Consider the following 144,179-nt stretch of genomic DNA (forward strand, 5'->3'; position numbering starts at 1 on the left):
CTGCAGACTATTGCTCCTCTTCCTCCTCTGCACTGACTCCTGCAGAGTATCACTACCTCGATCTCCTCTTGTACAAATCCTTTACTGCAAAACTGTTAGATTCCTGTCTCATCACCTCCAGTAAGACAAAAAGGGATCACTCTGAATAACCCCAGTTTGCTGGCTGTACTTTGTTACTGTAATAAAGTCTCTTGAATGGTGTTGCTTCAGCAAATCAATAAGCCAGAGGCATACAATACCTCTCCCCGGCGGCTCAGTGAATTTGGTAGCTACACAGTCTTTTGGATGGTATTACCAGAGTGCTTTACCAGGCCAGAGATACTCGGTACCTCTCCCCGACGGCCTAGCACACGGCAATAAGCGGACTACTGCTCCTAGCCAGTCCATAAACTGCAAACGCTGCGTTCCCTGGCCACAGCATTCTGCACTACTCTCAACGATTCTCCTTTTGCTTCTTCCTCACTGACCTTCTCTAAAGTGCAAGTCCTGTGTTCCCCGGTCACAGCAGCCTGACACCAACTCCATGGTGAAAATCTTTATCCAGGAATACATCCTAACAGCTCTTCCAGCCCTCCTCCCGTGGGGCACCCTGCGGCGGCTACCTACAGTAAGACTCCATTCTCCTTTTTCCTGCACCGCCAGAATCCCCCTAGCAGCATGTGACCCAAGCTTATATGGGAAGCCTGCCCTCTGGCAATACTGAATGGGGATTGGCCAGAGCTCCTCACATGAGCTGCCTGCCACTCAAACTTCAGGTCCAGCCTCAGTTCCAGAACAATCTTCCTGAAAGCAGGGGAGGCTCCTCTGAGTCAGAGTACAGGTGATCACACCCACCACTACACTAAACACTCCCAACCTCAAACCAAAACAAACAGGCCCAACCTAAAGCACAGGCCTGTCTAAATTTGCCTACACTGATATCTTAAACCCAGAAAAAATCCTATTCTAGCATCTACCTAGAGGTAGAGGGTGCTACATGTAAATCTTCAAATTTTATTAAAATAATGCCTGGTGATCTTTCCATGAATATCCTTGTTCTGGCTCTTCTTGGAATAGCGTGACAACGTCTTGTCTTCAAACTGCACTCTTGCGTTGTTACCATGTTATGTGAGCCTCTGATGGAGACTATAAGTAGTTGTTTGAACACATACTAGGGAGGTATGGTCCACCATCAGAAGACCTACACCGAGGACTACTATTCAGCTGTTGCTGGAGCGCCTGTATGTAGACAGGAAGTGGCTGCAAGACAACAGCAGCACTAAGATACAACAAAGTATGAAAAAGGTGAAACTTTTTTTACTGTACAAAAAAAGAATTGTTATAATCAGTGCTGTGGCAAGCTAACGGTAATTCAGTCAGAGTTGACATCTATTTTTAAAGAGACTCTGTTGGCCTCTTTAAAGCAGAGTTCCATCAAAAGTGGAACTTCCGCTTTAAGGACTCCTAACCCCCTGACATGCCACATTTGGCATGTAATTTTTTGAGGGGGGGGAGTGGGTACCTAGTTTTGATAGGGACCCAGCTCCCACTTCCACTCATGCCGCATATGCGACTCCTCCTCTCCCCTTCCCTCTGTGCAATCTTCTGGGACAATGTCACAGGTCCCAGAAGATTGCTCGGTCATTCAGGACATGCAGCACGACTCGCATATGCGCAGTGCACTGCACACCTGACTGTGAAGCCACAAGCTGTCACAGCTGGGTGTCCACACTAGTGATGCCGGCGCTGGGGAGAGGAGAGGGAGAGAACCGAGGCTTCGGGCAGCTACAATCGCTGGACCATGGGACAGGTGAGTGTGTGTTTATTAAAAGTCAGAAGCTATACTTTTTGCCTATCTTCCTCCTGGTTTCTGACTTATTCCTTCTTCTTAAAATGGTATAGGCTATAAATTGCACCACTTTATGGACTTCCATAGGCCTCGTGCATTCCCCGCTGTAGGAGACCTCCCCAGGATCTCTGGGCCCTCTGGGCATGATGAAAAGGCCTATCTCCTGTTGTTACATAAGTTTGCATTTTCACACTGCTGCATTTTTCTTATTTTTGTATGTTATCTTTTGTCACCACTGTCAACGCTAGCCCCTGCGTGGGCGGAACAATAACATGTTAGCTACTTGTTAAATGGAATAAAAATTATTGAAACAGAAAGTGAAAGTAAAAGAAAATCCCAAATTTTGGGTTGTTCCCAAAAAAGAAATAGGGAAAATCTTCCAATGAGAACACTAGTTCTGGTAATCTGGGAGTCCCCAAGGAATTCCCCTAATTTGCAGGGATTTCCGCTCACTTCCTGTTTGGCTATGGGACAGGAAATTAAGGAAAATCCCTGCAATGGGAGACAGATGGCAAAAAAAAAAATCTGACATGGGTTATAACCCTTCCTTACTCTATCCAAAATGAAAAAAATTGCCTATAGTTCTACTTTAAACCTGCTCCCACCCCATTCTAAGCTTATTCTAACTACCCTGTAAAGCAGGAGGGTCAAAATCTGCAGCCCAACATAAAATTGTAAACTTACTTAAAAATTTTATTTTTTTTTATTGGATTTTTGTGATCAGTTTTCGTCAGCACCTATATTTATGAGCAACTGTTTTCAAGGATGAAGCACACAAAGGGCAAAATTAAAACCAAAATATCTGATGAGCACCCTGAACATTCCTGATAATTGCTACTACATCCATTATTCATTAATCAGATATTCATGTTAGTTTATCAAAAACGGTGTCAAATATCGCACTAGTTCTATGTTGCCCTTTTACTTTTATAATAAAAAATATTACCAAAAAGTTTTAATCCTAAGATATATTATCTACAGTACATATCTTTGGTAAAAATAACCCAAATTAGTGTATATTATTTGGTCTTTGTGAAAGTTATAGAGTCTACAAACTATGGTGCCAATCACTGAAAATTGATCACATCTGATCAGGCCTTCAGTACATCAGGTGTATCTCATTTCCTGATACACTAACAAGTCAGGAAAGTACAAATACCCCCAAATGACCCCTTTTTAGAAAGTAGACATTCCAATGTATTAAGTAAGTAGCATGGTGAGTTTTTTAAGTTGTAATTTTTTCCCACAATTCTTTGCAAAATGAAGATTTTTTTTTTTTTTTTTTTTTTTTTACAAAATTGTCATATTATCGGTTTAGTTCTCACACACAGCATATGCATTCAACAAATTACACCCCAAAATACATTCTGCTACTCCTCCTGAGTATGGCGATACCACATGTATGAGACTTTTACACAGCCTGGCCACATACAGAGGACCAACATTGAAGTAGCACCTTCAGGCGTTCTACAAGCATAAATGACACATCTCATTTCTCAACCACCTATTACACTTTTGAAAGCCCTGGAGCACCAGGACAGTGGAATTGCCCACAAAATGACCCCATTTTGGAAAGCAAACACCCCAACGCATTTTTTTTTTTTTTTTTTTACACAAAGCTGTCAATTTATAAGATATTTCTAACACATGGCATGTATATAGCAAAAATTACACCCCAAAATACATTCTGCAACTGTTCCCGAGTATGGCAATACCACATGTGTGAGACTTTTACACAGCCTGGCCACATACAGAGGCCCAACATTGAAGTAGTACCTTCAGGTGTTCTAGGAGCATAAATTACACAGTGACAGGTACTCATATGGACTGTGACAGGTACTCAGGTACTTGGGTACTCATATGGACTGTGACAGGTACTCAGGTACTCTGGTACTCATATGGACTGTGACAGTTACTCAGATGGACTGTGACAGGTACTCAGGTACTCTGGTACTCATATGGACTGTGACAGTTACTCAGATGGACTGTGACAGGTACTCAGGTACTCAGATGAACTGTGACAGGTACTCGAGTACTCGGATGGACTGTGACAGGTACTCGGGTACTCAGATGAACTGTATCAGGTACTCGGGTACTCAGATGGACTGTGACAGGTACTTGGGTACACTGATGGACTATGACAGGTACTCGGGTACTCGGATGGACTATGACAGGTACTCGGGTACTCGGATGGACTGTGACAGGTACTCGGGTAGTCAGATGGACTGTGATAGGTACTCCTATGGACTGTAACAGGTACTCAGATGAACTGTGACAGGTACTTTGATGGGTGGTGACAAGTCCCCTTTATTGGGGGGGCAATCAGTGTGATTGGTGTACACTGTAAGTGGTAACGAGATGTTACCACAATCTCCTTCTCACACACGATCGGTGTGTGAGGAGGAGAACCCGGTAACATCTCGTTACCGCTCTATGTTTACATTTAGTGTTCGACTGTGAAAGGATCACAGCCGATCACCTGGTAAACAGCCGCCGGCCAATGGCTGTTTACCAGCGTTGGTGACATGCAGTGTTCCCGGGAACATGCCGCCACTGACGTACATGCGCCGTGCAAAGTGGGGCAGTACCATCTGTGATCAACCGTGACTTCATCACGGCCAGTCACGTGGTAAACAGCCATGCCCAATGGCTGTTCACCCCCCTCGGTGGCGAGGGGTGTCTCCGTGCCATGCCGCCACCGAAGGAACAGGACACGATTGCGCGCATTCCCTGTTTAAATGGACGGATGTCATTTGACGCCCGCCCAGAACGAGAGCCGCGCCGCCTGGCCGTCATATGACGGCTGGCGGGGGCAAGCGGTTAATAAAAGGATATTTACCCATCCAGGTACCCATTTACCCATCCAGTCCTCACCCGGGCTGGTTCTTCACCAGGTTTCAGATTCCCCCAGCATGTCTGCTGTGAGAAGCTGGATGTGACTTCTTGTTGCTTCACAGATGGCTGCCCACTGCACGTGCACAAGCCGGACTGCATTTTGTGAATGGTCCTGCAGCCTTCTGGGACTTGCCCCCCAAGAGACTGCAGGTGGGGAGAACTTCTGGGGAATCACCAAATTGAATCCAGCAGAAGTGGGAGAGGGTGCCCTCCAAAACTAGGTCCCTATTCCCCCCAAAAATATAACGTGACACCAAAAATGTTAGGGGGGGGGGGTAAACCAGAACATACCCTTTAGGTTGAAGTTCCACTTTAAGGAATCACTCCTGACATCATTTTCTATTCCTCTCTATACTCTGAGCACTACGGAGGGGTGGATGTGTACACAGGGCACATGGTAAATGATTATACTGTACAGGTGTCCTCCTGATCCACTACATGATGGAGTATTATACCCTGATCTACTACATGATGGAGTATTATTCCCTGATCTACTACATGATGGAGTATTATTCCCTGATCCCACTACATGATGGGGTATTATTCCCTAATCTACTACATGATGGAGTATTATTTCCTGATCCACTACATGATGGAGTATTATTCCCTGATCCACTACATGATGGAGTATTATTTCCTGATCCACTACATGATGGAGTATTATTTCCTGATCTACTACATGATGGAGTATTATTTCCTGATCTACTACATGATGGAGTATTATTCTCTGATCCACTACATGATGGAGTATTATTCCCCTGTTGTACTCCAGGTATATCCCACCATCACATTCTTTCTTCAGCCCCCTCTTTGTGACTCATGCTCCTTTCTGGTATTATGTAGAAGGAGCACAGTCACGGTGACGGATCAGAGTCACAGGCACAGAGGTGTCATTGGGCCCCGCCCTCTGTCTGTCGTAACTAAGCAGGGACACGGAGACTGAGCCGTGATTGGTTCGGCCGGTGACGTCACTACTGTGTTCCTGTAGGCTCCTGTGGAGGTCGTGTTATGTATTAGATGGGAGTGTGAAGTCGGTGTAGTGAGTCGGGGTTTCATGGCTCACCGGTGCCTGCAGCTGTCTGGGCTGTGCCGGCCTCTGAGCGGCGCTTTCCTCCCTCTAGTGCCTCTTAGCCGGCGCCCCGGGGTCTGCTGTGTGAGGAAGGTGAGTAACCGGAATGACCATGGCTGGCCTCCTACTGACACCTGAGCCTGGGTGTACACAGTGCAGTCACCTGTCATTGTCTTCTATGGCCATACAAGTAGGTGGGTGAACGCACCTTACCACTATAGTCTATGTTAGGGGTACATTGTGGCCTCATCTCTTCTGTCTTCTAGGTGTTCTGACTTGTGAGGCTACAAAAGTGGCAGAAATCACAGAGAAAATGTCCATGTGTCTGGCAGGCGTTAGGACAGGGATCCCCCAGACCTCTGCTGTGAGACGCTCTGTGCGGCAGTGTGAACCCAGCCTGACATCACACCTGGACATTGGACCGAATGCCTGCCAGACACATGGACAGGGTCCGCTTTTGTAGCTTCAGAACACAAATGTGATAGAACAAATGAAGGCACAATGTATACCTACTATATAGTATAGTATAGTATAATGGAGCGGTGCAAATACCCCCCAGTGCCCAACCTGTGACCCAGAGGCCACATATGAGCTTTTGCCCCTTTTTGTGGGGCCCATGCAGACCCTAATCTATGTTTATCTATTGCTCTGTTGTAGTAGTGGTTTCTCCTGTATTCCGCAGGCTCTGACCATCTCCTGTATTGCGCCCGTAGGCTCTGACCATCTCCTGTATTGCGCCCGCAGGCTCTGACCATCTCCTGCATTGCGCCCGTAGGCTCTGACCATCTCCTGTATTGCGCCCGCAGGCTCTGACCATCTCCTGCATTGCGCCCGCAGGCTCTGACCATCTCCTGTATTGCGCCCGTAGGCTCTGACCATCTCCTGTATTGCGCCCGCGGGCTCTGACCATCTCCTGCGTTGCGCCCGCTGGCTCTGACCATCTCCTGTGTTGCGCCCGCGGGCTCTGACCATCTCCTGCGTTGCGCCCGCTGGCTCTGACCATCTCCTGCGTTGCGCCCGCTGGCTCTGACCATCTCCTGCGTTGCGCCCGCTGGCTCTGACCATCTCCTGCGTTGCGCCCGCTGGCTCTGACCATCTCCTGCGTTGCGCCCGCTGGCTCTGACCATCTCCTGCGTTGCGCCCGCTGGCTCTGACCATCTCCTGCGTTGCGCCCGCTGGCTCTGACCATCTCCTGCGTTGCGCCCGCTGGCTCTGACCATCTCCTGCGTTGCGCCCGCTGGCTCTGACCATCTCCTGCGTTGCGCCCGCTGGCTCTGACCATCTCCTGCGTTGCGCCCGCTGGCTCTGACCATCTCCTGCGTTGCGCCCGCTGGCTCTGACCATCTTTTGCGTTGCGCCCGCTGGCTCTGACCATCTTTTGCGTTGCGCCCGCTGGCTCTGACCATCTTTTGCGTTGCGCCCGCTGGCTCTGACCATCTTTTGCGTTGCGCCCACTGGCTCTGACCATCTTTTGCGTTGCGCCCGCTGTCTCTGACCATCTTTTGCGTTGCGCCCGCTGGCTCTGACCATCTCCCGCGTTGCGCCCGCGGGCTCTGACCATCTTTTGCGTTGCGCCCGCTGGCTCTGACCATCTTTTGCGTTGCGCCCGCTGGCTCTGACCATCTTTTGCGTTGCGCCCGCTGGCTCTGACCATCTTTTGCGTTGCGCCCGCTGGCTCTGACCATCTTTTGCGTTGCGCCCGCTGGCTCTGACCATCTCCTGCGTTGCGCCCGCGGGCTCTGACCATCTCCTGCGTTGCGCCCGCGGGCTCTGACCATCTCCTGCGTTGCGCCCGCGGGCTCTGACCATCTCCTGCGTTGCGCCCGCGGGCTCTGACCATCTCCTGCGTTGCGCCCGCGGGCTCTGACCATCTTTTGCGTTGCGCCCGCTGGCTCTGACCATCTAGGGCGGCACAGTGGTGCAGTGGTTAGCACTCTCACCTAGCAGTAAAAAAGGGTCGCTGGTTCGAATCCCAACCACGACACTACCTGCCTGGAGTTTGCATGTTCTCCCTGTGCCTGTGTGGGTTTCCTCCGGGTACTCCGGTTTCCTCCCACACTCCAAAGACATGCTGGTAGGTTAATTGGCTTCTGTCCAAAAAAAAAAAATTGGCCCTAGTATATGAATGGGGACCTTGGATTGTGGGTAGGGATTGATGTGAGTGTGCGATGTTCAGGGTTAGGGACAAGGGTCAGGGTTGTAGACCCACACTCACTCAGGTTGAACTGGATGGACTGGTGTCTTTATTCAACCTTACTAACTATGTAACTATGTAACTATCTTTTGCGTTGCGCCCGCTGGCTCTGACCATCTTTTGCGTTGCGCCCGCTGGCTCTGACCATCTTTTGCGTTGCGCCCGCTGGCTCTGAACATCTTTTGCATTGCGCCCACAGGCTCTGACTAATTCCTGTTGTGTGTCCATTGTCTCTGATAATGAATATTCACTGAATTTTTTGTGCAGCCCTTTGGTGATGTCGGGAGCTACAAATAAGGCCTCCCATATTCAGAAAGTTAACCAATCACAATAGTGATTTCCAACTTATAGAGGGATCTTACTATGGAATATGCATAGTTACAAATAACCCTATGTGGAATTGTGCTTTAATCCCAGCCTTTGTCTTCTGGTCCCAATCACTTTTTTACATTCCTGTGTGTTACACTTAGGCTTAGTTTATTCATAGTGACACTGTACTATTCTTGGGGAGGTTTTTTTTTTTCTTTACACTGTGATTACTTTTACAGTCATGATGACTGTAAAAGCAATCGTTTCTCACTCTCTCCAGCTGCGTTCCTGCAGCCATTGAAAAATACTGTGAGAGCTGTGGTTGGCCATACCTATCATATTGTACAAGGCTGCTGTGAATGGCCCTATACTATGTGATCGATCACACAGTAGTAAACAATAATGCCAGGAAATGAAATATTGTTTACTACTATCCATGTGATTGCTGATCGTCTACAGAGATCACACACCTAGTACCAGGGCCACCCACAGCGACCCGGTGCAATGATCAGTGTTTTCTGCTGTGTCCCCAGAGCACGCTGCTGTGCATTCCCAGGGAGCAAGCACACGCAGGGGGATGTACGGGTACATCCAAGCACATTGGCGCTGCTCCTGCCTGGCTGTTTATTTACTATGGCCGGACCTCCTAAACTGCAAAGACGTCTGGATTGGGTTGTACAGATGCTGCACAGATGATTCCCCCCCCCCGTTGCATTCGGTGGGCAGTATTACCATCAAATTCAAGTATATGGGGCCAATCTACAACTGCAAAACCACAAAAGCTAGGATCATGATAGCAGCACGGTCTTTCCGTAAAAAAAAAAAAACGGGTTTCAGGAGGCGACAGTGTGGACTGCTGAATGCCTGTCAGCTGCACGTGTGAAAAGCAAATGTAGATGAGCTGTTAGGAAGCCCATTAATTTTCAATAAGCTACTAACACACAGAAACAGACCAAAAGATGCTGTCTTATATAATGATGCAGCACAACACATGCTACTGCTTCCCCTTGTGCTGTGCTGACCCTGACCTTTTAATTCCAAACTTGACAATGACCTAGATCCAAACCTGCCAATCACTGGCTATCACAGCAATCATGTGATTGAGATCTTCAAGCAGTCGTCAGTGAAGAATTGCTTCTTTAATTGCTATTCTGCCTGTGAATTCATGTTGTTACTGTTTGTCTGATCTGCAGGAACATAGGCTTCTAGGTGACTTGCATAATGCGTTGTGTAACTTGACTGCATGAGCTACAAGGCTTAATTGCTAAGATGATTTATAAGGTCACTCAGCTTAAAGCAGTGTAAAAAGTGTAAAGTATAGCTAAAGGCAAAACCTTTCTTTTAGTTTTGGATGGAGTGAAGATGGGTTTGAATATCTGTCAGACTTTTGTTGCTAACTCTGCTCCTGTGTGGTAAATTCACCCTCTGTTTGTCATGTTTATCATTGAAAGTAAAAGAACATCAAAAATGTTGGGTTGTCCCCAGAAAAGTAATAGATGGGAAATCTTCCAATGGGGGCACTAGTCCTAGTGACCTGGGGGGCTCCAGGAGACTCCATTCCTTTTGTAGGGATTTTCTCTCACTGGTGATAGGGAGGGTTAATCCCTGTCAGTTTTTTTTCTTTGCCATCTGTATTCCATTGGAGAGCTACCTTCACTTCTTGTCCCATAGGCAAAACGTGAGGGTAACATAACACTCCAGTTGGACACAGTGGGCCAAGAAAAAACTGACAGGGGTTATAACCCTCCCTAACTACCCAAAATGGGGAAAAAAAGGTTTTGCCTATAGTTCTACTTTATTATGTTGCAGCTTAGACATTCTTAGACGTGCAAGTTGTGTTAGGTTTCTTTTTTTGGCTGTTTTCCTTTATTTTCACTTGGTGATCTATTCTAGCCAGTAAGTCTGTTATTTTTGAACTTGCTTTAACAGACCATGCTGTCCAGACACAGTAGCAGTTAGAGTGTTGAAACAAACTATTTACCCCTGACAGAGGTGTGTACAATAGTCAGTGTTTATTTATGTAAAACCTTTAGCCCAAAAGGGGGAAAAAAACCATTGCTGTAACTACCTAAGGTGACACTAAACTCTTCTATCCTTTACAGCCAATGAAGCTGCCATCTTAGTCTCTGTTTCTTCCCACAGTGCTGTGCATATGATCATTTATGACGCCAACCATTTGATGGCTTGACAGTTTGTTTGAGAGCACAAGCAACTGTGACAATTGTCGTTCGCAGTATACATTGAATGTAGTTTGAGGGAATTGTTAAATTGATGGGTTTAGTTCCGCTTAAGTGGACATCTAGTGGCAGAGAAAAGTACTACAGCGGACAGCTCTTATTTTAATGGTGATTGATGCAGCAAAGCTGGGTTTATTTTAGGCTATTTTTGTTTTGTTTTAACTCATGGCAGCCATCTTTCATTGTTCTGCAGATGGTTTTGTGGTTCACATAAGAAAGTACATGTCATTGCTCTTGGTGTCTTGTTACTGATAGTCATTGTTTTAATGCTGGAGGGCTAGTATTAGTGTTGCCTGTTTGTATTATTTACAGGAAATTTAATAAAAAATATGTTCTCGTAAATTCTATGTATTTCAATTTTTGCATTCTCTTTTTTTTTTTTTTTTTTGGTATATCTGTGTTTTATTCAGTATATACACATACGGTATGTTTACGTATATGTGTGTGAGCTTTCAGAATATTTGTCATGCATAGTAAAATTGATTATGTATTTCAGATTCAAACTCAAGTGACAAGAATAAACAGGAACGCCTTACTGGCTAATGTGATAGCTGCGTACACAAGGTTTTGTGCCCAGCCTCCTAAAGGTAGGTAGTCAGAGGCAAAGAGGTTTTAGTTTAGCAGGCAGTTTTTTAACCACTTCAGCCCCGGAAAGATTTCCCCCTTAATGACCAGGCCATTTTTTGCGATACGGCACTGCGCCGCTTTAACTGACAATTGCGTCCTTTTTGCCCACAAATAGAGCTTTCTTTTGGTGGTATTTGATCACCTCCTGAGGTTTGTATTTTTTGCACTATAAACAAAAAAAGGCAACAATTCTGGGAATTTTTTTTTTTTTTTTTATCAGGACTACGACATTGTGGTGGACAGATCGGACACTTTTGACGCATTTTTGGGACCATTGACATTTATACAGCTATCAGTGCTAAACAATGCACTGATTAATGTGTAAATGTCACTGGTAGGGAAGGGGTTAACACTAGGGGGCGATCAAGGGTTTATACACACACACAAATCCCCGTTCTGGCTCTTGTGCGCGCTCATGGCCGGTGGCATCGGGTCCCCCGCGTGCCTGCTATAGCAGTTTAAAGGGCTGACGTATGGTGGTTTGCGGGAGAGAGCCGACCTGCCGCAGTTTGACGGGGGCTGGTCGGCTAGTGGTTAAAGTAGTGTGTAGTTACCAGCTTATATAGCACTTGTTCCCTGTAACTTTAATTTTTTTTTATTACAGGCATTTCAATAGCACTAACAATTTATGCAGCACTTTACATATTGTACATTCACATCCATCCCTGACCTCAAGGAGCTTACAATCTAGGGTCCTTATTTCACAAGCAGAAGTATATGCGTGCACACATACAAGGACCAATTTAGACAGCAACCTAATGTCATCCAGAATATTCAAGAAATCACAGGGAGGACATGCAGATTCCATGCCGATAATATCCTGGCCTGGACTTGAACCAAGAACCCCAGTGCTGTAAGCCACCATTCCACAATATTTTCTACTTCTTCTGCTTTTTCCAGACATATCAACATTACTAATTTTAAAGTACTAATTTTTAAAGTTCTAAGAGAACTTTGAGGTATAGCTATTAAACCAATAACTGATCCTTTTAACCCCCTTCATGCTGACCGTACGCAAATATGCGGCCCCGCTGGACTGGGCTTTTTTCCGTGGGGCTGTATATTTGCGTATCTCCCTTTTATGCTCGGAGCGCACTGCAAGGCACACTCCCAGCACAGAGACCAGGGTCTTCCCTGAGAGCCCCAGCCCTGTTCAAACGTTCAGAACCCACAACGGCCTTTTCCAGGTCACCTGATCGCTGTGGTAGCCTCTAATTGGCTATCACAGTGATCAGTCACTGTGATGCCCGCCCCTGTGTTTTCTGTCTCTGTGAATGGACGAGAGAGATGCATTATATCCTTCTTTGTCTTTAGAGGTAGGAAAAAAAAAGTGTGTAAAGTGAAAAAATTTAAAAAATAAAATAAAATTTACAAAAAATACCTAGATCAAGGTTTGATCTAGGTCAGTGCCAGGGTTTGTGTTTGGGTCAGGGTCAGTATTTTTTTGAACAGGATTTTTTTTTACCACTTCCAGACCACCTGCTGTCGTTATACGTCGGTACTTTAACATTGAATACCGTCAAAGATAGCTGCCATAACCCCGATATTTTCTGAAACTGCGGGTGGTCCACTTTAGGATGAAAGTAATCTCCGCGGCAAATTTGCAGCGAGATCACTTTTATCGGCAGCGGGAGAGGTGCCCATTCCAGTTGTCTCCGCCGCTTACCAGAGCCGTCAGTAGCGGCGGAGCCGATCCGATCCTTTCCCCTGAGAGGCACCGTGTTGAGTGAGGGAATGATGGGCCCCCACCCGACTCAATGACGGAAGTGACGTCAAGCGTCACTTCCACCCAGCGGCCTTAAAGGGACATTTTATTTTTTATACATATTGCTTTTAAGTGTAAATGTGAGATCTGAGGTCTTTTTGACGCCAGATCTCACATTAAAGAGATCCTGTCATTTTTATTTTTTTTCTATTACAAGGGATGTTTACATTTCTTGTAATGGGAATAAAAGTGATCTAAAATTTTTTTTTGAAAGGGACAGTGTAAAAATAAAAAATAAATAAAACTGTAAAGCTCCCCATCCCTCCGGGCTCGCGCAGAAGTGAATGCATACGTACACGGTGTTAAAACCACACGCAAGGTATCGCTGCGATTGTTCGAGCGAGAGCAATAATTCTAGCAAAAGACCTCCTCTGTAACTCCAAACTGGTAACCTGTAGAAATTTTTAAACGTCGCCTATGGAGATTTTTTTTGGGTCAAAGTTTGTTGCCATTCCACAAGCGGGCGTGATTTTGAAGCATGACATGTTGGGTATCAATTTACTTGCCGTAACATTATCTTTCACAATATAAAAAAAAATATGGGCTAACTTTACTGTTTTTTTATTATTATTATTTTTTTTTTTTTATTCAAAAAAATGTGTTTATAAGACCATTGCGCAAATACAGTGTGAGAAAGTATTGCAACTGCCGCCATTTTATTCTCTGAAAAAAAATATAAATATATAATGTTTGGGGGTTCTAAGTATTTTTCTAGCAAAAAAAACCCTCATTTTAACTTGTGAACAAGTTTGAAAAATAGGCCTGGTTTTTAAAGTGGCTGTTAACCCACTTCTTTAAAATCCACCAATCCCTTCTGTACCATAATAAGTGTCCCTGTGCCTGTGTATTGTAAAAAATCTGCCGGATTGTACCTATATAAGCTCGGCTCCTGGCGCTCAGCTGACTTGTCAGCTCTCTTCTCTCTCAGCTCACAGTTCCAGTGGGCGCAGCCGAGCCCTCCTGCTGACTTCAGCTGGGGAGGGGGGGGGGGGGGAAGAGAGCCGACAGTCAGCTGAGCGCCGGGAGCCGTGATTATATAGGTACAGATCGGCAGATTTTTTTACATTACACAGGGACACTTATCATTATAGTACAGAGAGGATGGGAGGATTTAGCTCCAGATGGGCGGGCACTGGTACAAGCAGACAGGGAGGGGAGGAGGGATGAGGACAGAGAAGACACAGGGAGAGCAGGGCAGTGCATGACGGAGGCACGTACACTGACAACGATGTCAGGGCTCAGCAGCCCTGCTCTATTGGAGTCAACGTACGGGGGGGGGTATAGCCACCCAGATATTTCAAGTGGTACAGGGGGCCAAATGACACAGCACAGGCTCTGTGCTGTATAAAATGCTTTAATGGAGCAGGATCCAATTTTTTTTTGGGGGGGTTAACGCTTACAAAAACTTCAGTGTCTTTCACAGTATATTTATATATGTGTGTGTGTATGTATGTGTGTGTGTGTGTGTGTGTGTGTGTGTGTGTATATATATATATATATATATATATATATATATATATATATATATATATATATATATATATATATACCGGCCGGTAATTGAGGCCCCGGCTTTGCGGCCTTCTTCGGTAGTTCTGGAGTCCTTCTGAAATCTGGCGCCATCTTGTGCTGGCCGTTGGTATTGCAACCAGCAATGCTAATGCGAAATACCTGCCTGTTTTCACTGCCCATCTCCTTCCCAAAGTGGAGAAGAGAAGGAAGTGAATGTGGGGATAGCCTTTTTTTTTTTTTTTTCATAATAGATTTTATTTTTATTCATTTATATTTATATAAAAACTGTTTATTTTTTTCCTAATTAAAATTAATTTATTTGTTATCTCCCTGCTTGGTCCCGTTCACACGGGCTGTCTGATCAGGTTCGCCTGTCTGTTTTTCAGGCGGACCTGATCGGACCCTTAGAGCCCTTTGACACCGAGCCGCAGGGGGTGTCGGCGGTAAAGCGGCGCTATTTTTAGCGCTGCTTTAATTTCCTAATTAAAATTAATTTATTTGTTATCTCCCTGCTTGGTCCCGTTCACACGGGCTGTCTGATCAGGTTCGCCTGTCTGTTTTTCAGGCGGACCTGATCGGACCCTTAGAGCCCTTTGACACCGAGCCGCAGGGGGTGTCGGCGGTAAAGCGGCGCTATTTTTAGCGCTGCTTTACCGTCGTTTTAGTGACGCTATTCGGGCCTCTAGCAGGGCGGTCTTTTTCTGTGTAAATTTAAGATTAGTTATTTTTTATATTGAAAATAAAGCTTTGTCGGTCGTTTAAAAAAAACCTGGCTCCTAACTTTTTTAGCTGGCTCCTAGATTCCAAGCAAATTTGTCAAGCCCTGTGTATGTATATGTGTGTGTATATATGTATATATATATATATATATATGGTTAGCAATGCCCTGTTTTTTTATCATCCCCTAGAAAAAAAAGTATTGAATCCTATATGGTTTGGGGGCATTTTAATTACTTTTATTCATATAAGACCATTAGTTAGCTTTTGCTTAAAACTGAAAAACCTCTTTAAAATTTTTTCTCAAAAATAATTGTTGCATTAGCTAGTTAATCTTTTCACTTTTGCAAGTTCAGCTTAAAAGCTCTTAGCTATTCTAGACTATAATGTGTACATTTATATTGACATTTTAATGACAAAATAGTTAAAATGTGCCCACTTTAAGCAAAACATCTTAATTTTTCAGGTTTTGAAAAATACTTTCCAAATAGGAAGAATAGCAAAAAAGAAAATGATTCCAAAGTGGAGCTGAAAGGTAAAATTAATCCCTAAAAATAATGCATGAACTAGGTTTATGAATCCGTTGGGCACTTCTTTGGCTGGATGTTAATACAAACATGTTAAGTATATATTTAAAAATCATCTTCCTCCAGGTTGACTTGCAACTGTGACTGGCGGAGACATTTGATAGCAATAATTGTTTGCACAGCATTCCTAAAGGAGTTGTAAAGTCAGAAGGTTTTTTATCTTCATGCATTCTATGCATAAGGATAAAAAGCTTTCTGTGTACAGCAGTCGCCCCAGCACCCCCCAATGCTTACCTGAGCCCCCTCTCTGTCCAGTGATGTCCACGAGTGTCTCGGACGGACGCTGTGGCTCGGCTTGGGGGCCCCTATAGCAAGCTGCTTGTTGTGGGGATATTCAACAGGAAGGAGCGTCCAGGAGCACAGAAGAGGGACCCCAGAAGAGGAGGATCCAGGCTACTCTGTGCAAATCCACTCAAACAGAACAGGTAAGTATAACATGTTTGTGAAGTCTAGTTTAAAAAAAAAAAAAAATAACAATCACTTTAAAGACGAACTCTAGGCAAACCGCTAAATATATGTGAACTATTTTTCTTGCCGAAAGTTTTTAATTTAGTTTGACCAGTCGTGTACAAAAAACAGATTGCAATGATTTGGAAATCTCATAAACCCATATTTTATTCACAATAGAAAACATGTCAAATGTTTAACCACTTCAGTACCAAGTACTTTTATCCCCTTCCTGCTTAGGCCAATTTTTAGCTTTCAGCTCTGTCGTACCTTATATGACAATTGCGCGGTCATGCAACACTGTACCTATATTACATTTTTATAATTTTTTTTCGCACAAATAGAGCTTTCTTTTGGTGGTATTTATTCACCACTAGGTTTTTATTTTTTTCTAAACAAACGAAAAAAGATCAAACGTTTTGAAAAGGAAAAAAAAAACCCTTTTTCTTTGTTTCTGTTATATAATTTTGCAAAAAAGTCATTTTTCTTCTGATGGGGCGGCACTGATGAGGCAACACTGATGGGCACCGATAACCCTCCCTGATATGCTGTACTGATAACCGGCATTTGTTTACATGTTATCGGCTGTGATTGGACACAGCTGATCACATGGTAAAAAGTCTGTGTCATCGACTCTTTACCGTGATCGGTGATGCACTGTGTCCGAGGGACACAGCTCACCACCAATTCCCACGCTGCACACCCCTGTGGGTGCTCACGTGCGGCACGATGGAAAGAAGTCCTATCGCATCTAGTCAGGATGGTAAAGCCACTGCTATAGGCCAGACGGTAAGGTGTTAAACTGAGAAAATGTACCTTTTTTTTTTTTTTTTTTTAAGAAAAAAAATACGTTAATTTTGAAATTGATGGTGGAAACACCTTTCAAAAGATAAGACAGGGCAAATAAAGCTCGCAAAGTAAGTGGTACTGACAAGAAAGAGAGCTGGAAGAACATTTTGAAACCAATTATGTTAACTGGCAACAGGTCAGTAACATCATTGGATATAAAAACAGCATCTTGGAGAGTCAGAGTGTCTCAGACATAAAGATGGGCAGTGGTTCACCAATCTGTGGAAAATCTGTGTCTAAAAATTGTCAAACAATTTCAGAATAATGTTCCTAAGTGTAAACTTGCAAAGACTTTAAATAACCTCTCATTATCTACAGTACATAATATCACAAGATTCTGAGAATCCTGAGAAATCTCTGTGTATAAGGGACAAGGCTGAAACGCAATATTGGATGCCCTTGATCTTTGGGCCCTTAGATGGCACTGTAAAAAAACAGGCATGATTTTGTGATGGACATCACTGCATGGGCTCAGAAATACTTCCAAAAATCACTGTCTGTGAACACAATTTACCATGCCATCAAAAAATGTGAGGAAAAGCTGTAAATAATCTTTTTGTATGGTAGGGTATTATTGATTTCAGCAATCCAGGAAGCCACTGTAGGAGCCGCGGCCTGGATATAATTAGGAGCTATAATTTTTCTAGCTACAAACAAGGTTTTATGCAGGAATCTAATGCCCTGTACACACGGTCGAACATTGATCGGACATTCCGACAACAAAATCCATCAGATTTTTTCCGATGGATTTTGGGCCAAACTTGTTATATAATATAACTTTTTTTTTTTCACATGTGGGAAATGTGTATTTTCATCAATTTACATTATAGGAATAAATTCACCGTGCTCATTTTATGAACCATTTTTATGTGTATATCCTCTTTATCTTTTAGGCACTATTTGAATGGAGATATAATGTTTTCTTGTTCAAATATGTTGAAGAAGTCATCAGTTTCTACGGGGTATACTTATTTACTTTTCTTTTAGTGATGCACCGAGATTTCGGCTGGCGAAACGTATCGGTTGAAAATGGGGTTATCAAAGTTTTGCCGATAATGGTGCTTTAAGGTGTGTTTTTCTTGGGTCTTGTGACTCAAAAACCGCTTTAAAAACAGAACATGGGTGCATTCCCACTATGTTTTCAATGCAATTTAACGGTGAGGTGCGTTTTTGGTGCATTTTTTTTTTTTTTTTCTGACCAAAAATGCAGCAAGAGAGATTTTTAACAAAAAAAAAAAAAACGAAAGCACGATAGTGTGAAGACATACATAGAATTTAAAGGGATGCATTTTTCTTGAGCTTTTCTTGTGCTAAAGGTGCCAATAATAGCTGACAATAAATTCATTAATTTAAATTAATGATATTAATTTAAAAAGTCGAATTTAAAAATATATATTATCTTTTTAAAACTATCATTTTCAGTTTTGGCCAAGTGCATCCTGAATTTTCGGTTTCTGCACCAAAATGTTTTCATTTCGGTGCACCACTACTGTCTTTACATGACCAGAGTCTTGAAGAGTATGTGAGTGAGCAATTGTTACTAGTATGGTATTTCTATATTTTGTTACATACAAGCTTTATTTTTTGTGTGTTTGTTTTTTTTTTCCCCTTTTTAATCCCTCTGTGAAGATAATGAAGGTAGTGAAAAGCATTCCTCTGGTGGAAGCGGGGACTCTGGAGGAGGTGGCAAAAAAGGTGGGAAGAAAGATAAAGATTGGTGGTCAAGGATGTCTAAGGTGACTTCCCCTTCTTTTACTTTTAATTTTGCCTTATTGTTGCTATTTTTAAAAAAGCAAATAAAACAGCATAGTATGGGTACAAAGTAGTATGATATCCAGCGTTTTTGATAATGGAAGTAAACAAAATCTTTAAATCTTCATTTGACCCAAGTGACCCATTACTGCTGGACTTTACTGAGCACAAATCTAATAAATAATAATGGCATGTCTGCATAGAAATGTTATTGTTTTATTGACAATTTGTCTAATTTTATAGAAGCTTAGCATGTTTTGGATCTTTTGATATCTCTTGATATTTTAATTTGCAGGGGGAAATTCCTTGGGATGATAATCAGTTCCGAGCCTTTTTTCTGAGCTCTTTAGGGTTATGGATGGTTGCCACTTACTTCATCTTCTATAGGAGGACTCAAGTAGAGATCACATGGAAAGACTTTATTAACAACTACCTGTCACAAGGCCTGGTACGTAGGAAAAGAATGCCGACTGTGTGACTGGAAGAATTGTACTGTTAGCAAATTGAAATTGTAATATATTGCAGCTTGACAATCATTCGATATGGTGGCTGCATTCGTTTTCTCCCCCCCCCCCCCCCCCTTTTTTTTTTTTTTTTATTTTAAACTGGTGATCTGACCAGTAACACATCTCCTGTATTAGAGTGCCCCACTCTGGATGAATGAACATGGGCGACAGCAGCGTTGTCAGTTTGAGGGGAGGGGAGTGTTAAATGTACTAGTAGATTTAACCACTTGCCGACCGCCTCACGCAGATATACTGCGGCAGAATGGCACGGGCAGGCAAAGTAACGTATGGGTACGTTACTTGCCTCCCGCGGGCGGGGGGTCCGATCGGACGACCCCCCCCCCCCCCCCCGGTGCCCGAGGCGGTCGGCTTCTGTCCCGGAGCGATCAGAGGTGAAGGGGAGGCCATCCATTCGTGGCCACCCCCTCACGATCGCTCCCAGCCAATGACGTTCTTCCTCTGCTGCTGTAATGTAAACAGCAGCAGAGGAAGTGATGTCATCTCTCCTCGAGCCGATCTTTTCGTTCTGGTGTCCCGAGGAGAGAAGGCATCAAGTAAGTGCACCAAACACTACACGTACAGTAGAACACTCTAGGCACACATTTCACCCCCCGATCACCCCCCTGTACCCCCTGTCACAGTGACACCAATAGCAGTTTGTTTTTTTTTTGTTTTTTTTTTTTTGCATTGGTGTCAGTTTGTGACAGTTATAAGTGATAGGGCAGTTAGTGGTAGCCCCCTTTAGGTCTAGGATACCCCCCTAACCCCCCCTAATAAAGGTTAACCCCTTGATCACCCTCCGTCGCCAGTGTCACTAAGCGATCGTTTTTCTGATCGCTGCATTAGTGACACAGGTGACGCTAGTTAGGGAGGTAAGTATATAGGTTCGCCATCAGTGTTTTATAGCGACAGGGAGCCCCATATACTACCTAATAAAGGTTTTAACCCCCTGATTGCCCCCTAGTTAACCCTTTCACCAGTGATCACCGTATAACTGTTACGAGTGACGCTGGTTAGTTAGTTTATTATAGTTTCAGGGCACCTGCCGTTTATTACCTTATGAAGGTTTAACCCCCTAATCGCCCGACGGTGATAAAAGTTAAGTTTTAGGGTCAGATAGGGTCTGCATCGCCCCAGGCAGCGTCAGGTTAGTGCCAGTACCGCTAACACTCACGCACGCACCAACCATACACCTCCCTTAGTGGTATAGTATCTGAACGGATCAATATCTGATCCGATCCGATCAGATCTATACTAGCATCCCCAGCAGTTTAGGGTTCCCAAAAACACAGTGTTAGCGGGATCAGCCCAGATACCTGCTAGCACCTGCGTTTTGCCCCTCGGCCCAGCTCTGCCCAGCCCACCCAAGTGCAGTATCGATCGCTCGATCACTGTCACTTACAAACACTAAACGCACATAACTGCAGCGCTCGCAGAGTCGGGCCTGATCCCTGCGATCGCTAACAGTTTTTGTTGGTAGCGTTTTAATACAGTCGCTAACAGTCAAGAGCTTTTTTGCCTGTGAGTCTCACTAGTGTACCACTAAATGTAGAGCCCAAAATGGCAAATCGAAGGTACACTAGTGAAGAGGCCTACAAGTTTCTGAGCATGACAGATAGTGAAGAGGAAGTCACTGATCTGTCAGATTCAGGCTCAGAATACGATCCTGTAGAGGACAGCGGCTCCATGACAGATAGCTCTGACGACGGAGTTGTGGTCCCTGCCAAGGTCAGGCGTACCAGACCCCGAACTTCTTCTGTCCTTGATGTGCAAGAACCGCAGGTCCCTCATATGGAGCAGAGCAGTACTAGTGCCGCTATTCCTTCTGGTGAACTGGCATGCACTAGTGGCCTAGTACACCCTGATCGTACATCCAGCACTGCAGTAACACTTGGTGACGTGGCGAGTCCCATAAGTGCAGTTCAAGCTGGCGAGGTGGCAAGCACAAGTAGTGTCCCACTGCCACCAAGAAGACGAACACAGGCCCGTCGTGCTCATAGTGCCCTTCCTGCTGCATTCGCCAATCCGAATTGGGAGCCCACTACTTCTGCAGCACCCGTACTTCCCCCATTCACTGGCCAACCCAGCATTCAGGTGGAAACAGTTGATTTTACGTCACCGGATTTTTATTCGCTGTTTTTCACCGAAGATCTCTATAGATCTATTGTTGACCAAAGCAATTTGTACGCTGGTCAACACATCGCCACTATTCCCCAGTCCACCCTTGCCAGAGATTGGAGACAAATTACGGTCTCCGAATTTAAGATCTTTCTGGGCCTTTCCCTCAACATGGGCATAACTAAAAAGAGTGAGTTGCGGTCATATTGGTCCACTGACCCAATTCACCATATGCCCTTGTTCTCTGCCTCCATGGCCAGGGCAACAACAATGAACTCTGTCGTCCTCGTGGAGACCCTGCATACGATCGGCTCTACAAAATTCGGCCCCTCGTAAACCACTTCAACCAACGTTTTGCAGACTTGTTTACTCCCCATCAAGTTGTCTGCGTTGATGAGTCCCTGATTAAGTTTTCTGGCTGCTTGTCATTCAAACAGTACCTTCCCAGCAAGCATGCTAGATACGGGGTCAAGATGTATAAGCTCTGACAGGGCCGTAGGCTATACATGTAGTTTTATGGTTTACGAGGGCAAAGATAGTCACGTAGAGCTGACAAACTGCCCTGACTACATAGGAAGTGTTGGCAAGACAGTGTGGGACTTGGTGTCACCCTTATTAGGAAAGGGGCACCACTTGTACGTGGACAATTATTACATGAGCGTGCCAATTTTTAGTCACCTTTTTGATCAACAGATTGGAGCATGTAGCACCGTGCGACCCAATCGCCTGGGCTTTCCCCAGTGGCTTGTAGATTCCCGTCTTAGGCTGGGGGAGAGAGCCTGCTTGCAGTGTAATAATTTGCTCGCTATGAAGTGGAGGGACAATAAGAATGCTTTCGTTCTTACCTCCCTTCATGCAGACATGACGGTCCAAATTACTACGGCGGCTGGTGTTGCAGAGAAACCCCTCTGTGTCCACGAATATAACCAAAATATGGGAGGGGTGGACCTCAACGACCAGTTGTTGGCGCCGTACCTAATTGCCCGTAAGGCCAAACGCTGGTATAAAAAAAGTGTCTGTATACTTATTTCAATTGGCTTTGCTGAACGCTCATGTGCTATACAGAGCTTCAGGACGGACTGGATCCTTCCTTAAATTCCAGGAAGAGATCGTCAGAGCCCTTCTGTTTCCAGACGGTGCTCCACCTCACCTTCCCCAACCAAATGCAGTAAGCCGGCTTCATGAGAGGCATTTTCCGTATGTCCTCCCGAGTACCCCTACCCAACGAGCCCCCCAAAGAAGATGTCGTGTCTGCAGCAAGCGCGGATATAGACGTGACACCCGGTATTATTGTCCCTCCTGTCCTGACAATCCTGGTCTTTGCATTGGTGAATGTTTTGAACGCTACCACACACTAGTTGAGTATTAGCGTAGGGTACAGCACTGCACAGACTAGGCACACTGACACAGGGTCTCCCAAGATGCCATCGCATTTTGAGAGACCCGAACCTGGTACCACTTACAAAAGTTATTAGTTACAAAAAAAGTGTAAAAAAAGTAAACAAAATAAAAACACAAAAAAAATATAAAATAACAAAAATAGTTGTCGTTTTATTGTTCTCTCTCTATTCTCTCTCTATTCTGCTCTTTTTTTACTGTATTCTATTCTGCAATGTTTTATTGTTATTATGTTTTACCATGTTTGCTTTTCAGATATGCAATTTTTTTATACTTTACTGTTTACTGTGTTTTATTAACAATTTTTTTGTTTTCAGGTACGCCATTCAGCTGCAGAGCGAATTTATTTATCTTGACAGCAACAGCGTTTGCTCCCACGATACATAAAGCCGTGACTCCAGCGCTGTCGGAGGTGATTTCACCACCACAGTTGCATACTTCAGCATATATGCCGAAGCGTGGGGGCAGCAGAGGGCGGAGGAGCGATTTGCTCCTAAATTTTGTGGGAGGATCCCCCCCCATGCTTCGGCATATATATATTTTAGGCACAGGTTGCGTTTATTTTTTTACTATGTTTTTTTTGTATTTGCTTTGCAGGTATGGTAAGTCTTACTGTTATACTGTAATGTTACTTTGTTTTATTGTTAACCATCATTTGCTTAGCAGGTACGCCATTCAGTTGCAGCGTGGATTTATTTATCTTGACAGCAATAGCGTTTGCTCCCACGATACATAAAGCCGTGACTCCAGTGCTGTTGGAGGTGATTTCACCACCACAGTTACATACTTCAGCATATATGCCGAAGCGTGGTGGCAGCAGAGGGCGGAGGAGAGATTTGCGGGAGGATGCCCCCATGCTTCGGCATATATATAGGGTGCATGTATGCCCATCATTAGAAGTGGGTGGATGAAGGGAGGTATTCTCATGGTGGGCATACCCACCGATCAATCTTTTTTTTCGTTCAGCCCACAGGCTGCATGAAAAAAAGTTTACAATATATGCCCAAGGACCAGCAACGTACTGGTATGTTGCTGGACTTTGAGTGGTTATACCAGAATGATGCCTGCAGGTTTAGGTATCATTCTTTTCAGCCAGCGGTCGGCTTTCATGTAAAAGCAATCCTAGCGGCTAATTAGCCTCTAGACTGCTTTTACAAGCAGTGGGAGGGAATGCCCCCCCACCACCACCCCCACCGTCTTCCATGTTTTTCTCTGGCTCTCCTGTCCCAACAGGGAACCTGAGAATGCAGCCGGTGATTCAGCCAGCTGACCATAGAGCTGATCAGAGACCAGAGTGGCTCCAAACATCTCTATGGCCTAAGAATCCGGAAGCTACGAGCATTTCATGACTTAGACTTCGCCGGATGTAAACAGCCCCATTGGGAAATTGGGGAAAGCATTTTATCACACCGATCTTGGTGTGGTCAGATGCTTTGAGGGCAGAGGAGAGATCTAGGGTCTAATAGACCCCAATTTTTTCAAAAAAGAATACCTGTCACTACCTATTGCTATCATAGGGGATATTTACATCCCCTGAGATAACAATAAAAATGATTAAAAAAAAAATGAAAGGAACAGTTTAAAAATAAGATAAAAAAGAAAAAAAATAATAAAGAAAAAAAAAAAAAAAAAAAAACACCAAAGGCGAAAGCAAGCGTCGGTCTGGCGTCAAATGTAAACCGCAATTGCACCATGCATGTGAGGTATCACCGCGAAGGTCAGAATGTGTCAGAAAGGGCTTTGTCTTCAAGTAGTTAGAAGAGTGGGTGATGTGTGACATAAGCTTCTAAACATTGTGCATAAAATGCCAGGACAGTTCAAAACCCCCTCAAATGACCCCATTTTGGAAAGTAGACACCCCAAGCTATTTGCTGAGAGGCATGTCGAGTCCGTGGAATATTTTATATTGTGACACAAGTTGCGGGAAAAAGACACTTTTTTTTTTTTTTTTTTTTTTTTTTTGCACAAAGTTGTCACTAACTGATATATTGCTCAAACATGCCATGGGAATATATGGAATTACACCCCAAAATACATTCTGTTGCTTCTCCTGAGTACGAGGATACCACATGTGTGAGACTTTTTTTGGGAGCCTAGCCGCGTACGGGACCCCGAAAACCAAGCACCGCCTTCAGGCTTTCTAAGGGCGTAAATTTTTGATTTCACTCTTCACTGCCTATCCGTTTCGGAGGCCATGGAATGCCTAGGTGGCACAACCCCCCCCCCCCCCCCCAATGACCCTATTTTGGAAAGTAGACACCCCAAGCTATTTGCTGAGAGGTATAGTGAGTATTTTGCAGACCTCACTTTTTGTCATAAAGTTTTGAAAATTGAAAAAAGAAAAAAACATTTTTTTTTTCTTGTCTTTCTTCATTTTTAAAAACAAATCAGAGCTGCAAAATACTCGCCATGCCTCTCAGCAAATAGCTTGGGGTGTCTACTTTCCCAAAATGGGGTCGTTGAGGGGGGGGGGGGGGGGTTGTGCCATCTTGGCATTTTATGGCCTTCGAAACTGTGATAGGTAGTGACGAGTGACATAAAAAATGTACGCCCTTAGAAATCCTGAAGGCAGTGATTGGTTTTCGGGGTCCCGTACGCGGCTGGGCTCCCAAAAAGTCCCACACATGTGGTATCCCCATACTCAGGAGAAGCCGCAGAATGTATTTTGGGGTGTAATTCCACATATGCCCATGGCCTGTGTGAGCAATATATCATTTAGTGACAACTTTGTGCAAAAAAAAAAAAAAAAAGTTTGTCATTTTCCTGCAACTTGTGGCAAAATATAAAATATTCCATGGACTCAACATGCCTCTCAGCAAATAGCTTGGGGTGTCTACTTTCCAAACTGAGGTCATTTTGGGGGGGGGGGGGGGGTTGTGCCATCTTGGCATTTTATGGCCTTTAAAACTGTGATGGGTAGTGAGGAGTGAAATCAAAAATTTACACCCTTAGAAATCCTGAAGGCGGTGATTGGATTTCGGGGCCCCGTACGCAGTTAAGCTCCCAAAAAGTCCCACACATGTGGTATCCCCATACTCAGGAGAAGCAGCTGAATGTATTTTGGGGTGCAATTCCACATATGCCCATGGCCTGTGTGAGCAATATATCATTTAGTGAAAACTTTTTGTAAATTTTTTTTTTTTTTTTTTTGTCATTTATTCAATCACTTGGGACAAAAAAAATTTAATATTCAATGGGCTCAACATGCCTCTCAGCAATTTACTTGGGGTGTCTACTTTCCAAAATGGGGTCATTTGGGGGGGGGGGGTTGTACTGCCCTGCCATTTTAGCACCTCAAGAAATGACATAGGCAGTTATAAACTAAAAGCTGTGTAAATTCCAGAAAATGTACCCTAGTTTGTAGACACTATAACTTTTGCACAAACCAATAAATATACGCTTATTGACATTTTTTTTTCCAAAGACATGTGGCCGAATACATTTTGGCCTAAATGTATGACTAAAATTGAGTTTATTGGATTTTTTTTATAACAAAAAGTAGAAAATATCATTTTTTTCCGTTTATAGCGCAAAAAATAAAAATCGCTGAGGTGATCAAATACCATCAAAAGAAAGCTCTATTTTGTGGGAAGAAAAGGACGCAAATTTCGTTTGGGTACAGCATTGCATGACCGCGCAATTAGCAGTTAAAGCGACGCAGTGCCAAATTGTAAAAAGTGCTTTGGTCAGGAAGGGGGTAAATCCTTCTGGGGCTGAAGTGGTTAAATACAGTAACTAATTGAAGCCAGACTCCAGTTCACACTTTATAATTCATTGCAGCAAACCATTTTTTCCTTTTGGAATAAAGGTTTTACATTAATAAATAAAAGCTGAACATTGTAAGCACCCCTGCCAGTGTTAACCACCTCCCGCCAGGCCTATTATAATACGGCTGGGTGGGAGCGTCATTATCCTGGGAGGAGTTCATATGACGTCCTCCCACTCACGCGTCAAGTACAATCTGAAGACAGATAGTTGTACTGGGCCGACACTGGTACCGTGTGATCGCTTGACCAGTCACAGTGATCACATGTCGGTTACACAATGGCTTTTATTCATAGCGCTACATTGTGTACTATTGTGATCTCTGTGATTGGTCACAATGATCACATGGTACAGAGGCCAATCACAACTGACCTAGTACACAATGGCACATAAATGCATGACACTCATTAAAATTATTTACCATAACTGTTGTTATAATTGTTAAAATTATATTTAATTTTGTTCAGTTTCTAAAAATTGTGACAAACGTCAAACTCACCATGCCTCTTACTAAATAACTTGGATTCTACTTTTTAAAAAGGGAGTGTTTTGGGGGGTATGTGTACTGTCCTGGCATTTTAGGGCCTCAAGAAATGAGTGTGTGTGTGTAATATCTCTCTCTCTCTCTCTCTCTCTCTATCTATCTATCTATCTATCTATCTATCTATCTATCTATCTATCTATCTATCTATCTATCTATCTATCTATATATATTATTTTATATAATCTATATCTCTCTTTATTGTTTTGTGTAGACTATAACTGTCACGCAGACTAAATAATACACCTGGGCAGGAAAGGGGTGAAAGTGTTAGGGTGAATTAGTTACATGGTGTCTCATTCCTGTAAACTGATACATCTGGAAGAGAGCTTGTTCTTTTGAAAAACAGACTCGCTCTCTGGGTCACCAGATGAAAATAAAAGAAAGCCTAAAAAAAAAAACGAATGCAGCCATTGCATTTAAGAATTAGTAAGCTGAAATATAATACATGCTTGCTTTTGGGTTTAATACCGCTTTAAATAAGCCTGTTTACTTTGATTAGGAACTTATAACTGCGTTAGAGGAATGACTCGCTTCTTTATTTTCTTGTCCTATCTGCCTGCCTGCTCATAGAGAGCTGTTCTTGGTTTAAATCTGAGTCAAACCAGGGAATTCGCTAAGCTTTCTGCGCCCTTATAAAGGCACAGACAACAGTCAGGAGTGGTGAGTGCCACATGAACTGTTTCAGGTCTAGCTACACCACCTGTGCCGGTTTCTAAGGTGCAATATATAGCAGGGGTTTTTTTTTTTTACATGCTGCAGCTACAATCCGTCGCTTTGCTCCCACAGCAAAGTTGCTGTGCACCCACCGAATGCTACACATTCAAATCAATGGGAAAGTCCCCCAAATGGCCCGCAACCGCGTGCAATACATGTGGTTGCGGCACGTTTGTCAGCAAAAATCGGTTAAAACAGGCAGTGAGGAAGTAGCAGATAGCTTCCTCACTGCCTGTCAGTAGCCACTGAATCGTGAACTTAATGCGGGTCGGGCTTCAGAGGCAAGGGAGACCTAAATGCATGTCCAAAATCTACCCATAGGCCCCTTCCATGCACCTGCTCAGATGGGAATCTGTCTGCTGATCCCAGCTGAGCAGGCAGATGGCTGGTCCGTGTCCACACCACATATGCAGAACAGACACAGTGCACTCTCCTCTATTCAAATTAAAAAAGGAGACTGGTAAACACACACACACCATCCTGACTTTCACTGATCCCATGGCAGCAGCTGCAGCCAGCGAGGTGGAGGGAGGGCCGGTCAGCAGTGCTGCATGGACGGGGTGTCGTAGATCTGTGAGGAGGGTGGGAGTTGCTTTTTAGAACTGTGGCTGGATTGAATGCAATTGTCGGTGGGAAAGGCAGCGGGGAGAAGCTGACAGTTGCATCCAGCTAGGGAGATTGCTGCTGGCCGGGGGTGGGGGCAGCTCCTGTTAGGGGTGAAAGGTGTGTTGGGAAGGGGGTATTTTGGCAGCCAGGGCAGCAGGTTGGTTGGAGGGACAGAGCGCAGTAGGAGACAGGCAGGCAGGAGGAGGGCCACATTTTAGGTTAATAACTCTAAACAGTGGATTCTAATCAGCTAATCAGAATTATAGGATTGTTCAGCAGAGTCTGACCAGAGTCTGCTGATTGTTCAGCAGAGTGACCATGAGCTTAAAGCAGGACAAATGAGGTCCATACGTTCCGTAAGGACCTGGCCTGCTGCAAGCAGTACTGTAGGTCCATACGCCGTACGGCCCTGGCAGTGAGAGGGTTAAACATGCAGCTTTTTCTTAAAGTTGAATTCCAGCCTAACATTAACTACTCCTAAATGTGTCTCCTCTCCTCTTCTGCTACCTATACTGCCCAACCTGTGGCTGAAATTTTACTTTAAGAACAGAAACAGGTAAGAGTCTGCGACAAAGTTTGTTAAAATCCTTGCCATGAACACCCCAATCACCCAGAGGGGATTGTTTTTTCTTAACGCAAATGGAGTTGCTCTTTACATGCTTACCTGGTGGCAGGCCAGAAAGATGTAATTATTTGGTGAGTTTAGGTCTACTCTAATAGCTTCATAACGGAAAAACAATGGCAATTTCTACCTTCACTATCTGCATCCTTCAAAAAACGTAATTTGTATATTAATCAGATGGGTTTCTCCAATCTGTAAACCATGTTTATGTGATTACACTTGTTCAATGTTCCTTATTGGGTGTTGTTCCATACTATGTTCCCATTTGTCACTGATTGTGCAGAAATGCAATTTTATGATGTGTGTGCTTTCTGTTGTACATAGGTGGATCGACTTCAAGTGGTGAATAAGCGCTACGTACGGGTTATCCTTGCATCTCACAAGACACCTTGGGAAGGGGTAATTTTACTTTTTCGATGTGAATGTGTAAATTAATTTTGGTAAAGCAGAGTATTTAAAAATGCTTTCATCCTGCTGGATTGCTGGGAAATATCAGTATTGTAATAAAGTTATTGAAGCAGCATATCCTCACTTATGTTTTCAGAACTTCAGCACAGGAGGCACAGACTTGCAGGAAAGTCACACAGCTCACTCCTCATAGTCCTATTTTCCTGCCATTAGTGAGATCTACATTCCAGTATACACACTTCACTTTACAACATCCATGCCACCAGTGAGACCTGCACTTAAAGCAGAGTTACACCCAAAAGTGGAACTTCTGCTCATCTGTCTCTTCCCCCTCCGGTGCCACAGATGGCACCTTTCGGGGGGATGGGGGACAGGATACCTGTATCTTTGACAGGTATCCTATTCCCACTTCTGTGAGTCCGTGCCACGGCCCATGACGTCACCGTGGGCCTCCCTCCCTCCACCTCCATCTCCCTGTCGCCGGGCCAGTAGGAGAAAGGAGCAGGGGCCTCGCACATGCGCAGTAGGGTTCCTGGCGTGAAGCTGTAAGGCTACACTGCCGGGTTCCCGTACCAGCAATGGTGGTGGCAGCAGCACCTGATAGCTGATGGAAACATCAGGTGCGGTGCCGACATCGCTGGACTCCAGGATCAGTAAGTGTCCTATTATTAAAAGCCAGTAGCTGCAGTATGTGTTGGCTTTTAAATTTTTTTTTTTTTTTTTTTTTTTTTTTTTTTGGGTCGGACCTCCGCTTTTAAGAACACATACCTCACTGTCCAGTATCTATGCCATCAGTGGGTCTGCACACAGGCATGCATACCTTCTTTCTCGGTGTACATGCCAACAGTGAGACATGCATTCCAGCATACATGCCTCCATTCTTCCTCCTTTTTCACATTTGCATCATCTGCTACAGGTACTGTGATGGTTTGCACCTGCTCTTCACAGCTTAGGTTTTAAGTTATTACTAAAACCAGTAATAATTTAATGCAGAAGCAATTATTTAATAAGATAAAGAGTAGATACATTTATATAGTCTTACAGATACAACCGGTCATTTGAGGGTAACCATAATGCTTATGCGGCCCACGATCAAATTGAGTTTGACACCCCTGGTCTACAGTATCTATGCCACCAGTGAGCCTGCCCTCCAGCACACTATACCTCCCTTCCGACACACTTCATTTATTTTAATTTTGTTATACTAGTAATGGCGGTGATCAGCGACTTATAGCGGGACTGCGTTATTGCAGCGGACACTTTTGACACTTTGTGGGAACCAGTGACACTAATACAGTGATCAGTGCTAAAAGTATAGACGGTCACTGTACTAATGACACTGGCTGGGAAGGGGTTAAACATCTAGGGCAATCAAAGTGGTAACTGTGCCTAACCAGTGTTTTTGTGTAAACTGTGTGGTGCTTTTACTAAGGGAACTGATGGATTTTATTCCCTGCTTTGCAGGGACACAAAATCCATCGCTTTCCCCTGTCAGAACGGAGCTCTGTCCCGTATCTCTGCCCAAGGATCGGTGGGTGTTGGCGGACATCCATTATCTGGGAACCTGCAGATCAGCTTTTGCTGTGAGTAATCGAAGCAGAAGCGATGCGCGCCCCCTAGACAGAAGTGCAGAATCATGTGTATAGATTCTGCACAGAACAGCCGCCCTGTAGCAGTATATCTGCTATGGAGCGGTGGGGATGTGAATAAAGACAAACTGCAGCTTTGACCAAAGTAGAATGATGCCCTTCCTTGTAGGTGTAGGATGATTATATACCTCCTGAAGCCTGGCCTAAAAACTGCCAGAGATTCTATCACCCCTGTGCTGCCTTGTTGCTAGGATGGTGCTGAGAAACCTCCAGCTGTTCCTATTCACCTCCACCATCGCAGTAGGCTTCAGTCAGGCTTTGTGAGGTACATAAATGACCTACACCTATAGCATGGGCATTATTTACAGTTTGTTTTTAACTACAGACACCCCTTATCTGCATATGCAGTTTTTAAGTAAAAGTAGACTGTGCCTTTAAGTCTAGCAAGGTCCATTCTGTTAGGATTAAAGGGGCAAGATCTGTTCAGTTGGTGATATGTTGTACTTTTGTTTTTGTTTCTATTTATAGAATACTGTCTGGTTTAATATTGGCAGTGTGGACACTTTTGAGAGGAATTTGGAAACAGTACAGCAAGAGCTTGGAATAGAACCAGAGAAGCGAGTACCTGTGGTGTACAAAATTGAGGGTGATGGGTAAGCTTAACGACTAGTTTTCATGCTGCTTTTATTTTTCTGGTTTCAAACAGATTACCCCCTGCCACTGCTACTGATTGATGGAGGCATTCCTACCCAGGATCTCCACTAACTGGGAAAATGCTTTCCTATTTGGTACACTGAGTCTATTGGTAGATTGCAAATTGTGATTCTTTTGCAGCTGGAGCCAAGCAATATATACATACATTTTTGCTCAGCACAATCCTGTGTGAAGTTCCACTAGGGTTTCGATGGTTTTGCCAAAGCATTTTTGTGACCTGACAGTTTTGTTTTTTTACTCCCCATCCACGCCATGACCAGGCTATTGTTTCTGCAACTTCTTTTACTGTTCTCATATCCTGCCAGTACTTCCCCTAAGAATTTCTTCAAAAGTGGCATCCTTCAGCTACAATCTACATTACTGATGTCTAATAACTGGTCCAAAGGTTAGTACTGTGATAAACGCCTTGCGTCCACAAGTGAGGTCTCAAATTTGACCCATTATTACTGTACCTTACACAGGACAGCAAAAAAGCTTTTTGAAAGCACTAAATGCTTCTCATATTAAAGATTTCCACTAGATGATCCAAACAGACCATTTCTTTGAACCTGCGTGATCCTGACCTGCATAATTTCTGGGTGGGGAAAACCCTCTCCGTAGATGAGCGTTCATGAATATCCTCACAGCCTCCTAAAGACTTTTGGCCCAGAGAGCAATCTCCCTCTGCCTTCATTCATTGCAATGTTTAATTAATTTAGTTGGAGTAATCATGCAGTTACTGATCGAATGTGTTTCTTGATAGCAGAGATTTTAGGTTTAATTTATTTATTTATTTTATTTCTAGAACCTTTCTTCTGAATATGCTTCCAACTGTCCTCATCCTTGGCATACTTTACTTCATCATGAGAAGGGGACCTGCTGGTACAAGAGGAGGTCGAGGTATGGGGGGGCTCTTCTCTGTCGGAGAGACAACTGCTAAAATACTCAAGGATGAAATTGACGTCAAGTTCAAGGATGTGGCAGGATGTGAGGAGGCAAAACTTGAGATTATGGAATTTGTAAATTTCCTTAAAAATCCAAAACAATATCAAGATCTAGGGGCAAAAATACCAAAGGTAATGTAGTGAATTAAGTTTTTTTTTCTCCTTATGGTTTTAATTTATAGAAATTTGCATAATTTCATATATGGTTCCTCAAAATTACCGTACTTATCGGCGTATAACACACACTTACCCCCCCCTCCTATTCCTGCTGTCTCTGAGGGAAGAAGAGTGCTGAGCGCCGCTGGATTATACACAACCGTGATTTTCTGTGTACCCGGCACTCAGTCACGCAAGTCCTGCCTCCTGGCCAGCATTGGACCACTGTTCTGTCCATCACAGTAGGCGGGACAGTGTGTGACTGATCACCGGGTACACAGGAGATCGCGGCGCTGTGTAATTCGGCACTGGTAAGGCTGCAGATAGGCAATGTGCAGGCTGCATTCATTTGCAATAGTGAGGCTGCAGATGGGCAATTTTTAGGTTGCAGATGGTCAGTGAAGAGGCTATTGATAAGCTGTATTATTGGGCAATGTGCAGACTGCATTCATTTGCACTGGTGAGGCTGCATGTGACCCTTATTTTGCTTTAAAGTTTTTTCTGTTTTTTTTGTTCCTGAAACTTACCTCTTAAAATGAAGGTGCTTGTTATATGCTGATAAATATGGTATATAATTTGTACGTTTTATTCTTATACCTTACACCCACTGTAAACGGCCAGGCACCATCCCAGGAAGTACACCACTAGGTAGAAATTTTTAAAAAATGTCATCGCTGCAAAAATCCAAACTTTAAAATAAAAATGTATGCAATGTGCTGTGTGGTTTGCTGCACCTACAGTTCCTTCACAGTGTGAAACCTGCTCATAAAATTAGTTACAGTGCCTTGAAAAGGTATTCATACCCCTTGAGATTTTCAACATTTTGTCATGTTACAACCAAAAACGTAAATGTATTTTATTGGGGTTTTATGTAATAGGCCAACTAGGGCTGCGAGATTTTCCTTAAAAAAAAAAAACTCGATTCACGATTTGAATCAAATTTTTTTTTTTTTTTTGTGAGAAAAGTAATATGTGAATAGGGGCAGGTGGCGCTACCTAAATTGGATACGTAAAATTGTGTGTTAGCTGAAAAGCTATATATACTGTGTACTCTCCTAAAAGTGGGCTAAACAGTGCATTAGTTCAGAAAAATATATTTAAAAAATGTGTATATGTGCCCAATGGGATTAGTATCCCGTACCTAAAGGTGCAGACAAATATATACAGGTATACAAAAAAAAAATATATATATATATATATATATATATATATATATATATATATATATATATATATATATATATATATATATATATATATATATATATATAAAACAAGTGTATACAGAAAACTCATCAGTGGTGGTGACACCAATTGTAAATACTAAGTGTAGCAGTAACACAGCCCCCCTAATGATGTATAAGGGGTTACCATAGACCAAATCCTCCTTCCGACTGTTATACTGGCTGGAGATGAGTATATAATCAGTCCACAGCCAGTGCCATATACTGGTTAAATATTCACACTATATCTCCACTGTGCACAATATGTTAAGCTGGTGAAGCAAACCCAGCCCCCTTCTTCACCATGAGAACAGGCAAGTGTAAATTGTGACAGCATATAAAAAAAAACAAAAATGTGCCAAAGATATATAAAACGTGGCAAAAATATAGAAAATGCAAAAGAATTAATTAAATAATAAAAGTCAGTATTGTGAAATTCCTAATTTACAATCAGTTTATTCAGGAGCTCCTGCGTAGAGTGACCCCTCCGGGGTCCCCACTCACCAGCTCCCCGCACCCCTGCAGGGGTAATAGGTATCTAATATCACCGATGTTGTCTTGGAATCCAATGGAGTTGTCCCTAGGGGGCTTCCGCTCCGGGTGTGGGTATCCTTCAGGATTAGGTTTTTTCCTCATATAAAAGAAAACAGGGCTCCCATAGTGTGATACCGTAGTAAGGTTATTAAAAGTATGCTAGGTACAACGACCAACAGTAAAAATAAAAAATAAAAGATGAAAATAAAAGTTTAAAAACCAATTACCACTCCTTAAGGAGTGTAGGTATCACACTGCGCAAGGGAGATCAAGCCCGGAGAGGAGCTTGTGGATGTGAACAGCTGAGCGGCGTGCGCCCCAACTGCGTTCCACACTCTCTCCGACTTCCGCGTATGACGTAGGTACGTAGCTCTGCCTTATGCGTTTCGTCGACGTTGTTTGACGTCGATGACGTTTTTTAACTTTTATTTTCATCTTTTATTTTTTATTTTTACTGTTGGTCGTTGTACCTAGCATACAATTCTTTTGCACTTTCTAGATTTTTGCCACGTTTGATATATCTTTGGCACATTTTTGGTTTTTTTATATGCTGTCACAATTTACACTTGCCTGTTCTCATGGTGAAGAAGGGGGCTGGGATATTGTGCACAGTGGAGATATAGTGTGAATATTTAACCAGTATATGGCACTGGCTGTGGACTGATTATATACTCATCTCCAGCCAGTATAACAGTCGGAAGGAGGATTTGGTCTATGGTAACCCCTTATACATCATTAGGGGGGTTGTGTTACTGCTACACTTAGTATTTACAATTGGTGTCACCACCACTGATGAGTTTTCTGTATACACTTGTTTTATATATATATATATATATATATATATATATATATATATATATATATATATATATATATATATATATATTTTTTTTTTGTATACCTGTATATATTTGTCTGCACCTTTAGGTACGGGATACTAATCCCATTGGGCACATATACACATTTTTTAAATATATTTTTCTGAACTAATGCACTGTGTAGCCCACTTTTAGGAGAGTACACAGTATATATAGCTTTTCAGCTAACACACAATTTTACGTATCCAATTTAGGTAGCGCCACCTGCCCCTATTCACACATTACTTTTCTTGCTTACCTCATCCCTGTGGGGGGTGAGTAAGGGGAGGCTGCAAGCCTTTGGTCTGTGAGCGCGGAAATCTTGTTTCCTTTCTATTTATTTTTTTTTTTGTGGACACCGCGCTGGTCCCGAGGAGCTGCGGGCAGGAGTTTTTAGGCGAGGCTGCGGCTTCGGCCTAGTCCGCGGCGTCCGGCCTCGCGGACTAGGCCGAAGCCGCAGCCTCGCCTAAAAACTCCTGCCCGCAGCTCCTCGGGACCAGCGCGGTGAAAAAAAAAAATCAATTTGCTTAAATTTTGAATCGATTTGACCTCTCAACTCGATTCAAGATTTAAATCGATTTTTTTCCCCAGCCCTAAGCTCAACACAAAGTGGCACATAATTGTGAAGTGAAAGAAAAGTGATAAATGGTTCAATTTTTTTTTTTTTTTACAAATATCTGAAAAGTGTGGTGTGCATTTGTATTCAACCCCGGTGAGTCAGTACTTTGTAGAACCAACTTTCGCTGCAATTACAGCTGCAAGTCTTTTTGGGGGTTGTCTCTACCAGCTTTGCACGTCTAGAGTGAAATTTTCACCCATTCTTCTTTGAAAAATATCTCAAGCTCTGTCAGATTGGATGGAGAGTGTCTTGCCTCAGATTCTCAAATGGATTTAGGTCTAGACTTTGACTGGGCCATTCTAACACATGCATTTGCTTTGGTCTCAACCATTCCATTGTAGCTCTGGCTGTATGTTTCGGGGCGTTGTCCTGCTGTAAGGTGAACCTCCGCCACCAGAGGTCCTAGAGAATGAATAAATTGGTGGGTTTGCATTTTTTTTACGTCACATGGTATTTGCGCAGTGGTTTTTCAAATGCAGTTTTTTATTTAAAAAATTTTAAAAATGCATTTTTATTTTTTTTTATGATATATTTATTGAGTTTAAAGAAATGGACAGACACACAAAACCCCCCCCACAAACATGGCACACTGTACAGAGAAAAACAATGTACAAAATCATACCACAAACATTACTTGTGTAACCGTCTCACACGTCTCCTGTAATCGTAAGAGTTATATGAAGTCCCATGGACAGCATAACATGAGCAAACTATACATCAGTCAGTCAGAGCGTAGTATACAACTGATGCAAATATAAAGGTCACAGCCGATCAAAATGATACAGGGGATAGATTCAAAGGACTAGCTATTCATTTGCCCCAGATTTAAAAATGTTTTACGATGCTCAAAGGTAGGTTTATACAGAGGCAGAGAATCATTGACCAGTTTCAGCCAGGGATTGTGTGAGTGATGGCAATCCCTTCCACTTTTTTGCATCAGAATAGAGGATGTGAAGCAGTTACTTGGCATGAAAAGGGATTGTCAGGTCACCAAAGAGGCCTAAAATTCAGTTTTTATGGTTTACAATATTTGGCAGGCCCAATGCAGAGGAAACAAAGGAGTTAATATCCACCCAGAAGTCCTGAACCACTGGGCAGGTCCAGAAAGCATGTAAAAAGTCAGCTGTTTGATCACAAGCTCCAAAGCATTCCGCGGAGGGAGATAAACCCATTTTATGTATTCTAGGAGTGAGATGTGAGTGATGGAAGATCTTGAGTTGGATAATAGTCTTTAGAGGAAATGACAGAAGTCTTATATGTGTCACTGAACTCAGACCGGTCTGCTTCTGTGACAGGTGTATATCTAGGGATGTCCAGCAAAAAAACATTAAGGGGATAAAGACCCCCTAAAAAATAAAGGTTCAAGAGGACCATGCAGCTTAAACAAGGTTTTTTTATTGCACATTTGAAAATACAAAAAAAACTTGGTAAAAAAATCCACCACCAACACCTAGGCTATATTAAAAAGTCTAGAATTGTTGCAGCTGCATCACGCATCACGCCATGCACAAATATCCCACACTAATACTAATAATTCCCGTTCACAATTGGTATATGGCAGGTCCTGACGATGTTAATTGCACATAGGTATAGGCGATGTCCAGCACCATATGGTGTGATCAGACAGACTTCGCTACCAAATAGACGATGGAAAGTCCCGTCACGGGATATATGAATGTGGTTTTTTTTTGGATAGTTGTACCACTAAGGGGACCTTGACAACATCTTCTCCAGGGTAACAAATAGAACAGAGCTTCATATTCACTGTGAGACATGCAAGTTCTCAAACAGTCACAGGGTTGCGCAGTGTCTCTATGTACCCACAGGGTATCAGTTCTCCAGAGCTAACTTGCTCAAGACAGATAGGTCTGCCAATTATGTACTTGAATGTGTCAAGACACACAGGTTATTATCAGACAGTTCTGAGTCTGGTGAAGTAATAAAGTGCACAGTTGCAGAGTTATAAATCAATCAAGGATCGATCGGTCCGCTCACCCGACCACTTGGCGAGGATGACCAGTCACAGGCTGTATCCTGGCTAAACCTGCTCTGAGGATATACGACTTGCATAGGTCAAACCAGAGCAGCTGCGTTCACTTGAATCCGAGTCAGGAAGGTTAGAGTGATAACACTCGTATAAGTCCGGTCGCTATGGAGCCGCCTCAACGTGCCTTCACCAAAATGGATCCCGCTGTCCTCATAGGGTACATTGAGCATGTGCGAGCTTGTTGAGCCGCATCATCTATGATGTCTATGTGTCACTGCTGTGGTGTCATGACCGACATGTTTCGCCCAATCAGCAGAAGAAGCTCTATAATACCCAGGTATCTAAATGAGGGCACAACTTGGAGTCCAGGTGAGTCCAAGGTATAGCAGCTTGGTCTAAGCGAAAGAGAGTAGACTTGTCCCAATTCACCCGGAAGCCATAATAGTCACCAAAGGTGTTCATTTCGGATAAGAGTGTTTAGGGAGTTATGAGGGTCAGCCAAGTAAACCAGAGTGTCATCTGCATAAAGAGAAATACGCTCCTCTTTAGTGCCAATAGGAAGACCTCTAATTAAAGGAGAGGTACAGATGTGTATGGCAAAGGGTTCCATAGCCAAGGTGAATAGGAGGGGTGACAAAGGGCACCTCTGCCTAGTGCCCCTATGAATCGGGAAGGCATTAGTAAAATGGGAATTAAGTCTAATGCAGGCCACCGGGGCAGTAGAGGGGTCAGTAGTGAGATTGAGCCCGCTCCACACTGGTCACGTGATGTGGCCCCCCTGTTGTTAGTCAGTGGTGGCAGCAGGGGAGAGGAGAGTGAGCCAACAATGGATGCAGCCAGCTGCTGGCTGACATAGGAGATCGTGTGACCGGACCAGAGCGGGAGAAAAGTAGGTAAGTATGTACATCTTTCTCACACAGGTTAGTTGGCATAATAGTTGGAGACAGGGAGAGCATTTTTAAGACCAGTTAGATTTAGCATGGAATTCTACTTTTGGTAAAGCTACATAAATTAGTGGTAATTTCATTGGTGTAAATACATTTGAACTGCTGCAGATTTGTTTGCATCATACCTTTTTTAGATTGGTTGGTTAATGTGTTTTCTGAATTTCCAGGGTGCAATTCTTACCGGTCCTCCTGGCACAGGAAAAACACTGTTGGCAAAAGCCACAGCTGGCGAAGCCAGTGTCCCATTCATTACAGTCAACGGCTCAGAATTTCTTGAGATGTTTGTTGGTGTAGGCCCAGCACGAGTAAGTCCCTTACATAACCGAACAGTAATGTGCACATTATATGCTGTCTCTGCCTCATCCTGCTCATTGGCTAGTGAATCCATATTATCACACTACTGATTCAATGTCCAGTCTGCATACTGGCTGCAGTATAGAATGGATGTATGAATCGCAGATCTAGCTGAATAGATTTACAAGTCCTTTGGCATGGAAAATGATCAGCAAACATGCATTTCTACTGTGTATTTAGCTACTTTCCCGGACTTTTGTTTTACCTTTTATACAGGCTCATGTATTTAAACACAGCAAATTATTTTTTGGGGGGGTAATAATGCATTCATATCCATTTTTCAAAAACTACCTCCTTTGTTTAGTACTTGTTTAGTACTTCCTTTCTTCCTTCTTCTTTTTTTTTTTTTTCCATTCTTGCAATGGTTACTGATGCCCTTGTGATTTAATTCAAAATTGGTGTATTTGGGATCCACTAAATTTTCAAATATGCAGTATTGAAGAACAAAAATCAGTAAATGATTTGAATATTTTAAAATGGTCCTATAATGAGGTTTTAAACCCATGTTCTCAACTTATAACTATAGCCATTTTTGTTTAATTAAAGGGTTGGACATACTTTGGGATCAAAACATGGAGAGAACTTAGACATCTCTGCTATACCCCTGCCCAGTATGAATTCTAATTACAGTGAGTGGACATGATCCTCTTGCTGGCGAAGATGCCAAGGTACTAGTACAGAGCATTACCTAAGGGTTAATAGGGGGCTAAAATGGTGTTCGTTATTTGTACATACACTGTATTACCAAAAGTATCGGGACGTCTGCCTTTACACACACATGAACTTTAATGGCGTCTTAGTCTGTAGGGTTCAATATTGAGTTGGCCCACCCTTTGCAGCTATAACAGCTTCAACTCTTCTGGGAAGGCTGTCCACAAGGTTCAGGAGTATGTCTATGTGAATGTTTGACCATTCTTCCAGAAGGACATTTGTGAGGTCAGGCAACTGAGGTGGATGATAAGGCCTGCCTCACAATCTCCACTCCAATTCATTGCAAAAGTGTTTTATCGGGTTGAGGTCAGGACTCTGTGCTGGCCAGTGAAATTCCTCCACCCCAAAGTCAGTTATTTTGGAACAGGAAGGGGCCATCCCCAAACTGTTCCCACACGATTGGAGCATAAAATTGTCCAAAATGTCTTGGTTTGCTGGCACCTTAAGAGTTCCCTTCACTGGAACTAAGGGGCCATGTCAAACCCTTGAAAAACAACCCAACACCATAACCCCCCCGCACCAAATGATTTGGACCAGTGCACAAAGCACGATCCGTAAAGACATGGATGATTTAAGTTTGGGGTGGAGAAACTTGACTGGGCCTGCACAGAGTCCTGACCTCAAACCCTTTGGATGAATTGGAGCTGAGACTGCGAGCCAGGCCTTCTCGTCCACATCAGTGCCTGACCTCACATACGCTTCTGGAAGAATAGTCAAATGTTCCCATAGACACACGCCTAAACCTTGTGGACAGTCTTCCCAGAAGAGTTGGAGCTGTTATAGCTGCAAAGGGTGGGCCAACTCAATATTCAACCCTATGGACTAAGACTGGAATGCCATTAAAGTTGATGTGCATGTAAAGGCAGGTGTCCCAATACTTTTGGTAATACAGTGTATAATAGTAATTTATAAATGAAAGCTACAGCTAAAGTTTTCATTCATAAGTTAATGCAGATCTGGATGGAGCTGTCAGACTAACAACTCAGTCTTGTAGATTACACAGGGAGAACAGCTTTCCCTATGTAATCATCAGAGCTCTGTCACAGCTGTTCTCCCTGGTATTTATTCTGATGCAGATGGACAGCTGACAAGGGAGCTCTGCTGATTACAAATGCTGATTACACTGGCTGGGCTTTCCTTGTGTAATCTGCAGGACTGGGCTGTCACTTTTACTACTTCCCACACTGTGGGAAGTGTCATTAAGGCCACTTTCATACTACCAAGACTTTGCCGTGATTTCAGGGAGACTTGAGGTCTATGGACCTCAGCTCGCATCAAAGTCGGACCAAAGTACTGCAGGAACTGCTGTTTGAAGTCGGCACGACTTAAAGTCGTACTAATATGAATGGTTGTCATTAGAAATCATAGGGAACGACTTGTTATGCAACTTTGCAGCCCCAAGTCGCGGGACAAGTCGTGCAAGTGTGAAAGGGGCCTAAACCTGGGTTTACACTAGTGCGATGCGGCACATCACATGTGATTTCCCCTGGAATTGCTCTGTATTCCTGTGCAAATTACATGCGATGTGTATGTGCGGTGCACTTTGAGACATTCATTTTGCATGGCTCAAATCACACTGCATCCGCACATCCAGCTGCACTGGAATTGGATTGCATGAGCGATCTGTTTCAGGCAAATGCACTGCGTTCTGTGACCTAAGTTTGGGGTGTCGTTAATTGTTATTGACACCTGCAGCAGATCGCATGAACAGAATACTATATGGTGCAATGCGGGGAAATGCAGTGAATCTTGTGTGTTTCCCGCATTGTACTAGTGTGAACCCAGGCTCAACTTGTGGCTCCTAATTAGTAGGTTTTGTCTGGATTTCGGGCTCCCCTGGGTACATGGAAATTGTAATGTAAAGATATATGCAGGCATTCCAATGTCTGCTTTCAAAGTACTCCTCACAGTTTGATACATTTAAGGAGGTTTCTGAAATGTTTTACATTTTCTTATTCCATGTCTTCATGGTTCCATTGGTTCATTAGATATTTCTTTGGCTCTCACTATTCCAGGTAAGGGACTTGTTTAGCATGGCCAGAAAACATGCTCCCTGCATTCTCTTCATAGATGAGATTGATGCTGTTGGCCGGAAGAGAGGGCGAGGGAACTTTGGAGGTCAAAATGAACAAGAAAACACATTGAATCAACTTTTGGTGGAAATGGATGGTAAGCCATTCAAAAATATTTAGCTTACCTGACAACATTTAGGAATCTCAAAGTGACATGCTTGAAAGTGGTATTAAACCCAAAACCAAAAAAATGTATATCGCAGCTTACCAATCATTAGATGTGGTGGCTGCATTCGTTTTCTGTTTTGGCTTTTTTCCCTTTGCCCCCCCCCCTTTCCCTTTATAACACACCTCTTGTATTCTACAGATCCCACTCTGTAAGATTGGGCACAGCAGACAGTAGCATTATTGGTCTGGGGGGGGATTTATTAGCAGATTTAAAAACAGTAACTAAAGCCAAACTCCAGCTCACACTTTGTAACCAGTTACAGCAAACTTTTTTTTTTTTTTTTTTTTTTTTTTTTTTTCGTTTTGGGATAAAGGTTTTACATGAATAAAAAAAAAAAAAAGTGATAATTTTAACCGCCCCTGCCAGTGTTAAATGGTTTGTCTCATCCCATAAGCAAATAAATTTGCTGGAGCTTTTATAAAACAGATCTGCTGGCAGGATCACCAAATGAAAGTAGAAGAAACAAAGCCTAAAATAGAAAATGAATGCAGATATCACATTTTAGAATTGGTAAGCTGCAATATAATGTCTGCTTATTGTGTTTAATACTGCTTTAAACCCAAAAACGTAATGTATTGCAGCTTACCAAGGATTAGATGTGGCTGCATCAGTTTTCTTTTTAGACTTTTCTTTCCCTCCTATATTCTCCTGGTGATCTAGCCACACTGTGTTGATGGGGAAATCGAGCGGTTTTCTTTCCTGCAACCCATGGCTGCAGGAAAGAAATTCCTATCATCTATGGCTTGCCTTACAAATTGAAGCTGAACTCCAGCTAACACTTTTTTTATGCAATTATAGAAAACTTTTTTTTTTTTTTTTTTTTCCTTTTTGGAATAGTTTTTACATGAATAAAAGCTGATCATTGTAAGCATCCCTGTCAGTGTTAAATGACTTGTCTCAACCCTCTAAATGTAACTTTGTCTGGACAGCCTGGTCTGTTAAAGAAAGTTGAAAAATCTGGCTGGATCACCATGTGCAAATAAAGGAAAGCAAGCCTAAAAAAGAAAATGAATGCAGCCATCACATAAATCAGTAAGCTGCTAGCTGAAGTGGTTATAAAGCCTAATTTTTATCCTAATGCATTTCTTGAAGTAAAAATGTTTAGGCATTCCATTTAAGGCTAAATTCCAGACCAAGATGAAATCCTGTTATTTATTGCACACTTATATATGTAAAAGACAACTGATTTCTGATATGTAGAACTGTAATGTACCTTGCATTTTGTAGATATTTGTGCTGTGTTCTCTCTTTAGGTTTTAATACAACAACAAATGTAGTTGTGTTAGCTGGCACAAACAGACCTGATATTTTGGATCCAGCTTTAATGCGACCTGGTCGGTTCGACAGGCAGATATATATTGGTGAGGCTTATGACAGTTTAGTGTATACATCTATTCTTTACATAGGAATCTTTACTAACTACTATATTCACTGTATTTCTTAAACATAGGGCCGCCAGATATAAAAGGTAGATCATCTATATTTAAGGTTCACCTGCGGCCTTTGAAGTTGGAGAATACTTTAGATAAAGAAGCCCTCTCAAGGAAAATGGCTGCTTTAACACCAGGGTTCTCAGGTAAGAAAGATTAAATCTTTTTTTTTTTATCCCCAAGCATGACGTATAGATTTTTAAGTAGAGGCCCTAGGAAATAAAATGGTGGGTGTTTTAAATTTTTTGTCACATGCTATGTGTGCAGCAGTTTTTCAAATACAAATTTTTTTTGAAAAACTACCCTTTAATTTTAGTGAACACAAACACAATTTAATACCCAATTTTTTGGTTAAATATAAAAGATGTTACACTAAGTAAATAGAGCCCAGACATGGCATGCCTAAAAATTGTGCATGTCTGTGGAATGGCGTCAAGCTACGGTACATTAAAATATTCATTGGTGATTCATTAAAAGTCTTTACAGGTTACCAGTTTAACATTGCACAGGAAGTCTGGCACTAGCATTATTGCTGTTGCTCCGACTTTACCTCACATGGGTGGTGCGATCACCGTTTACCTATGCGTGCAGGACCTACATACGGGTGAGCACCGGGGGCGATTTAAATGTTTTTATTATTTTATTTAAATTTATTTTTTATACACTGTACATTTTAATTTTTTTTATCAACTTTATTGCCATCACAAGGGGGCTCGCCCGCTGCACAGCAGGGGACCCGATGCGCGTGACCGGTGGGCACGATCGCAGCCGGCCACGCATGATCACATGCACGTGTGCCAGCGCGGGGATTTGTGTGTATGTTTACACACAAGTCCCTGTGCTGTCAGAGAAGAGGAGCCATATTGTTTTTTCCTACTAAGTAGGAAAAACGATATGTCTCCTTACCTAGTCAATCCTATCCCCCCACAGTTAGAACACACTGAGGGAACACACAATTAACCCCTTGATCGCCCCCAGTGTTAACCCCCTTCCCTGTCAGTGACATTTACACAGTAATCAGTGCATTTTTATAGCACTGATCGCTGTTTAAATGCCAATGGTCCCAAAAAAGTGTCAAAAGTTTCCGTTCTGTCCATCGCAATGTCGCAGTACCGCTAAAACTCGCAGATCACCGCCATTACTAGTAAAAAAATATATAATAGTAAAAATGCCATAAGTCTTTCCCATAGTTTGTAGACACTATAACTTTTGCGCAAACCAGTCAATATATGCTTATTGCAATTTTTTTTTTTTTATATATATACCAAAAATATGTAGAAGAATATATATTGGCCTACACTGATTTCGATTTTTTAAAAAAAATTGGGGATATTTATTATAGCAAAAAGTTAAAAATATTATTAGTATTTTTTTTTTTTTTTTTTCAAAATTGTCGCTCTTTTTTTGTTTATAGCGCAAAAAATAAAAACGCAGAGGTGATCAAATACCACTAAAAGAAAGCTCTATTTGTGGGGAAAAAAGGACACAAATTTTGTATTGGTACATCATCGAATGACCGCGCAATTGTCAATGTAACCATCTCAATACAGTGCATTTTAACCCCCTTCCTGCCCAAGCCATTTTTCAGCTTTCAGCGCTGTCACATTTTGAATGACAATTGCGCGGTCATACAATACTGTACTGTATTATGTTTTCCCCACAAATAGAGCTTTCTTTTGGTGGTATTTGATCACATCTGCGGTTTTTATTTTTTGCACTATAAACAAAAGAAGAGGGACAAGTTTGAAAATAACACAATATTTTTTACTTTTTGTTATAATAAATATCCATTTTTTTTTTTTTTTTAAACAAATTTTTTCCTCAGTTTAGGCCGATACTTATTCTTCTACATATTTATGGTAAAAAAAAATCACAATAAGCGTATATTGATTGGTTTGCGCAAAAGTTATAGCGTCTACAAAATAGGGGATAGATTTATAGCATTTTTATTTTTTTTTTACTAGTCATGGCGGCGATCTGCGATTTTTATTGTGACTGCGATGTTGTGGCAGACACATCGGACACTTTTTTGAAACATTTTTGGGACCATTCACATTTATACAGCGATCAGTGCTATAAAAATGCATTGATTGCTGTATAAATGTGACTGGCAGGGAAGGGGTTAACACTAGGGGGTGATTGAGGGGTTAACTGTGTTCCTAGGGAATGTTTCTAACTGAAGGGGGAGGGGACTCACAAGGGGAGGAGACCGATCTATGTTGCTCTGTACTGAGAACACAGATCGGTCTCCTCTCTGACAGGACGTGGATCTGTGTGTTTACATACACACAGATCCACGTCCTGCCATGTTACTGGACAATCGCGTGTGCCCGGCGGACATCGCGGCCACCGGGAACGCGCATCGGGTGCCCAGTGACACGGCGCCCGCGCGCGATTGCCGTCGGCGGCGCGCGCCTGCCCCCTGGCGGGTAGGGAAGGCGAGGGCGTCATATGACGCCCTCCCAGAACGAGAGCCTCGCCGTCGTATGACAGCCGGCGGGCGGCAAGCGGTTAAAGCAACGCAGTGCCAAATTGTAAAAAGTGCTTTGGTCAGGAAGGGGGTAAAATCTTCCGGGGCTGAAGTGGTTAAACACCTAAAATTACTAGTTGCGCTTTCAACCAAAACATCCAAATCATCCAAACACAGAAGCAAACACACATTTTGCCATGTTGAAAAACGAGGGACAAATGCGGCAAAACGCACAGTAAAAAACACAACCCACAAAATGCCAAAATGTCCCATTAACCACATGGAGTGCAGCCAATTGAAATCAACAGGCTGCCCTATGCGTGTCACAGGAAAAACGAGACACAAAACGTGTGCTCCCACTATGCTAGATGTGAATGGGGCCTGGAAGTGAAATTGGTGCATTTAACACAAGAACAATGAGGCTCCATTCACGTCTGTGCGTTTCCTTGTATTTCAGAAATGCGCTGCACCAAGCTCCACTCTAAAAAAAAAAAAAAAAAAAAAAAAGTTCTGAAGCTTCTTTGGGGCGATTGCTGTGTGTAGGGTAACCCATTCAGGTGTATGAGCTGCCCTATGTGTGATGAGTGAAAATGCTCCAAAACGCATAGTATAGTGTGTATTTTGTGAGAAGGGTGATCGCTGATTGATTGCATTTCATTAAAAAAAACGTACACCTGGGAATAGGTGGGAGGATGAGGCAGAGTGTGTGCTAATGAGGTCAGCTGGTCAACTCTTTCCTGTGTCATGACCTAAAGTCTGATCAGGAAGAAGACATTACTAATGGAAACATCTGGAAATGTGGATTAGGACAAGCAAAGTAAGTGACTGTAGATTTAATGGAAAGCTTTGATATTTTTCCAAAAAAATACATGAATGCTATATTGGTGCATAGGGGAGCTGGAATTTAGAAAAAACAAGAAAAGTGTACAAAGGTGAACTTACCCGTTTATATTGAACCCTACCAGAACTGCAATGTGTTCAATTGTTCCTTTTTTCAATACACAGGAGCAGATATAGCAAATGTGTGTAATGAAGCTGCTCTTATAGCTGCCAGACACCTTTCAGATGCTATAAACCAGAAACACTTTGAGCAAGCTATCGAGAGAGTGATAGGAGGTAAGCAACTTTACACTGAGACTTGTTATATCCTACTGATGAGTAAATTAATTCTCTTTTCTTTTGGAAATTGGTGCAAATGACAATTTTACTATCAGTCAGACTCAGCTGAGTGTCTTTGAGCAGTTTTTTTGTAACCATGGCTCGCATAACTGCCAGGCAATTGGCATTTCCATAAAGAGAGGCCAGCAATTGCAGCCTTTAGATTTCTCTGAGGATAAGTTACCATTTTATTTAATCAACATGTTTTCTCTCTCATTCATTGAGGGACCCAGGGAAACATTCTGGGTGTATACTGCCACCTGCAAGAGCATTGGACACTGCCAAACCAAAAAAATGTAGGCCAGCCCTGGGTAAAATCCCTATTACTACCAGCATGCCCTAGTTATGTGCTAGTGTCCTAGGAGGATGGACTGAATTTAAGAGAGTATGATGCACTTCAAACAGCTTCTTAGCTTTCCATGCAAGCGCTGCAATAATTCACAACAGATAAAGTTGCTGTTCTTATTCCAGAAATTAGTAATGCCGTGTACACACGGCCGGACTTCCCGACAGAAAAAGTCTGATGGGAGCTTTCGGTCGGACATTCCAGCCGTGTGTATGCCCCATCGGACTTTTTCTGTCGGCATTTCCGACGGACTCAGATATAGAACATGTTCTAAATCTTTCTGTCGGAAATGCTGACGGAGTTTAGCCCGTTGGTAAATCCGGCCGTGTGTACACGGCATAAGACATTATCTACTCAAACAAGCATTTTTTTTTTCAAATATAAATTTTATTGATTTTCAAGAGAAGACATAGGAGGTTACAAAAACAACCATAACAACAGGAAAGGAAAAAAAAAGGAAAGGAGGAAATGACAAATATTATAATCCAATGCCATCTTTAACAACTGATGGTCACAGGTAAGTTCATACAACAATATAAACCACAATGTCAGTTTTAGCCAAAATCGTGGTGGCATGTCTGTCTATTGTATTTTCCGTTTACGGAATAAGATGGTGCACTGAGCACGGATCTCACCACGTCTTTGTAAGTGTAAGTCTGGTTGTATTGCCCAATCTTTGAGTATCAATACCTCCTAAGACCAGTAGAGAGCTGAGAAGAGAGAAAGGAAGAATTTAAACATGGTGACTAGAAGGAAAAGAACCTAAAAGTTCAAGAGAAGGTGAAGAGAGGAGGAGAGAGAAAATCGGAGGGGAGGGGATTGAGAGGAGAGGGAGGTTCAGGGAATTTAGGGGGGGGGGGGGGGGTTTGGGTATATTTGTAGCGCCGCTTTGGCTCTATAATGTAGCAGGTCTACTGCTTGCTTTCTAAGTGACAGTAGTTCCACTTCTAGTGAGTCAACAGGAGTTTGTGTTTCGATTCAGCTACATGTATCTTATGGAGGAGTTGGAGGAGTTGCTGCTCTCTTTCTCTTTTGATGCGAGCGACGTGTTTAATTAACACGCCTCTCATCACAGCCTTATGGGCCTCCCATAAGACACCAGGGTCACATTCTCCAGTATCATTAGTGTGAAAGTAATGTTTCAACTCGTTCGTGACGTCTGTCAGGACTGCAGGGGTCTGGAGTAGACTTTCGTTTTAGTCTCCAGAATTTGGATCTAGTGCTCAAGGCGGATGACAGGCCATAACGCAAGGTCATAGGCGCGTGATCTAACCATGTAATATTGCTTATTTCCACACTGTGCACAGCTTCTAGTTGACTATGTGGGACAAAAAAATAGTCTATTCTCAAATACACTTTATGCGGAGACGAGTAAAAAGTGTAGTCCCTCTCTCCCGAATGGTGTAATCTCCAAATGTCTATCAGTTGGGCGTTGTGAAGATCCTGGGTTATACGTTTTGTGTGTGCTCGTGCGGACGGAGGAAGTACGTGACGACGTGTCTGCCGTCGGGACTAAAGGTATGTTGATGTCACCCCCTAATATCAGTTGACCCTCTCTGAATTCTGCAAGTAAATTCAAAATGCGATGCATAAAGGCGTCTTGTCTGTCATTGGGAGCATAGATAGTGGCCAATGTAACCTTCTTGTCCCCTATCTATCCCTTAATAAACACATAACGGCCTTCAGGGTCTACCAAGGTGCCACTACACGTCCAGGGTACCACTGCGCATAAGAGTATGGACACACCTTTTGATTTGGCCACAACATTAGTGGCGTGGTAGGAGTGTGGGAAGTATCAGTTTTTAAGGCATGGCGGATTACCCGTCTTGAAGTGCGTTTCCTGAAGGAACGCTATGTCAGCGTGTGCCCTTTCAAGGTCATGCAGCAGCATGCGCTTCTTTTCTGGTATGTTTAAACCTTTCGTATTTAGCGAAAAGATGTTGATGGTGTCCATTGTCACCCGGGCTTAGGAGTTTTTGGTGGAAAAGGTGGAGTGAGGGGAGTGGGATGGGGGGTGGTCAAGGGGGTTTAGAATAGACAGATGTCAGTAAAGGCGTGAAAATAAAGGAGATAGGAAAAGAGAAATAAGATGGAAAAGGTGAGTGTGTACGTGACCAACAAGGCGGATACTAAACAGTGAGATCTCACTGTCTTTTAACTAAATGCAAATAAATTTATTTGCCAAGAAGCATGTCCCGGCTCTCATCGGGGAGATGCTTCGTCCTAATGGAGACGAGGTAAGAGTTGACCGAGAGAGAGTCTCCCGATCCACTCCCGTCCTCCCAGCTTGACAACATATATTAACAATTAACTCTTTAACAACTGAATTGCGTAACTAAAAAGGAAAAAAGAAGACATTTTTGAAGAGGTGTAGAAAAACAACCACAGGGGATCCCCACCTCCCTGATGTAACGTGTACGGCAGCGTGATGCATGTCCCTAGTAATTTGGGGGCCATCCACCAAACTGCAAGGTTGGTGTCGCCCTCCATTCAACCCGTCCCCTTGTCCCCTTGATTCTCCTCCCAGGCCATCCAAGGATCGCTGGAGCAGGTGCTTTCTGTTAAATGTCCTAGCGGGGAATAGAAAGGTGGAAGGTGTGGCCCATCACGGGTTGTAATCGCCCTTGTTGTGTGGCTATGCTACTAAAAGTAAAGCAAACCCAATTGCTTACCCATCCCCCCTCCTATTATTATAGTTAGTCCGTCTATTAGTAGTATAAAGTGAAGTTGCAGCTTTCCTTCCCCCTAATCTAGGCGGACCAACCTAACCCCAGTCCTCCCCCATTTTAACAAACCCTCTGGAGTCACCTGGGGACATTAGTGGTGTTGTGGGTACAGCTTATTCCTTGAGATATTGCCCTATATTTAACCTATAAAATGTGGGTGCTCTCTGTATAAAATAACTATAGCAGCATGAGATAATCACATTACAGTCATATTTAGTTAGTTAGTTACCCCCCCCCCCCCCCCCCCCACATTTCAGATCATAGCATGTAGTAGTTATATAGATTAGCAAACCTCTATGCACGTTAACAGGTCTAAGCATAGTCTCCTTGTGTCCTCAGTATGTCAAGGATTGCTGAATCTTCAGGCGTCTCCAGTCCCCATATCCGAAGTCCTCTGGGTAGGCAGCATAGCGTCTCATTAGCCCTCCTGCTCGAAAAGAGTTTGTTCGAGTTCTTTGTTAAGGGGCGTCTACCAGAGGTAATGAGGGTGGGGGGAGGAGAGAGGAAAGCAAATACGAGAGATGAATGGGCTCTGCTGTAAAACTTACTATAAGTGCAGAGAAGCCACGAACGTGGGTCTACCCATGCACAGCGCCCGCAAAGCGCTCCCCTCTCTTGGCTTCCCCGCAAAACTGCCATCGTCTCTGGGAGGTTGGTGGCATCCAGTGTCACGGCCAGAGTGGCGTGAGGAAGCATGACCAGTCTCAGACCATAGAGGGAAGTCCCGGGAAGGGGAGGCAGACAGCTGCAAACCAGGAGGATGAAGAAAGATAACTAGGGGAAGAGGAGGACATACGGAGCGTACAAGAACACGGAGTAGGGAGAAGGTGCATCAGGGTGGAGAGAGGTTACTGATATCTCACCGCATAGCTGGCGACGATCAGTCTTCCCTCTACTCCTCTGCGGTCTAGGTAGGTGATCTGGCTCTTCCTATGCCTGACTCTCCGGAGCAGGGGGTGAATCGCTGTAGCATCTGCAGCCAATCGGATACCTCAATGGGATCTGTATCCATAAAAGAGAATAGAGCAGGGAGGTCTGCGGGGGTCCGGAGCGTAAAAGCTTGCTGAGCCTTCCTAAATGTCACTGAGATGGGGAAGCCCCACCGGTACGTGAGGCCACCGCGCCTGGCAGCTTCCAATACTGGTTTCAGGAGAGCCCTTCAATGTAAGGTCGCTCTGGATAAGTCCGGCATGATACGGATGACAGCGCCGTCAAAATCAAGGTCTCCCTTTTCCCATGCTGTGCGAAGTATTAACTCCTTGTGGGTATACTGGTGGATTCAAAAGATGACATCCCTTGGTCTGTCTGGATCAGCCGAGCGGGGACCGAGGGCTCTGTGGATCCGATCAAAGGATAGGTTGGGGGGGAATAAATCTTCCGTTAGGACTCTGAACATTGCGAGGGCAGATGCCGCTAGGTCCTCTGTTCCCGTGGCTTCTGGCAGGCCCCTCAGGCATAGATTATTGCGCCTGCTGCGGTCTTCAATTTCTTCCATGTGAAGCTGATGTGTGAGGAGAGTTTCAGCTTGGGATATTTGAGTTGCCTCGACCGCCGATATCCGCCGCTCCAATGCAGAGACTGAGGTTTCTCCATTCCCCATTCGTTCCGATAGCGTCCGTACCTCATGCCTCACCACTGCCATCTCTTTGCGGTGGGTTGCTTCCATTCTGCTGACTATAGCTTTTATGTCCGAGCGTGTTGGGAGAGCTTGTAGCAGTGCTCTCAGTTCGGCGTCAGCTTTCAGGATCAACGGCGTGGGAGATGGCTGTGACAGTTCTTGTGATTCCAGTCGGAACACCTCCGGGGTGGTAAGGTCCATTTCTGGGGTAGTTAGCAGTGGTAGGCAGGTAGAGGAAGTCTGCGGTTGCTGTTTTGTTAGAGGGCCAGACCTCGTGGTGTCCGCCATCTTGGTGACCGGAGAGGCCCCCTGATTGTTTCGGAGGTACTGCTGGATATTTGCACTCCTGTGTGACTTGGGGGATTCCCTCTTCTGCTTTCCTCTCCGCTTCCCAGCGGAGTACATTGCAAGTGTACCGAGAGAATATAAACTGGGTAAAATCTGTATAAGGACGGGTCGGACCAGGAGCTCCTAAAACATGCATCCTCACTCAGTCATGTCCAGACCACGCCCCCTCAAACAAGCATTTTATTAGTTGCGTAACAGCCAGGTCTCCCACCTTTGCAGCTATCCAGCAAAGTTATTCTCAGCCTTGTCTTTTTAGTCACACCATATCCAGTGACCTTCACTTTTCTGCACTGGATAAATGCAGGCCACTGCAAGGGCACAGAGAAAACAGGGGTTTTCTATGTGCCACTTTCACACTCGCAACACACATTAACACATACAATATCTCACAAAAGTGAGTACACCACTCACATTTTTGTAAATTATTTTATATCTTTTCATGTGACAACACTGAAGAAATTACCCTTTGCTACTGTAATGTTTGTGCAGAATCACTGTGACCCTTAACCCCTTTCTCCTGAAGCATGCTGGGGGAGGGGCTGTACCAGGAAGTCAGTAGAGTGTGTGTGTGGGACTGGGAAGCAGCAGCATGATACTTAGAGGAATACCTGTTGTATATGACTTCTCCATGTAAGAATGTACATTGTTTTCTGAGTGAGTAATAAACCCTTCCCTGGTTAAGAAGTGCATCCAGCCTTTGTGTCACTTGCTGAGCGGATACTGGCAGCATTGCTAGCAACACCCTGAGAGACCTTGTGTCAAAGGGACATAACAGCTACAATGTAAAGTAGTGAGTGTACAGCTTGTCTAACCGTGTAAATTTGCTGTCCCCTTAAAATAACTCAACACACAGCCATTAATGTATAAAATGCTGGCAACCAAAGGGAGTACACCTCTAAGTGAAAATGTCCAAATTGGGCCCAGTTAGCCATTTTCCCTCCCCGGCGTCACATGACTCGTGTTAAAAAGGTCTCAGGTGTGAATGGGGAACAGGTGTGTTAAATTTGGTGTTATTGCTCTCACTCTCTCATACTGGTCACTGGAAGTTCAACATGACACCGTATGGCAAAGAACTCTGAGGATCTGAAAAAAGAATTGTTGCTATACATAAAGATGGCCTAGGCTATAAGAAGATTGCCAAGACCCTGAAACTGAGCTGCAGCATGGTGGCCAAGACCATAGAGCAGTTTAACAGGACAGGTTCAATTCAGAACAGGCCTCGCCATGGTGGACCAAAGAAGTTAAGTGCACGTGCTCAGGGTCATATCCAGAGGTTGTCTTTGGGAAATAGCCGTATGAGTGCTGCCAGCATTGCTGCAGAGGTTGAAGGGGTAGGGGGTCAGCCTGTCAGTGCCCAGACCGTACGCCACACACTGCATCAAATTGGTCTGCATTGCTGTCATCTCAGAAGGAAGCCTCTTCTAAAGATTATGCACAAGAAAGCCCTGGGGCTGCATGAGTGCTGGAGCACTGGGGAGCTACAGCTCATTGAGGGAACATGGATGACAACATGTACTGTGACATACTGAAGCAGAGCTTGATCCCCTCCCTTTGGAGACTGGGCCGCAGGGCAGTATTCCAACATAACGACCCCAAACACACCTCCAAGACTACCCCTATTGAGCATCTGTGGGGCATCCTCAAATGGAAGGTGGAGGAGCGCAAGGTCTCTAACATTCACCAACTCTGTGATGTCATCATGGAGGAGTGGAAGAGGACTCCAGTGGCAACCTGTGAAGCTCTGGTGAACTCCATGCCCAAGAGGGTTAAGGCCGTGCTGGAAAATAATGTTGGCCACACAAAATATTGACACTTTGGGCCCAATTTATACATTTTTTACTTAGGGGTGTACTCACTTTTGTTGCCAGCGGTTTAGACATTAATGGCTGTGTGTTGAGTTATTTTAAGGGGACAGCAAATTTACAGTTATACAAGCTGTACACTCACTACTTTTCACATTGTAGCAAAGTGTCATTTCTTCAGTGTCACATGAAAAGATATAATAAAATATTTTTAAAAATGTGAGGGGTGTACTCACTTTTATGAGATACTGTATATGCAAGGCAATACGCGTTATTGCACGTAAATTATGGAGTGAAAGAACCCATAGACATTCCATGCAATCTGACCCTGCCTGATTGGACATTCTATGTGAAAGAACAGCTGGTGCGTTTTTGGAAAGGGTGGGGAACTTTTTTCTGTTTTGCGTGTAATAGACTTCAATGAAATCGCACCAGAAATGCAAGTGTTGTGATTTCTGATTTGTTTTGCGGTTTTTATTCCAACACTGTGCCGCCTCCCAAAGCACCTTGCTCCCATGTTGATGGGGACTAGGGCCTCTTCCTGACAACCCTTTCCAGTGGTTGGATGTGATGGAGGGGGGGCGGGGCTTAGCGCGGTGTTGGTGTTCTCCAACATCCAGCGCGGGAGTCACTTTAAAAGCTCCATTTTTGCTGGCTGCAGATGCTGGAGGGACACGAGCAAAAAGGGGCATGGAAGAGGTTTGATGACAGGCATTCCAATTGACACATTTACTATTAGCATCAGGCTGAGCATTAATAGCAGTGGCAGTGGCTGGACTATTGCTCAAGCAGTGGATGCGATTTCTTCTGGTAGTACCTCTGCAGTTATGCATCAGGCTATGGTCAGAAGGGTGGTAGAAACACTCCAAAAAAGGGCTAAAAGGGTCTCCCTCAAGCTCTGAAAGCCTAAGACTCATCTCTGCAATGGCATCCTCCCCTGAGAGGGGATGGCTGGTTAGAGTGAGCCATCAGGGGCCATGAAATGTTTGTAACTGTTTACAACACTGCAGCCCCTGTCTATATTACTAAAAAAAAAAAAAGGTTTTTATTTTTCCTCAGGTTAGCGGCTTTAATCGCATCCCAGAATGGGATAAAATGCGACAGGTTCCCTTCCATTACCCAGGACCCTCAAACTGAGGATCTGGGGGTGGGAGAAGATGTTTTCTCTCAAGGGACCGTGAAGAGGCTGATGACTCCTCTTCTGAGGGGTCAAATGTGGAAGGATCAGCTTCACAATCTGAGATTGTGGGTACAATTTCTTACTGAATTGGTCCGCTCCACATTTATGCTACCCTTAACTGTGTGTCCACTACTTGTTTGGATTTGCTAAAGCCTCCTCAAGCTGCCTTTCCCATCCATTCATTGCTGGAAAGACTTATGTATTCTGAGTGGGATCACCCAGATGAGCATTTTTTTTTTTTTTTTTCCCCCCTCCTAAAAAGTTTTTCACACTTTATCCTATGGAGGAAAAAATTTACCAAAGGTGGGAGATACCAGCAATTGATGCTGCTTTATCCTCTGAATAAAAGTTTGACTTGTCCGGCAGACAATGCTCAAATGCGTAAGTATCCAACGGATAAAAAGTTGGAATTCCTATTAAAAGAACATATTGTTTCTCTAGCAGGTTGAGTGTCCCAGCCTGTGCTGACAGTAATTGGTATATGTCAATCCTTGAGGGACCAGTTTTAACAGGTGCTCAAGGTTATCCCTGTTCAGCAGGCCCAGGATCTAGCAAGCTCCTAGTAGCTTTATGTTTGCAATAAACGCTATGAGAGATCTATCTTTAGGCCTCACGCCTTTCGCTGGCCCGGTACATATGTATAGAATACTATGGTTGAAAAATTGATCAGCCGAAGCATCATGCAAAAAACTCCTGGCTAAGTTTCCTTTCTGCGGTGAAACGGCTGTTTGGGATATCTTGAGATAATGCATCCAAAGAATTTCTAGGGGAAAGTACCCCTTTGCCATTTAGGAAAAGGAGTAAATATATTTCATTTAAAATCAGCCTCCAGGCAGTCACGACGGCTTCCGCTGTCAAGTTCAAGAGGTAATCCTCAGGGTCAACCCCAGAGACAAAAGATGTCTTGGGGGAGTAAACCTACAAAACAAAATACTAAATCCTCCTTATGAGGGGGCGCCCCCGCTCGCTCGAGTGGGGAGAAGACTTGTGCAGTTCTCAAGGGTCTGGCAGAAAGAGTGTTGCAGACGGATGGCTTCTTCAATAACTCTAGGGTACAAACTGGAGTTCCGAGAGTTCCCGTCTCCTCGTTTTCTCAGATCAGACGTTCCTAAAGATCCAGAGAAAAGAAATCTTTTTCTAGTATTGGACCATCTTTTGGCAAAAAGTGGTCATGATGGTCCCCATGAAAGAGCAGGGGTTGGGGTTTTATTCAAACCTTTTTTCAGGGCAAAACTGAATGGAGATGTCAAACCTTTCTGGATCTCAAGAATCTAAACCAGTTCCCGAATATCCGCTCTTTTTCGCATGGAGTCAATCCAATCAGTTGTCTCCATCCTACAAGGAGGGGAACTTTTGACGTCAATCGACATCAAGCGTGCATACCTCCATGGGCCTATTTCCCCGCTCACTAGAAATATTTACTTTTTAAGGTAGAAAATCTTCATTTTCAGTTTGTAGCTCTGCTTTTCAGTTTAGCTACTGCACCTTGAATGTTTACAAAGGTTCTGGCCCCTCCTCTAGCCAGATTAAGGGCCCAAGGTATAACCATTATAGCTTACCTAGACAATCTGCTCTTGGTAGACCAGTTGGTAGCCCGCTTAGACCAAAGTATGGTCACCACAGTCAACTACCTGGGATACCCAGTTTGGGTTCTCAACCTAGAGAAAGATCAGCGCCATAAAGGAACTGATTCAGGTGGTCAAGCAAAAAAGAATCCTTTTGATTCAGCTTTGCATGAAGTTGTTGGGAAAGATGGCGGCTTCAGTCGAGGCCGTTCCTTATGCTCAGTTTCATTCGTGGCTGCTGCAAAACAGTATCCTATTGGAACAAGAAGGTCCAAGCTTTAGATTACCCAATGTGTCTGACTCCAAAGGTGTGCCCGAGCCTCAGTTTGTGGTTGATAACCAAAATCTGCAAAAGATCCTTCCTACCAGTTACCTGGAAAGTGGTAACCGCACACGCCAACCTTTTTTAGGTTGGGGAGCAGTCCTCGAAGAGGCAACTGTCCAAAAAAAATGGTCCAGTTTAGAAATGACCTTGCCCATTAACATTCTAGAGATTCGGGCAGAGCGCTTGGCCCTGAGGGCCTGGACGTTTAGTTTACGGAGCTGTCCTGTCAGGATCCAATCCAACAATGCCACAGCAGTGGCCTATATCAATCGCCAAGGGGGCACAAGAAGTTGTGTGGCCCAGAGAGAGGTGAATCATATCCTATCTTGGGCAGAAAACAATGTACCTTGCCTATCGACAGTTTTTCGTTCTAGGAATAGAAAATTGGCAGGCGGTCTATTTGAGTCGCCAGCAGTTGTTCCCGGGAGAGTGGTTCCTTCACCCCGATATCTTTCTGAAAATAGGTCAAAGATGGGGGATCCCAGACGTAGATCTGTTTGCGTCCAGGTTCAACAAAGAGATAGACAATTGTGTGTAAGAACAAAGGATCTGCTAGCATGCGGAACAGGTGCCTTGGTGTTCCAGTGGAATCAGTTTTTACTGATTTATGCATTCCCTCCTTGCTGCCTGCATCCACGACTTCTTCGCAGGATCAGGCAGGAAGGGAAGTCAGTGATTCTTGTGGCCCTGGCGTGGTCCAAAAGATCTTGGTATGCAGAGATCATAAGGATGGCGGTAGGGGTCCCACAGACCCTACCACCACGTCCAGACCTTCTCTCATAAGGTCCGGTATTCCATCTTACCTTTCAAATGCTAAATTTAACGGTTTCGCTATTGAGACCCACTTTCTGAAGAAGCGTGGGCTGTCAGATTCAGTGGTATCTACCTTGTTTAATGCAAGGAAGCCGGCCTCCATAATCATATATTATGGAGTCTGGAAAGGATATGTCTCCTGGTATGAAACCAGGGGTTTGCACCCCAGGAAGTAGGTCATAAGTAGAATACTTGACCTTCTACAGATGGGGTTAGAAATAAAGCTGGCCTTGAGTACTTTCAAAGAACAGGTCTCGGCCTTATCGGTATTATTTCAATGACCACTTGCTTTACATTCTCTGGTTCGTAGCTTTATTCAGGGGGTAATGTGGCTTAATCCTCTGGTTAGGTCACCCCTGAACCCTTGGGACTTGAATTTAGTTCTATCGGCATTACAAAAACAGCCTTTTTTGAGCCGATACGACATATTCCCTTGGTCCTTTTTGACAAGGAAACTGATTTTTCTGGTAACCATATCTTCTGCAAGAAGGGTATCGGAGTTGGCTGCTCTTTCTTGTAAAGAGCCATATTATTATTATTCAAGGATAATGTAGTATTGCATCCTCATCCTAACCTTTTACCGAAGGTAGTATCAGGTTTTTTCTAAACCCGGATATTGTTCTACCTTCATTTTTTTCCAGAACCTTGTTCTGTGGAAGAAAAATCACTACATTCTCTTGATGTGGGGAGAGCAGTCAAGGTCTACTTAAAGGCAACTGCTCAGATTCAGAAAACTGATGTTTTGATTCGTGTTGCCTGAAGGTTCTAAAAGAGGACAGGCGGCATAGAAATCTACTATTTCTAAATGGATTCGACAAGTAATCGCTCAAGCTTATTGTTTAAAGAGGTAGTTTCCACCCTCTCGAATCAAAGTGCACTCCTCTAGGGCTGTTAGTGCTTCGTGGGCAGTGCATCACCAAGCCTCCATGGCTCAAATCTGCAAGGCCGCAACTTGGTCTTCAATCCATACATTTACCAGATTCTATCAGGTGGATCTAAAAAGACATGAGGATGTCGCCTTTGGGCACAGTGTACTGCAGGCAGCAGTATAAGTCCTCTGATCTCATGGTGCCCTACTTTTGTTGTGTCTCCCTCCCCTCAGTTGGCATTGCTATGGGACATCCCACATAGTAATTACTATGGCTCTGTGTCCCGTGATGTACGATTAACGAAAATAGGATTTTTATAATGGCTTACCTGTAAAATCCTTTTCTTTTGAAGTACATCACGGGACACAGAGGTCCCGCACCTCTTTCTAGTATACACATGTATTGCTTTGCTACAAAACTGAGGTACTCCCGATATGGGAGGGGTTATATAGGGAGGCAACTTCCTGTTTAGGGCGTGCCAGTGTCCAGCACCTGAAGGTGGCTATAACCCACATAGTAATTACTATGGCTCTGTGTCCCGTGATGTACTTCAAAAGAAAAGGAATTTACAGGTAAGCTGTTATAAAAATCCTATTTTTGCTAGGAGAAGCTGACCGGAAGCTCTTTCTATGGCCATGTTTTCTTAAGCAAGCTCTGCTTTAATGCCGATTCAGTCATTCTTTCTACCCTGTCAAGCCATGGCTAAATGGTCCACTTCTGATTTAAACGGGATCTGACCGATGCTGACATTGACCCACTAATCATTGATTGCATGGATCAGATATCTCTGGCACTATAAAGTTTTGCTTTAATAGGTTGTGAGAAACTGCCCATCTTCTGTCTAACATTAGTCTCTTGTACACTGTACTTTCGTGCAGGGATCTGTGGCTAAAGTGCTGGGCTGCAGAACTATCTTGCAAGAAGTGCTGGCTCAACATGGCCTTCGGGGGGGACAACATTTTATAGGATAAACTCTGGATATAATCAAGGATGCTACCAGGGCAAAAATAAACATATCTTCCTCAATGGAAAAAACCTAAGGAGCATATGTACATGTCATCTCCATCCGTTACTTCCTAGAAGTGTACCTTTCTCTTTACTATGCCCTCTGCTTGCCCCCAAGCTTGGCTCTACAAGCTATCCAACATAAAAGTGCAGCAATAAACCTTTAAGATAATATGCATTCAATGAATTTACAGAATGCTTTAATATCAACCGTTTATAGTGCTCTTGCATACTCTGAAGGCAGTGAAACAATGTATAAAGGGACAATCCAATTACTGAGGACTATTTTTAAAGCCTCTTCAAAGTGCTAGGGCAATGAACACTGAGTGCTGGTGACAGACAACATGTGTGCTGCTCCGCACCAAAATATTTACACAGGCTCCTTACCACATAACACTGACCTCCTGTCACTGAGTGGTCAAATGCGCTTTTGGTGTAGGGCAGCCAACATCCACAGAGACCAGGACAGGCAGATCACTCAATCTCACTATTGTCATCCAGGAATTGCTCAGTATAGTATATACCATATGTGAGCGTCAACATAAGGGAAGACACTTCCAATAGCGTAAAACCATATCAGAAGGCTTTTATTAATAAAAGTAGGGAAAACTCACATTGTGCAAGATGAAAAAATAAAAAAAAAGATCTGGCCATCTAAGACATTAGCAGACACATACGTCACGTCATCAGCTCATACCTACACATTTCTTTATCGTACATCATGGGACACAGAGCCTTAAGTAATTACTTAATGGGTTATAGGCCACCTTCAGGTGATAGACACTGGTATACCCAATGCAGGAAGTTCACTTCCTATATAACCCCTCCTCCTTCCAGGAGCACATCAGTTTTTTTGACAGAGTCTAAGGTCTTGGTCACGAGTAAAGATGTGCTCTGAGGAGCTCCAGGAGGGATCCATGCTGGATTTAAATAGCCCCCATAGACCAGATCCATCCAAAGTGCCACTGAGGCCTAAGTGGATGGTACCTGGAGCCTCGTATCTGAGGCACAAGGTTTTTGCCTGTGGGGCCTCTTTGTAGGGCTGGACCCTGGGAACCCAGGGCTTAGGTATTGCTACATTACCTAAAGCTTTCCTGGTGGGGTGCTTTACAGGTCCAAGGGAGTTGGAACCCCCGATATCTAGGGACCCAGTCCTTGAAGGTTTGCTAAACGCAGCCCGTCGTGATGGGTGAAGGTTGGATTGTCTGTTAATTCAGCAAATCCTGCGGCGGGGATAAGGTAAGGGAAGAATTTTAGGTACTAAAAACACCTATGTTATCTTCTATTAGGGAAAAAATTTTGCCTTTAGATCCCTTTCACACTGGGGCGTTTTTCAGGCGCTTTAGCGTTAAAAAAAGCGCCTGTAAAGCACCTGAAAGAAGCCTCATCTGCAATCCCAATGTGAAAGCCCGAGCCCTTTCACACTGCCAACGCCCGAAAAAAGCTGGTAAAACGCAGCTTAAGACCCTTTTCACACTGGGGTGTTTTTCGGGCTCGGGCCATCAGCGCACCCAGCCCGGTGGCAAAAACACGAAAGCGCTGCAAAGAAGCTGCTTGCAGGACTTTTTTTGATGCCCTGCCAGCGCAGCACCCCAGTGTGAAAGCACTCGGGCTTTCACATTGGGATTGCAGATGAGGCTTCTTTCAGGCGCTTTACAGGCACTTTTTTTAATGCTAAAGTGCCTGAAAAACGCCCCAGTGTGAAAGGGGTCTCAGTGTGAAAGCACTCGAGCTTTCACATTGGGATTGCAGATGAGGCTTCTTTCAGGCACTTTTATTAACGCTAAAACGCCAGAAATACACTCGAGTGTGAAAGGGGTCTTAGACCCCTTTCACACCAAGGCGTTTTTGCAGCGTTTTGGCGCTAAAAATAACGCTCATAAAACGCTCCCCATGCATCTCAATGGACCCTTTCACACTGAGGCGTTGCGCTGGCGGGGCGTTGAGAAAAGTCCTGCAAGCAGCATCTTTGGAGCAGCTTTTGGGCGTTGAAAAAAGCGCTTCAAGAACCCCCTCTCCATTGAAATGATTGAAAACGCTGTAAAAACTCCTGAATAACGCCTATAATCTGCCCTGAGCTGTAGAAAATTCACATTATCTCACAAAAAGGTAAACATGCAAGCAGAAAAGAGAGCATCTACAACAACAGGACTGAACTTGTGGGAAGGTCAGAATGATTAAACAGACCATCAAAGTGACAAAAAACAAAATTAAAGTGCCAAAAAAAAGAATTAATCCCAGAAAAATGAAGATTTGAAGTAAAACAAGACACTGCTTGTTACTTTACAAGACGCTGCTTGTTTTACATGATATCACAAAGGATAAACATGCAAGCAGAAAGATAGCATCAATAACACATGCTTCAATAACGCTTGAAAAACGTTGTTAAAACGCCTGCAGCGTTGCGTTAATTTTACCGCTAACGCTGTAAAAACGCGGTAATAACGCTAAGGCGTTTTAGGGTGTTTTTGAAGCGCCTTGGTGTGAAAGGGGTCTAATTCTCCACTAGAGGTAGGGAGTCTATGCGCATACCTTATTCTGTTGTCTTCACTGTAAAGCTCAGTCAGTCTGTGTGGCCTCAGCAGAGTGTGCAGGGGGATTCCTCTCAGGTAAAAAATCTGGCAAATGTTTTCTTTCTCCCCCCTGAAGGGACCAGAGGGTTAGGGGGGACATCAGCGGTGTAGCCCCCTTACATTACCCCTCGCCGCAGGGGTAGTGGAGGTCCCGCTGGTACTGCTAATATTGTTAACTATTGTTACTGTTGACTGCTGTTACGGTTGTTGTGTGCCTGCTGCTAAACAGGTCTCTGCCCGACCCCCCCCCCCCCCCCACCCCCTCAAGTTGGGTCTGTAGACCCCGAAAGCGGCGCATATGAGCGCGGGAGCATTTCTAAATGAAAAAAGGGCCGGAATTTTTTGGGAGGGGGTGGGGCCTAAGCGCAGTGCTGTGAACGTCCACTAGGATGCACGGCAGGCAAAAACAGATAAAACTACTGCGGTGACAGTCTCTCCTCGTCTGACGAGGAGGAAGCAAGCAGCCTGCACTCAGGGACACAGGAGCTGTGAGACACGTGAGGGTTGCAAGCTGGCATTTCTGATACAGGAAGGACACTTTTTTTTCCCAGCACTAGGCTGAACTTTATAGCGGCTTTATTTGTCATGACTATATTCAGAGATTAAGTGCAATTGTATAGTGCTTCTGTTTTTGTGCTTAGGACTATGCCTACCAAAAAAGACACCACAAAGACCAAAAAAGTACTAAAGTTTCACTCCCAGGCGCTAGGATCTCGAGTCACATTTCCACGCTGTCATCCTCGCCTGAATTACCAGTTATGGCAAGCTAGGGTGAGCCATTGGAACAAGTTGATGGTGCAACTGCTTCTCACATCTCAGCCCCTGTATACGTGACTGAAGATGTCCTTTCCTCCACCCTGCAGGGTCTGGAAGGAAGATTAGCGGCTTTAATCGCATCCTCCATTCAAATGGATAGGAAGCATGCTAGATCCCCCTCCCCCACTTAAGAACCTTTGCAAGGGGAACAGTGGGCCCAGGATGAGGTGTTACCCTCAGTCGATCAGGAGGAAAAACAAACCAATGATTCCTCTGTGGAGGAAACAACAGTGGATGAACCTTTTTCAGCCTTACAATCTGAGAAATTGCTGATACAAACTCTTATGGAGATAGTTCGTTCCACTTTCATGTTGTCCCTAACGGAGTCTCCTGAAAGCTCGGTTTCTTCCTTGGGTTCCTTAAAACCTTCTCAGCCTTTGCATGCGTTTTCTGTCCATGCATTACTAGAACAGCTTGTTTTTGCTGAATGGGATCATCCGGATAAGCATTTTCTCCCTCCTAAGAGATTTTCAGTTCTCTCAAGGCTCTGAATGCTTACATTCAATTCTAAAAAATTGAATAAAACAATGCTTCCCTTTTCACCGGGGTGACATTCTGCCCTCAATGGACATAAGATGCCTACTTACACATACTCATCTTTCCAACACACCAAAGCTTTCTGCGCTTTGTGGTAGGGCCTCTATGCTATTAGTTCATGGACCTCCCATTTGACCTGTTTTCTGCACCTCAAGTGTTCACCAAGGTGATGGCTTCAGTGTTGGCCCGCTTAAACACCCAAAGTGTCCCAGTGTGGAAAACTTGCATTACCTCTTTTAGTGGTCAGCAATGGCTCTGGAGTCCTAGGCACTTCCCTGTCAGTGCAGGGTACTTGGTCTTTGATGGAATCTAGTTTCCTAAACAAAAATATCAATTTCAACTTAGAGATTCAGTTTTGCTGTTTTGTCAGCATTGAACCAACCTGTTGACAGGCCATTGGATCCAGTCAGGCAACCCCACAGCAGCGGCATACATCAATCATCATAGAGGAATAAACATTTTTGCTTTGACAAAAAAAGATAGAGAGAATCCTGTCTTTGGCAAAAAGTCAGTTCTGTTCCTGTTCTGTCAGCCTTTTATATCTCCAGTGTGGAAAATTGACAGATTTTCTCAACCAGCAGCATCTAGGTTCTAGCATGTGTGTGGATGCACTAGTGGCTCTGTGGGATAAATCATGATGCATTTCCAGGTATGCCCACTTTTAAGACAAGTGAACTTTCTACTTTTTCTAATGCCAGCTTCAGGCATATGGTCTTTCAGGCAGGTCTTTTAGCTGCAGGCAGTCCTTTGTTCTTGTTTCTTGATGGGCCTGTTAGTGGTTTTGGCTATTTTATTTTAACCTTCCAGTTGGACAGTTTTTGGATACAACAAAGGTTTCAGAATTCTGTGTCCCTCAGTGAGAAAGAGGAACAATTTTAGGATTTTTATACTTATGGGAAAATCCTTTACTCCTAGTCCTTGGAGGGACACGAGATCCACCCTTCTGTGTTTTGTAACCATGCTTTTGGCATGACTATCCAGGGTGGCCTACATTTTTTTTTTTTTTGCCCATGGACCTTACTCTTGTAGGCTGCAGTATAACCCAAAGGTTCCAGGATTCTTATGTCCCTTAAGGTACTCCTGAAAGAGGAATTTTATTTGTTCTTATCCGTGAAAAGGCAGGCAAAAAACTGTAATGCAGATGTTACAGTATGTGTCTTCTGCATTAAAATTCCTATCTGATCAGAATTTTTTTTTTTTTTTGTCTGTCCCCTAAAGTTCCACTTTAAAATTACTTTTATCCAAAAACTGCTCTGAGCTTTTTCATATAGGTAGCACCTTAATAATAACAAAAGACAATACAGTAAAATACAAGGGTGGATTGAAAAGTTATTATCCTCCTCACCAGAGGGTGCAACGAATACACATAATTTTAAATCGGGAAAGTAACTAAAGCATCAATTCTGAAATATGGGAAAAAATCTTGCGAGCCACAATGATCCAGTGCCTCAGTAAAGAACCAACCGAATAAATACCCGGCTGCAGACGCAGATCACGTTTTCATGATCGTGCGATAAACTATAAATGAAGAATGCGTTGCGCCTGGGGATATATCTGAGTAACTAAAACCCTAAGTGTGAATCGAAAATAATAATATATAGAGTGCAAATCACAAAGAGTATAAAACTCAAATCACTTGCTGTATAGATCCTATAACCATGTACACCAAAGTGCCGTGTACATTAAATCACAAAGTGCAATGTGCATATAAAGCGTACCTAAATCTTGCGATATAACCATGACAATATAGATCTAAAACCATCTGTGATTAAATGTATAAAATACCAAAAATCCTTGAATAGGTGTGCATACTGAAAAAGTGTTATACATATAACACACAAAAAGTCCACTGTGATTATAAAAGTGAGGGTGAAAAAAATGATAAAAAATAAAAAAATATAAAACACATATAAAATAAATAAATCACACGTGTAGAAAAATAGAACTATAATCGTCCTTATTGTGGTATTGAAATCACAGTCGTGGAAAAAATCTTCCAATCCAAAAACGTGAAGTGACAAAGTTCCGGCAAAAATCAATATACTAGTGATGTTTTAAAGAAAAAGTTCCAGTACTGAATCAAACGTGCCCAAAAACATGCTGTGAAGTGCCTTGGTGACCCCCAATGTGATTGCGCTCACCTTGGAGCGTGTGACACAGTGTTTAATTGTGTCAATGCACGCTTTTGGAGCCACCCCTGGGCTCAGTGATTGGTACAGCTGATTCCCCAAACAGATTCGTTATGGCTCCATTCACATCATATCATAGAAAAGAGAAAGGCTGTATCACGCAGGACGCGAGGCATGGTAGGTCCGGACTGAGGCTGAGGCCTGCAAACACTTTTCTGCTCTGAGCAAATGGGAAAGACATCACAGGTATTTTTATTGCTAACTGAGATGCAGGGACTTTTGGTGGGTAGTTCACAACTACACTTAACACTTTGACAGGAAGCTTATGGTGAGAGATATTTGTAGTCTGTTGCTGCTGACCTTCTGAAAAATGCTAGTTACTTTATTTTAGATGCTTCAGTACTTTGAGCCAGTGAATCAGAAGTATGGAAATCGGACTTTACTTTAAAAGAGAAGTAAGGGTTTTTGTTTTTTTTTAGATTAATTCTTACCTAGGTGGATGCAGCATGGGTCCAGTCACAGCTCTTTGCTCTGCTCCCTCCTTGCTCATTGGAGCGCTGAGCTGTGGAGGGGTGGCTGGCTCAGTCTCTCTCAGCGGCTCGCTGAGAGGCTCAGCCGGGTGTCAGTCCAGGCACCTGGCGGATCCAGATTCCATTGTCGGGATGGCGCGGTGCCTGGACCGACACTGTGACGTCAGCAGAGAGCGGACTTTAGCCCACTCTCTGCTGAAAATGGGTCACAGAAGTCCCAAACGAATTGCACTCCTGTGATCCATAGGAGAAGTACAGCCAAACGAGCTTTGGCAATACTTCTCCCTTAAGTTTAGTGACAACATGCTTGTTGCAAGTCTGTGAGTCAAAGTAATTAAGCAAGAGAAATCCAGGCAACTAGCATATTCAGAAGAAGTTTAGCAATGAAGGCCTTCTATATTCTTAGTACAGGTTTCCTTTAACTATAATGTATATGTGCAGGTTTGGAAAAAAAGACTCAAGTTCTCCAGCCAGAAGAAAAGAAGACTGTGGCTTATCATGAAGCTGGGCATGCTGTTGCAGGGTGGTTTCTGGAACATGCAGATCCTCTGTTAAAGGTAAACCACACTGCCTGACTGAGCTGTATCCTCTGGTATACACGGGTTACCGCACTTGGGCTCTGTTCACACTGGGGCGCTTTTGCTGACCTCAAATGCACCTTTCAAGTGCAAGAAAAGCACATGAAAAATTGTTTAATTCCTCTCAAACTGCTCACATCGCTACGCTGCAGGTGTGCTGCGGATTAAAAAGTCTTTGGTGCCTTGTTTCAAAAGTGCACCAAAAACTCACCTTCCATTATAGTCAGTTGAAGCGCATCGCGGTATGTTTTTTAGTGCGTTTTTTGAGTCACGTCAATTTTTTTTCTCAGGTGACCAGGGATGAAAATGCTTGCAAAACACATCTGAAACGCATATGCATTATGTTAAATTTTAACACAATGCATTAAAAACACGATATACAATTTTGAAAAATGCATACCGTGTTTTTAAGCACACCAGTGTGAACGAGCTCTTAATGTTGTCTTAAACAGGTTGAGCTTTATCTTCTGAAGTACATATTGTACTGGACATGCTGATCTTTCATCTATCTCTAAAAAACACCTAGAATCCTTCTGTCTACACTTTTGAACAAGAAGTCCAAAAGGAGGAACAACTCTTATTTTAACATTAATGCTGCTTCTCCTAGAACTATTTGCACCCTTTAAGAAAAACAAAGCTAATTGCTTCTCTTGCTAAGAGTTTCATGCTGAAACATTGGTTTAAAGCAGTATTAAATGCTATATAAAAAAAAAAAAAAACTATTGGCAAACAGGCCCCCTGCAGGTTTATGCCATAATGTGCTAGTATGAATACTAGTACATTATGACACTTATCAGTTGGGATGCCTGGCTGTCAGTGCTTGGTTGTTTCTTCTCTCGGTCTTCCTTTCGGGTTAGCTCTGTTTGCCCACTTGAGTGGTGGGGACACGATGACACTTCATTATGGCCACTTAGGTACTGATTCTCTACGTGTTTCATGAGCACTTCCTCAGGAGTGGTACATATAACTGTCGGAAATTAGAGACAAGGTTGTTTAGAAAACAGAAAAAAAGGGTGGGGAGGAGAGTTTTCCAAATTACAATATAATAGCGTAATCCTAAAAACCTCCAAACAAGATCAATGATGATGTAGTTTTAGTGAATCTCCTGGGTCTCCCAGGTATGGATAAGAAAGACAGATAAAAACACCCATAGGTTCACATGGTTCTTAGGATTGTGTATATTGTAAAATATATCGTAAATGGCGCAGATGTATTTGTGAGGTATTTATTAATGAGACCTCTGCCTGTGTATGGCAAGGCTTAGTGGGAGAATAGAACAAATGAGGACACAACATTCTGGTAAGGCATGTCTTGTTGTGTTCACATAAAGAATCGTGTTTGATAAGTGAACAAGTAATGTAAACACGCACAGAATCATGCTTGTGTCCATAAGATTGTGGTTTTCATGATGACGGTAAGTTGGTTATGGAATTTGAATTGAAATTTTTGAATACTTTCTTGAGTGAGCTTGTGCCCAGAAATGCTGGTTTGTCTTCCAGGTTTCTATTATACCACGAGGAAAGGGATTAGGCTACGCACAGTATTTGCCTAGAGAGCAGTATCTGTATACAAAGGAGCAGCTGCTGGATAGAATGTGCATGACACTTGGTGGCAGAGTCTCTGAGGAGATATTTTTTGGAAGGATTACAACAGGAGCACAAGATGATCTGAAAAAAGTGACACAGAGTGCCTATGCACAGGTATGTCTTCTCTGTACTTCACATTTTAAATTTAGTGCCAGTATAATGTCTACTGGGCATGCCATAGACCTTTGATAATGTATGCCTAGGAAAGATAAAGCAACAGTGTTCAAACGGACCTCGATCGCTTCTGGAAAAGTTATCATTGTTGGACCAGCTTTTCCAGCCATGCTTTTTAACAATCAAACATTTTGCCTTATCCACCCACCATCTGTTTTTAACTTTGTTAAATGTTCAACCTTCAAGTATTCATCTGTTTATAAAGTCTTCTATCTTGACCTGCAAAAAGCTAACCCATCTCAAAAAAGGGAAATAATTGTGTTCATTATGTTTTTTTTTTGCAAAGGTTGTCCAATTCGGGATGAGTGACAAAGTTGGCCAAGTTTCTTTTGATCTCCCTCGGCAAGGGGAAATGGTGTTGGAGAAGCCTTACAGCGAGGCAACTGCGAGACTGATTGATGATGAAGTCCGTAAACTTATTAACTTCGCTTATGAGAGGTCTATGACGCTCCTGAAAGAGAAGAAATTGGATATTGAAAAGGTAGGCAGCTTACCAGAACTATGCCTAAACCTTTTCTTTTTATATGTTTATACCATCTGGCAGAGTGGGAATGGTGAAAATTAAGCACTATCTCATGATGTCTAAGGCCAGCCATAGACTGAGAAATTTCCAGTGGTTGCAGGAACAAAAATGGCTTGATTCCCCCCATCAGCACAGTCAGAGTTGATGAGGGAATCCCTCCCACAGAGTTATTGTGTTCTCCCAGCGGGGTGGTTGAAGCCATCAGCACTGGAAAAACACAGTGATTATGAAACAGCTGCTAGCAATGATCGCATGTAAAATCTAACAGGCTGGTTGTACCCAAGTAGATCGATCAACTTGGGTGCAATTCAGCCTTGCCCAGACATGGTTGGAATCTCAGCTGTTTTCTCGAGATTGGAACCGTCTATGGGCCGGCTTAATACACTCATGTTCATCTTCAAGTATGAAGTATGAAAAGCAGCATGGATATGACATGCTTAAATAACCTATGTTTACCCTTTTGAGGTAGTCTTGGGATATTCTGATCATTGGAGGAGAGCAGGCTGAGTTCCCAACATAGCTAGAAAACTCACCACGCTACGCTCTCCTGCTTAGTTTCATCAGTTTTGAATAGGAAAAGAGAGGGACTGGCAGGAACACAAGGGATTTCACATAAAGGAAGCAATACAAAGAGGAACGGGATACTTTCTCATATAAGTACATGGCATAGCAGGCACATATCGGAAATATAAAATGTTGCGGTAACAAACGTTTTAACTCATTTTTGTTTTACTTGTAATCAGGGATTTTTTATTTTTTCCCACATAGTCCTATACACGTGGTGATCATAGTGGTGACTTTTAAGTGACATATATTGATGTGTGTCCCCATTTTATTTTCCATTTTAATGACCATGATCTGGCCTAATTTTTTTAGATTGCTCTCCGACTCTTAGAAAAGGAGGTGCTGGATAAAAGTGATATGGTTGAACTTCTGGGTCAAAGACCCTTTGCAGAAAAATCTACATACGAGGAATTTGTTGAAGGTACTGGTAGCTTGGATGAGGACACAACACTTCCTGAGGGTCTGAAGGACTGGAACAGAGATAGAGAAAAGGATAAAGAAGAACTAAACGATGAACAGACTGCCCGACACATCAGTGGAGGAATGCAATTTTGAGTGTTTTTTTTATGACACATTGAAAAGAGCAAATGCTGTTTTTATTATAAAAACTTGTAACTGGACGTGTTTTCACCAAAAATAGGAGCATACACTTGTATGTTAAAAACAGGATTACCAGGATGTTTCCACACTCCCAATAAAGGTCCTAAAAAAAGATATGTGAGTATGTGATGACCTTGCCTTTCTACTATTGCAAGGTAATAATTGAAAATTAACATGGCCACTATGTTTATTGTTAAGCAAAATAAATATGAAAGGGCTGCATAAAAGTATTACAAATAGGTGTATTTAATGCTATTAAATAAAAATTACAGCCGTGCTCTATTCAGATTAGGTTTTACCCTTCCGCTTTCTGTTATTAGATCTTTTTATAGATCTGAAGCTGTTATGAATATTTTTACTAGAATGACAGGTATTTGATATTTATTTTATTCACAAAGAACACAGTAAAGTTAAATTCTAGCCATGTTAATAGATACTCAGTACGGCCAAAGGGGGAAAAAAAGCACTTAATGGGTTGGTGTGATTGAAACGATTGGAAAATTAGAAAGTGTGGGTGTGGATATTGCATCTTGTAAATAAATGTGACTTTCTGCTGCTGTACAAATATTTCTTGGAATAAAGATAAAAATTAATTTTGTTATGCTGAGCAAACCACACATGGAATTTTTTTGTGGAAGAAAACTTGATTTGGACCTTGGGCATACAAGGTGCACCCCACAAAAATTTCATCTAAAGACTATATCGCAAATAGAAAAGTGCTCATAGGATCATACAGGTTTTAGACCATACATAGTTAAAGTGAACCTCACATGCTAGTTGCCTGGCTGTTAAAGCATATCTGGGATCAAATTTTAAATTGTATATGCATTTTCACATTGCATTGAAGTTATTTCCAGCCTATACCTATTAATCCATACAGTTTTTTAAAGTTTTTGTAAAGATCCCCCTACATTTACTTCCTGGAATTCTGTGACATATCACTACAGAGGAACTGAAAGGAGGAGTTTAAGGAGGCAGGGTCAGTTCAGGAATCACTGTTTGCAGGCAGCATGGTACCATGGGATATATAGTCCTTAGAAATTGACTGTAAACCCAAGGAATGAGCAGAGGAGACACTTCAAAGCAAGCAGAAGATCCAGGAAGTTGTAGAAAGAAATGGGCAATAGACGGGAAACACTCACAACAAGGGGATTGTTTAAGTAAAAAAAGAAGATGAGGGTTGAGACCCCAACAAAGGATTTTTACATTCAGGACCAAGCGGCTTAAAGGAGTTGTAAAGGCAGAAGGTTTTTTTTCTCAATGCATTAAGATAAAAAAACCTTCTGTGTGTAGCAGCACCCCCTAATTACTTACCTGAGGTCCTTCTCTCTGCAGTGATGTCAACGATCCCTTCAGCCATCCAGTACACTCCTGCTGATTGGCTGAGACAGAGCAGCGGTGCTATTGGCTCCCGCGGCTGTCAAAGTCAGCCAATCAGGGGAGAGAGGGGGCGGGGCCAGGTCGGGGCTCTATGTCTGAATGGATACATGGAGCTCTGACTTGGCTTGGGTGACCACTGTAGCAAGCTGCTGGCTGAGGTGCACACGAGGGAGGGAACAGGAGCAGCAAAGAGGGACCTGAGAAGAGGAGGATCTGTGCAAAACCGCACAGAGGGGGTAAGTATAACATGTTTATTTTATTTTTTTTAAAAGATGAGCCTTTACAATCATTTTAAGTCATGGAAGCTTTATTGAAAGATATAAGTAACAAAAACCAGGCTTAAAAAAAAAAAATCCACCATCACCTCCACTGCAGTTGTGGTTAAAAAGACAATGTTGTCTAAAATATTGCAGCTGCACTCACATACCAGACATGCCCCTGTGTCAAAGAAAACCCCCCAATTCCAGCGAGTTAATACCAGCCCACATATACCATCTATCTTTCTATATACAGTGCACAGCATGTGTTCGTTCCCAATATACACAGGCAGCACCAAGTCTCAGTAAGTCCCAACTGAGCTTAGATAAGATATAATGTTTTTCCTGCCGGGCCGTGTTTGAGTGTAAAGACCTCAGTCAGTCACTGTTGCTCCTCTGCAGAAGATAATAAGCAGATATAGTTATGTCAGTGTGGATAATTAACCCCAGTGGGTATTGACACTGTATTGCTGCTTGGTGCCTTCATCAAGATGGAGCCGATGCCTTCAGACAATATATTGAGCATGTGCATCCTCGGTGACATCACGGGCATTGCCCCACGTAGTGTCATGACCGATTTTTTAAGTAAGCTGATATTGGATGACCAAATATAACTATTGTTTGCATTGCTAGTACAATGCTGATGTTAAAGGGACAGTAAGCCCTTCAATATATCCAGTGCTGTGACTAGCCTTAGGTGATGCACAGAGATGAAACAAATTTTCCTGCATAAGTTGTACCTGGTTATCTGCAGCGCGTTCTTCTCTATATCTGTTCAAAGTGCAGAATTTATACAGCTTGTCTCGGTTTCAGAAAGTGGGGGGGAGCGCTGAAGTTACACTCTGCAGAGCCCAGTGAGTGGAGCTCTAACACAGGAACAGGGCTGAGTCTAGCAGTCGCTTGCCGTGCGCTGGAGCTCCCTCCCTGTCACTTATTTTTTTTTTTTGAGTCAGAAAACTTGTCAGAAGTGATAGCAGAGGAACGAGGCATCAGAAAGAAATTACACTTAATGCTCTGTATTAAGACAAGTACGCACTATAGAGGGACCTGCTTTGTTCATATTTCATGTCTGAGGTTTAAGACTATTTTCACACTGAAACGCCCGACCGCTGGCGTTAAAGCGCCAAAAATATGTTGAATACATATTGGCCTAAACTGATGAAGAAATTTGTTTTATTTTTTTGGGATATTTATTATAGCAAAAAGTAAAAAATATTGGGGGTTTTTTTTCAAAATTGTCACATTTTTTTTGCTTATAGCGCAAAAAATAAAAACCACAGAGGTGATCAAATACCACCAAAAGAAAGCTCTATTTGTGGGGAAAAAAAGGACATACAGTTTGTTTGGGTACAACGTTGCACGACAGTGCAATTGTCGGTTAAAGCGACGCAGTGCCGTATCGCAAAAAATGGCCTGGTCATTAACGGTACTTAAGTGGTTAAAGTGGACCTTTTCCCCTTTTCCTTAAAAAAATTGTATCAGCATGTACAGTGGCTTGAAAAAATAATTCATACCCCTTAAAATTTTCCACATTTCCAACCAAAAAGGTAAATGTATTTTATTGGGAATTTAAGTGATAGACCAACACAAAGTGGCACATAATTGTGAAGTGGAAGGAAAATGATAAATGGTTTTCAAATTTTTTTACAAATAAATATCTGAAAAGTGTGGTGTGCATTTGTATTCAGCCCCCCTGAGTCAGTACTTTGTAGAACCACCTTTCACTGCAATTACAGCTGCGAGTCTTTTTGGGGATGTCTCTACCAGCTTTGAACATCTAGAGAGTAAACTTTTTGTCCATTCTTCTTTGCAAAATAGCTCAAGCTCTGTCAGATTGGATGGAGAGCATATGTGAACAACAATTTTCAAGTCATGCCACAGATTCTCAATTGGATTTAGGTCTGTGCTTTGACTGAGCCATTCTAACACATAAATATGCTTTGATCTAAACCATTCCATTGTAGCGCTGGCTGTATGTTTAGGGTTGTTGTCTTGCTGGAAGGTGAGCCTCCGTCCCAGTCTCAAGTCTTTTGCAGACTCTAACAGGTTTTCTTCTAAGATTGCCCTTTGTTTGGCTCCATCCATCTTCCCATCAACTCTGATCAGCTTCCCTGTCCCTGCTGAAGAAAAGCATTCCCACAACATGATGCTGCCACCACCATGTTTCTCGGTGGGGATGGTGAGCTCATTGTGATGTGCAGTGTTAGCTTTCCGCCACACATTAAATTTTGCTCTCATCTGAAGAAAGCACCTTCTTCCAGTGTTCTGTGTCCCCCACATGGCTTCTTGCAAACTGCAAATGGGCCTTCTTATGGCTTTCTTTCAACAATGGCTTTCTTCTTGCCACTCTTCCATAAAGGCCAGATTTGTGGAGTTACCATGGGCCTTTTGGCTGCTTCTCTGATGAATGCTCTCTTTACCCAGCTTGTCAGTTTAGGTGGACGGCCATGTCTTGCTAGGTTTGCAGTTGTGCCATACTCTTTCCATTTTCAGGTGATGGATTGAACAGTACTCCTTCATGAGATGTTCAAAGCTTGGGATATTTTTTTTTATAACCTAACCCTGCTTTAAACTTTTCCACAACTTTATCCCTGACCTGTCTGGTATGTTGGCCTTCATGATGCTGTTTGTTCACCAAGGTTCTCTAACAAACCTCTGAGGGCTTCACAGATCAGCTGTATTTTATACTGAGATTAAATTACACACCGGTGGACTCTATCTACAAATTAGGTGACTTCTGAAGGCAATTGGTTCCACTATATTTTAGTTAGGGGTATCGGAGTAAAGGGGGCTGAATACAAATGCACACCACACTTTTCAGATATTTATTTGTAAAAAAAAATTGAAAACCATTTATCATTTTCCTTCTACTTCACAATTATATGCCACTTTGTGTTGGTCTATCACAAAAATCCCAATAGAATACATTTACGTTTTTGGTTGTAACATAACAAAAGGTGGAAAATGTCAAGGGGTATGAATACTTTTTCAAGGCACTGTAGCTTTGCATGCTGACATTAAATCATCCTTCATTCATTAGTTAAAGATTTTTGGCTTTTACTTCAAATTATTGTTTTTCCGCTTCCTGATTTCTTGAGGTACTGGTGACATAGCCCTGGCCTCACAGATGCATCCTGGGAAGTGCCTTCCTGGGAAATCTCATCTGTAAACTGCAAATGAATCATCAGACTTATAGCCCCCATACACACTATTAGATTTTCTGCAGATTTTTGTCTTCAGATTTACCAAAACCAAGGGCCTGCCTGATTGCATACAAATTCAAACTCTTAAGGTTTGACCTCATATTATATTGTTTTGGTAAATCTGAAGACAAAAAGCTGCAGAAATTCTAATAGTGTGTATGGGGCCTTAGTTGATAATTATGGTGATATGCAAAATGCCTTGTTATAGGACCATGCAAATTGCTATTCGGAATATCATCAGTGGCCATATACAGTACCTTTTACCACCATCTGTGCTTGGTTTTGTCAACGCAAAGGTCCTGACAACCCTGGGGGGGGTTTGGTATTTTATGAAGTGAGAACTTGTCCATGCACAGTATGGTTTTTGTAAACCATGGAATTTCTCCTGTTTTGTACCCCCCCACCACACACCCGTTTATTTTTGTCTTGGGGAACTTTCACTTACTGGGATAGTGTGTTATTTTATGGCACCTGCGTTGCATTTATGAGGGGCAAATAGTCCCTTGAGCTTTGAGCTGCTTTAATTCTTGGAGTTATACCACAAGTAACCTTGTTATTGTAAAAGTCTGAGTTTTTTCTTTTATAGTTTTAAATTATTGCAGTATCCTTGGGTGCTTCCAAAACTGCTGTTTAATGTTCTACTTTCATTGTTGTATATGTTTGTTTTTAGATGTAAACCATTATCCACTTAAGGACCAGCCTCGTTTTGGAACTTAGGTGTTTGCATGTTTAAAACAGGTTTTTTTGCTAGAAAATTACTTAGAACCCCCAAACATTATATATTTTTTTTTCTAACACCCTAGAGAATAAAATGGCGGTCATTGCAATACTTTTTTTCACATTGCATTTGCGCAGCGGTCTTACAAGCACGCTTTTTAAAAAAAAAGATTAACTTTTTTGAATAAAAAAAATAAGACAACAGTAAAGCTAGCCAAATTTTTTTTTTATATTGTGAAAGATAATGTTACGCCGAGTAAATTGATACCCAACATGTCACGCTTCAAAATTGCACCCGATCGTGGAATGGCGTCAAACTTTTACCCTCAAAAATCTCCATAGGCGATTTTAAAAAAATTCTACAGGTTGCATCTTTTGCGTTACAGAGGAGGTCTAGGGCTAGAATTATTGTTCTCGCTCTAACGATTGCGGCAATACCTCACATGTGTGGTTTGACCACCGTTTTCATATGCGGGCGCTACTCACGTGTGCGTTCGCTTCTGCGCGCGAGCTCGTCGGGACGGGGTTTTTTTATTTTTTATTTTTATTATTTATTTTACATGATTTTATTTATTTTTACACTGTTTTTGAAAAAAAATTGTGTCACTTTTATTCCCATTACAAGGAATGTAAACATCCCTTGTAATAGAAAAAAGCATGGCAGGACCTCTTAAATATGAGATCTGGGGTCAAAAAGACCTCAGATCTCACATTTACACTAAAATGCAATGAAAAAAAAAAAAAAAAGTCCTTTAAAAAAATGACATTGACAAAAATGTGCCTTTAAGACGTATGGGCAGAAGTGACGTTTTGACGCCCAGCAGTGTCATGGAGACGAGTGGGCGCCATCTTAGCCTCAGTCGTCTCCAGGCACCGACGGCTCCGGTAAGCAGCGAATCCGCTGCAGAGACCACTTTTATCTGAAAGCTGACCGCCGCATGAAAACATGGGATATCGGGGTTATGGCAGCTAGCTGCTGCCAAAACAACAATATTCACCGCCAAACTTTGGATGTACATCGGCGTGCGGCGGTCGGCAAGTGGTTATACAGCTTCACTGTTATCCACAACTGTAATTCTTGATCTGGGTGAAGCAGAACCAGAACACATCACAGATACTGTATTGGACCCCTTTCACACTGAGGCGTTTTAGCGCTAAAAACAGCGTCTGATAAGCGCCTCTTATGCCTCCCCAGTGTGAAAGATCAAGTGCTTTCACACTCAGGTGGTGCGCTTGCATGACAGGAAAAAAGTCCTGCAAGCAGCATCTTTGGGGCGGTTTGGGAGAGGTGTATACAGCGCTGCAGAAGCGCCACAACACAGACACTTTTAACCCTTTCTTCAGTCGCTTGTGGGCGTGAAAAGCACTGCTAAAATTACAGTAAACAGCCGCTAAAACTAGCACCGCCTCAGTGTGAAAGAAGCCTTATAACATGAGTGTATATGAGATGTTGCAGTTCATATCATTTAATTTATCATATGTTGTGTAAAAATATATATATATAATGTATGTGTGTGTTTTTATGAGTTAGCTATGCTTGGCTTTTCATTACCCATCTTATTAGACTGCTATGGTGTGCTGTTAATTAAAAACCTCAAACCATTTGAGATTTTAGAAGTCTCTAAGAATTAAAGATGTTTTTTTATGGCCAAAGAAGAAAGTTTAATGGAAACATTAATGGTAGTGAAATTTCATTAAAGGAAAGTAAAAAAAAAGTTGCAAAAAGAAATAAAATTAATAAAGATTGAGTACAAAAAACTAGATTGCTATTGATGGTAAAGTGAAATTCTAGGCAAATCGTAACATACAATCTGAATACATATCACAATTTCTAAACTCATACTATGTCTCTTCTGTAATAAAATAAACTTACCTGCCTGTTGGCGGTCTTGAGTAATGAATAAGCACTGACGTGTAAAATGCTTTCACTGGCTGTCCTGGGAATGTGTGCATATCCTGTGATGTTTAACTGGATTTTGTAATAAAGATACAGTGGGGAAAATAATTATTTGAGCCCCTGCAAATTTTGTAAGTTTGCCCACTTACAAAGAAATTAAGGATCTATAATTTTTATCATAGGTATATTTTAAACGATAGAAACCGAATATCAACCAAAATTCAAGAAAAAAAAATATAAAAACAAATGCTATAAATTAAGTTGCAGTTCACTGAGTAAAATAAGTATTTGATCCCCAAGCAAAACACGACTTAGTACTTGGTGGAGAAACCCTTGTTGACAAGCACAGAGGTAAGACGTTTCTTGAAGTTGGTGATCAGGTTTGCACACATCCCAGGACCCCAATCATTGGCCCCTAAATCTGACAAAGTTGGCCTGTACCTTTAGCAGAGAAACAACCCCAGAGCATCATGTTTCCACCTCCATGCTTGACTGTAGGGATGGTGTTCTTAGGGTCATAGTCAGCATTTTTCTTCCTCCAAACACGCCGAGTTGAGTTAATGCCAAAGAGCTCAATTTTAGTCTCATCTGACCACAGCACTTTCTCCCAATTCTTCTGTGAATCATTTAGATGTTCATTGGCATACATGTGCCTTCTTGAGGAGGGAGATTCACTGTATTTGAAGAAAAATGCTGACTATGACCCTAAGAACACCATTCCTACAGTCTAGCATGGATGTGAAAGCATTATGCTTTGGGGCGGTTTCTCTGCTAAAGTACAGACCGACTTTGTCGCATTGAGGGGATGGATGGGGCCATGTATTGTTCTCATCCAAGATTTTACTTTCTTCCCTCAGAACACTGGAAATGGGTCATGGATGAATCTTTCAGCATGACAATGATCCAAAACATATCACCAAGGCAACAAAGGACTAGCTCAAGAAGAAGCACATTAGGGTCATGGAGTGGCCTAGCCAGTTTCCAGACCTTAATCCTATAGAAAATTTATGGATGGAGCTGAAACTTTGTGTTGCCAAGAAACCTTAAGGATTTAGAGAAGATCTGTAAAAAAAGAGTGGACCAAAATCCCTCCTCAAATATGTGCAAACCTGGTCACTAACTACAAGAAACATCTTACCTCTATGCTTGCCAACAAGTACTAAGTCATGTTTTGCTTGGGGATCAAATACTTATTTTACTCACTGAACTGCAACTCAATTTATAATATTTGTAGCATGTGTTTTTTTCTGGATTTTTGGTCGGTATTCCGTCTCCTTCCTAGATCCTTCATTTCTTTGAAAGTGGGCAAACTTACAAAATCTGCAGGGGATCAAATAATTATTTTCCCCACTGTATATATTTTACTTCATCCATTTTGGAGCGCCGTCATCTCCATTTTCTGTCTACATTGAATATGGCTGTGGACCGGGCTGAATCTTGGCGCATGTGCATGCAGCCATGAGAGTGGTGTCTCCTTTGCTTGTCTTCTAATAAAATAAACATACCCGTGTATTAGCATTCTTACAGAATGTGCACTGAGCTGCACGGTGTACATTCTGTGGTGCAACAGGGGGGGCAGCCCATACACATTTAGGGGGCCTGGGTCCCAACCAATCAGTTGGTGCTGGGTCCAAAACCCCGTCAGAGCGTCCTCCCCAAATACCCAGTCAACGTCCCTGCTGCCACAGCCACACTGCTCAGCAACAGTATCAAGCTGTGCAGCAATCTGAGCCATCCCTGAATTTACAGCAGCTGACAGCATCCGAAGCCACCCGCTGTTCTCAGTGCTAGTGTTTGGTTGCTAGGACCGCCAATGTCCTAGCAATTAATCACTTGCTTGCCCCTCCCTCATGCCCTGGCATTTGGAGGAGGAGAAGGAAGTTCCTCCTCCAAACCTATCTGGTCCCAGTTCCCAGTCATCCAGCTTCCACCTGTCCTGTAGCCGACTGCTGCAATGAGAAGTAATGGATGGACGGACTCCGCCAGCTCAGCGGGGTATCACTCAGTTGATCCCCGCTGAGCAGGCGGATGACAGGTCCGTCTCTGCTAACTGTGCAGGGACGAACCTGTCAGAGCCCCGCTGTACTCTATGACAAGATCTGATGAAAACGGACAGGCTGTCCGTTTTCATCCGACCTGCTGGTCGGATGGCGAACGTATCGCCATCCATCTGTTTTGAACAAATCTTGTCGGATGTCAGCAGACACATCTCTGCTGATATCGGCCTGTTCATAGAAATCAATTGGTGGCCCGCTCGGATCCGCCTGAAAAACGGATAGGCAGATCCGAGCAGGCCGATCGTGTGAAAGAGGCCTAAGGAGTAACACAACTAATGCTCTCTGTTTAAGTAGTTGAGAAATCACTTTATTCTCTGCTTAAAAAGCACTCACAAAATCAGTAAAACAGAACATTGTATCCACTTTTTTAGAAACTTTTTTTTAATTTAATTCAGTTATTTTAAATGGATCATCAATATTTTATAGAGCGGCATTATTGTAAATTTACATTTTGGATGGGCTGTTGGCTGCGTGCTGCAGCTTTGGTTTTTATTGTTTTATTATTAGGTTATTATTGTTTTATTTCTTAGGTTGCATGTTCTCCAAGTTCTACCAAGTGGATGTTGTGACCTCATCTGTTGCCAGCTTTGAGCGTGAAGTCAAGTGGCTCTTTGAACTGCAGGCAGTTCCCAGTTATCTCAGATTGTTTACTTGCTGTGCTGACTACCCCTAAGGTGGACTTCTTTTGGACATCCCAAAGGTGAACAACTTCCTGTGTCCCTCATTAAACAAGAAAGAAAATTCGATTCTTATACTCTTCGTAAAACCCAGTAATTAAGGGACGCGGGCTCTGAATCTGTGTTTATGATCAGGCTCTATGTACTGCTTTGCTGCAAAACAGAGGCATGCTGATATTCCGAAGGGTTATTGTGGGCTGGCCTACAGCTTTTTTGTTTGTTAGTGTCCAATCCTCCCGTAGGCAGCAGCCTAACCTGAAGGTGAAACACTTCAATAGACAGCAAAAAACTGATTTTACAGTAAGTGCAATAATCCTATATTTTCCAAGTGACCAATGCCAGGCAATATTGTTGAGAGAACACCCCCTATTTAATATTGGTGGTCTAACACAGGAACATGTGCACTTCATATCCAACCAAAATGAAGATCAATACCTCGCCTGGCCCATATTACATCTTTTTCTGAGTTAATAGAATTCATCTTATTAACTGATAGGCCACTGGTGTACATCAAATGTTGTAACATTTTTTTAGATGGTTAAAGAGCATGAATCAATTCCTTATAGATTGGTAGGTGTGACTCCTATTTTGTGTAACTTTTTAAAAATATTCTACCAGAGGACATAAAACTATATAAGGGCAAAACTTGAATATCCCAATTTATGCCAAGTCCTTATAAAAAGAACAGAGAGGCGTGTTAGAATTGCATAGAGAAAAGCTGATTTTACCAACAGTTTAGGAGAGGGTTCTTTGTAGTAAGAGTGGTTAGGCTGTGGATCGCTTTACCACCTGAGGTAAAAACAACATAGCAACAGTTGCTTCAAGAGCTTTGTTTTTTCTTCCTGAGGATTAAAACTATGTAACTGCAGATATACAGTAAATTTGACTTTAAAAGGCTGATTTTGATTGACCTTCATGATTTTTTTTAATGTATTCATTTGGTCCAGGGCTTTTTTCAGCGGGAACGTGGGGGAACGCAGTTCCGGCACCTCCAGCACCAAATGTATGTAATAGCAAGGGATGTGCTGGAGGGTCTATTAATGCTGTCTGCTGGGCTGGGGGATCTATGGTCACTGGTGGGGATCTGTTTTTGTGTGAGGGTCTATTATTGCTTGTGGGGGATCTGTTTTTGCTGGGGGGGTGTCTTATGGTGCTTGTAGGGATCTACTGTTGAGGGAGAGGTCTATTGTTGCTGGCTGCTGGAGGGTCTATTAATGCTGACCGCTGGGAGATTTGTTAATGCTGCTGGGGGGGGGGGTTGTCTAATGTTGCTGGGGTGGATCTTTTGTTTCCGAGGGTGGTATTTTGTTGTGGATAGTCCATTGTTTCTGTGTGGGGGGTCTATGGTTGTTTGGAGAACCATTGTTGCTGGGGTAGTATTTTATTGTGGATGGTCCATTGTTTCTGTGTGGGGGGTCTATTGTTGTGTGGAGAACTATTGTTGCTGGGGTGGGGTCTATTGTTGCTGGGGGGAACTATTGTTACTGGGGTGGGGACCATTGTTACTGGGAGAGTCTATTATTGTGTGAGGGATCTATTGTTGCTGGGGTGGGGTCTATTATTGCTGGGAGGAACTATTGTTGTTGGAGTGGGGTCTATTATTGATGGGGGGGAATCTATTGTTGCTTGGGAGGATCTATTATTACTGGGGTGGGGTCTATTGTTGCTGGCTCCAGTGCATCTATTTTTACTGCTTTTCTTGTTATTAGACAAGAACAAATTCATTACAAATGATTTAGCAAATGATACTTGGCGCAGTACCAGGAGGTGGGTAGGGGGTGGAATTAAGGGATGGTGCTTGGAGGTGGGTAGGGTGCGGAGACAAGGGGGGGACTCAGAAGGGGGGAGTTCCTGCACCTATTCTCTGAGAAAAAAAGCTCTGATTAGGTCACAATCTAATGTGCTATATATCTCACCTAATGTCCACAAAAATATTTGAACCAGGTTCTACTGTTTCTTTCAAGTTGAAAAACGTTATCGCTATTTTCACTTTTTAGAAATAAGACTGCAGTCTTCTCGTTTTAATTATGCAATGTCAATGTGTATAAATTCACACTTTGATGTAAGTGTATTTTTTTTATTAAACCAGATCACATTTGCAAGGGTCATAAACGTTTCTGCATTAAATACATAAATTCAGGGAAAGTATGGAAATTTTTTCTAAAAATGGCAGTAAAATAAAAACATTCTCATACCAAGATCTAGTCCATACAAATATAATATCCTACAAGCACAACATTTGCTATCCTCCAACATTTTTAAAAGACATTTAAATTCTTAAATCTTTTGTTCCACTTGCTGGGATTTTTAGGAGACCCTCTTTTACTCCTGAATGATTTCCTCATCCTCTTCAAAAGTTTCCTCCCCATCATTTGCAGTAGCTTCTTGATATTGTTGGTATTCTGAGACAAGGTCATTCATGTTGCTCTCCGCTTCTGTAAATTCCATCTCATCCATTCCTTCCCCGGTAAACCAGTGCAAGAAAGCCTTTCTTCTGAACATGGCAGAAAACTGTTCTGATATTCTTTTAAATAACTCTTGAATAGCTGTACTGTTGCCAATAAATGTGGAGGCCATTTTCAGACCTCTTGGTGGTATGTCACACACTGCCACCTTCACATTATTGGGGATCCATTCTACAAAGTAACTACTGTTTTTGTTTTGGACTGCTAGCATTTGCTCGTCAACCTCCTTCATGGACATTGGCCCTCTAAAGACTGTAGCCACTGTTAGATAGCGTCCATGCCGTGGGTCACATGCTGCCATCATGTTTTTGGCATCAAACATCTGTTGGGTAAGTTCAGGTACAGAAAGCGCACGATATTGCTGGCTTCCTCTGGCAGTTAGGGGTGCAAAGCCAGGCATAAAGAAATGAAGACGTGGGAATGGAACCATGTTTACAGCTAGCTTTCGAAGATCTGCATTAAGCTGGCCTGGAAAGCGCAGAGAGGTGGTTACTCCGCTCATCGTGGCAGACACCAGGTGATTTAGATCTCCATAGGTAGGTGTGGTGAGTTTCAGGGTGCGAAAGCAAATGTCATACAAAGCTTCATTATCAATGCAGTAGGTCTCATCTGTATTTTCAACCAACTGGTGTACAGACAAAGTGGCATTGTATGGCTCTACAACTGTGTCAGAAACTTTAGGTGACGGCATCACACTGAAGGTGTTCATAATTCTATCTGGGTATTCTTCTCTGATCTTGCTTATGAGCAGTGTCCCCATTCCAGAACCTGTTCCTCCTCCAAGAGAGTGAGTGAGCTGGAAGCCTTGCAGACAATCACAATGTTCGCATTCCTTTCTGACTATATCCAGAACAGAATCTACCAGTTCTGCCCCTTCTGTATAATGTCCCTTGGCCCAATTATTCCCTGCTCCAGTTTGACCTGCAATCAAAGCAAAGTCATTATTTAGCTACATCTGCATTTTCAGAGTACAGTACAATACAAGAAAAAAAACAAAAAACATCTGGATCATTTAATTTAAGCTGGTGCAAAGACCCTTCACATTCCACCTGCAAAGAAATAGAAAAAACATTGTACGTGCACTGTAGTAAGTTTAATGTGTATCTCAAACCCAAACATTAATTTATTATACTGCAGCTTACCATTTCTTAGATGTAGTTTCTTTTTCTAGTTTTTTCCCCTAATTTCAGTATTCCTGCCAGTAGCACACTTCCTATACTAGGTTCACAATGCTTATTCAATGTACTACAACTATGGACGAGCAGCACTGTCACCCTAGGACAGGAAGTGTGTTAGTAGTACAAAACATATCTTCCTTTCTTCATCTCTATAACATAGGGGGAGATGTTCTGTAGTTCTCAGTGAGATATGTGATCACTAGGGATGAGCTTCGAGTTCGAGTCGAACTCATGTTCGACTCGAACATTGGCTGTTCGCAAGTTCACCGAACAGCGAACAATTTGGGGTGTTCGCGGCAAATTCGAATGCCGCGGAACACCCTTTAAAAGTCTATGGGAGAAATCAAAAGTGCTAATTTTAAAGGCTAATATGCAAGTTATTGTCATAAAAAGTGTTTGGGGACCTGGGTCCTGCCCCAGGGGACATGGATCAATGCAAAAAAAAGTTTTAAAAACGGCCGTTTTTTCAGGAGCAGTGATTTTAATAATGCTTAAAGTCAATCAATAAAAGTGTAATATCCCTTTAAATTTCGTACCTGGGGGGTGTCTATAGTGTGCCTGTAAAGGGGCGCATGTTTCCTGTGTTTAGAACAGTCTGACAGCAAAATGACATTTTGAAGGAAAAAACTCATTTAAAACTACTCGCGGCTATTGCATTGCCGACAATACACATAGAAGTTCATTGATAAAAACGGCATGGGAATTCCCCAAAGGGGAACCCCGAACCAAAATTAAAAAAAAAAAATGACGTGGGAGTCCCCCTAAATTCCATACCAGGCCCTTCAGGTCTGGTATGGATATTAAGGGGAACCCCGGCCAAAATTAAAAAAAAAAAATGACGTGGGGTTCCCCCTAAATTCCATACCAGACCCTTCAGGTCTGGTATGGATTTTAAGGGGAACCCCGCGCCAAAAAAAAAAAAAAAACGGCGTGGGGTCCCCCCAAAAATCCATACCAGACCCTTATCCGAGCACGCAACCTGGCAGGCCGCAGGAAAAGAGGGGGGGACGAGAGTGCGGCCCCCCCTCCCTCCTGAACCGTACCAGGCCACATGCCCTCAACATTGGGAGGGTGCTTTGGGGTAGCCCCCCAAAACACCTTGTCCCCATGTTGATGAGGACAAGGGCCTCATCCCCACAACCCTGGCCGGTGGTTGTGGGGGTCTGCGGGCGGAGGGCTTATCGGAATCTGGAAGCCCCCTTTAACAAGGTGACCCCCAGATCCCGGCCCCCCCCCTGTGTGAAATGGTAAGGGGGTACATAAGTACCCCTACCATTTCACGAAGAAAGTGTCAAAAATGTTAAAAATGACAAGAGACAGTTTTTGACAATTCCTTTATTTAAATGCTTCTTCTTTCTTCTATCTTCCTTCATCTTCTGGTTCTTCTGGTTCTTCTGGCTCTTCTGGTTCTTCCTCCGGCGTTCTCGTCCAGCATCTCCTCCGCGGCGTCTTCTATCTTCTTCTCCTCGGGCCGCTCCGCACCCATGGCATGGGGGGAGGCTCCCGCTCTTCTCTTCTTCTTTTCTTCTCTTCTTCTCTTCTTCTTTTCTTCTCCGGGCCGCTCCGCAATCCATGCTGGCATGGAGGGAGGCTCCCGCTGTGTGACGGCGCTCCTCGTCTGACAGTTCTTAAATAACGGGGGGGGGGGCCACCCGGTGACCCCGCCCCCCTCTGACGCACGGTGACTTGACGGGACTTCCCTGTGACATCACGGGGAATGCCACAGGGAAGTCCCGTCAAGTCACCGTGCGTCAGAGGGGGGCGGGGTCACCGGGTGCCCCCCCCCCGTTATTTAAGAACTGTCAGACGAGGAGCGCCGTCACACAGCGGGAGCCTCCCTCCATGCCAGCATGGATTGCGGAGCGGCCCGGAGAAGAAAAGAAGAAGAGAAGAAGAGAAGAAAAGAAGAAGAGAAGAGCGGGAGCCTCCCCCCCATGCCATGGGTGCGGAGCGGCCCGAGGAGAAGAAGACAGAAGACGCCGCGGAGGAGATGCTGGACGAGAACGCCGGAGGAAGAACCAGAAGAGCCAGAAGAACCAGAAGAACCAGAAGATGAAGGAAGATAGAAGAAAGAAGAAGCATTTAAATAAAGGAATTGTCAAAAACTGTCTCTTGTCATTTTTAACATTTTTGACACTTTCTTCGTGAAATGGTAGGGGTACTTATGTACCCCCTTACCATTTCACACAGGGGGGGGGCCGGGATCTGGGGGTCACCTTGTTAAAGGGGGCTTCCAGATTCCGATAAGCCCCCCGCCCGCAGACCCCCACAACCACCGGCCAGGGTTGTAGGGATGAGGCCCTTGTCCTCATCAACATGGGGACAAGGTGTTTTGGGGGGCTACCCCAAAGCACCCTCCCAATGTTGAGGGCATGTGGCCTGGTACGGTTCAGGAGGGAGGGGGGGCCGCACTCTCGTCCCCCCCTCTTTTCCTGCGGCCTGCCAGGTTGCGTGCTCGGATAAGGGTCTGGTATGGATTTTTGGGGGGACCCCACGCCGGTTTTTTTTTTTTTTTTTTTTGGCGCGGGGTTCCCCTTAAAATCCATACCAGACCTGAAGGGCCTGGTATGGAATTTAGGAGGACTCCCACGTCATTTTTTTTTTTTAATTTTGGTTCGGGGTTCCCCTTTGGGGAATTCCCATGCCGTTTTTATCAATGAACTTCTATGTGTATTGTCGGCAATGCAATAGCCGCGAGTAGTTTTAAATGAGTTTTTTCCTTCAAAATGTCATTTTGCTGTCAGACTGTTCTAAACACAGGAAACATGCGCCCCTTTACAGACATACTATAGACACCCCCCAGGTACGAAATTTAAAGGGATATTACACTTTTATTGTTTGACTTTAAGCATTATTAAAATCACTGCTCCTGAAAAAACGGCCGTTTTTAAAACTTTTTTTTGCATTGATCCATGTCCCCTGGGGCAGGACCCAGGTCCCCAAACACTTTTTATGACAATAACTTTCATATAAGCCTTTAAAATTAGCACTTTTGATTATTCATGTTCGTGTCCCATAGACTTTAACGGTGTTCGCATGTTCGAACGAACTTTTTTCCTGTTCGCATGTTCTGGTGCGAACCGAACAGGGGGGTGTTCGGCTCATCCCTAAGTGATCACTGATAACTGTCAAAACATAGAGTGCACAGGAATATACAGTACATGCTAGCTGAATTTCTGGCAGAATCAACATGCATTTTTTACACTTGCTGTTATTTTTGCGATAACATTTTTACACATTAAACACAATGTTGGACATACCAAAGATAAAATTATCTGGTCTGAAAAGCTGTCCAAATGGGCCAGACCGTACACTGTCCATGGTCCCAGGTTCGAGATCAACAAGCACGGCTCTTGGTACATATTTCTGAGCTGTAGAAACAAAGAGGATAATAAGCTATTCATTTATATTCACAAATGCAAATAGTATTCTTATGCAATATGTGCGATACTTTTTTTTTTTTTTTTTTTTTTTTTTTGAAGCTGCATGATTATTTATTATTATTAGCTCTTTAGTTTAGCCCAGACTTTACTGGGATCCGAATAGCTCATACACACGATAAGAATATCGGACGAATGATCGTCATTTTTTTTTTGTATACTAGTCTCATATTGAAAACCAATAGGTTACTGAAGTTACAAAAAATCTCCTAAGACAGAATACAAATTCAGAAGTGATATAATATATTGTATTGTATTGTAATGTATTCATTAGTTTCTGAGTATGCGTGGTCTTGGTCACACAATGTTTTTTCGTACAAATATCATACTAATTATACAAAATACATTTGTTCTGTTATCGTACTAGAAAAATGTTTGTGCTTGTCCCCTTAGATAATTTTGCATGAACTGTCGTGATCAGCTCTTGAAATCTGTGTATTAATGATCAGATTATCATATGATGGCTCCAAAAGTGGTATTTTTTGTCCGATTTTCTCATCGTGTGTACTAGGCATAGGGTATGGCAAATTGACATTTGGAGGTCTGTTGTAAAAGCAAGTTTTTTCTTTTTTCTTTCAAATTAAATTTTTATTGAGACCCAGAAAGGGCAGCATCAAATCATTACATCAATAAAGTGCAAACAATGAGAACTTCAGTCCTAAGACATACAACATGTCTGTAATACAGTGTAAACATTTTAAATTGCTGAGTATGGTATGAGGCTGCCTATTCCCTTTTTCCTAAAACAGGAATAGAAAAAAAAAAATAGATAGGTCAAGGAGACAAGAGAAAAGAAGAGGGGGGGGGGGGGTTTGAGATGACGATCATACAGGATAACCAGTAGTTAGGCTATTTGACTTATCAGGGGATTCATGTTCCGAAAAGGGACGATCCTTCTTCAGAGTAAAAACAGGTTCCAGAGCCTCCAGGTCTTAGAGTATTTCTTGCGTTTATGTTGCGCTGTAAGTATCAAGTATTCCATTTTATTTATGTCCTCTACCTTGTAAAGCCAACTCGCAATAGTTGGTGGCAGTTTTTTTTTTTATGAAGAGGGATGCAGGACTTGGCAGCATTTAACAGGTGTCATACAGATGATTTTTTATCATTTTTAGCGGGGATAGTTGAAACGTGTAGTAAGAAAAAGGCTGGATTGTCAGAAATCTTGTAGTCCATACATTTTTGAGTAACACTTTTGGACTTCGGTCCAAAAGTGTTGCCACCCACATTATAAGCCTAATCTTTCGAATGCTGTAAAGAAAAGATTGCCATACTTACCTATTCTGAAACCTCTGTGGTCCTGTCCCCAGCAGTGTCCTCTGTGTGTAGGAGAAAATCGACCACAGCATGGAAATTCCTGAGAAGTAACGTCATCCATAGATTTACTATGGGGATTCCGTTGTCGGCTGCCTCTCCTACACACTGAAGCGGCTGCTGACATCTCAGCCTGGGACTGGCTTCAGAATAGGTAAGTATAGTGATCTATTCTTTACAGGGATAGATAGATTAGGCTACCCTATGCGTGAAAAGAAGAAGATTTGTTGCGCTAAACCTAGTAAGATACAAATAATAATTTCTAAAAAGCTGCTAGCACTATATTGCTGGGTACAATAAAAAGGTGGAGGGTAAGAGGTGCAGCGCTAATAAATGGCAATAATGAACAATGAATGACACATATTCATGATGCCTGATTGTCATACAACATAGTGTAACTTGCCATACATAGATCAAAATTTGGCTGGTTCAGGAGGGACCAGTGAGATTCGATCCATGTATGGGCAAGCTGATTGTACCCGAGTTGATCCATCAATCGACTTGAGTACAACCTTCCTGTCGGATTTTTCTACATGTGATTACTGCTAGAAGCTCTAGGTACTAGCGGTAATCGTTGTGTTCTCCTGGCCGGGAAGGCTCCCCATCGGCAGAACACCATAGCGATGCAGGAGGCATTCCCCCATTAGCACTGTGTTGATGGGGGAATCGAGCGACTTTCTTGGGGGAAGGAAAGGAGATTGAGTAATCTATGGGCTGCTTTCCTCGCTACTAACACAAAGTGCCAAGCAATATTTAAATTGATTCTCCACAAAGACCAAAACAGACCTTTCCAGAATGTCTGCTATGGTTGTCCAATGACATTTGTGTCAAAATGATTCTTTTGAAATACATGGAAATGGAATGGACTCCTGCAATATGCTGTTATTTTTTCAATGTTCTTTTTTTTTTACAAACTAGGAAGTAGCAGTCTTTGATTTGGCTCCAGATTTGAGTTCCTTTGTAGTTCACCCAAAGACAATTTGCTATTCTTTCAGCCTCAAAACTATTGTAAAGGAGCATTAGAGTATACCTTTAGTTCTACTTTACATTAGCAGATGTATACATAAGGTGTGCTGGAAAACATGTACAAATCTGTGTGATTTGGCCCCATACTGTAACTCCAAAACCAAACTGAACTAGACTTTTACTGTACAAAGAAAAAGAGACATGGATATAACATTTCAACATAAATCACTTAGCTTTACTTGAAATAAGTGTAAATTATGAGCAGATTTAAAGCTTAAAGTGTTAGTAAACCCAGGACCCTGCATTCACTAGGTATGAACGACTCCTACTCACAAACGGAGGTGACGTGACGTCACTGCCAGCCGCTTGCGTTCCACACTGGCCCCGGATACTGCTAAGCAACCCTGCAGCCGGACACATCCCACACTGCAGTACTGCATGGCCACAAGAGCCTCAAATAACATGACTGCATGAGCAGAAGCACCCGGAACATCCCACATCACTGCACAGGATGGAGTTACACTTAGAAATGTACTGTTCCAAACACATTTGACATAAGACCAAACCTACAGTCTTGTTCATAAACCACAGACAGACTGTAAATATAAACTGCTACATTCCTTTTCTCATTAGCAGTATATAGCAGTCTTGTGACTTCTATCAGTGTCTGGTTAAAGCTTGTAGGAGGAGTTTTCATTTTCCCCTGACCCTCTGTCTGGACAGTGCTGATTGGCTCTGTGCTGATCACACACATTCCCCCATTAGCACTGTGTTGATGGGGGAATCGAGCGACTTTCTTGGGGGAAGGAAAGGAGATTGAGTAATCTATGGGCTTTCTAGCAATACACACCACCCTGAGCATGTACAGTCCCGTCCCCTAATGCTCTGCTCTATCAGGAAATAGTCTGGAGTCAGTGGAAGAAGGGGAGGATCAGAGAAGACAGGATCACACAGCCTTTATACACAATGCAGAGGATTAACCCCTTAGGTTCCACAGTGAGTATAATAAGCATGCTTTACTGCATATACAGACTGATTTTACTGTTGTGGGTTTAGTAACACTTTAACTCCAGCCATATATAAAAGAGATAAATAAATAGGCACATGGCACTTTTTGGTATTTGTTTTCACTTATGATGTATGTTTAAAGCAAATGCGGTTTATGTTTTGCCATATCTGCTTATGCACTTAATACTTATTAATTTTGTGATTATGTTTATTTAATGTATTTATAATATTTAGTGTTGGATACACTTTTACATATATTTGTTACACTTTCACATATATTTGATACACAATTCGTTGTGTCACCAGATGGGTACACCTAGCACACTCTGGCGCATCATTCTATTTATTTATTCACTTTGCACTTGTAGTTTGCACTTGTAGTGCAAAGCAGATTTGCCTTTCGTAAATAACCCTCATTGTCATTTGAAAGTACTACAGCTTTGTAAATACATATCCTTATCTTTGCATTGTGTTTCTGCCCAGTTGCAGACTTCCTTCCCAGATTCCTGTTTGTCACAAGAACAGTGCAAAGCATCCTTTACTGAACTGACCAGTATTTACCTTCTGTGTGACATTGTCCAGTGCATGCAATAACAAATGACACCACCTAGACCACCACCGTATTTCATGCTTTCAGCAGATCCATCTTTTTACAACATTATTTGGAGATTGCAGTTCCTTCTTTTAAACATTATTGTCTCTTTCGGGATGATGACATATTGAGTTTATGGTGTTGCTGAAATCCTTGCACAGACCTGCTCTGTGAGCGCACAAACAGCTCCATTTTTAGTCTTGAAACTGACATTTTGATCATACCAGCACTCCCAACGGTCACATGTAAACAGAACTGTTTTTACTAGAATGGAGGTAATGTATACGTGCAGAAGACACTTTAACGTGAATAAAACATCATAGGAATAAGTACCAGCATAGATCTGATTATCTCCTACATATTAGAAGCTCTCTACAGAGGCTGACCTTAGCCTGTGATTTATGAGAGATTTATCATACTACAAAGCATTGCCACCTACATGGGAACGGAGCTAGCGTAACACTCTCCAGACCTTAACCAAACCTCAGATGAAGAATACAGAAGTATTACATAAAAGAGTACAGCTTATAGCTCATATTTGTCTGTCTGGTGTTCATATTTTGTCTGTCTGTCTTTTTTTGCAGGTCATAATGGATGTCGTTTTAAAAAAAATAAAGTAAAGTTCCTTAGCTGCTCCTAAGGACAATGAGTATCATAATAATGTCATTATTAATACTAAATAAAATCTGTTGTGCGACTGAGCAATTGAAAGTGAGCATAGGTTACCTTCAGTGAGAACTGTATGTTAAAGAAGTACTGAAGTCCCACTGATTACATTAAATATTAATAAAGAGCATTAATCATGGACGCAAAATGTTGTATTTGTATTGTTGAAATATTTTATCTTACTTTAAAATGTGCATATATCCTTAGTCTATCCCTATCTGCTGTTTTTGGCTCTTCATGACATCTAGAAGAAGGAGGCAATAAATTAACTTCCTGCTGTTTGCAAAAGTGAAAGAACACAACCCAGGGCACCCCTTAAATGTCCATGTTCCTGGGAGGAAACTTGGCACTGGATGGTGTAGAATTTAGATGTGCAGTCTGCCCAACAGTTGCTTGATTATATTCTCACACCTGCCTCTGGAACAGTAATCAAGCAATTGATCAGTACAACACTGATAAAGTCTGTATCATCTTCCCAGCATGGAAGAACATGCTCTCCTAAACGGATGCTGGGGATGTGCTCTTTCACTCAGGCTCATCACTCCTCACACTCTGTTCTCAATGCATCTGAATGAGTGGCTACAAAGGAAGAAATTGGGAGCGCAGAATTAATTGTGGGCACAGGCATAAAGGAGATGGATGAGGATGGGGAACTCTGGAATGCTTCATAGGTATTTATGGTGACTAAATGTACACAGAAGTTTAAAGAAACAGGATGAAAGAATTGAAAGTTGAAGCATATATGCAATTCTTGCATTTATTTATTTTTTTGCTTTAGTTATGCTTCTAAATGATCGGTAAATCCACAGATATAGACAGATGAAGTTACAGTACTTGGAAAACATGACTTTTCTTATAAGTGTCCAGTGTGTCCTGTGGTGATATAGGGATGAAAAATGGAGCCACAGCATTGGGGATACAGGTAGCTGACACACCTAGAAGTTTCAAATGCTGAAGTCTAGAATAGAGTGAGAGTAAAGACACGGGTTGGCAGTATAATAGCTCTTTTATTGCAGGGAACTGGCATTAGGATTTTTTGTACAGACTTAAGGTGGATACACACTATACAATTTTCTTTATATTTTTTCCTTTAGATTTACCAAAACCATATAATATGAGGACAAACCTTAAAGCCGCATACACACGAGCGGAATGTCCGACAAAAAAGGTCAGACGGAAGCTTTTCATTGTCTATTCCAATCATGTGTGTGCCTCATCGGACTTTTATTTTCGAAAATTCTGACGGACCTAGAAATAGAACATGTTCTAAATATTTCCAACTGAACCAATTCCTATCGGGAAAACCGCTCGTCTGTATGCTGTTCCGAAGTACCAAAAACAACGCTTGCTTTAAAGCAAGTACGAGACAAAAGCTATTGGTTACTAGCTATTGAACTTCCTTTTTCTAGTTCCGTCGTACGTGCTGTATGTCACCGCGTTCTGGACAGTCGGACTTTGGTTTGACCGTGTGTAGGCAAGACCGCTTGAATGGAATTCTGTTGGAGTTCTGTCGGAGAAACCTTCAGAGTTTATTCCGATGGCAAAACCAGTCGTGTGTACGCGGCATTAGAGTTTCAATTTGTATGCAATCAGGCAGGCCCTTGCACTACATGGTTTTGGTAAATCCAGTGGCGGTGCGTAAGGGAGCACGGGTGCCGCCCTCTCTCTCCAGCCACCCCTCTATCACCAACAGATAGATTCATGCATTGCACAGTGGCAGCGTTTGATGGGCACAGTGGCGGCATTTGATGGGGAAAGTGGGCCATTTGATGGGCAAAGTGGTGCCATTTGATGGCACAGTGGCTGCATTTAATGGTACTGTGAGGCTGCAATTAATAGGGGTTTTTTTCAGTTTGTTTGCGCCCCCCAAAAATTGGAGCACCAGCCACCACTGGGTAAATCTAATGGAAATCAGACGACAAAAGTTGTAGTGTGTATGGGGTCTAACAGTATCGCTATTAAAGTGTTACTAAACCCAGGACGCTGCATTCACTATATGTGGTCTCCCACAGTACACAGAACATGGAAATGCAATTAATTTAGTAAATATAAACTGCTAAATACTTTCTCATCAGCAGTATATAGCAGTCTTGTGACTCATATCAGTGTCTGGCCAAGCACTGGTTAAAGCTTGTAGGAAGAGTTTTCATTCTACTCTGACTGTACTGTGAGGCTGCTTGACCCTTGACTTTATGTCTGGACAGTGCTGATTGGCCCTGCGCCGATCACATGCACCCTCCCCCCACAAAAAAAACTCTCAAGCAATACACACCAAACTGAGCATGTGCAGAGTGTCTCCAAGGCTCTGTTCATCAGCAGATGGATTGGGGACAGTAAAAGAAGGGGAGGATCAGAGAAGACAGAATCAAACAGCCTTTTTACACAAGGCGGAGGATTAACCCCTTAGGTTCCACAGTGAGTATAACAAGCCTGCCATACTGCATATACAGACTGGTTTTACTGTTGTAGTAACACTTTAAGTTGTTAAAATTGTTGCTGTATGTTGTGAAACGTGAGGCATTTGATTTATACAGATCTGCTAAATTTCTGCTAGTTTCACTTAATTAACATGTGGATATGGTATGTAGTTTCCCACATTATTAAAGCTGAACTTTAGTAGATTGGCAAAATGTACCCTTGCACTACAAGGTTAACTGCCCTTTAAGTCTAGGGGTTTTTAGACAACAGGCGGATGTACGAAACCAGTGGCGGCTGGTGAAGTTTTAGGATGGGGGGCTCTTCTTTTTTGACCTCGCCCTTCTTTTTTGACCCCCACCACTTCTCATAAGCCCCACCTCTTATAGAATCCACCCACTCCGTCCCCTGCATTCCACTTGCTTCCACCGATAGAGTCAGGAGTATACAGCCCCAGCATCACAGGACAGAGTATACAGCTCAGTATCACAGGACAGGGTGTACAGCTCAGCATTACAGATCAGGGTGTACAGCTCAGCATCACAGATGAGGGTATATAGCTAAGCCTCCCAGATCAGAGTATATAGCTAAGCCTCCCAGATCAGGGTATACAGCTCAGCCCCACAGATCAGGGTATATAGCTCAGCCTGACACAGATCAGGGTATACAGCTCAGCCTCACACTGATCAGGATATATAGCTCAGCGTGACACTGTTTAGGGTATATAGTTCAGCATGACACAGATCAGGGTATATAGCTCAGCCTGACACAGATCAGGGTATATAGTTCAGCATGACACAGATCAGGGTATATAGTTCAGCTCGACACAGATCAGGGTATACAGCTCAGCATTACAGATCAGGGTATATAGCTCAGCCTCACAGATCAGAGTACACAGCTCAGCATGACACAGATCAGGGTATATAGCTCAGCATGACACAGATCAGGGTATATATCTCAGCATGACACAGATCAGGGTATATAGCTCAGCATGACACAGATCAGGGTATATAGTTCAGCATGACGCAGATCAGGGTATATAGTTCAGCATGACACAGATCAGGGTATATAGTTCAGCATCACGCAGATCAGGGTATATAGCTCAGCAGGGGGGCGGGATTTGCGGCACTGACAGCTCACTCCCCCACCCCCGGAGTGGGGCTTGCGGCACTCTGAGGGCCCCCCCGGCACTTACTAGGCTGTGGTGTCCTCTCCTCTGAGTCCTGTGTCTCCTCAGAGTGCAGTCAGCAGCGGCAGCGGAGGTGTCCGTTCCTGCAGCGCGTGGCTCCTTTGGCTGCGTTTTTCCATTACCTAAGCGCTAGGCATCCAATAGGATCACCTGGCGCTTTGGCCAATCGGGAAACAGGTTTTACGACCTGCCTCCTGATTGGCGGGGAGGAACTTTAGTGTGAAAATATCAAAAATTAATTCGCTAACGTCACACAATTGGGAATTGGGGCACACTCTCTGCTCCCCGAGCCCACCCTTTTTTGAAGCCTATTAGAGCTTCTATGGATTGAGGAGGGGTGGAAAGGGGGGCATATGACAGGTCCCTTGGCTCATGTTAACCATCACGGCACTGCCTGCAGAGATAGGAGGGGGGTCAAAGGACTTTGAATTTCAACTTTAATGCAGCCAGCAGCACAAGAGACACTTCACCTTTCCTACCTCTCCCCCCAAAGTGGGGAGACTGCAATGGCAGCTTGGAATAGGGATTAAGGCCTAGTTCACACCTATGCAGGTTGCAGTTTGCATACTGCAGGTGCATTTTGTGTTTTTCAATACGCATTTTTGATCCATTGAAGTATATGGAACCAAAAGCCAGAAAAAAGTCCCTGGCCCTTTTCATAAAATGAACAGATGTGAACCTGACCCATAGGAAATGGACTGTAGTGTGTTTCTGCAAAATTGAAAACGCACTAAAAAATGCATTGGTGTGAACCAGGCCTTAAGGATCCCTTAATGTTAACATCTATATATATGTATGTAATTGTCCCTGTAAATGAGGCCTAAACGGCAGGAGTCCATGGATGCTATCTAGGGTTGGAGTTTTAGGGCTCTGCATACCAAAATTATGTATAATTTGTGTTGATTTTATGATCCAAACAGTCTTAAACATTTACAGAGGGATCTGAAATACATTGGAAAGGTTTATTTTAGCTGTGACACAAAAAAAAACTGTTTGTTTCATATAAAGCAGATGAGGGGAGGAAAGATGCCAGAAAGCAGAGATGTAGGAAAACAGCCAAAATAAACAGTGATGAGAGTAACGGTATCCAGTTTAAAAACGGTGTGAGACAGAGAGCATTTTTCAAAAAAAAAAAACACCCAGAGTGTACTGCTGCTCACCCTCTGAATGGATGACTTAACAGATTTGGGTGTATAAAGATATTTTTATATCTGGATTACAAGAGAAATCCAATCAACATACAATATAGTGTGACATCATCTTACTTATATCAGCTGTTTGGCTGCCAATGTCCAGTTCATATTAGTAGCAGCAGTTTTACGGGACATGGTCTACCTGGAGTTTGTACGTTCTCCCCATGTTTGAATAAGGGGTAACTGGTGTCTGACTAAAATCCCCCTAGTTTAAAAACCTGCTTGGAAGAAAGATCTGGAAATATACTTTTATGTCACTATCTTGGTAAAGCTGCCCATACACACAACCCATAGATTCTCCATCTATGCTAAACAGTGTGGATGCTTAAATCTAACGCTACTTGCTGTTGTATTCTGACAGCTGTCACCTGTGCCTGTCAGAATACCCGAACCGTTACGACTATGATTGGCTGCAGTCGCTGGTCAGCCGACTTTTTTTCTGCCCCTTTCTGATTTCTCAAAGTTTGCTGAGCAAGGTGGTGTCTACAGGGCCACCCATAGCCTGTATTTCAGCTGACTGACAGGAATCAGATGGAATAATGCCCCGTACACACGGTCGGATTTTCCGACGGAAAATGTGTGATAGGACCTTGTTGTCGGAAATTCCGACCGTGTGTAGGCTCCATCACACATTTTCCATCGGATTTTCCGACACACAAAGTTTGAGAGCAAGCTACAAAATTTTCCGACAACAAAATCCGTTGTCGGAAATTCCGATCGTGTGTACACAAATCCGACGCACAAAGTGCCACACATGCTCAGAAGAAATAAAGAGATGAAAGCTGTTGGCCACTGCCCCGTTTATAGTCCCGGCGTACGTGTTTTACGTCACCGCGTTCAGAATGATCGGATTTTCCGACAACTTTGTGTGACCGTGTGTATGCTAGACAAGTTTGAGCCAACATCCGTCTGGAAAAAATCCTAGGATTTTGTTGTCGGAATGTCCGAACAAAGTCCGACCGTGTGTACAGGGCATTAGAGTCGTGTGTGGCCTGCTTTAGACCACACAATATAACTTTCTTAGAATGTAAAACTGACAAAATGGTAACAGACAGTCAGAGGCATAACAGACAATATACAGTATCTCACAAAAGTGAGTACACCCCTCACGGGGGGCGTGGCCTAGACGGCAATGAGTAGGACGTGTGTGAGCTGAGCTCCGCTCTCGGTATATCCTAGCTTGCTATCCTGAGTGCCCACCGCTGTTTTTTTACCTACACTAACAAAGGCTTGACTCTCCTGAACTCTCCCTATCATGTCCCCGCTGAAGAAGAACACAGCAACCACCTCATCGCTAGATAGGTCTTGGCTGCAGGACCAGGACCACAAGGAGGAAGATGGCGACTCTGCAGCTTTGATAGCGGAGCATGCCGCGGCTGACACCGCCAAGGTATTGGAGGCTATATCCACATGCCAGTCCACTCTGACATCTAAAATAGAGGAGATCAAGGTGGATATTTCTCTCATCAGGCAGGATATGATTTTATTCTGATCTCAGATAGCCTGAGTCCTCCAGCAGAGGAAGCAAGATATCACCAGATCCCTATCCGATCATGCCCCATGTTGGACATCCCTATGCCTGGCTCCCCAGACTAAGCTTCGTTCCTGGCGCCTGCATCCCCTTTGGTTGACCGCCCTAACTGACCAGGATGATATACAGAAAGGGTGTTACTTTACCACTAATCGGGAGACGGCACCCATAGACCTAGTCTGGGAAGCTTTTAAACTACATGTCCGCTCCACCCTGTCCAGACGTATAAACTAGCTGAAAGCCTCCTCCATACTATTGCTCCAACAGGCTTCAGAGTACATCCCTCACATTTTTGTAATATTTTATTATATCTTTTCATGTGACAACACTGAAGAAATTACACTTTGCTACAATGTAAAGTAGTGAATGTACAGCTTGTATAACAGTGCAAATTTTCTGACCCCTCAAAATAACTCAACACACATTAATGTCCAAACCGCTGGCAACAAAAGTGAGTACACCCCTAAGGGAAAAAGGCAAAATTGGGCCCAATTAGCCATTTTCCCTCCCCAGTGTCATGTGACTCGTTAGTGTTACAAGGTCTCGGGTGTGAATGGGGAGCAGGTGTGTTAAATTTGGTGTTATCACTCTCACTCTCTCATACTGGTCACTGGAAGTTCAACATGGCACCTCATGGCAAAGAACTCTCTGAGGATCTGAAAAAAAGAATTGTTGCTCTACATAAAGATGGCCCAGACTATACGAAGATTGCCAAGACCCTGAAACTGAGCAGCATGGTGGCCAAGACCATACAGCAGTTTAACAGGAAAGGTTCCACTCAGAACAGGCCTCACCATAGGTGGACCAAAGAAGTTGAGTGCACGTGCTTAGCGTCATATCCAGAGGTTGTCTTTGGGAAACAGATGTATGAGAGCTGCCAGCATTGCTGCAGAGGTTAAAGGGGTGGGGGGTCAGCCTGTCAGTGCTCAGACCATAGGCCGCACACTGCATCAAATTGGTCTGCATACCTGTCATCCCAGAAGGAAGCCTCTTCTAAAGATGATGCACAAGAAAGCCTGCAATCAGTTTGCTGAAGACAAGCAGATTAAGGACATGGATTACTGGAACCATGTCCTGTGGTCTGATGAGACCAAGATAAACCTTTTTGGTTCAGATGGTGTCAAGCGTATGTGGCGGCAACCAGGTAAAAAGTACAAAGACAAGTGTGTCTTGCCTACAGTCAAGCATGGTGGAGGGAGTGTCATGGTCTGGGGCTGCATGAGTGCTGCCGGCACTGGGGAGCTACAGTTCATTGAGGGAACCATGAATGCCAACATGTACTGTGACAAACTGAAGCAGGGCATGATCCCATCCCTTCAGAAACTGGGCTGCAGGGCAGTATTCCAACATGATAACGACCCAAACACACCTCCAAGTCGACCACTGCCTTGCTAAAGAAGCTGAGGGTAAAGGTGATGGACTGGCCAAGCATGTCTCCAGACCTAAACCCTATTGAGAATCTGTGGGGCATCCTCAAACGGAAGGTGGAGGAGTGCAAGGTCTCTAACATCCACCAGCTCCGTGATGTTGTCATGGAGGAGTGGAAGAGGACTCCAGTGGCAGCCTGTGAAGCTCTGGTGAACTCCATGCCCAAAAGGATTAAGGCAGTGCTGGAAAATAATGGTGGACACTCAAAATATTGACACTTTGGGCCCAATTTGGACATGTTCACTTAGAGGTGTACTCGGTTTAGACATTAATTGGCTGTGTGTTGCGTTATTTTGAGGGGACAGCAAATTTACAGTTATACAAGCTGTACACTCACTACTTTACATTGTAGCAAAGTGTCATTTCTTCAGTTTTGTCACATGAAAAGATATAATAAAATATTTACAAAAATGTGAGGGGTGTACTCACTTTTGTGAGCTACTGTAATTCATTGCCATCAAGGACTTTCACTTGCTTTCCAATTACAATGCTGAGTAGGCGAAACAGTTAATAACAAATAGGCATGTTTGTTACTTAGGTAACAGGTTCTCTTTACATCTCTTTTGCTGCTAATACTTGCGGAAGGTACATATTAGTATAAGAGGAGGTGGGCTATAAATCAAACCTGTTACGTTCATTGAATAAGAAAAGTGAGTGTTTAACGTTAAAAGGTATCTATTACAAAATTGTTACTTTCATTTATATCCTATGGACTGAAAAAAAAATCCTTCCTTTTAACTTATTCCAAAGAACTCTAAAGAATGATGTTTGCCTGCATTCTTTGCCACAAAAAGACAAGAACAATGTTTGGAAGCTGCCTGGAGGCCACCATCTTAGCTACAATGATGGGACTTGTAACAATTTTAATAACTTATTTAAAATCTATATATACGAGGGGCATTCAAGTCAAACCACGACTTTTTATTTTATAGGTATAAAAAATTATGCTAGCAAGCTGCTTGCTGTGGGGGCACCCGACAGGAGGGAGGGGCAAGGAGCACTGAAGAGGGACCCAAGAAGAAGAGGATCTGGGCTGCTCTGTGCAAAACCACTGCACAGGGCAGGTAAGTATAACATGTTTGTTATTTTTATAGAAAAAAAAACAAGACTTTACAATCACTTTAAGCACCTTGAGTCACTGGTGGACTGTTAAAAAAAATAAATAAATAAAAACATAATTTTTGGCACATGTGTATTTATGTTTTGCTCTTATTATTCATGTTTATGGTTTTTGGTTTTGTTTCACTTTGTGATTGCATTTAAAGGGGACACAAACTTATTTTTGTTTTGTTTTTTATGTGCTGTATTCAGACATTTGTGAGTGCTGCAGTCCCATAAACTGAGCGTGAGTTTTAATCTTTTCTTTTTCATATTTATATATGGTAGGTATAGTAAAGGTCCCACCTAATGTACTAAGAGTCTGCAGGAGCCTGAAATTGCATCCAGGATCTGCAGATCATGGGTGCATACTCTTCAGGCTCCTAAGAAAAAAAATAATAAAAGCACATTTTTTTACCTGCAAAAAATGTGCCTTTATTATTATTATTATTATTATTTTATTTTTTTTTAGAAAAGTGAACTTATTCTTTAAAAGGTACATTTCAGAAATTCCTCAAGCAGGATAAACAGCATAACAGAAAATATAGTTCTCAAAAATTGTACACTGTTTTTTATCCTTTTTTTAAGGTCACCATTGTCCGTTGGCACATAGGCAGACAGCGGAGGACCACTACAGCAAAAGACAGTTTGACTATAATAATTAGCACATCTTCTCTGTGAGTTATCGAAGTTGCAGTACGGGTATGAACAGAGCTATCGTCTGTACCCAGAGTGCTGCAATGTAAGGGGAGAGCACCACACAACATTATTTATTATTTGTCTGTCTCTGGATAAATTAGAGCTGGCCATACACTTATATTTTAGCCAGTTCCTGATTAATTATCAAAATTTGCTTCATGTGCGGCCATCTTGGCACCCTCCCAACTGACATCCTTTGATTGAAAAATCAAAGAAGCTGAGAGGAAAATTGTCAGCCAAATAGCTGTTTGGGTATTTTGACAGCTGCCTGTGCCGGCTGTCAGAATACAATAGTATGTATAGGTTGGCTCGAGGAAGCTGTTAGTTTTTTATTTGTTCAGCCTTTTGCCCTGTACACATGAGCGGATTTTCCGTCGGAAAAAACTTGGATGGTTTTTCCGACGGAATTCAGCTCAAGCTTGCCTTGCATACACACGGTCACACAAAAGTTCTCTGAACAAGAACGCGGTGACGTACAACACTATGACGAGCCGAAAAAATGAAGTTCAGTGCTTCCGAGCATGCATCAAATTGTTTCCGAGCATGCGTAGGAATTTTGTGCGTAGAAATTCGTACAGACGATCGCATTTTCGTTTAGGAACTTTTCCCGACCGAAAAATAGAGAACATGCTCTCAATCTTTTGCTGGCTGGAATTTCGCCAGCAAAAGACTGATGGAGCATACACACGGTCGCAGTTTCCGTCAAAAAGCTCTCATAGGAGTTATGCTGGCGGAATTTCCGATCGTGTGTACGCGACATTAGGGACTGGTTTGCTCCAGTCCTCAACGCGCCCCAACAGGTGACGCTTTCAAGATTTCCCTCAGATTAAACAGCTGTGGTAATTAGTAAGGCAGTGAAACTGATCAAATCACCTGTACAAAATAATGGAAAGCCTGAAAACATGACCTGTTGGGGTGCCTTGAGGACTGGAGTTGAGAAATACTAAGTTAGAGAATTGTTTGCAGCTCAGGTGGCATGCAAGGTCTTTCTTTTTCTTTAGTTTGTTAAACTAAAACTCAGTGCTTGTTCTGTACATAACCCAGGCAGCTTTCTGCTTCTAACAGTACATTCTGGTCATGATCTGTAAAGTGATAATAATCTTATGATGACATGCTATAATTCCTCAGGATATGTAATTTAACTCTTCTTTACAGCTCTTTGTGCAGAAATGTAAGCTCCCTTTGGTGCAAGTACAAGACAATACAGATCCTCCCAACACATGTGCCCAGCCCATGTCATGACTTCCTAGCACTGCTTATGAGACACTCACAGGATGATTCATTGTAGTACACATTGATCCTCTCAAGCTGCAGGGCTGAATCTCCAACATAACTTCCTGCTGGATCGATGCCATGCTCGTCACTGATCACCTCCCAAAACTTGGAAAGAAGAAGGACAGAGAGGAAACAAGTCCAGGTTAGAACTGGAGAAAACAACTTTAACAGTTAAGATCATCTTGGATAGTTACACAACTAAATCACATTTTCTGAACTTAATTTGTAAGGTGAGAAATATCTTAATTCAAAATAATAAAACAATACATACAGAAAATACATCCTTTATCTATGAGAAAAGTTTAATCATAAGCAAGCCCATATAAGATCTATAAAATCGGTCCTTTACAAAGTGCCTAGTATGCTATGTAAGGGTAACAGTGCCAGTGTGAACCATGTAAAAATGTAGGTGCAGCTCAGGCTAAAGAGCATCCTAGTTCAACAACTGCTGGGAGTGCCAGCCGGGAATGGAGCTTGTCTCGGCTCCAAACATCAGCATGTAGTACAGAAAATATTTCTCAAGCCGCACATCACTGCAAATTCGCAGCGGGCTCCAGCCAGGCCACACTCCCAATGGGTGTCGCTCTGCCCCCCAGAGCTTAATCATGAGGATGATGATTAAGTACCAGGGGGCAGAGCAAAACGCGTTGAGGGCATGGCCTGGCAGGAGCCCGGACTGAGACTGCCACATATTCTTTTATAGTGGATTTGTAGCGACGTGTGGCTTGAGGGATATTTTATTCGCTACATGCTAACAGTGTCAGTGTTTAAATGAATTCTGTAGTTAAAATAAAACCTTAGAATAAAGTCTGCCCTCTAAATAGCACATCGAATACTAATCTCTTCTTCTGTCCATGCCACCAAGCTTTCCAATAGTGAAGAGAAACTAGTGCCTGAAGATCCAGCAAAATCTGACACTTGTGGAAGTGTCAGTTTCCTGGTCCCCACTACAGTTGCTCCTCTCCTAGGGGCCAGTGGATGGAACCACTAAGTGCCACAAGGGACAAGGAATTCAACACTGTCAAAAGTATCAGATTCCCAATACCCTGCTCCTCTTAGAGATTTACAGGGAGGATATATTCTGTAGTTTGTGTCTTTATCGGGGTATTTACGCCAGGGGGTGGGAAGAACTGTTAGATCACATGACCACTGTGATTGGCTGCCACAGTGGTCTCCTGATTGACAGCTGGTCCCGCTGGCTCATGATCATTACTGGCGACTGGGAGCTGTCTATGGCAGTTTATCACCGGGCTGGGAGTGCAGAGTGAGCACACCCTCAGCACAGAAACTTTGGCAACACACAGGGGTTGATTTACTAAAACTGAAGAGTGCAAAATCTGGTGCAGCTCTGCACAGAAACCAATCAGCTTCCAGGTTTTAGCCTAGGTTCACATTGACGGCGGGTTAGAAACTGGCAATGCAGTCTGACTTCAGGGGCAATTTGACAGACATCTGTGCGGGTTCCTGCACAGATGTCTATACAAATCCCCCCCCCCCCAAAGTCACCAAAAGTAGTACAGGAACTACTTTTGGGAATCAGTGCGGCGCGACTTTGCGCCGCACTGATGAACTGATGAATAAATACATTTTTTTTAAAATATTTTTTTGGGGATATGTATTGTAGCAGAAAGTAAAAATTTTTTCAAAATTATCGTTCTTTTTTTGTTTATAGCGCAAAAAATAAAAACCACAGAGGTTATCAATTACCACCAACAGAAAGCTCTATTAGTGGGAAAAAAGGACATCACATTTTGTTTGGGTACAGCATTGCACAACTGTGCAATTGTCGGTTAAAGTGACGCAGGGCGGTATCGCAAAAAATGGCCTGTCATTGAGGGGGTAAATCCTTCCGGGGCTGAAGTGGTTCATTGAGCAAGCTGAAGTTAGAAGCTGATTTGCTACCATGCACAGCTGCACCAGATTTTGCACTCTCTAGTTATAGCAAATCAACCCCAGGGACTCATATGTGCGGCATGATAGTGTTACCCTTTTTTCCACGACACATACGCATTACATGGGCAGCAAGAAGTTAATAAGGTCTTCCTTTGTTAAGGCAAGAACCTTGAAAATCATGTAGACTGTGCAAATTCATACCTCTGATTAAATGCACGTGTGTTTCAAGGAAATGTACGAAGACACATACCAGTACACATTGATACACATTTTTACATGTAAAGACATGCAGCACAAGCTGCATTGAAACATACATTATAATGGGGGTCAATGCATGCAAATGCACGTTGATGTGTCTTTTCATGTGTTTGTTGGGGTCTACTTAAAACATCTGGAGAAAAGAATAGCTATTCAAAAATGTAAAAAATGTACTTATACAGGCCAATCAGGTTTGAGCTACTATTCACTGGGAAAATTAACCAAGGAGTCTGATTGGTGACTAAGGGCAAGTTCTGGAACTCTTTCATTTCTATATTCATAGTAATATGTCCCAAATAATGTTTCTCACTACCAATATTATCTATTATCTATTATCTCAGCAAATTTAGAATACTTCTGTGATTCTTCCTCATGACAAAGTGCATTAGGCACTATGTAAAGGTCCATAAGTTCCAGAAAGCTCAGATTTCTCGGATTAAACATTGCTACTTGCTGTACATAAATGGAGAATGCAGTGTTGTAGCACACCAAAAATAAATATAAATGATCAATCAAGGTCATGTTCTGTATGTAAAGTTGATCTTTAACCCCTTTCCCTCCTCCCACCATAGGTACCACAGTTCTGTCATAGCTGTTCTTACCTGGAGGGCTATCATGTAAATAAACAGCAATATCTATTCTAAACCACACAGATACATAAAAGAATACATTGTACATAAGATCACAACTGATGATGTCCTATCCAGTTATAATCTATTAACTGTAAAATGTAGGCTTATATTTGTGAAGTACAGGCTTCGGCCTGTAATAGCTACATGGCAAGGATGTACCCTGTTCCCTGTGTATGTTATTATGTTTTATATTTATTGTAACTAATGATTACAATATAGGATAAGCCAAGTCTATTTATTGCTACATACATTTAGGTTGCAGTGGGGATAGGACTAAAGACTGTGACATCTGGGGGTGTATGCGAGGGCAGAGAATATAAATCTGGCTCTCATACCATTTGCACAAAATCAATATAAATTCTCCTTTTCAGAAAAAAAACATGCACACCTGTTGTTCACATTGGGGTGTCCTTTTATGAAACTGAGATCAGCGGCGATCCCGAGTCTCACCGCTGATCTCAGCGCTTTACCAGTTTATGAAACTGAGATAATCAGCGGAGAACATGTTCTCCGCTGATTATCTCAGCACAGTGAGAATTCACAGAAACGGCCAGTTTATGAAGGTGCGATCTCCACACCTCACTGGCGATCTGTGACAGAATTCTCACTTTCTGATTCACCATTTCAGAAGTGGAGAATCAGAGTGAGAAGCCTGAAACTGGCTGATATTCTGGAGAAAGAAAGAAGTCTTTTGACTTCTTTCTTTCACCAAACAGTCAGAGCACACCTTCCCCACCATTACACACCCCAAAACCAGCAGGATAGGAATTTATAGTGTATATATATATATATATATATATATATATATATATATATATATATATATATATATATATATACATATATACATATATACATATATGTATGTATGTATGTATATATATATATATATATATATATATATACATATATACATACATATATATATATATATCTATATATATATCTATATATATATAAATATACATCTATATATATATATATATATATATAGCTATATATAGATACATATATATATATATATATGTATCTATATATAGCTATATATATATATATATTTTTTTTTTTTAGATGTTCATGTCTCTGGCTGGGTTCACACTTGTGCGATGCGTGAACCAGCGTGATTCCTGTGAGGGTTTTCACATCGCACCTACATTGACATCTGCGCACCACTGCGGGTGTCAATGTAAAGTTAATGACACCCCCAGATCATTTCACAGATCGCAGTGTTGACACCCATGCGATCCGATTCCAGTGCGGACCAAATAAAGGGTCCTGTACCATTTTGGTGCAAATGCAATATGATTTAGGGCCAGTTCCCACTGCTGCGGTGTCCGAGATCGGATGTGATTCGCACCGCAGTGCAAAATCACATCCGATCTCTGTGCGATGCGATTTCAGCCATACAGATAGTATTGCTAAATTTGCATTGCCCTCGGACCAAACTCTTACAGGACCCTTTTTTTGGTCCACAGCAGAATCGGATTGCATGGGTGTTCACACCCATGCGATTCGATTACTGTCCGAGTTTGCAGATCGCACTGCGATATGCGAACTGATTTGGGGGTGTTAACTTTTAGGCCCAGTTCACACTTGTGCGATGCCGGACATCGCACAGGCATCGCATGTTATTTGCAGCACACTGCCATTCACATTACATGCGATGTCTGTGCGGTGCGATATCAGCTGTACAGATAGTATGGCTGATATCGCACCGCATTCGGTGCAAACACGCACAGGACCCTTTTTTCTGTTCGGACCAGAATCGGATCGCATGTGTGTTCACACATATGCGATCCGATTCATGTCCGAACTGTCAGTTCGCAGTGCGATATGCAAGCTGATCTGGGGGTGTCCTTAACAATGTATTGACGCTCCCCAGCGATTCGCATATGGCAGTGTGAACTGACATGCGAGTCGGTGCGATGCGGGAACCCGCAGTGGATTCGCAGTGTTCTCGCATCGCACCAGTTTATCAATTTTTATGTTTATCTATAATGAAATATATTTTACTTTAATTTATTAATAAATATTTATACTTGTATACTTTATTAAAATTATTTTTTTAATGATTATAAATGTATTTTGCATTTATATGAATGGTGTATAGCTGCATTACATATGTGCATTACATTCATTTACTATACACCATTCACATTTAAATAGGGACATGTATGATCTTTAAATATTGATAAAAACAATGTTTTTTTTATAATTAGGTTAATGTATATTGTGTAGGGGGAATTTAACTTTATTATTTTATTAATATGTTGGGGAATAATGTGTGCTGATTTGTGTTAAACTTTTGTATTTTATGGTTCCTCATACTGTAATCCCGCTATATCACGCGAGATTACAGTGAGAGGAGCCATTCTCAGGAGTTCCCGGCGTTTGTAGATCGCTCCTCAACTCAACATGAGAAGCGATCTACACACTTTCATAAACAGGCACTCAGAGGAGAGCGATCTCCTCTGAGAATGCCTGAGAACTGAAAAGCGGTATTTTACCGCACTTTCATAAAAGGACACCAATATCTCAAAAAGAAAGGACCAGGATTAGAAAAAATAGAAATCTGTGCATCCAGGAAGAGATTAGATACTATACACCAGTGGCTGTCAATTTATGAGGTAAAGGGGGCCTCAAATGTGGCCCCTAACATCACCAAAGGGCCACACATAATGCTCAATAAGACCCCTTTCACACTGGGGCCGCGTTCATGGTAAAGTGTCGCTGTTTAAGCGGCGCTTTTTGGCTGCTAGTGGGGTGCTTTTAACCCCAAAGAAGGGGTTAAAAACTCCCGTGTTGCAGTGTTACCGAAGTGCTGCCCATTCAATCCCATGGGCAGGGCATTTTGGGAGCGCTAAATACAACCCTTCCAACCCGCCCAAAAGATGCTGCTTGCAGGACTTTTCGGAACGTCCCGCAAGCATCCTGCAGGTTGGGCACCAGGGCTCTAAACCCATGTAAATGCATGTACATTTAAATGCAGGAGAAAGTAATCTGAGAAGTTATACTGTGGTTGCTGGTGTGGGCTGTGAAGGGAACAGGTGAGGTGTAATGCATCACAACCCACTGTGTGGCATAAATTGCAGTATGTCATACCACCACAGCATGACGCTGCAAGCTGAACACAAAAAACACATTGCAAATTGCCTGCCCAGTGTAGCCCGACGCATTAGTGGTATGAATGGGCCCAAAATGTGTTTATTCTTCACGGATCAGTTTCTCTGCATTTAGTGCCTTCATGCTCTCCCAGCGGTCAAATGATGGGGAACCTGCCCTGTCACCTCCCGATCAGAAGCCTTGGCCGAGAGCTGTCTGTGACCGCTCAGTCAGTGTGCTGGGAGCATTCAGTGAGCGCACAACCTCCTGCTGGCGTGAACGCATATGTGCAGCGGCTGAATGTTAAAAGAGAAGTTTTTTTTTAAATACTTACCTAGGTGGATGCTGTCTTCGGCTGGTTCTATTTGTGAGTACCCTGAGCGATGAAACACCGCCGCTTTTTGGCTGCTAGCGAGGTACTTTTAACCCCAAAGAAGGGGTTAAAAGCACCTGTGTTGCGGCGCTTCCAAACAGCTTCTCAGACGCTTTCAATGGGCAGGGTGTATTGGGAGCGCTGCCCCAGTGTGAAAAGACACACTTAAATGAATAGGAGGCGGTTTTCAGGCATTATTTAGAGGCTATTTCTAGCACTAAAACGTCTGAAAACCGCCTCATTGTGAAAGGGGTCTTAGAATTCCACGTTATCTCACCTAATACCTCTTTCACACTGAGGCCGTTTTAAGGTGTTTTAGCGCTTGGGGCGGTGCACTTGGGGGACGTTAAGAAAGGTCCTGCAAACAGCATCTTTGGGGCACCCTGCCCATTGAAATGAAAAGCGATTCGGAAGCGCCGCAACACGGGCACTTTTAACCCCTTCTTTGTGGTTAAAGGCACCCTGCTAGCAGCCGAAAAGCATCTTTTAAACAGCGCTAAAGCGGCACTTTAGCGCTAATGCGGCCCTGGCCCCAATGTGAAAGGGGTCTAGTACTTACTTATCAAAACAAGTAAGTGAAATGTGTCAGATGGTGATTTAAGCTGGCTTTAGTCACTAGAGGAATGTGAGATTTTTGCAGCACTGACAAATGTGGCGGCTGGGCCATAGCATAACAGTTACTGAGAGGTGGGTGCACAGCAGCTGGTGGCATTCCTGGCATAGCAAAAGCACCCAGGACACTCCTTGTTCTGACTGCTGCCTGATGGGGAGATTGTGGGGGCTTTTCAGAATTCCAAGAGGATGAGACGAGGGATACTTGCTACACGTATACTGCCTGCCCAGAACAGATCTCTAACACCAAAACACAAGTGAATCCTGAGCAATGGTTGAGGAGAGGGGGAAGGGTTCTACGATTGCTGGTTGTCATACAAGATCTTAGTTTCACTTACCCTTTTACTTAAAAAAAAAAATCTGTTCTTATGACACAAGTGGCATTTGTACTTTACCCAGTTATTGAAAATGTACTTTACCCAGTTATTCACAAGAAAATGTACTTTACCCAGTTATATATATATATATATGTATAATCAGGTCTCAAAGTGTGTGTGTGTATATATATATATATATATCACACAGTATATCTGCCCTCATGTACAGTTACAAAAAAAACTTGAAAAAGGAAAAAAAATGTACACCTTTAAATTGTCCATTTACTTTAGCTACCACCAAACTGTAGCCTATATATCCCATTAACGTGATATTTGATAACCCCCACAGATACACATTGGTTTACATCCAGCCACTCAGGGATTGCACAGATCTGTTCTCCCCACCACCAAAAGACAGGCACAGATGTCACATATATGGGGGAACCGACACAAATCCAGGAACAGGCAAACTCCATGCGGATAATGCTTTGGCTGAGACTGAAACTGGGGCCCCTGGTGGTGCAAGGCATAACTATTGTGCCACAACCCCCCCCCCCCATTCCCTATAGCAAAGGAAATCCAAAAACATGGAATGGTTGCCTGTAGTGAACAGTCAGGTTTTATCTTTTCTTCTATAAGAAAATTAAATCTCATTTGTGACTCTCCACAACAACCCTGATGTTGTTCTTGTTTTCTCCTGGTTTTATTTGTGTTATAAATGGCACAATATAATTACCGTATGCTGGTTTGCTGGTTTAAATGCAAATCAAAGCTTGGTGGATTTTTTATGACTTACCGACATGTATTAAATTGTATTTTAAATGTACTGTCTACCCTTTATATTGTAAAACTGTTGGCCCTATATAAATCTTGTATAATAATAATAATAATAATAATAATAATAATAATAATAATAATGTATGTATCATGGATGTCATGTTCAACTGTCAGCAGTTCTGTAGGCCAGCTCTCTGGGCATCATATCTGATACACTTTTTCCAACAAATGTTCTTGGCAAATTTTTATTAGATAGGGCGCTGGGTCTTTCCTCAACCCAATCCCGCAAATTGGGCATGCAGAATGTGATAACACATGTACACATATACTAAGGCAAAATTTTGACAGAAGCCAATTGGCCTGCCAGCATGTCTTTGGAGTGTGAGAGGAGACCACAAGAACAGGGAGAACATGCAAACTCCATGCAGCTAGGCTCCTTTTACACAGGCCACCAGGGGGTGGTAAAAACAGACATTTGAGCCATGTTTTTACAACCCTTTAACCACCCACCTACAAGTGGATATGGTGCCACTTGGGTGTATACACACTGCCGCAGCTGCGGTGTGAAGCAATTTTAGCAAGATGTGCTGAATTTGACAGGTGACACCACCTGTCAAACTCTCCCATGTAAGTGAATAGGACCATACTGCAACCATGAGCCAAATGCTTGGCTTGCAACTGCAGCGCTGTCCCACAATGCTAAATCACCATTTTGCAGTACCCCCCCCAGACATTTAGCCTAGGTTAAATCTTGAATCTGTTTTGCACTTCGATTTCAAGGAGCACCCGCAGTGCAAGTTGATTCTGTTCAGATGCAATTGTAATGCGTTTTCTATGTGATTTGGTCACTTTCTCTCCACTAGGATATGGTCTAGGGATGGGAGGTGAGGAAGAAAGCAAAGACTTGCAGAAAATGTACTGGAATTGTATTACTTTAGGGCAGATAAGCGTTCTGGCATGCAGTTTCATGGAGTTTCATGCAGTGAGTTACCCATGAGCATCCAGTTTCATGCAGTTTCCATTTACTACTATGGAGCTAAAAATTGGACTGCACTAAACTCACACAGGATTTGCACTGCATATGTGAATGAACTCCACTGAAACTCGTGTTATTTCACTTGGTTGTCCTGTGAATCCATACGTTCTGGAACGCATCAGAAATTGCACCAGTGTAAACCAGGGCTTAGGGGGGCAGTAAGCACTGCTGCTATTGTGAAAGGAGTCTGAGTGTCCTGGCCAAGAATCAAACCAAAAGGCCCCAGTGCCACAAGGAATAAGTAGTAACCACGAAGGCTAGGTTCACACCATTGCATTTTGCAGTGTGTTTTCAGTACAGTCCATTAAACATGATTTCCTATGGGACACATTCACATCTGTGCACTTTCAACCAGTGCATTTTTTGGAACGGGTCAGGGACCTTTTTGCCCGCAGCAGGTTATGCTTTTCGTTCCATAGACTTCAAAGGAAACGCAGCAGGAAAACATCAAAAATGCATAAAAAACACAGGGCTTTCGTTTTTGATGCGTTTCCACTACGTTTTTGCACATGACAACAGACACTTCCCAAAAATGCAAAACAAATCAAAAAACACATTAAAAAAAAAAATCGCCAGGAAGACGCATCATTCGCAGCCCACATAGGTGTGAACCTAGCCTAACCCATTGTGCTACCCCCCCCCCCCAAATAGGAAAGGAAACCCAACAAACATAGTGGCTGATCAGGTTTCATCTTTTCTTCCATGGAAAAATGAATCAAGGAATCTAATTGTTCAGTGCAACAACTCTGTCTTTGCTCCTCTTGTCTCTACTTGCATTTGCTTATACATGACACAACAAATATTTTTTGCTACTAAGCCCTGGTTCACCCCTGTGCGGCTTTGAAACCGCTCTACTTCAGCGCGATTTCAAAGCAGCACATCAGTGCAATTGCACTGCCGATTTCATTGCGGCTTGCGACTTCATTTAACAGTCTATGAAAGTCGCAATGAAATCGGTAAAAAGTAGTGCAGGAACCTTTTTCATAACCGCAACATGAGTGTCTGGAGATATGAACAGTTCCATTGCTGGCAATGGGGTGCGATTTGGAACTGTTAAATCGCATGGCAAGTCGTATGGATGTGAACGGGGACTTATGTTAGTTTGTAAAGTCAAGAGTCTGTTGGATTGTGGTTCCGTTCACACCAGAAGGTGGTGAGGAAAACTCATGTTTAAAACACACCGCAGTTGGAGTTCTGCAGTGGGTTTCAATGTTAAATTGACAAGACTCCAAACGCAGGTTGCAAACACAGTGCGTTTGCCTGCACCGGATCTCATGGTACAGAAGTACCATGCAATCCAGTTTTGGGGCGTTTTTTTTAAAGTAGTGAATGTGAGTTAGGGACCTTGGATTGTAAGCTCCTTGAGGGTAGGGACCGATGTGAATATATACGTTTGTATATGTAAAACGCTGCGTAAATTGACGGCACTATACAAGTACCTTAACCACTTCCCGCCCGCCCTATAGTGGATTGACGTCCGGGAAGTGGTTCCATTATCCTGACTGGGCGTCATATGACGTCCAACAGGATAACATGCCGCCGCGCGCCCCCGGGGGCACGCATCGCGGCGATCGGTGGAGCGGTGTGTCAGCCTGACTCACCGCTCCACCGATCTTGGTAAGGAGCCTCCGGCGGAGGCTCTTTACCATGTGATCAGCCCTGTCCAATCATGGGTGATCACGCTGTCAATGGGAAGAGCCGTTGATCGGCTTTTCCTCACTCGCGTCTGACAGACGCGAGTAGTGGAGAGCCGATCGGCGGTTCTCCTGACAGGGGGGGGGGGGGTCTGCGCTGATTGTTTATCAGGGCAGCCCCCCCTCAGATCACCACACTGGACCACCAGGGATCGCCACTAGGACCACCAGGGAAGGGGCAACATGTGGATGGCCAGGTATGTACCCCATGGCCATCCACATGTGCCCAATGTGCCCAATCTGTGCCAATCAGTGCCCACAAATGGTGATGGTAATGATTGGCACCATTATGTTCCAGATCTGCCCAGCAATGCCCCCTAATTGTTTTATGAGTGCCACCTGTCATTGTCCATCGATGCCACCTGTCATTGCCCATCGGTGCCACCTGTCAGTGCCCACCTATCAGTGCCCATCAGTGCCACACATCAGTGCCACCCATAAGTACCCATCAGTGCCACCCATATGTACCAATCAATGCCACCTATGAGTGCCCATCAGTGCCGCCTATGAGTGCCCATCAGTGCCGCCTATGAGTGCCCATCGGTGCCGCATACCAGTGCCACCTATCAGTGTAGCATGACCGCGCAATTGTTATTCAAACTGCGGCAGCGCTGAAAGCTGAAAATTGGCCTGGGCAGGAAGGTGTCTAAGTGCCCGGTATTGAAGTGGTTAAATAATAATAATAGTGCATGCACTACTTTTGCTGCAGTCCGATGTGATTCAGCCTATCAAAATGAATGGGCTCAAATTGCACCGCATGTGAATCACGCAGAATGATGCTGTGTGATTCCCAGCATGAACCAGTCCTTTATGTGACTTTTGAAGGCAGATTTTCTGCATCCTACCACCAACTCAAGGTTATGTTTTATGGTGGCCATAGATGCTTTGATAAATGATCGATTTCTTTCCTGATCAATCTCTTCCGATAGAAAGAACCGATCTATAGTTGAAAACCATTCTATTGCTAAGCAACACATTGGGAAGGCGATTTTGATTGATAGGATACGATCGTGACTCACAATAGCAAATGATTGATCGCATCTCTGTTTTCAGAATGTCATTTTGTAATCTGATCTATCAAAATACAGTCGTATTCATGAACACAGTGCTTCCAACTTATGCTAAACGATTAATCATTTTCCACGCTGAATCATTTTGATTGAATCAGATTTAAATCTGGTCTAAATTGAACAGAACTGAAGTCATGGCTATTTGTTTTCAGATTCGATCATTTCGATGGAATCGCACATTGATCAGATCATAGAATCGAAGTGCTGTATGGCCACCACACTTTGCAGTTAGTGAAGAAACATGAAAATCTCTAACCCTGGATAGACTATTACTAGGGGGGGTCATAGAGATCAGTGTAATAATTAGTAGCAGTGTGATGATACATCAGAATACAGGATCAGTTCTATCTAAACAGATGAGAATGGAATCCTTGTATGGACACAGCTCACTGACTTCTTTATGGAAGAACAGGAAACATACTTTTGACTGTGAAATGGAGAGCAGATCTGATTGACACACCCAAGAAAAATCTGAAAACTTTTCTATCTCCCCCAGCAATCCACTCCCTCCCCCCCAGAACATCAGTACTGATCTGAGAGTATCATTCATCAGAGCCTGGGATACTTTACAGTCAGCTGATCACTGAAATAAAAGTTGATCAGGGATCTGTCAAGGAATCCAGTGACAGATCATGCCTTGTTTACCTTGGTTCCGATCTGGTTTCCACATTGGCCAGCCTGGATGTGTACGATCTCCCTCATGGTGTGAGTCCTGCACCGTTATTACACTGTATACAGGAGATGTGTTGCTGCCTTCAGTCTGATCCTCCCTACAATTGGGAGAAGTCCAGCCAGAGGACAGGCACAGTCCCTGGGAACAGCCTACACTGGGCTGGAGATGGCTGAGTCACAGCAGTGGGCAGGGCTGCTGATCATAGAATGAGTCTACATTCCACATCATCTCATCTACATTTCCAGCTTTCTACAATCACTGATCTGAAGGATTCAACACTATAGACAGAATACAAGTAAACACCCATCTGCCTGTTAAAGCTTACATAGTATACTTTGGCTGAGAGATGCACCTCCACACCCCACATATGGAGGATTGAACCCTGGAACATCAGATGACAGCTGGCTCATCACATACTTCCTTACTGTCTCTTCTTCTACATAGAACCTAGTATGCTCGGATGGTCATGAACACAGAACATGATGTGAACAGGCAAAAAATTTGTGCGAACATGCGAACCCTATTCAAATCTATAGGATGCGAACATGAAAAATCAAATGTGTTCATTTTAAAGGCTTATATGCAAGTTATTGCCATAGAAAGTGTATGGGGACCCGGGTACTGCCCCAGGGGACATGTATCAATGCAAAAAAAAAGTTTTTAAAACAACCATTTTCTCAGGAGCAGTGGTTTTAATACTGCTTAAAGGGAAACAATAAAAATGAAATATTCCTTTGAATATCATGCCTGGGGGGGGGGGTCCCCTTAGTCAGCCTGTAAAGTGGCGCATCTGTGTGATGTGTTTTACTGTGCCGCAGCAAAATAAAATTTCGAAAGGAAAAAATGTCATATAAAATTGCTCGCAGCTGTAATGTATTGCTGGCTCCCGGCAATATAGATGAAAATCAATGAAAAAAAATCAGTCGTCACTTTCTCCAGGGGCTTATAAAATCTCAACCGACCCCTTATATTTTGACCCCCTTCAAGAACTTCTGCAGAGCAAGACCCCAAACCTCGGATTTAATATCACTGATCTATTCCTCTATTATTACCTCTAAAAAACCACCGACACGTCTCTGTCACCTTCAATGGGAAAGGGAACTAGGAAAACAGCTCGATCCGGAGGACTGGCAGGTCATGACTTTAGCAATATCCAAATGCTCAAGCTATGTCATCTTTTTAGAAAATGCCTATAAGGTACTTTACAGGTGGTACTACACACCTGCTAGACTGGCCCAGTTCATCCCAGCCTACTCTCCCTTGTGCTTCCGAGGGTGCTCCCAGGAGGGCACAATGTCGCACATCTGGTGAACCTGTCAGAAGGTACGCAGGTTATGGATTAGAGTTTACTCCCTCCTCCGAAACATACTCCATGCTGACCTCAAAAAGGATCCGTTCGAGGCACTTCTCTGCAACCCAATTGCGGAGCTGCTTCGCCCGGAGTGCCAGCTGGCTCTGCATCTCTTTACTGCAACCAAACTAACGATAGCTAGGGCATGGAAGACACAGACACTAAGTTTTGAGGCGGTTAAGAATCGCATGGACAATATAATGGTTAATGAAAAGCTGACTGCTGTTCTTTCGGACACTCATGATAAGTTCCTGAAGGTATGGAGGCCAAGAGTCGAATATACTAAACCCACCAGATTTGATACCACCCTTCTTCGGATTTAATGCACTCTTGCTCCCCACCGCGAGGACCCACCCTCCCTCCTTTCTTCCTCTTCTCTCCTTTCCCCCTATTCTTTACTCCTCCCTTCTTAACTAATCTCTGCCCCCAGCTCTTCTTTAACCTCCCTCTCAAAACTGTTTTCAGCCTCTGTTATATTCTTATTGTTTTGTTTTTCTTTGATTTACTATCATACTTATTTTATTTATAAGATGCTAAACTTTATGTTATGTTTATTCATGATGCATTATCTACACTGTTAAACTGTGAAATTGCTATGAATTATCAATAAGACCCTTTGTAAAAGAAAAAAAATCGGCGTGGGTCCCCCCCCCCCCCAGTCTATACCAGGCCCTTTGGGTCTGGTATGGATTTTAAGGGGCACTCCACGTCAAAATTTGTAAAAAATTGGCGTGGGGTCCCCCCAAAATCCATACCAGACCCTTATCCGAGCATGCAGCCTGGAGGTCAGGATGGAGGGGTGCGCTCGCTTGCCCCCCCCCCCCCCGAACCATACCAGGCCATATGCCCTTAACATGGGGAGGATGCCTTGGGGTCCCCCCCAAAGCACCTTGTCTCATGTTGATGGGGACAAGGGCCTTGTCCCCACAATCCTGCCCATTGGTTGTGGGGGTCTGCAGATGGGGGGATTATCGAAATCTGGAAGCACCCTTTACCAAGGGTGCCCCCAGATCCCAGCCCCCCTATGTGAGTGTGTATCGAGTACATTATACCCCTACCCATTCACCAGAAAAAAGTGTCAAAAAGTAAAAACCACAATACACAGTTTTTGACAATTCCTTTATTAACCACTTCAATACAGGGCACTTATGCACCTTCCTGCCCAGACCAATTTTCAGCTTTAAGTGCTGTCGCAGTTTGAATGACAATTGCGCGGTCATACAACACTGTAAACAAACTAAATTTTTATCATTTCATTCCCACAAATAGAGCTTTCTTTTGGTAGTATTTGATCACCTCTGCGGTTTTTATTTTTTGCTAAACAAATAAAAAAAGACTGAAAATTTTGAAAAAAATAAAAGTTTTGCTTTTGTTTCTGTTAAAAAAAATTTGTAAATAAGTTTTCTCTTTCACTGATGGGCACTGATAAGGCAGCACCGATGAGGTGGCACCAATGAGCGGGCACTGACAGGCACTGATGGGCACTGGTAGGTGTCACTGATATGCAGCACTGATGGGCATTGATGGGCACTCATGGGTGGCACTGGGTGGCACTGGTGGGCACTGATAGGTGACACTGATGGGCACTGAAAGGCTGCAAAGACGGGTTCTTATGGGTGGCACTGATAGGCAGCACTGATAGGTGGCACTGCTGGGCACTGATAGGCGGCACTGCTGGGCACTGATGGCCACTGATACATGGCACTGATGGGCACTGATACACAGCATTGATAGGCATCCCTGGTGGCACTGGCAGTGGTAGGCATTGTGAGTGGGCACTGATTGGCAGCTGCCTGGGCATTGATTGGCAGCTGCCTGGGCACAGATTAGTATTTCCCTGGGGGTCTAGGGGGCATACCTGGTGGTCCAGTGTGGATGTCCATCGTGGTGGTCCTGGGCGGCTTCCCTGGTGGTCCTGGGTGGGATCCGTGGGGGGGCTGTGCTAACAATCAGCACAGACCCCCCCTGTCAGGAGAGCAGCCGATCGGCTCTCCTCTACTCACGTCTATCAGATCACCGGCTCTTCCTATTTACATCGTGAGCAGCCGTGATTGGACATGGCTGATCACGTGGTAAAGAGTCTCCGCCAGAGAGACTGACACACCTCAACACCGATCGCTGCGATGTGCGCAGCGGCTTAATATCCTGAGGACGTCATATGACGCCCAGTCAGGTTATTGAAACCACTTTGCAGCCTTCATTTTGCTATATGGCGGGCGACAAGTGGTTAAAAAAGAAAAACAAAGTGTCCCACGATGTACATCCATTTTCAATCATGCCACCCGAAGGACAATAAAATAGAAAAGAAAAAGTAACCGGATGACTCTGCCCCCTCTGACGTCACATGATGTCAGAAGGGGCAAGGTCACTCGGTTACGTCACCGGGTGGCCCCGTCCTTGCCTATATAACAGCTGTCACAGCAAAAAGACAGTAGTCGGCGGAACGCCTCCCATCGAGGCGGAGTTTTTTTTTTTTTTTTATTCTTCGGGTCTGTTAGGTAGCAGATTGAAGATGGATGGATATCGCGGGCCACTTTTTTTTAACCATTTCATTACCCGACTATTGTCAAATGACGTCTGCAGATAGGATCTCCCATCCTGGGCGGGCGTCATATGACGTCCTCAGCTTGATGCCAGTATATGGGGTGCATGCACCCGCCGTGTCACTGAGGAGCTGATGGGCGTGCCCAGCAGCCGCGATGCCTGCCAGGCTCCTGCGATCGCTCGTGACAGAGTAGGAACGTGGATCTGTGTGTGAAAACACACAGATCCACGTCCTGTCAGCGGAGAGGAGATCAATCGTGTGTTCCTAGTATATAGGAACACCGATCGCTCTCCTCCCCTAGCCAGTCCCATCCCCCCACAGTTAGAACACACAGTCAGGGAACACATTTAACCCCTTGATCTCCCCCTAGTGTTAACCCCTTCCCTGCAAGTGACATATATAAAGTAATCAATTTTTAGCTCTGATCACTGCATAAATGTCAATGGTTTCAAAAAAGTGTCCGATTTGTCCACCCCAATGTCGCAGTCACAACAAAAATCACAGATCGCCGCCATTGCTAGTAAAAAAATAAAATAATAAAAATGCCATAACTCTATCCCCTATTTTGTAGACGCTATAACTTTTCCGCAAACCAATCAATATACGCTTATTGCAATTTTTTTAAAAATATGTAGAAGAATACATATTGGCCTAAACTGAGGAATTTTTTTTTTGTTTTAAATTTGGGATATTTATTATAGCAAAAAGTAAAAAAAAAAAAGTAAAAAATATTGTGTTTTTGTCGCTCTTTTTTTGCTTATAGTGAAAAAAATAAAACCCGCAGAGGTGATCAAATACCACCAAAAGAAAGCTCTATTTGTGGGCGAAAAAAGGACATAAATTTTGTTTGGATACAACGTCGCAAGACCGCGCAATTGTCAGTTAAAGTAACTCAGTGCCATATCGCAATAAATGGCCCAGGCAAGAAGGGGGTAAATTCTTCCAGGGCTGAAGTGGTTAATAAATGAATTGTCAAAAACTGTGTATTGTGGTTTTTACTTTTTAACACTTTTTTTGGTGAATGGGTAGGAGTACAATGTACCCCATACTCATTCACATGGCGGGGATCTGGGGGCCCCCTTGTTAAAGGGGGCTTCCAGATTCTGATAAGCCCCCCAGCTCGCAGACCCCCACAACCACCAGGCCAGGGTTGTGGGGATGAGGCCCTTGTCCCCATCAACATGGGGACAAGGTGCCTTGGGGGGGAACCCCGAAGCACCCTCCCCATGTTAAGGGCAAGCGGCCTGGTATGGTTCAGGAGGGGGGGCGCTCACTCGTCCCCCCCATCCTGGCCTGCCAGGCTGCTTGCTTGGATAAGGGTCTGGTATGGATTTTGGGGGGGATATGGACACTTTTTTCTGGTGAATGGGTAGGGGTCCAATGTACTCGATGCACACTCACATGGGGGGGGCTGGGATCTGGGGGCCCCCTTGGTAAAGGGTGCTTCCAGATTCTGATAATCCCCCCGTCTGCAGACCCCCACAACCAATTGCCAGGGTTATGGGGACGAGGCCCTTGTCCCCATCAACATGGGACAAGGTGCTTTGGGGGGGTTTCCAAGGCATGCTCCCCATGTTAAGGGCATATGGCCTGGTATGGTTCAGGAGGGGGGGTGAGGGAGCGCACCCCCGCATCCTGACCTCCAGGCTGCATGCTCGGATAAGGGTCTGGTATGGATTTTGGGGGGGGCCCCACGCCAATTTTTTACAAATTTTGGCGTGGAGTTCCCCTTAAAATCTATGCCAGACCCAAAGCTATGGACTGGGGGGGGCCCATGCTGTTTTTTTCTTAATTCTGTCATAGGGTTCCCCTTAACCACTTCAATACATGATATTATATACTGTACACTGCTCTATATACCCTGCACTGTATTATATATACTACACTGACTGCACTATATACTCTGAACTGCAGTATATATACTATATGGACTGCACTATATACTCTGCAGAAAAATTGGGCCTTATTTTAAAAATTTAAATTACATGCCCCAGTCAAAGAGGTGCAGAAAAATTGGGCCTTGGGTGTTGGTGGTGCCTGAACACTGTAACTCCTCCTCACAGTTATGCCCTGTACACACGATCGGACATTGATTGGACATTCAGACAACAAAATCCATGGATTTTTTCCGATGTTGGCTCAAACTTGTCTTGCATACACACGGTCACACAAAGTTGTGGGAAAATCCGATCCTTCTGAACGCGGTGACGTAAAACACGTACGTCGGGACTATAAACGGGGCAGTAGCCAATAGCTTTCGTCTCTTAATTTATTCTGAGCATGCGTGGCCCTTTGTGCGTCGGATTTGTGTACACACGATCGGAATTTAACCGATCGGATTTTGTTGTCGGAAAATGTTATAGTCTGCTGTCAAATGGAAATTCCGACGGAAAAAGTCCGATGGAGCCCACACACGATCGAAATTTTCGACAGCACAATCCGATTGCACTTTTTCCGTCGGAAAATCCCACCGTGTGAACAGGGCATTACCCTTGTTGGGGCGCAGGAACGTTGCTCACAGTTACTCCTGTTGGGCAGAGGAACGGGCCCTGCTGTTAAATATTATTTCAAAATTTGTAATTACATGCCCCAGTCAAACAGGTGCAGAACAATTGGGCCTTGGGTGTTGGTGGTGCCTGAACATTGTAACTCCTCCTCATGGTTACTCTTGTTGGGCGGAGGAACAGGCCCTGCTGTTAAATATTATTTCAAAATTTGTAATTACATGCCCAGGTCAAACAGGTGCAGATAAATTGGGCCTTGGGTGTTGGTGGTGCCTGAACATTGTAACTCCTCCTCATGGTTACTCTTGTTGGGTGCAGGAAAAGGCTCTGCTGTAAACAATTATTTTCAAAATTGAAATTACATGCCCCTGTTAAACAGGGGCAGAAAAATTGGGCCTTGGGTGTTGGTGGTGTCCTAAACCAAAAATATTGTTGGAAGCGGAAGAATGTGAGACTATCAACGGAGTCTGTGGACAGGCACATTCTTTGATCCATTACAAACCCTCCCACAGCACTGAATGTTTGTTCAGAAAGCACGCTGGATACAGGACAGGCCAGTAGCATATTGAGCAAATTCTGGCCAGTGGTCCATCCTCAAAACCCAGTCACCCAGTGGATGCTCTGTTTGAAAGGTCTCCAAGTCTGCTCTTGCCCCTAGATATTCCTGCACCATATAATGCAGACGCTGGCGATGGTTGCTTTAACAGCCCTTGGCGCTGAGGACTGGAAAATTGTTTAAAAGGCATCGGTCAGCCGGCCACCTTCTCCACCGTTCTTCCTCTGACCGAACGAAGCCTCAGAAACACATTGTCCAGCAACAGGAAATGGTAACCTCCCAGGGTCTGGGAAGGCGTTACACAAACTTTTCTTCAAAGCCCCCTGAAGAAATTTCATCCTCTGCTCCCTCCACGAAAGCAGGATGAGTTCTGCAACTTTGTAACATGGATCAAGAAGGGTTGCCAGCCAGTAATGATCCCTCGCCTTGATACCACGAATCCTAGGGTCCTTTCACAGGCTTTGCACAATTTAGGGAGCCCATGCAGTGCAAGTTTGCAGAAGCATGAGATTCTGAGTCCTCTGGGTCACTGAGGATGACATTGTCAGGCTTTACCTCCTCCCAGCCACGTACAACTCCTTGGGTTTCTGGGGACTGAAAACCATCCCTTGAAGGCTGCTGCGTGTTATCCCCCACATCCATGCTGACACAATCTTCCTCCTCCTCTTCTTCCTGTGAGTTTGGCGTCCCCACAGGAATGCTATCTGCGTAAAGGGGGCCTTGAGAGGAAAGGAAGTCCTCCTCTTCCTCTCGCTGTTCTGCCTCCAGTGCCCTGTCCATGATTCCACGAAGCGCGTGCTCCAGCAGGAAGACTAGAGGGACAGTGTCACTGATGCATGCATTGTTGCTGCTCATCATCCTCGTGGCCTCCTCAAATGGTGACAGGACAGTGCATGTATCCTTAATAAGTAGCCACTGGCGTGGCAAAAAGGAGCCAAGCTCTCCTGAGATTGTCCTGGTGCCATACTCACACAGGTACTCATTTATTGCCCTCTGCTGTGTGTGCAGCCGCTATAGCATTGCCAGTGTTGAGTTCCACCTGTTGGGCATGTCACAAATGAGGCGATTGGTGTGCAGGTTGGATTCCCATTGAATGTCAGCCAGCCGAGTACTGGCATTGTATGACCGCCGGAAATGGCCACAGACTTTTCTGGCCTGCCTCAGAAGTTCCTCTAAGCCTGGGTACCTGGTCAAGAAATGCTGCACTACCAAATTCAGGTCCTGTGCCAAGCATGGAACATGGGTCAAGAGTCCCTGTTGTAGGGCAAGGAGAGAAGGTTCGTGCCAGTGTCACATACAACCATTCCTGGCTCAAGCTGCCCGTGGCATCAACCACCTCTGAGCCTGCCCCTAGGCAGACCAACTCAAGCACTGCATGGCATCTTTTAGCCTGACTGCTTGCATAGCCCCTTGAATGCTTACGGAGCATTTCTGATTCAGAGGACAATTCTGCAGAAAAGGACATAGAGAAAGAAGAAGAGGAGGGGTGGAGCAGAGAGATGTGACAGAATCACCACCAGCTTTTTGGAGGCGTGGTGGCGGAAAAAAGCTCCAACACTGAACCCTGTCCTGCATCCTTTCCAGCTGCCAGCAGAGTTACCCAGTGCGCTGTGAAGGAAAAGTAATGTCCCTGACCATGGCTGCTGGACCATGAGTCAGCGGTAACATGAACCTTGCTGACGGCCCTGTCCAACGAGGCCAAAACATTGCCTTCCACATGACGGTAGAGAGCTGGAATGGCCTTATGTGAAAATGTTTTTGTTTTGGAGACGCTGAGCATGTGGATGGCTGGGACAGTATTTTTTTTATGGTTCAGCAACTGGGGTAGCGAAATTTGCTTGCTGATATCAACTGGTGTACTGCTAGCAGATTGGCTGCAAATACTTGTAGCACCTATTGCTATACCTTAATTCCTCTCAGTGCAGGTTTTTGAGAGGAGGTATAGTAGAGGTTGAGATCACAGATGAGGACCAAGGAGAAGTCTACCTTTTTTATGTGGGTCTTTCAGGTGCTGTTGCCAAAGGACTGCATGGCAGGTCGTCATATGTCTTGTCAAGCATGTGGTGCTCAAGCGGGTGCTGTTCTGGTCATGCTGGACCAACTTCAGACATAGATTGCAAACAGCAACGGTGCAATCTAGTGCACATGTGTCGAAAGAAGCCCACACCATTGAAATTTTGTAAGTCAGCGGGGAGTCAGCAGCCTCCTGCACCTGTAGAGCTCTGTGGTGTGATGCAATAGGGTGGCTGCCCTTAAGCTGGCCCCTGGAGGACATCCTGCCTCGTTGGAGTTGTGCCTCCTCCTCACTTTTCTCCTCTCTTCTCTCAGGCACCCAAGTACAGTCAGTGACCTAATCATCCCCTCCCTCCTCGTCACTGGAGCAAACTTGGCAGTATGCTGCAGCGGGGGCAACATGACTGCTAGTTTCTTGTGCTTCTGTTGCACCCCCTCTCTCTAGGCTAATGTTACTCCCTTCCTCAACCTGGGAACCAACATCGGAGCCTTCAAATTGCTGCACATCCTCCATCAACGTGTAACGGACACTATGGTTGAATAATTCTGGTGCATGATGGTGGGGCTACGGAAGGAGTAACTGTGGACAAGGAGCTGGTGGAATAGGCCGCTTTGGCAGCTACGTTGGAAGAGCAACTAATATGAGCCTGGGTGACAGAGTATGAGGAGGATGAGAACGACTTAGTTATCCACTCCACAAACTCTTCTGCATGTTGTGGCTCAATAACACGGACAGCAGCAGAAAAAAAGTACAAGCGTTACCCGCCTGCAGAGGATGCACCATGTCTGCCACCAACACTTTTCACTGTAGAAACAGAGGCTGCTTGCCCTCTTTTAGTGGTCTGTGAGTGTCTGCCTCTCCTTGGTGGCCTTCTGGACATGATGGGGATTTTTCTTTCACACCACACTACACTCTGTTATATACTGTGTACACCACCTGAAGTGTATTAGAAACTGTACACACTGTATTATATACTGTGTACACTGCCTGCACTGTATTATGTAATGTACACTGTCTGCACTGTATTATATGCTGTGTACACCGCCTGAAGTGTATTAGAAACTGTACACACTGTATTACATACTGTGTACACCGCCTGCACTGTATTATGTACTGTACACTGGCTGCACTGTATTATATGCTGTGTACACTACCTGAAGTTTATTAGAAACTGTACACACTGTATTATATACTGTGTACACTGCCAGCACTGTATTATGTACTGTACAAGGGCTGCACTGTATTATATGCTGTGTACACTGCCTGAAGTGTATTAGAAACTGTACACACTGTATTATATACTGTGTACACCGCCTAAAGTGTATTATATACTATACAACGTCAAATGCACTGTTTATATAGTCTACACTGAATGCAGAGTATATATTTATTTTATATATATATATATATATATATATATATATGTATATGCACACATACACTACATACAGTCAGGTCCATAAATATTGGGACATCGACACAATTCTAACCTTTTTGGCTCTATACACCACCACAATGGATTTGAAATGAAATGAACAAGATGTGCTTTAACTGCAGATTTTCAGCTTTAATTTGAGGGTATTTACATCCAAATCAGGTGAACGGTGTAGGAAATACAACAGTTTGTCTATGTGCCTCCCACTTTTTAAGGGACCAAAAGCAATGGGACAAATTAACAATCATCCAAACTTTCACTTTTTAGTACTTGGTTGCAAATCCTTTGGAACGCATAGACATCACCAGACGCTGGGTTATATCCCTGGTGATGCTCTGCCAGGCCTCTACTGCAACTGTCCTCAGTTCCTGCTTGTTCTTGGGGCATTTTCCCTTCAGTTTTGTCTTCATCAAGTGAAATGCATGCTCAATCGGATTCAGGTCAGGTGATTAACTTGGCCATTGCATAACATTCCACTTCTTTCCCTTAAAAAACTCTTTGGTTGCTTTCGCAGTATGCTTTGGGTCATTGTCCATCTGCACTGTGAAGCACCGTCCAATGAGTTCTGAAGCATTTTGCTGAATATGAGCAGATAATATTGCCCAAAACACTTCAGAATTCATCCTGCTGCTTTTGTCAGCATTCACATCATCAATAAATACAAGAGAACCATTTCTATTGGCAGCCATACATGCCCACGCCATGACACTACCACCACCATGCTTCACTGATGAGGTGGTATGCTTTGGATCATGAGCAGTTCCTTTCCTTCTCCATACTCTTCTCTTCCCATCACTCTGGTACAAGTTGATCTTGGTCTCATCTGTCCATAGGATGTTGTTCCCGAATTCTGAAGGCTTTTTTAGATGTTGTTTGGCAAACTGTAATCTGGACTTCCTGTTTTTGAGGATCACCAATGGTTTACATCTTGTGGTGAACCCTCTGTATTCACTCTGGTGAAGTCTTCTCTTGATTATTGACTTTGACACACATACACCTACCTCCTGGAGAGTGTTCTTGATCTGGCCAACTGTTGTGAAGGGTGTTTTCTTCACCAGGGAAAGAATTCTTCAGTCATCCACCACAGTTGTTTTCCGTGGTCTTCCGGGCCTTTTGGTGTTGCTGAGCTCACCAGTGCGTTCTTTCTTTTTAAGGATGTTCCAGACAGTTGATTTGGCCACACCTAATGTTTTTTGCTATCTCTCTGATGGGTTTGTTTTGTTTTTTCAGCCTAATGATGGCTTGCTTCACTGATAGTGACAGCTCTTTGGATCTCATATTGAGAGTTGACAGCAACAGATTTCAAATGCAAATAGCACACTTGAAATTAACTCTGGACCTTTTATCTGCTCCTTGTAAATGGGATAATGAGGGAATAACATACACCTGGCCATGGAACAGCTGAGCAGCCAATTGTCCCATTACTTTTGGTCCCTTACTGTTGTAATTCCTACACTGTTCACCTGATTTGGATGTAAATACCCTCAAATTAAAGCTGAAAGTCTGCAGTTAAATGTCCCAATATTTATGGACCTGACTGTGTATATATATATATATATATATATATATTTATATATACATACATATATATATATATATATATATATATTGTGGCGAGGCGACCCCAGGTCACGGTGTGTATTAGCACCTTCAGCCTTGTTTTTGCAAAGGCAGGCATGATGATTGCACACCTGTGGGCTGGGTTTATATTCCCCTCAGGAAGAGCGCTCAGGGCTCACACTGGAAAACAGCTCCATCCTACAGGCAGGTGGCCTGGTGTAGGAGTCAGGAGGGCTTTCAGGTGGAGACGGCTCCACGAAAGAGAGACTGGCGGTCTTTAGAAGTCTGAGCGTGTATGTCTGCAGGAGGCAGCTGTGGCCCACGACCAAGCAGCACGCAGCTGAGCAAGTGAGCTCAAGGAGGGAGTCTGACTAAGTAAGAGTGAGTGAGCCAGGAGGCTGAAGTTTTCTGTTATACAATGATGGTGGAACCCCCTGCGAGACAAAACTTTCTGTGAAGTTTGTTTTGTTTTAATAAAATTGGGCTGCCACGCCCTTAAAAATACAGTCTGGACTGTATTCCTAAAAACTCATACACCACTTCAGCATAATCACCCCAGATCGTTACAATATATAATTTACATTGCCTACACTCAATATATATATATATATATATATATATATATATATATATATATATATATATATATACATACATATACACATTATCTCACAAGAGTACACCCCTCACATTTTTGTAAATATTTTATTATATCTTTTCATGTGACAACACTGAAGAAATTACACTTTGCTACAATGTAAAGTAGTGAGTGTACAGCTTGTATAATAGTGTAAATTTGCTGTCCCCTCAAAATAACTCAGCACACAGCCAGTAATGTCTAAACCACTGGCAACAAAAGTAAGTACACCCCTAAGTGAAAATTTCCAAATTGGGCCCCATTAGCCATTTTCCCTCCCCGGTGTCATGTGACTCGTTAGTGTTACAAGGTCTCAGGTGTGAATGGGGAGCAGGTGTGTTAAATTTGGTGTTATTGCTCTCACTCTCTCATACTGGTCACTGGAAGTTCAACATGGCACCTCATGTCAAAGAACTCTCTGAGGATCTGAAACAAATAAAAATACTTGCTCTACGTAAAGATGGCCTAGGCTATAAGAAGATTGCCACGACCCTAAAATTGAGCTGCAGCACAGTGGTCAAGACCATACAGCGGTTTAATAGGACAGGCTCTACTCAGAACAGGCCTCGCCATGGTCGACCAAAGGAGTTGAGTGCAGGTGCTCAGCATCAGATCCAGAGGTTGTCTTTGAGAAATAGAAGTATGAGTGCTGCCAGCATTGCAGTAGAATTTGAAGGGGTGGGGGGCCAGCTTGTCAGTGCTCAGACCATACGCCGCACACTGCATCAAATCAGTCTGCATGGCTGTTGTCCCAGAAGGAAGCCTCTTCTAAAGATGATGCACAAGAAAGCCTGCAAACTGTTTGCTAAAAACAAGCAGATTAAGGACATGGACTACTGGAACCATGTCCTGTGGTCTGATGGTCTATTTGGTTCAGATGGTGTCAAGCGTGTGTGGCGGCAACCAGGTGAGGAGTACAAAGAAAAGTATGTCTTGCCTACAGACAAGCATGGTGGTGGGAGTGTCATGGTCTGGGGCTGCATGAGTGCTGCCGGTGTTCTGCCGAGAAAGTTCCTGTCGGCGGATAAGGACCCCCCTCTACTGCGCAGGCACAGCGCTTGCGCAGTAGGAGCCGACGGAAATAGCCGAAGTCGATTTGAAGAGAAATCAGCTGTACACGGCGCCTGTAAGAGGGCCGCTCGCCACGCTTCGGGCACGGCCTCGCTTCGCTCGGCACTTTTTTATTCTCCCTCTAGGTCCATTTGGATGGTGGGGCTTGAACCTGGACCTAGGGCGCAGGCGCCGTGTACAGCTGATTGAAGTTTTTCAGCTTCGGCTATTTTCTAGTCATTCGTACTGCGCAAGCGCTGCGTCTGCGCAGTACAGGGGGGTCCTTATCCGCCGGGGGAACTTTCTCGGCAAGACACCGGCACTGGGGAGCTACAGTTCATTGAGGGAACCATAAATGCCAACACGTACTGTGACATAATGAAGCAGAGCATGATCTCCTCCCTTCGAAGACTGGACCGCAGGACAGTATTCCAACATAACGACCCCAAACACACCTCCAAGATGACCACTGCCTTGCTAAAGGGTAAATACGATGGACTGGCCAAGCATGTCTCCAGACCTAAACCCTATTGAGCATCTGTGGGGCATGCTCAAAACGGAAGGTGGAGGAGTGCAAGGTCTCTAACATCCGTGATGTCGTCATGGAGGAATGGAAGAGGACTCCAGTGGCAACCTGTGAAGCTCTGGTGAACTCCATTCCAAAGAGGGTTAAGGCAGTGCTGGAAAATAACGTGGCCACACAAAATATTGACACTTTGGGCCCAATTTGGACATTTTCACTTAGGGGTGTACTCACTTTTGTTGGCAGCGGTTTAGACATTAATGGCTGTGTGTTGAGTTATTTTGAGAGGACAGCAAATTTACACTGTTATACAAACTGTACACTAACTACTAACTACTAGCAAAGTGTCATTTCTTCAGTGTTGTCACATGAAATGATATAATAAAATTATTACAAAAATGTGAGGGGTGTACTCACTTTTGTGAGATACTGTATGTATATATATATTATATATATATATAGTTATCTCTAGGTCCGTCCACTCCAACACACTACATACGGCTACTGTGTAAGCAGCCTTATATAGTGTGGAGTGTGGAGTGTGCACCCTGCCTTTGGTCAATCATGGCTCTCACAGCAGAGCACGCTGGGATTGGCCAAAGCATGCAGGTCAGGTGCATGCTTTGGCTAATCATCAGACAATAATGCACTGCGATCTTGCAATGTATTATGGGGTGTTCCCCCTAAATGAGATAAGAATTTTTTTAGCCCTAATATCTACCTTAAATCACATTGATAATTGCATATTATACTTGTTTGCAGCCTAAATACTGAAGTTTTCACTTAAAACTGTCATTTTGTAACTTTTGGAAATGCCAGTAAAAACTATAGTGTAAATTTTAATCTGATAGGTTGGCAACACTGTTCCAATGCTGCATCTGTCCCCTGTCAACTCTACACTGAGAGCTGAGTGCTCAAAAACAGCTTGTAAACAGGTTGAAATTATGCCAGTTAGGTGCTGTTCTGGACAGGAGGGTAAAGGTTAATGCCTTTCCCGGTTCTTTGGTTTTGGCAGGTTATCTTTGGGTCCAGTAGCATTGCTATGGGGGTGCGGACAGCACCCATGTGACACCTGCTAGAGGGGTGACACCATGAAGTAGGGAGTGCAATGGGGTCACCACCAATCCATGACAGAGCATGGATTGGCACAATGGCACTAAGCGCATCATTTACAAAGCTAGCCATTTACAAAAAGAGCCCGATCGGGGGGGGGGGGCTAGCAGTCAGATGGGTCTGACCCACTGGGCCTGTGATAAAAAATAGGGACTGTGGTCCGGAGCAGAGAGCCCCCAAGCAGAGAGGCCCAAAGCCTGTAAGAGAACCCCTGTAAAGGAGAAGATCGGCAAGCCGCACTGTGGATGAGTGAAAGTATGTGGCTTGCTAATGCCTTGATATAAAAGGTCATCAGGTTCTGTTCTTGAACCTCTCCTGTTCTCGTTCTACTCCTCCTCCCTGGGTCAGCCTCCCACGGCTTCCAATACCATCTCTATGCCGATGACACCCAAATTCATCTCTCTACCCCTCAGCTCACTCCTTCAGTCTCCTCATGTATCACTAATTTACTAACAGACATATCAGTCTGGATGTATGTCACACCACTTCCTCGAACTCAATCTAAACCAAGCTCATAATTTTTTGTCCCCCGCGTGCCTCTTCCCCTGAACTCTCTGTCAAGATCGATGGCACAACTATCAGCCCATCCCCGCATGCCAAGGTTCTAGGTGTTATCCTGGACTCTGATCTATCCTTTAGCCTCCACATCCAATCACTGTCCAAATCTTGCCGCCTCAATCTCCGCAACAGGCCATTTCTAACCAATAATACCAAAAAGCTCCTAGTTGACTCCCTCGTCATCTCTCACCTCAACTACTGCAACTCCCTTCTCATTGGCTTACCTTTACATAGGCTATCCCCCCTTCAGTCCATCATGAATGCTGCTGCCAGGCTCATCCACCTCACCAACTGCTCCATGTCTGCTACTCCTGTCAATCCCTCCATTGGCTTCTGCTCACCCAACAAATTAAATTCAAAATACTAACAATAATTTACAAAGCCATCCGCAACTCAGCCCCCCAGCTATATCAACTAGCCTAGTCTCAAAATACCAACCTAATCGTTCTCTTTGTTCCTCCCAAGACCTTCTGCTCTCTAGCCCCCTCATCACCTCCTCCCATGCTCGCTTCCAGGAATTTTCCAGAGCCTATTCTATCGAACGCCCTACCTCAATCTTTCCCATTATCTCCTTCCCTCCTTTTCAGAGAAGCCTATCCTGCCCACAACCAACAGCTGTACTTTTATTTTCTCCATCAGCTCATCCCCCACAATTATTACCTTTTGTAACACTTGACCCTCCCTCTTAGATTGTAAGCTCTAAGGAGCAGGGCCCTCTGATTCCTCCTGTTTTGAATAGTATTGTAACTGTACTGTCTGCCCTCATGTTGAAAAGCACTGCGCACAAACTGTTGGCGCTATATAAATCCTGTATAATAATAATATTAATAATCAGGACCTGGGACTCATCCTTGAAGATTCCAACACTGGAAAATGCCACTTTTGGATCCCTAGATTGTTCATAGACTAGACCTTTGCAGGTATGCCAGGGCAGCACAATGCCTAAGTTAGCATTAGGAGCGTAGGAGAAAGACTTCCTGCATATGGAACTTTGAGATGTTTTGTGCACTTTTCTAAGTAAAGCTTTGAAATCTTGTTCCCGCCTGGCCTGAAGTTATTCAAGGGGTGTAATGCAAATGACCAGCATCTTTCTACACTTTGGGTCATTGAGGTAATTTGGGGTGTGAAGGCGTCAGTCAACCAAAGTTGATGTAGTGTGCAAATACAAGTGGTTACCTAGAGTAATGGAACTTGACCAAGGAGCCTGTCCTTCAGACTGTGCCTGGGGCAGCCACTGCAGGAGGGAGTTGTTGTTGGCGCTCTCAACATGAGCAGTCTGTCTCCCACAGCAACGATAGCAGACCAGCACTGCAGAGGTTCCCAGCTTGTGAACAGATACGGAAGAGTTAAAGGAAGTCAAGTGAATGCATGGACTCCATGCTAGGTGCATGGCAGGACCCCATACCGTTAACTGGAGAACAGTTACAGTGCATGTGTACATTGTGTATGTTCATCTCTAAAAGCAGAGGCCTGCCTTAAGGTTACGACGGCCTCAGCTTTGTCTGAGGGCATTAATGAAAACGGCACAGAGCAAAGTGTATGGTATGTATCCTGTACAAGTGCCTAGCGTAGCCCAGAAGAACCCACCTTGGGGATAGTCCTTTCATGTGACCCACACTTGGCACCCAACAAGTTAATGGGAAAACATGGAGGAAAGGTCCATCTTCATCACTACCCTGCCTATATGCTGATTGTTCAGTTTTCAGTCTTCAGTGAGCAGAAGGTGGTAACAGTCATTCAAAGCTGGTGACTCTCTGCTATGCTCCTCCAGCACTCACTGGAGCCCCAGGCTGTACAGGGGGCAGGAGTGGTTGGCTTAGGCTCTCAACAGCATGCTAAGAGGCTGAGCCAGCTGCTGGTCAAGCATCTGGGTGGATCCCAACATAATTGTAGGGATTCCTACAGAGCCTGTGCTGGCTCTGCGACCTCAGCCGACAGCGGGCTTTAGCCCACTATCAGCTGAATCTGGGTCACAGGACTGCAGAACTCTTGGATTTAGGAGTGACTCTCATGGGCTCCCCTGGATCTAAGGAAGGACTCTGATAGGGACTTCTGGATCTAAGGGGAAATGCTGATGGTCACTCCTGAATGTAAGGGAGTACTCTGGTAGGCTCCCCTGGATGTAAGGAGGGATTTCTATGACAAAAAAATTTTTTTGAGCCTACAATGTGGCTCTTATACTGAAAAGTTTGGAGGCCTCTGTCATCATCCATAGTCCTTAGTCCATTTCAGGAGCAAGCAAGAGAGGATGGCTGCCTTCTTACTTACAGTAAGACCATGGAGAATGAACGTAGCCACCCTCTAACAGTTAGTTGGATAACAGCAGCAAAAATAGAAATTTGAAGATTTTGAGGAGGCTGAACGCAATAGAACATACTTTTTTGAGTTAGGAATTTATACTTGAATAGAATTTCTTTTTAAAACTCGAGTTTAGTGTCACTATTTTTTTTTATTATTTAAAGTGGAGCTCAAGGCTCCATCAGAAAAAAAGTCAGCATCTACAAATACTGTAGGTGCTGACTTTTAATATTAGGACACTTACCTGTCCCTGGATCCAGCGGTGTCTTCACCCCAGCTGATTTTTTAATCGGCTCTCGGGTGCTGCTGCCACCATTTCTTGTAAGGGAAACCAGCAGTGAAGCGCACTGTGCTTTGTGAATGGCCCAGCGGCGGAGGAAGGATGAGGAAGGCCGAACTTCCGGGTGAATTCTCAATGGCGAGATCAGCCGGAAGTGGGAGTGGGTGCCTGTCAAAACCAGGTACCCTCCCCCCCCCCCCGAAAGGTGCCAAATGTGGCAGCGGAGGGGGGGGGGGGTGAGGAGGCAAACACGGGTACGTTTTTACAGTCATACAGTAGTGGGACATATATACCAACTGGATTGCATACCGTAGGGAGTCATAAAAGAACATGGGTATGTCCTATATGCATACCATCATATGTGCTAAGACAAAATAATGTCACTGTTTAATAATGTTCCAGGAATATCTTTAGAGAAATGGACCTAAAATTCACAAAGCATTAAAGCGTATTTCCACTTTTGCAGCCCAATTGGGATAACACCTACTTTATATTGGTTACATGTTCCTATTCACATAGTTAAACTTAAAAAAAATAAAAACTCCTTACCTTTTTAATTACTTTTTTTTTTTTTTGCTGTGTGAAGTGTGTTGTCCCATGTTACCACACAACCTTCCTTGTGCATGTTGCATTTAGGGGGAGCCCGTGTTCTCTCCACCAGTCCAGCATACCTCTGCTACCTCACTCCTAGTGGCAGAATGGGGTCTCAACAAGCAGTAGCACGAACCTCATGTGTGCTCTCACTTAACTCATTCACTGTCCAGTACCTTTCAACTAGGTAAGTGGGGTCTCTGTAAAGAGGGTTCGGGCCTAGTTATTTTGGGGTAACTGACTGCTAGGGAGGGAGCCATATCACCGACCCCTTTGTTACCAGAAAACATGTCACCTTCTCCAGAATCCACCTTTTCATGACCAGCTGCTATACACTTCCCACCAGTTCATGGTTACCCGTAGCAACTGCACGCCAACTTCCACTCTCCTGCTAAGTTAACTTTTCGTAGTGGCCTTGCTTCATACCACATGAATACTTTTCAGGCCCTGTCCTTCTGATACGCCATATGTTACCATGCAACCCTTGAATAATTGCAGACCAGGCTTAGACCATTTCAAATACTTTACTGGGAACTCTTGAGGCAATGTGCAGGCAAGTGCATTACAGTTTTAACCCTAACTGACTAGACTAAGCCTGCCCAGGTGTACCTTAATAGGTGCAAGTCCATAAGTGTTGTCCTCCAAAAGCTTGGCAGATGCATGGTACAGCAGCCCCTTCTCAGTCACCCATTTGTAGCGGCAGCCATGAACCGAGCCTTCCCCCTCTTTAAATATGCACAGGGAAGGAAGGGAGGGTCCAAAAGGCTTGGGAAATGAGTCCAGACCCAATTAACTCTTACTAAAACAGAACCTTCTCTTTAGGCACCTGCCTACATGCTTATCATATCTTGCAAAGTGGCAGCTGTTTCATAAAGCAGATACCTACAGGTGAATTCTTGCATGCTCAGATTATCTTTAGAGAACCCGAGGATACCCAACCGCACATAGCCCAGATATAGAGCCACAGCATCTTGTCTGCCTCCTCTAGCTCTTCACCCATTCCTCTTGGCCTTATAATCCAAAATGCATCCTCACAAGCCACTATGAAATCACAGAGGGTGCAAGGAGGTTGACAGGAGCTGAACCATGAAAGCTGTGGTTCATATTTTGTATAACAGAATTCTCAAGGGTTTGGCAATTTTAGTATGATTTGAAGATTATTCGAAGATGCAAGCTGTATAGGCCTTGGCTATTTGCAAGGTAAGGTGAACCTATAGGATTACTTTAAAAATGTCCAGCACAGAATTCCCCAACTACAACTCAAACCTTAGTTTCTAGAAATTTTAAATACCAACAATGGTTACCACTGTTTCGGATTATAATAGCGTCATAGCTGAGATCAAAAAAGTGAGAGGAGTTGACACCTGTAATTTGGAATTAGTCACATGTGGATGTTGGAAATATAATTGATAAATCTGATATTAATCCAATTATGTAGGCATAACCTTAGAGCAAGCCCTTTACTTTGAAGAAAAAAATGTTAAAGAATGTATGTAATGCCTTTTGTCTGTGAGTGTTATGTTAGGTTTGCACCAAAGACCTTCCCTATTAACAGGCTGACACCATATTACAATTAGAGTGAACAGTCACATAACATAAAGAGGATATTGTGCTGAAGCGGGTGATCCTCTTGGATGGAGACATTTCTCCAGTGGGTGTAGTTGAAACCCAAGTCATATAATTGTATACAAGTATGAATAGGATTATTAATAATACAGGCATACCCCACTTTTAAGTACACAATGGGTGTATGCTGCCAGTTCTCTGCTAAAATTGTTTACATTAGTACATAAGCACCATAAAGCTTTGTGTTTCTTCGGGTAAGACAGAGAACAGATCTTTAAAAAAAAAAAAAAAGGTAGAAGAGGAAAAACAGGATGAGCAGAGTAGGGGTTGCCATCTATTGTGTCAGCAGAAGCCCATATCAGAGAGAAGATATGCTGTATGCTGCTGAAAATATATAGAATACAAAGCTCACAAAATGCTCATTCTGTCTATACATAGAAGTAACAATACTGCTCATAGGACTATATAGACCAGCGTTTAATCCCCACAAATAAATTCTTCTCTGTTAGCCTTGAATAAATTTAAATGTAGCAAGGTCCCAGGCCTCCTTTAGTCTAATATGAACCTCCAGAGCCAGGGACAGCTGACATCCTTCTGTATAGAGTGGTTTGCAAGGCATAGTGGGTGTAATGTGAGGTAGATTCATGGGCAGCAGACACTTCTTGAATGCAAAGAGATTTATTTTCTCTTGAACAGAACAGTGGGAGAGAGGGTTAGGGCCGGGACACCCTTAGGTGGTTGCAATGTCAATTGGCAGACTCCGAGACTTCTACAGGTAGACAGCCATGCAAGGAAAGGCATCCAGCAAGACACCACATCTGCATGTGTAGGAACGCTGTCTCCTATGGCAACAGTCTTAGAACAGTTCCTAACACAAATTGTAAGAAACTCCTTTACTTTTATACAGTCACTTCTTGTAGACTCTCAGCCCACTGAGCTTCCAATCTCTCTCACTAGACTTGCTGATTCACTGCCACTGAATCCCGTGAGCTCTTCTAATCCTCTTACTTTAGTATCTTCTTCAAGCATCATCCCCGCTTCCCTGCTGAGTCCCTGGCTTGGCACTCCAGATACTCCTCAAGTGTCACCCCACTCGCTGGGTTCCTAGCTTGACACCTGCTGAAGTTTCCCGATTCTTCGACCATCCCCTGTTGGTGAGAATACTGCACCGATACTTGCTTCAGCTACTCACTGTGGTCCCTGGTAACACAGTGGTTAGTCCCTTAGTGGCGTCAGCTTCCCCTCTACCTCTGACCACAACAGGTTCTCTGGCCGGCAGAACTTTCACTTCCGGTCACTTGTGCCTGTGATAGGCCCAAACTCCAGCCTAGTAGCCCGGGCAGCACAACACATCTCCACCCAGACAGCCGTCCAGGTGGCACCTAACCCCGATCACCTGACCTCACCCAAATAAATATACTCTCCCAGCAGGCCAAGGGACCCAAGAAAATCCCTGCCCATTGGCTGAGATACCCTATCTTTTCCTAATCTGTCCTTGCAATGCCCTTGTCTTATCTAATGTCACCAGATACCCGGCAATCTAGTGACAGAAGAGAGAAGTGCAGCAATTCCAGACAGGGTGAAATCAATAATCCCTCACAATTGGCCAAGGCAATGATACCTGGCAGGTACATTTAGGAGCAACCCTGCCTAGACATAAGGGTGCTACATAAATATTCCTGTATCCTCTGAACAGCACAAGGACACACTGATCTGGTGGGATGTGCAAGGACATTGTTTGATTTTGGTTGTACAGTGTGATCATATGTACTGCACAAGGTTGCAGTAGAACCAGTTTACTTGTTGCAAGCCTGTACAGTTAGTACTTTTGAAATGGCAAAGCTCATTTTGTTTTTTAATTCTTTTTACAACTTTATCCTAGTCTAATTTTTTAAGGGGCTTAACCAACAGACTTGTCAACAGCACATATATATTCTCTTTGTATATATTTTATTGGCTCATCAGTTTAATACTTTTTTTTACATCATTTCAGTCCACAAATTGGGCCTTTGTCAGCTTGGCATGATTCAAGTACTGATGGCCCTCTTTTATCTCTGATAGGTAACAAGGAGTAGGGATGAGCTTCGAGTTCGAGTCTTTGCGAACTTTATGGGCCGTCACAGCCCATAATTCACTGTGGCATCGCAGTGCATTGCTGGCTGATGATTGGCCAAGCATGCATTATGACCCGCATGCTTGGCCAATCACAGCGCCGTCCGTACAGAGAGCCGTAATTGGCCAAAGCCAGGGTGGCTTTGGCCAATTATGGCTCAGGGGGTTTAGTAAACGCCCCACACTATATAAGGCTGCCTGCGTGGTGGCCTTGTGTAGTGTGTTGCAGCGGAGAGAGATAGACAGAGAGACAGTGTCATTTGATTTAAGTTAGATAGAGTAGGCAGGTGAGTCAGTTAGCTGCACTTACAGTGTATTGTGTATATATATATGCATCCTAGGTGTTGTGTGTGTGTGTGTGTATATATATATATATATATATATATATATATATATATATATATATATATATATATATATATACATACACACATACATACACACATACACACTGTATTCAGTTTAGCTAGATCCGTTCCTGTTATTCTCTTTCTACTGACAGGCAGGCAGGTGTTTTTACAGTATTTACAGTTAGTGTACTGTGTCCTTTGCACAGTGTGCACCTAAAGCTACCTGAAGACAATTGCTGTTGTTCTGATCCTATCAATACCACAGGCAGGCAGCTGCAGTATTTACAGTTAGTGTACTGTGTCCTCTGCCCAATTTTTCAGCCCCTGTTTAACAGGGGCGTATAATTACAATTTTTGCTGTAATACTTTGCAGCAGGGCTTATTCCTGCGCGCCAACTATAGCATCTGTGAGGGGTTGCAGTGTTGTGCACCAGTGCCTAATGCCCGATTTTTCTGCCCCTGTTCAACAGGGACATGTAATTACAATTCTTGATCTAATATTTCACAGCAGGGCCCATTCCTGCACCCACCAAGAGTAACTGTAAGGGCTTACAGTGTTGTGGCAACACCACCACCAAAGGCCCAATTTTTCTGCCCCCGTTCAACAGGTGCATGTAATTACAATTCTTGATATAATATTTCACAGCAGGGCCCGTTCCAGCGCCCACCAAGAGTAACTGTGAGGACTTACAGTGGTGGTGGCACCAGCACCACCACCAAAGGCCCAATTTTTCTACCACTGTTCAACAATGGCATGTAATTACAATTCTTGATCTAATATTTCACAGCAGGGCCCGTTCCAGCGCCCACCAAGAGTAACTGTGAGGACTTACAGTGGTGGTGGCACCAGCACCACCACCAAAGGCCCAATTTTTCTACCACTGTTCAACAATGGCATGTAATTACAATTCTTGATCTAATATTTCACAGCAGGGCCCGTTCCTGTGCCCACCAAGAGTAACTGTGAGGGCTTACAGTGTTGTGGCAACACCAACACCTAAGGCCCCAATTTCTGCAGAGTATATAGGGCAGGCCCCTACTTTCAAACATCCAACTTACAAACGACTCCTACTTGCAAACGGAAGGAGACAACAGGAAGTGAGATGAAATCTACCCCTAGGAAGGGAAATTCTCTCCTGTAAGAGTTAATATGGGAAAAATGTGTCTCCTCTTCACTGATGCTTTATCACGAATCCTTATTTCACTAAAAACCCCAAATTTTCAAAAAACATTTGTCATTGGGACAGAAAGTGAGGTGAAATCTTCTGAAGAGGTGCACAGACAGCAAAACAAATGTTACAGGGGTGATAACCCTTCCCTATGTTTTCCAAAAAGCTTAAAAATAGATTTTTTGGCTGGAGCTACACTTTAAAACTGTACCAGTTCAAAATTACAAACAGATTCTACTTAACAACAAACCTACAGTCCCTGTCTTGTTTGCACCGCCTGTATACTGCTGTTCAGAGTATACAGGGCCTGGGGGCCCCACGCCTTTCCTTTTTTTAATTTGGGTGCGGGGTTCCCCTTAATAACCATACAAGACCCAAAGGGCCTGGTAATGGACTGGGGTGGGGGGGTGCCCATGCCGTTTGTCACACTGATTTTCATCCATATTGCCAGGACCCGCCATTACATTAAAGCCGCAAGCAGTTTTAAATGACTTTTATTCCTTTAAAAATGTCATTTTGTGCAGAGACTGTTCTAAGCATGGGAAACACGCGCCACTTTAAAGGCATACTATAGACACCCCCCAGGTACGATATTTAAAGGAATATTTCACTTTTTTTTTCACTTTAAGCATCATTTAAATCACTGCTCCAGAAAAAAGGGCCATTTTTAAAACTTTTTTTTGCATTGATACATGCCCCCTGGGGCAGGACCCGGGTCCCCAAACCCTTTTTAGGACAATAACTTGCATATTAGCCTTTAAAATTAACACTTTTGATTTCAAACGTTTGAGTCCCATAGACTTTAATGGGGTTCTAAAGTTTGCGCGAACTTTCGGTCCGTTCGCAGGTTCTGGTGCGAACCGAACAACCGGGGGGTGTTCAGCTCATCCCTAATAAGGAGGTGTTACTGTAGCAGGAATAAAGGGCTGTATTATTACTTCAGTAGCAGGGGCATTGCCTTGTATGGGCACAGTTGTAGCAAAGAAAAATTGCAACTGATCACACTCAGGATGGCAGCTTAATGGTTAAAGTGATTGTAAAGCTTAATTTTTTTTTACAGTAAAATAATAAAAAAAATGATATCTACCTACTCTGTGCAATGGTTCTTGCACAAAGCATCCCCGATCCCTGATCCTGGGTTCCCCACCCGATGCTCCTGCCCCCCACCAAGTGTCCTGCTCCCTCGTCACTTGCTCTGATTGATAGCAGCGGGAGCCAATGGCCAATGAGGAGCGAGAAAGCCTTGGCTCTTATGCATATCGCTGGATCGACATCAGGCTTAGGTATGTATTTGGGGGGGGTTGCAGGGGAAGCTGCATGCAGAAGGTTTTTTTACATTTTCTGTGGTGAAATGCATCTAAGGTATCTCTCCTGCGGGTGGAGAGCATAACTGAAGCCACCCTGGTTCAATTTTGGTCACAGTGTGCGATTAATTGCCATTTTTCTGTAGCAAATTGTAGCCTGACATTTTTGCCATTTTTCTGTAGCACATAAGCCTGACAAGCTGTCTTATACAATTTGCTCCAATTCATTAAATGTCATGTTTATTGATATCAGTGATAGGAGCATTAGAGCGGTACTTTTTTATGTCTGTCCACACAGTTGTATATTATTGCCTTCGGGATTCCAGCTGGTGCTGGGATTTTGCTAAGTGGCTTCTTGCTGCTCAACGTGGTGATGGGGCATGCACGAAGTGTCAGCAAAGATCTCCAGATGGTTCAGTAACATGCACAAGTCCAGAATACCGTGCACTCCTTGGTATCTTTATTGAAGCATTAAAATGACATCACAGGTATGACAGGAATATTAAAAGGTGGATGTGTTTCGCCACCTCCAGATGGTTACGAAGAGGCCTATAATTTTTTATAAGGTTCCCCACCAGATTAACTATGTGAGAGTGCCATTGGAATGCAGACCAAAAGAGTTTCTGAGTGGAACTGCAACCTTTGAAGTAAACTCTGCCTCCAGCTGGGGCAACTTCTGTATCAGTGGCAAGAGTGACTGGAAGGCCCCCTGAAATCTGAGAGTCCTAACATTTTCAAGTGGGATGGCAATGACCTATTGTTTGGGTGGAGATAAGAAACTATATGTGTATATTAAACCAGAACTGGTTTCTCTTGGGAACTTTTAACTTGGTGATCTACTGTATGTTGGCACTTCTAACTGGCTTCTTGCCATTGGAAACCACCAATTGTACTGCCTGGACTGTGTATGTTATCAGCAGTAGTCAGCTGGTTTCCTACAATTGCTTTGATTATTTGTCCTGTAATGGCTGGGAAAACTGGCATGTTACCTTTTTATATACGGTACCCCTTTTACATTACCATTTCAATGTGCGTCAAGTGCTACTGTGAATGTCATCTATATCAACCATTCATAATACCTATTATATCACTAATTTATGCAGGTCTATTATACTCTGCACTGAAGTCCAAATAAACATGATAACCATCAACATCAGTCCTTGCCCCCAAACAAGTTTACAGTCTAATGTCCCTGACACAATCTTACAGACACACAGTTTAGATACAATTTTCAATGGAAAATAATTTATATACAAATATAGGGGATGATTTGTTAAGGGCAATTAGGCAAGGGAAGTTGTACTTTGCAAATAAATTATTCCCAGAGCTTAGCAAATGTGGAGAAATACCCAATCTTGTGCAAGAAAAAGAAAAAAATGAATTTTTGCTTGCACATGATTCAATGATGGTAGTCAGCAGAGCTTCTACTAATTTTATTTATTTTATTTATTTCAGGTACTTATATAGCGCTGTCAATTTACGCAGCGCTTTACATATACATTGTACATTCACATCAGTCCCTACCCTCAAGGAGCTTACAATCTAAGGTCCCTAACTCACATTCATACATACTAGGGACAATTTAGACAGGATCCAATTAACCTACAAGCATGTCTTTGGAGTGTGGGAGGAAACCAGAGTACCCGGAGGAAACCCACGCAGGCACAGGGAGAACATGCAAACTCCAGGCAGGTAGTGTCATGGTTGGGATTCAAACCAGCGACCCTTCTTACTGCTAGGCGAGAGTGCTATCCACTACACCACTGTGCCGCCCAATTCACTAAGCTCTGGGGAAAATTTCACTGCAAAGTTCAACTTATGTTGCAAAGTGAACCATCTGTTTGCTTTTAGTAAATCAATCCCATAATAGAAAGAAACCAAAGCACTTGGAGGAAACTCACAAGAACACAACTTTGATGCAGACAATGTTCACAATGGGGAATCAAATGATATAATGTGACTCTGTTTTGGGTCAAATTCTACTATAGTGGGTGAACACAAAGTCATCAATGGTTTTAATGATAATAATATCAATATATGGTGTAAAATGTACTGCAATGTCGGCAAATAGCATTATGTAAGTTGCAATATCAAATAATCACCATATAAAATGTCTCAACGTGACTAGATAACTAGATCTTTATGTAACCCTATGGACTTTAAGAATCAATTTAGGGCTACATCTATGGGATCAAATTGAACATACAGCCTCTCACTTGTCTTTCCTTCCCATTAGCAAGAAAAAAAATGTTAAAAAGAAATGTAGAGTTGTGATTTAACCCAAAAATTCACAGATCACAACATTCCGAAGGATCCTGATTTCTTTCTTCTCCACTAAAATGATTTTCCCTTTACAATGTATAAGAGATCAGTCATCATTCACCTGGTCAATACGGCCCATTCCTACATCCTGATCTTACGGAAATTTACTTTGCCACCTACTATTCAATAATGGCTTCATAGGGGGGCGTGGCCTGGACATGGCTGTGTGAAGACACGTTTCTGTGAGCTCCTGGTCTCCCCCTGCCTATCTCGACAAAACACCAGACATTAACAGCCTCATCCAGCGGCATGCTAGCCGTGAAACGATACCAGACACGATCGTCAACCCGAGTGAACTGGTCCTGCAACACACAGGGTGAGACCCACCGCTATTTCCAAAACGCGGCCCGCACCTCCCCAGGAGTCATAGTAGTGGTGCCTCGTGGTTTAGGCCTAAGACAGCATACATCGCTGGACCCACCAGCCTCCCCTGGCTCATCCTCAACCGGACTGCCTTGATGGTGAAATTAGGGCACTTCTCCAGGACATCGAGGCCCTAATACACAGGGTGGAAGAGGCGTACCGCCGGGACATATAGGAGGTTAGGGCAGAAATCCACTCACTATCAGAGAGAGTAGACACCGGAGAGACGTCCATTTCCTCCCTGGAACTTCGAATGCTCTCCAGCTCCACATGGAAGATTGGGAAGACAGAAGCTGCAGGAACAACTTGC

At 43.4% G+C, this 144,179-nt stretch overlaps 2 protein-coding genes across 3 annotated transcripts; one reads left to right on the plus strand and one right to left on the minus strand.

Moving 5' to 3' along the window:
- Positions 1-5,663: 5,663 nt before the first annotated feature.
- On the plus strand, positions 5,664-71,201 carry AFG3L2 (AFG3 like matrix AAA peptidase subunit 2). Of its 2 annotated transcripts, XM_073631311.1 has the most exons (17): positions 5,665-5,885; positions 11,029-11,119; positions 15,620-15,688; positions 18,666-18,772; positions 19,084-19,236; positions 29,386-29,460; positions 31,587-31,711; positions 32,557-32,827; positions 39,186-39,323; positions 42,099-42,252; positions 43,578-43,685; positions 43,775-43,900; positions 47,230-47,340; positions 67,006-67,121; positions 68,642-68,842; positions 69,189-69,383; positions 70,302-71,201. In XM_073631311.1, exons 1-17 carry the CDS (start codon positions 5,778-5,780, stop codon positions 70,542-70,544), a joined length of 2,391 nt encoding a protein of 796 aa, XP_073487412.1. In that variant the 5' UTR covers positions 5,665-5,777; the 3' UTR covers positions 70,545-71,201. The 2 variants fall into 2 exon arrangements, with proteins under 2 accessions (XP_073487413.1, XP_073487412.1); XM_073631312.1 differs by lacking the exon at positions 15,620-15,688 and having other exon boundaries at positions 5,664-5,885.
- Positions 71,202-82,833: 11,632 nt separating this feature from the next.
- TUBB6 (tubulin beta 6 class V) lies at positions 82,834-115,824 on the minus strand. Its single transcript, XM_073631313.1, has 4 exons — positions 115,641-115,824; positions 103,228-103,336; positions 87,681-87,791; positions 82,834-84,163 (listed from the first exon to the last, which is right to left on the minus strand). The coding sequence occupies exons 1-4, from the start codon at positions 115,695-115,697 to the stop codon at positions 83,100-83,102; spliced, it is 1,341 nt and encodes a 446-aa protein (XP_073487414.1). The 5' UTR covers positions 115,698-115,824; the 3' UTR covers positions 82,834-83,099.
- Positions 115,825-144,179: the final 28,355 nt, after the last annotated feature.

This window comes from Aquarana catesbeiana, linkage group LG05, assembly GCF_042186555.1.
Source record: "Aquarana catesbeiana isolate 2022-GZ linkage group LG05, ASM4218655v1, whole genome shotgun sequence".
Lineage (NCBI taxonomy): Eukaryota > Metazoa > Chordata > Amphibia > Anura > Ranidae > Aquarana > Aquarana catesbeiana.

Coding starts and splice junctions, on each gene's coding strand:
- AFG3L2 (XM_073631311.1), top strand. CDS start 5,778: ATGGCTCACCGGTGCCTGCAGCTGTCTGGGCTGTGCCGGCCTCTGAGC. Junction 11,120..15,619: donor TTGTGCCCAGCCTCCTAAAG/GTAGGTAGTCAG, acceptor TTAATTTTTCAG/GTTTTGAAAAATACTTTCCA. Junction 39,324..42,098: donor TTGGTGTAGGCCCAGCACGA/GTAAGTCCCTTA, acceptor TCACTATTCCAG/GTAAGGGACTTGTTTAGCAT.
- TUBB6 (XM_073631313.1), bottom strand. CDS start 115,697: ATGAGGGAGATCGTACACATCCAGGCTGGCCAATGTGGAAACCAGATC. Junction 87,792..103,227: donor GTACTACAATGAATCATCCT/GTGAGTGTCTCA, acceptor TTGTTTCTACAG/CTCAGAAATATGTACCAAGA. Junction 84,164..87,680: donor ACCAGATAATTTTATCTTTG/GTATGTCCAACA, acceptor CTTTGATTGCAG/GTCAAACTGGAGCAGGGAAT.